At 42.5% G+C, this 143,644-nt stretch overlaps 2 protein-coding genes, 7 non-coding genes and 3 pseudogenes across 10 annotated transcripts; 6 read left to right on the forward strand and 6 right to left on the reverse strand.

Annotated features, from left to right (window-relative positions):
- The first annotated feature begins 1,714 nt into the window (after window positions 1–1,714).
- SNX6 (sorting nexin 6) lies at window positions 1,715–56,006 on the forward strand. The gene is made up of 14 exons (XM_068546263.1): window positions 1,715–1,960; window positions 2,114–2,161; window positions 12,145–12,249; window positions 12,865–12,975; window positions 14,736–14,857; window positions 16,817–16,940; window positions 24,074–24,169; window positions 26,508–26,613; window positions 33,205–33,280; window positions 34,783–34,822; window positions 38,899–38,985; window positions 49,108–49,267; window positions 49,350–49,435; window positions 54,302–56,006. Exons 1-14 carry the CDS (start codon window positions 1,955–1,957, stop codon window positions 54,353–54,355), a joined length of 1,221 nt encoding a protein of 406 aa, XP_068402364.1. The 5' UTR covers window positions 1,715–1,954; the 3' UTR covers window positions 54,356–56,006.
- A 2,803-nt stretch (window positions 56,007–58,809) lies between these two features.
- On the reverse strand, window positions 58,810–58,973 carry LOC137778484 (U1 spliceosomal RNA). The gene has a single exon (XR_011076903.1). It is a non-coding gene; the product is annotated as a U1 spliceosomal RNA (small nuclear RNA).
- Window positions 58,974–65,012: 6,039 nt separating this feature from the next.
- On the forward strand, window positions 65,013–65,176 carry LOC137749737 (U1 spliceosomal RNA). Its single transcript, XR_011070266.1, has one exon. It is a non-coding gene; the product is annotated as a U1 spliceosomal RNA (small nuclear RNA).
- A 4,845-nt stretch (window positions 65,177–70,021) lies between these two features.
- On the reverse strand, window positions 70,022–70,111 carry TRNAY-GUA (transfer RNA tyrosine (anticodon GUA)). The gene is given in 2 exon segments: window positions 70,022–70,057; window positions 70,075–70,111. It is a non-coding gene; the product is annotated as a tRNA-Tyr (tRNA).
- A 3,354-nt stretch (window positions 70,112–73,465) lies between these two features.
- LOC137757755 (phenylalanine--tRNA ligase beta subunit pseudogene) lies at window positions 73,466–75,373 on the forward strand (annotated as a pseudogene).
- A 9,308-nt stretch (window positions 75,374–84,681) lies between these two features.
- TRNAY-GUA (transfer RNA tyrosine (anticodon GUA)) lies at window positions 84,682–84,771 on the forward strand. The gene is given in 2 exon segments: window positions 84,682–84,718; window positions 84,736–84,771. It is a non-coding gene; the product is annotated as a tRNA-Tyr (tRNA).
- Window positions 84,772–89,622: 4,851 nt separating this feature from the next.
- LOC137777300 (U1 spliceosomal RNA) lies at window positions 89,623–89,786 on the reverse strand. The gene has a single exon (XR_011076493.1). It is a non-coding gene; the product is annotated as a U1 spliceosomal RNA (small nuclear RNA).
- Window positions 89,787–95,676: 5,890 nt separating this feature from the next.
- EAPP (E2F associated phosphoprotein) lies at window positions 95,677–121,716 on the forward strand. Of its 2 annotated transcripts, none has more exons than XM_068534451.1 (7): window positions 95,677–95,710; window positions 102,412–102,633; window positions 105,695–105,876; window positions 106,957–107,052; window positions 108,060–108,177; window positions 114,966–115,079; window positions 121,152–121,716. In XM_068534451.1, exons 2-7 carry the CDS (start codon window positions 102,560–102,562, stop codon window positions 121,426–121,428), a joined length of 861 nt encoding a protein of 286 aa, XP_068390552.1. In that variant the 5' UTR covers window positions 95,677–95,710; window positions 102,412–102,559; the 3' UTR covers window positions 121,429–121,716. The 2 variants fall into 2 exon arrangements, with proteins under 2 accessions (XP_068390552.1, XP_068390539.1); XM_068534438.1 differs by lacking the exon at window positions 95,677–95,710 and adding an exon at window positions 96,393–96,602.
- On the forward strand, window positions 95,834–95,997 carry LOC137777878 (U1 spliceosomal RNA). Its single transcript, XR_011076661.1, has one exon. It is a non-coding gene; the product is annotated as a U1 spliceosomal RNA (small nuclear RNA).
- LOC137757895 (peptidyl-prolyl cis-trans isomerase FKBP1A pseudogene) lies at window positions 112,532–112,965 on the reverse strand (annotated as a pseudogene).
- On the reverse strand, window positions 114,138–114,244 carry LOC137776852 (U6 spliceosomal RNA). The gene has a single exon (XR_011076337.1). It is a non-coding gene; the product is annotated as a U6 spliceosomal RNA (small nuclear RNA).
- Window positions 121,717–127,899: 6,183 nt separating the features above from the next.
- On the reverse strand, window positions 127,900–128,405 carry LOC137758035 (large ribosomal subunit protein uL23 pseudogene; annotated as a pseudogene).
- Between the last annotated feature and the right edge of the window lie 15,239 nt (window positions 128,406–143,644).

Below are 143,644 nucleotides of genomic sequence, written 5' to 3' on the forward strand. Positions count from 1 at the left end.
ATTACCTTCAAACCAAAAACAAATTATTGGGAAATATTGGCACCTTTTATCAGCAACAAGTTACTGAACATTCCTCCTGACACTTCATCACACTACACGGACACCACATGATGCCTCATGACTCCCAGTGAAAAACATTACTCTAGTAGTTACTACAATGCACTGGGAAAGAGGAAACAAAAGACCAAAAAAAAGTCGTCCCCCTCATGTTGGAGAATAACCTTTATTGGCGCGATAACTTAACCTCTCTATGCCTAAGTTCTCCTTATGCACAAAATGAAAGCTACAAGTTCTCATGAACTTCCAAGTTCTCATGGAAGTTTATCATTATTGTTTTGTGGGAATTCCCTGTCAGCCCAATGGTTAGGACTCCACGCTTTCACTGCAGAGGGCGCAGGTTCAATCCCTGGTTGGGGAACTAAGATCCTGCAAGCTGCGCAGCATGGCCAAAACCCCCCCAAAAAACAACAGCAGAAAAAACCCATTACTGTTTTGAGAGCTTCAATTCAATAAGATAGGATGGGAGGGCCTGGCAAAATAGGGAATCAAATGTGGAGGGCCTGGAATCACAGGCTGCGGAGTTGGACCTTCACGTAAGGGAGATTTGGGAAGATTACTGAACAGGGTAGTAGCACAATCATCAATACCTGTGTCTTAGGAGGAAAACTGGCAGCAGTGTATAGAATGGTGAGAGAGAGATGGAACTAAGAAAAGTTATGAGAGTATTGCAGAGGGCCAGACAAGGGTGGGGGGGAGATAAATTAGGAGTTTGGGATTAACATATATGCAATACTATATATAAAATAGATAAACAAGGACCTACTGTATAGCACAGGGAACTATATTCAGTATCTTGTAGTAAACTATAATGGAAAAGAATCTGAAAAAGAATATATATGTGTATATACATGTATATATATATAAAACTTAATCACTTTGCTGTACACCTGAAACTAACACAACATTGTAAATTAACTCTACTTCAATTTTTTAAAATGGTTTTTAAAAAACGGGCCAGACAAGAGATGCTGAGGGTAATTGCTGTGGAAGGGGGTTGGGAGGAGGAATGAGACCAGTTTAAGAGGTAATGGCACATGATAAATTACAGATGTAATAGGATTTGGTTACTAAATGGTGTAACGAGTGAGGGAGAGGAAGGAAGGACTTGAATGGGACTTAGGTTTCTGGCCTGAACATCTGAAGATACTGATGCCATTAACTGAATGGGAGTACAGGATTGCTTGTTTGTGCGTGTGTGTAATAGAAGAAGTGGGGCAGGGGGTAAGGGATGATTTTTGTCTTGTCTCAAGTGCCTGTGGACACCCGTGTGGTGCTCTACAAATGGACAGTTAGAGTAGGTCTGGGGACATTTCTTGGTATAAAGAAAAGGAATACTCTTGTAATGTGAACAGCTCATTTACATAGTGCTCAACCATTAGCGCCCCAAACCCTGAGATAGTTATTGCCTTGCTAGCAGTAAAAGCTTGATTACAGCCCCTGACTGATGACGGTGCAAAGGGCCTGGGTTCCCACAACTTCTACGGGCAAAATATTAGTTGTGATTAATTATCGTGTGGCACTATACAAAGACTAGATGATTTACTGTGGCTTCCGGAGGGCGCTTGCTTGGTTTTTCGCCGCAGCCCTCAGGGAACGGGAACTGAACAGCTCCCCAGGTGGCCTTCGGCCCTTCTGGGATCGGAGCCGCCCAGCCGCAAGCTGTCTCCAGACACGTGAGCCTGGGCCTTCGGGCCCTCTCGGCCTAGGGTGCTTCGACCTTGGGCGGAGGGCACTTCCTTCCTTCTTCCGCGCTCTCGGACCCCGGCCCCGTCGGGGCGGGGTGGGGCTGCTCCGAGGCCCCGCCGCCGGCCCCGCCCCGCTTGCCGGCCGCCGCCGGCTCCCTCCGGCCCGCGGTGCGGTGCGCGCCTGCGCCAGCCTTCGCCTCGGAGCAGCCATGATGGTGGGTGTCCGCGGCGCCGAGCCCCGGGCGCGCGGTGGGGGCGGCGGGCGCTGGGCGGGTGCGGGGGCTGCGCCGGCCTGACATTAACGTCTCCCCTTGTGTCTCCCCCACTCCATCCTCTCCCCGGCGCGCCGGGCCCCGCCAACCTCGCAGGAAGGCCTGGACGACGGCCCCGACTTCCTCTCGGAGGAGGACCGCGGAGTAAGTTCTGCCTCCTTCTGGCTCGCGGGACCCTCCCTCCCCCGCCTTGGTCCAGGGGTGTGGTACGGGAGGGGGGGGTCTCCGGCTGCACGGCACCCCCTCCCCGCCGGCCTCCTTTCGATTTCCTCGCCGCACCGCGCCCCGCCCTCCTGCAGCCCTTCCTCCCTTGGGGCCGTTCGGTTCTGATTTCCCGGGGACCCGCCGCCGCTCTTGGCCCCCGCCGCGGCTCCGACTCTTCGGTGGGCCTCCTTCCCCGCCCGGTCCGGGTGCTAGTGGGGAAGTGGAGGTGGAGGCCGGAGCTGGACACCCACCGCCACCACGTTGGGGGCTGTGAAAACCCATTGTCAGACCTTCCTGCCGGCACCTTCAATTTTCCCTTGGGGACCTCTCGAACCCGCCCTCGTCCACCCTTCTTTCCCTCTAAAACGTTATAGTACGGGCTTGTTCTAAATTACCCTTTTGCACGGGATTTTACAGTCGCCGAATCTAAACTCTTATCTAGTATCCTACCAGATTTTGTAAAGTGCTGGTAGCCCACAGTACCTTTACTTTTCCTAATGCCCCAAAACACATCTTTTGCAGAGATCCCTTGGTGGTGATTTGAGGCAGTGCATTTCAGTTCAGAAAGGGCCTTCAGGGCTGTGATTCCTCCCTCCCACTCTCTCCCCGCATTTACCTTGGCCGAAGGGTAGTAATCTGTATAGTGCCTTGTACAAGTGAGCCCTTGAAAAATATTGATACATGATGATTGCAGCTCAGCAACGTTCCATGGTTCCTTCACATTTAACAGTTTGCACTTTAGTTTTCCATTTTGCTTTTACTTATTTATCTTAGACAATGTGAGAGACACGTCTGTTAGTCGATTTTGGGCAGGTGATAAAATATTCTTATAGGATGTTATTCCTGGTTTTTTAAAATAAGAGATAAGGTAGTTAGTATTAACTGAGACCTTTATAAAGCTTTAAAATGGTAAGAAAGATGCAGAAGGTGCTGCATATTTTTATAAACGATGAATTAATAAATTTCTCAGTTTACACAAAAGCATCATTTAGAATTACTAGTTAGCATGAAAGCATCATGTAGGACTTCTGGTTATTTCTTAAAATTTTAGGTTCTAATGAATTTTAAGACAAAGTGCATGTGTATGAATGTGTATATGTATCTTCTGGGGTAGGTGAATCATAGTAATAGTCATATCTGGGCACTGTGTTAGCACTGTATAAGCATTGTTTCATTATATCCTCTTATCATCCTTGTGAAGCTTTTAGTATCCCCCATTTACAGATGAGAAATCTGAACCTCAGAGAAACTAAGTAGTCTGAAGTCACACAGCCAGTGAGTGAGAGAGGTGGACTTTAAACCATGTTGCTGACATCAAAGCCAGTGCACATATTTCTCGAAGTCGCCTTGAAACACTTGTATCAGAATCACCTGGGGTGTTTGAAAAACTAAAGTCAAAAGTTTCTGGGCCCACCCTCTAGTAAATTAATCTCTTGAGGTAGGGAGGACAGATAACTACTTTGTTAACAAGCAAGAAGATTCCATTGTACACTGAAGTCTGATTATGGCTGCACAAAGTTATCCTGCTATTTCCTCATTTCAGGAACAGAAATTTCAGGCCTGTTTAAATTTCCTGATATTGTGTTTGTCCTGATAGAAATAGATTGCCATAAATAGATTAGAACTTTTAGGCATTGCACTTTTAGTTTAGATTGTCTTGTTCAGCCTTTTAAGAAAGTCTTGATAGAGAAAAAGCATGAAGTACATATTTGATACAAATTGTAGGGGGGACATCACAGATTCAAAAATAATAGTGCAAACATTTCATTCAAAGCAGCAAGTAAGCAAAATTAAAGACAGCATTTTTAAATACATTTTTAAGCAGCCTTAAATTTTCATTATGATATTTGGAACAGAAGAGAGGCTTACAGCCTTAAGAAAATACTGTTTTGTGACAAACTTAAAAAGCAGACTTTAAGGATACACAATATTGAAAATTATTGGCCACTTTTTGATCTCTTCGGTTACACCTCTACATAATAGGGTATTTTTTTCTTTCCCAAAGGAAGGACAGTAACATATTATTTAGTAAACAAATGAGCCCTTTGAACTGGACACATTTTGCTCTGATGTGCTTGTTAAATAGAGCAGTACGTGCCAGCATGATGGCGTAATCCTCTTAGCATTTGATTTGAATTCTAAATAATATGTTTACTGTTTTCAGAATTACTTCAGGTGGAGGAACTGCACCTCTCCTGGACTCCTAGCCTTGCTCCTCCCTCTTGTTCCTTATCTTCATTAATGTCATAATTTCCAGTCCTTCATGCAAGAAGCTTCTGAATCATAACCTTCATCCCCATACCAGAACAGTCACTGAGGCCAGATAATTTCACCTCAGAAATGTTGTTAGCCCATCTTTCATTTACATGGCCGCAGTTAAAGTCCCTCTGTCTCTTGCCTGGACTGTAGCAGTATCTGTCATTGGTCTGTCTCCAGGCTCTCTACTTTCCAGTCCAGACTGCACATGACTGGTAGTTACCTAACTGAAATGATTAGATCATATGGCACCAATAGTCAGTCACAAGGACTTACGGGAACCCAGTTCTTTTTGCAGTAAGGTCCAAACTCCTTATGCTAGCATTGAACACCGTTCATAACCCTTTCTGGCTGACTTCATTTCTCAAGATGCCCCTGCCCCATACACACACACACACACACACACACACACACACACACAATAGGCATATTCTAGTCTACTTGTCATTGCCCAACCACCTCTGCACTTTAATGTCTGCTTTATGCATGCTTCTCAATGTTGTGGAGTGTCTTTTTTTTCCCCTCACCTTTTTTTCACATGAAATTTGACTTATCTTTTAAGACTTGGCCCAGATGTTTGCATTTTCTTTTGTACCTACTCAGCATTTAGCTTGAACACATTGCACATTTATTGATAGTTATTTCCAATAAAAACGTGACATAGAGTTTGTTGGCAAAGGATAAGATGAATGTTGGCAGAGGAAGAAGAGGAAGTTCCTGCCCTGGGGCCGTGGCAGTGTAGTGAGGAGCTTACGGGTGAAGTGCCGTGGGAGTACGAAGGAGAGTGAAGACATAATGATAGCTACACACTGATGAAGCGTTTGCTGCATACCAGGGACTTTCCACACGTCAACTCAATTCTCAAATCCCTGTGAAGTAACTGCTACTATTATTCCTACTTTGGAAAGGAAAAGTGAGGTTCAGAGAGATTAAATAACTTGCCCTGGTTCATACAGCCAGTATGAGCTGTATTCAAACTCAGGGAGTCTAGCTGTAGGTACTGGGCTGTTAACCACTGTGCTGTTGCCTGCAGGAGCTAAGCCTTAAATGTTGATTGCGTAGGCTCCCAGGGTTGGGGAAGGCTTGCCAGCAGAGAGGATAACATGTGTAGGTCATTAGGTTCTACCTGGAGCACTTTTTCTTACTGGAAGCAGGAGTAGATATGGGTAATACAGATAAAGTGCATAATGTGGGAAGTCCTGAGGGATCACCAGCTAGGAAGGACATATGCCCAGATGAAAATAGCATTGTAGATGACTCCGATGTAGAAGGTGGATTGCTTCTTCCTTGCAGAAAGCAGAGAAACCAGTTACCAGGCTGTTGCGGCAGTCCAGATGAGAAATGTTAAAGGTAGAACTAAGGCAGCGGAAGAAGGGATGAAGGAGGGGACATAGCAGAGAGATGTTTAGGAGATAGAATGCACAGGGCATAGTGGCTGAATAAGTACATGCACTAGACAGAGGAGAAGGAGATGAGGAATATAGGAGAGAATAGCAGAGTTAGAAGGTAGATAGTAAGTTTGGTTTTCAGATATGTTGGATTTGAAGTGCCTGTGAAGTGTCTAATCCCTTCCCTGCCAAACTAGAAAGTAAGATCTGAAAGGGTGAAGATTGTGTCCTTTCATTGCTCTATCGCAAGCACATCTGACAGTGGTTGGCACGTTGAAGGCACTCAGTTGTTTAATAAGTAAATACATCCAGGTGGGTATGTCTAGTTAGTAATTGAAATTATGATTGGGAACTTAGAATAAGAGGTGTGAGTTGAAGGTATAAATTTTGGAGTTATTAGTCAAGAATGTCTGAAATTGCCAACGCTAGATAGTACCCAGCGGGAAACAGCATTCACAGGCCAAGGAGAAGAGATGGACTAACTGATGGGGCTGAGATGGGTGGGGAGAAAATGAAAAGAGTCCCCAGAAGTTGAGAGAGTTTTAAGGACATGGTCAGAATGATCATTGAGGCAAAATACCGAAGAGAGATCAAGAAGACTGCGAAGTACTGGATTTGGAAATTAGGTCCTCACTGTGGGGAGGTTTTGTGAGACCAGGGCTAACTTGACTAGAAGAGCAGTGTACGAGCAGGTTCTAGAGCAAACAGGAAGATTACATGCTCAGGTAGCCGGAGAGCTCCGCTCTCTATAGGACACCACTCCTTCTGAGAATGCAGAGGAGATGGTGAGTACAGATCTATTTATAGAAAGGCTTATTGATGGGTCTGAGGGAAAACAGCTGCTAGTGTTTATTTCTTGGGGATGTGGGAGACAGGGTCACTTGTTGAGCGTAGGGGTGGAAATGCAGTCAAGGGTTGAGATAGTAAAGTTTTGGAGTGGTTGCTCAGGGAATCAGAAGGAGAGCTGAGCAGATCGGCCCTGGACTGTTGAATGGTTTTAAGAGTCTAATGCAGTTGGGAGAGCAATAATTTGTAGTGGACAAGCACAGACAGTTGTGACTTTTCCCTAGCCACACTCAGCTCAAAAAAGCAAAGAAAGTTGATGATTGAATTGATCCTACATGTGGGAATTTGCAAGCCAAGTACAGCAAAAGAGCAATGGGAGTTGACAAGACCAGCAAGAAAGGCATTGGAGTGACATCATGCGACTCTAGTGATGTTTTGTTATTTCTGGTATGATGGATGAAAGGAAATCTAGTTTCTGGAAAGTATATGTATAATCAACCATTGATTTGACTGCTGAGTATACAGAGTATCATAATGGAAATAATTTATTACAGGACTTCCAAAATCATAACTGGTTGTAAATCAACTATACTTCAATAAAAATTTTTAAAAAATCATAACTGGACTAGGAGTAAAATAGATTTAAATTTTGGCCTGAGTTAGTGAACTTAACAGAATTTCTGTCTGCCTCATGGGGTTTTTCACTGATTATACTGTAATTCCCTAGAAATAGTTTCTTAGCCCTGTTATGGTTCGCGCCTTTCTTTCAGGGCTGCAGTGAGCCGGAAGAATAGGGCCTGGGGGGCCACTGTAAGGATTAGGCTTTTCTCTAAGTGGGAACCCCTTAGGTTTTGAGCAGAGGAGTGATTTCTAGTTTAGTGGGATGGTTCCAGTGGCCCTATAAGGAATATAGATTGAAGAGGGAAAGAGACAGAAGCAAGAGACCAGTTGGGAGGCTGTTGCAATAATCAGTTATTTTCCTTCTTCCTTCCTCCTCCATCCATCCATCCATCTCTGTACATGTACTTTTCTGGCAAAAGATTAACAGTTAAGTTTTTGGGAGTGTCATAAGGTAGATACTTTAACATGGAAACACATCAGTGTAGTAAACTAGTAGTGAATGTCCTCTTTACTAAGTAATTATATGTGAAGAATTAATCTATCAGCAGTAGGGCAGTGTCTTTAGATTATTTTTCTAAGGATAGTGTATTTATGTTAATTAATCATTTTCTCTGCCAGGGCTTTCTCTTTTTTTTTTTTAACCTTTTTTTAAAAAAATTATTTATTTATTTATTTATTTATGGCTGTGTTGGGTCTTGTGCGAGGGCTTTCTCTAGTTGCGGCAAGTGGGGGCCACTCCTCATCACCGTGCGCGGGCCTCTCACTATTGCGGCCTCTCTTGTTGCGGAGCACAGGCTCCAGACGCGAAGGCTCAGTAATTGTGGCTCACGGGCTTAGTTGCTCCGCGGCATGTGGGATCCTCCCAGACCAGGGCTCGAATCCGTGTCCCCTGCATTGGCAGGCAGATTCTCAACCACTGCGCCACCAGGGAAGCAGGGCTTTCTCTTGACCATGACACAAATGTTTAACCTAGTCAGTCTTTGACAAAAGAAAGTACAAAGTTTATTGGCCCAGATAAGGATTAAACTGGTGAATGTAGTCCAGTTAGAATTTCCTCAAACTGACCTCACTACTTGCACAGTTAATTAAATGTTGATGAATCACAAGTTGTTTGCTTTGACTCTTCCCCTTAACAAAAACTGTCTAAAATTATTGACTTTTCTGTAAACAAAGAAGAAAATCCACCTGGAAAATCTGTGTACATTTTATGTAATTAACACTAAATTTACAGGCATTCCCTGATGTCCAGTGGTTAGGACTCCGTGATTCCACTGCAGGGGGCCTGGGTTCCACCCCGGTTGGGGAACTAAGATCCTGCAAGCCACGTGTCATGGCCAAAAAAACAAAAACAAAAAAAACCACACACTAAATTTACAATATGATATTTTATTAAATCTAAGGTGCAATTGATTGGAAGACATATTTTCCAATGCTTTAATATGCTTTAATAAAGCATACAAGAGAGAATTTATCAAAGAGTTAGAAAGTAAGAAGTAGAGGAATAAAAGCAAAGGAGCGAACTTCTGGGGCTGATGGAAATGTTCCATATCTTAATTATGGTGATGATTACAGGGGTGTAACATACATATTTGTTCAAACTCTTCAAACTATATACTTAAAATCTGCAGTTCGTTATATGTAAACTATACCTAAAAAATAAAGTATAAGACCAAAAGTGGTAAATGTATAATACAGGAATATTTTTTATTGATAAGTTACAATTTTAAAAAGCCAGGTGTTTTACTATCAGACAAAACAAAGCAAAAAAAGGGGAACAGTGTATTTGGTATAAAAGGATAACAAAATGGAAGACAGAAATATTTTAATAATTTAAAATAATCTTTAATTGGGAGAATAAATAACAGCCCTTCATATGTACAAATCCTGAAAGGTGTGTTTCCAAGTTGATGGCTCAACGGTTAAAAAAAAGAAAATAAACCTGAAAATTAAAATATACTTAGAGATATGAAATCTGGCAGAAATGTTTTATATAATCATTGAAAAGAAAATATTAGCAGTTGAGATGAAGTTTTGACAGAATGTAAAGACAAAGACAACCTGGAAAATCTAGGCCGGTGTTCCCAACTATGGTTTTTAAGGCTCATTCTGAAGATTCTGTTTTGATAACGTCTGGGATAGGGCGTGGGATTCTGTATTTTTTAACAAGCATACAGGTTGAGTCTTATCAGTTGTGTTTGAAAAATCCTAGACTGGGCAGTGAAAACAAGAAATGGAGAACTGCCAAGGTTATTATTCCAAAAACCATATGATAAATTTATGAGTTTCCTGTGGCTGCTATAACAAATTACTGCAAACCTGACGGGTTAACACAACAGAATTTATTCTCTCACAGTTCTGCAGGCCCGAAGTCTGAAATCACTATCACTGAGCTGAGATCAAGGTGTTGGCAGGGCCATGCTCCCTGAGGCTCTAGCGAAGAATTAGTTACTTGTCTCTTCCAGCTTTCTCGTGGCTGCCTGCAATCCTTGGCTTGTGGCTTTACCACTCTAATCTCTGCCTCCGTAGTTAAGTTGCCTTCTCTTCTTTTGTCTGTGTCAAATCTCCCTCTGCCTCCTTCTTATGAAGATACATGTATTGTATTTAGGACCCACCTGGATAATCCAGGATAATCTCCCCATCTTTTTTACCATATAAGATAACATCCACAGGGATTTGGATATGGATGTCTTTTGGGGAGCTGTAATTCATCCCACCACAATAAACATCTTAAGAGTGGCCTGAATTTGAGTAAAGAGAAATAAAGAAACAGATTTCTTAAATTAGAATTAAGGTAAGGGGTTAGAGAGCAGGTAGGAAGGACAGTTTGAAGACATAAGACTAAATAAAAGCAAGAAAACCAAAGAACAAAGTACTCTCTAATGTTGCCAGTACTTCAGAAGCAATGAAGATAGTTGGAAAATGAAAAAGAATACTTCTTTGTAATTCCAAACAACCTTTAAGTTCATTTCTTTTATCAGACAGTGGGCTACATGTAGCATTGAGTACAATAGCAGTTTTTTAAACATTTTAAAATATTTTTATGTAAGTTTATAGTATTAACTTTTAAAAATATGATTACTGATTGAAATTTAATTTAATATAAACTTATTAAAGTTATCAATAAAGTTTTCATTAAAGGCCATGCAATTTAAATAGTGATTAATTTCTTCTGTGACTCTTTAAGTTAGATTGTATGTAATGGTATTTATTTTTTAAAAACATGTCTAGTCAATACAGAACCAAAAGAGCAAAAATGAAATAGTATGTTACTTTCATTACTAATAAACAACCCTATTTAATGGAAAACTTCACAAAATTCAACTTTTAATAAATCACAAGATTTCTTAAAGGCTTATTTTTTTCCTATTTATAAAAGTAATACATGCATATTGTGGAAAGTTGGGAGAATAAAAGACTATACAAAGAAGCAAATCCACTGCAACTCACATTTTGTTGTATTTCTTATAAGCCTTTTATGTATGCATTTTTTTAAACATCTTTACTAGAGTATAATTGCTTTACAGTGGTGTGTTAGTTTCTGCTTTACATCAAAGTGAATCAGCTATACATATACATATATACCCATATCCCCTCCCTCTTGCGTCTCCCTCCCACCCTCCCTATCCCACCCCTCTAGGTGGTCACAAAGCACCGAGCTGATCTCCCTGTGCTATTTGGCTGCTTCCCACTAGCTATCTATATTACATTTGGTAGTGTATATATGTCCATGCCACTCTCTCACTTCGTCCCAGCTTACCCTTCCCCCTCCCCGTGTCCTCAAGTCCATTCTCTATGTCTGCGTCTTTATTCCTGTCCTGCCCCTAGGTTCTTCAGAACCATTTCTCCATGTTTTTTTATATAATTGAGATCATAGAATAAACAATTTTGCTTCCAGCATTTTTTCCATTTACATTGTAATTGAAATTTGAAACACTAATGACTAGGTAAGATTCCAAAGTCAGTCCTGGCTTTTACAACTAGAGTATTTGAAGCAAGCTACTTAGTTACACTTTAAATATTTCATATCTTTGCAGCTGGCTGAGACTTTATCTTTTAGTGTGTTTGCTTCTTTTGTAAATCTCCAAATTACCCAAAGATGTTAGAATGTTTATTTGTTTAAAGAGGAAGAAAAATGGATGAAATTTAAGAATTATAAGAGAATTATGATTAGAATTATATGTGAAGAAGTCTTCTCATAAATGGGTAAATAGAAATGGGTGTATAGAGTAAAATTTAATTTAGAAGAATTAAAGAGTACTGTAGAGTAAAATTTAATTCATATCACAGCAGTTAATTCTTATTTATTATATGTTAGCATTTTTTTAGCACTTTACATATACATAATACATATATGTAATATATTTAATTATCATTAATAGTTTTATTGTATATTCCTGAATTAAAATAAGCAATAGCTTATTTATAGCTTATAGCGTTTAAATGATTGGCCAATATTCTTTTTATTATTTTTCTTGTTCTTAAAGGCAGATACATTTTAGAACACTTGAACTTTTAAAGGACCATCTTCTTGGAAAATAGTTTACTTTTTGGGTGAAACTGTAATAATGTTTAGCACATTGATTCATACAAAGCAAAGTATAGTTGCATGGTGTAGAATGAAAATTGGTTAAGATAATAACATACCCAAAGCACCTCCCCCCAAATAGATAGATAGATAGATAGATAGATAGATAGATAGATAGATAGATACAGATATAGATAATATAGAGTAAATGAACTTGAGTACTTTTTAGATTTAAGATTCTTTTGTTAGTTTAGTTTTGTTTTTGCATTGTCTTATTGTCTGGGAGAAGAATTAAATTGTATAAAAGCCTACAGAATTTTCATTGAGTTATTATTTTCTTTTTCTAGCTTAAAGCAATAAATGTAGATCTTCAAAGTGATGCTGCTCTGCAGGTGGACATTTCTGATGCTCTTAGTGAGAGAGATAAAGTAAAATTCACTGTTCACACAAAGGTAAATGGGACCTTGTACTTCTGTTATTTTAGTTATTGTGCTAATGTTACATGTGTAATAATATATTGACTAGAATTTTGGTTTTGAACATAATTAGAAATTCTATTTTAGTTTATAATTCACTGCTGTTATTTTAACAAAACGTTTTAGGGAAATGTACTTTTTAAAGGTTAACATTTGAGAATTAATCATAGAACTTAGGCATAGTACAAATTTAATTTTCTCTAGACTTTTAGTATCTTTTACCATTCTTGTTATTTTCAATTTTGTTACATTCAGTTAAATTACTGTTTTAACAGACTATTTTCTTTTTAGATTTCAGTTCTCAGGCACGTTTTCAGATTATGATCTATTTTTCTTTGTTTGAATAGTTGTTTGATATATTTATAGGATAACTTTGTAATGGTAGAAGTACAATATAATAAGAGGCTGTCAGCTTATTTTCTCAAAGATCCCAGGATAATTTTGTCTGGGTGTCTCAGGGTTTTCATAATAGAGTGTAAAAGCACTGATAATCTTTCATAAAAGACTAATTTTAAAAAATAAGGTATAAAGTGTTAAAAGCTTTTTTAATGTAACTTCGATTTTTATTTGAGAGAATCTCTGTCTTTGCAGAGTTCATTGCCAAATTTTAAACAAAACGAGTTTTCAGTTGTTCGACAACATGAGGAATTTATCTGGCTTCACGATTCCTTCGTTGAAAATGAAGACTATGCAGGTTACATTGTAAGTGTTGAGGTTCCATTTTAATCCCATTTTCTAGGAGTTTTTTAGATACTTTATTATGTGTTGAAATCTTATTTTGCACTTCTAGTGAACTGAGGTAGTTTTTTTAAATTGCCAGCTACAAAATGTAATTGGCTACCACTTTTATCCTGAGTTGTCTTGTTTGGGAGTGTGGGGATATGGATATGTTATTCTCCCTCATTTAAACTTAAATTCTTACTGTTTATTAGAATAGAAATGGGCTTGTCCTAGGGGGTAGCTAAGGGGGTATTACAAACCATACTGGTCTTGAACCCTTAGGTAGACAGATGTTTAGAGTTGGAGGGCTCCTTAAGAGATTATCTAATATAAATAGGCACTGGGTGTTGTGCCTCAACTGTTGACCACAGTCAGATTTCTGAAGTTTAGTTTCATTTGATTTCCTTGAAATCATCCTGACCTGACCTGATTCCATCTTTATCCTTGTGGCCCCTCCTTCTCAGTCATTTGCTTTTTTTTCTTTCTACAAGTTGAGTTTTGTGGACAACTGGCAGTGCTTTTTCTTTTTCTTTTTTTCTTTTTGGTTAATTACCAGTTTATATAAAGGATACAACTCAGGAACAGCCAAATGGAAGAAGAGATGCATAGGATGAGGTATTGGGGTGGGGGGGTTGACACAGAACTTTCATGCCCTTTCCAGGACGTACCGCCTTCCATTTTCCCAGCATGTCAATGTGTTTACCAGCCTGGAAGCTTCTCCTGTTTCCACCTTTTTTTCCCTCATCTTGTGTGATGACATTTTCTTACTACTTTTTTCTCCCATAGACTAAACACTCCTCAAAGATCAAGACCATGTCTTATTTATCTTTATATGCCAGTTGTTCAGCATCATGCCTGGCACATAGTAGATGCTGTGTGCGGGCATCAATGAATGTGTGCTGATCTGTATTTGATGCTTCCTTCCCTATTGCTTTCCTTGGTGTAATCCTTTTCTTCAGGTCATTGTTATTTTAACTTTCCCCTACTTACCTTTTCTTCCTCTTACTTGCTCTCTTTGCTTTCCATCATTTCCCCTTAACAGTTCTTACTTGTAGGCTCTTCCTCCTAAGATAAGTTTTTTCTTATATCCTTCCCTTGAATGATATGTCTCTTCTAGATCTTATATTTTTATTTAAGGTAAGTGCTTACTTACCCACTTACTGTGGGTGAATAAGATGAGGTTAGTCATTAGTCTGTATATTGTTCTCCTGTTTTTAAGTCAGTGCTTTCTGCCTCTGGTACACTCTAATCGTACCATTTACATACTTTTGAAAAATAGTGTACATATTTGCTACACATTTATTTAGTGTGTACTCAAAGCTTAATGCACATAGACATTTGAGGACTCTAGGTTGCCACATCTAGAATCTGCAGACTAAAGTTCTGGTACTACTGTTCTAACACCAGAAAATAGTGCTCTGTTCTTGTTTCTTCCTTGGTGTAAAGGACCTCAAGGATCTTAATTTCTAGACTTAATCAAATTCTCTAACCTTAATCGGGATATTCCTGGTATCCAGTTCATTCAGGATGACTTTAGCTCTCTCAGACAACAGTCTTTTATGGTGGCAGTAGTACAATTGCTGCAAGAAATTAAAGTCTTTAAAACTAGTGATTTGGGGGACTTCCCTGGCGGCCCAGTGGTTAAGACTCCGTGCTTCCACTGCTGGGGGCATGGGTTTGATCCCTGGTCAGTGCAGTCAAACAACAACAACAACAAAACTAGTGATTTGGTTCCATTACAGATCCCTCCAGCACCACCAAGACCTGATTTTGATGCCTCAAGGGAAAAACTACAGAAACTTGGAGAAGGAGAAGGGTCTATGACAAAGGAAGAATTCACAAAGATGAAACAGGAGCTGGAAGCGTATGTGATTTTTGTTGTTAATTGTGCTTATTTTAATGCCTTTTTTGTTTTGTTTGTGTTTTTGTTTTTTTGCTCTCTGATATCCCATCCTTTCAATCATTTCACCACATTGACCCTTTCTGGAAGATACAGGTTTAAGCCATACAACCAGTGTTAATGATCATGATCAGAGCCTACAGGAAAATTATAGAATAATTGTCTGCACTGTAAAATTCTTTAAATTACAGTTTTACATAGACTCTGAAAATTGAAAACAGAGGATCCAAAAGTTTATAAAAAATAGTAGAAAGGGAAATAATGACTTTTTAAAGCACAGTGTAAATCGTTTCATTTTTTATTTACAAGGCCTTAGTTACTACTTACCTGGTTCTCTTTTTTTGACAAGTGCATACTACCAAGACTTCTATTTCTCATAGAAGTGTGCACTGAGCAACTCTGAATATATTCTGCTTTCTTTTTCAAAAAGTGTGTGTGTGTGTGTGTGTGTGTGTGTGTGTGTGTGTGTGTATGTGTAATTTTCCCCCTCCTCTTTTCTCTGCCTGTGGCTTCTGGCTGAAGGGAAAAGAATAGGAGCAAAGTAACGAGAGAATAGTTTTTTAATGTTTTTTATTAAATGATTACTAGTTTCATATATACTAGACATATTAAATCCTTGAAAAAATAGAGATAATTTCTATTTCATTTTTAGCATATTTGCTGAAAATACAGTTTTTCCTCTTTTATTAAACATTCGAAATAATTTTGGATTTGCTGCATATTGTTTTTCTGTATTTTGAGAGTTATACAAGGAAATAACTTTCCTTGCATTATCATCACCTTCATCACGCTTTTTCTGGTCATTTCTCCCCTTTGTGCATTTCCTTTTCTTGCACTGAATTTCAGTTTTTAAGCATATTTTCACAGTGATACTAGACTCCTCTTCAGATGCTAAACTCTTGACAAGATAAATTAACAAAGTAGGTCTTCTTTGTTAAAGTGTAAGTGACAGATATTTTAAGAATTCTGTCAATACTGAGTGCAAGCAGTAGTCTGATAGCAGACATATATATAATTCTATAGTTTATAAGACTGAAAGCTGGAAATTAGCAGAGCACATTAATATTGAAAGAATCAGTGGTTTTCCAGTGGCCCTGATCATGATTCTTTTGTGGTCTGGTTAGGGGTTGGATAACAGAGAACCTTGGGTTTATTCTGCTACCTCCATCCTCTGCATCCTTCTTTTTTGTCTTCACTGAATGACTACCCTCACAGAGATCAAACTTCTCCCAACATTGATCCTGCTGGTTTGCTGGTATGTAAAACTTATCCTCCTTGCACGTAGTTGAAGCAAGAATATTGGGCCTTTTCCTTGAGTGTTTTTTTTTTTTCGAAACTGACATGTATTACTATATGATCGCTGTGATTCACTGATGATATTAAAATATTTTAAACACAGTTCTTCAATTGTAATGGCAAAAATTAGTCTCTCCATGGTGTGTTTCTTTCTTGTGTGCTTGGGTCATTAGATGAAAATAGTTATTAATGTTGAAAATATGCTTACCGAGGTTTGGTTTCTGATTTTTTTTTTTTGTACGAAGGTGTTTAAAAGCAGTAATTATCTAGAAATTGAATTATTAAAGTTGTACAGTATAATTTGTAGTATACTTTCTCTGAAGCTAAAAACAAAAACCCCTGTAGTTACCTTTAACATCAACCTGCATAGGAAGAAAGGTTCATAAAACCTAAAAATATTAACATTTAAATGTAATAAATACTATTAACTAGCATGAAGTCTTTTCAGAGCTGGGTTTTATATATTGAATATTTCATTAACAGTTCAACTAAAAGCTTTGTTTACATGGATTGTATTTTTGTATCTCTAATTTTGCATTTAGAATAATTCAAAGAGTATTTGCTGAAAAAAGTGTTGCAGGTGTTTTTCTGCAGTGTTTTACCTTTAATTTTGTGTATTGTTTCTAGTGAGTATTTGGCAATATTCAAGAAGACCGTTGCGATGCATGAAGTGTTCCTGTGTCGTGTGGCAGCACATCCTATTTTGAGGAAAGATTTAAATTTCCATGTCTTCCTGGAATATAATCAAGATGTGAGTATTGATCAAAGTAGTGATCAAGGTTTATTTTTAAAGCGTCATTGGAAAGAGTAGGGAGTTGTTAGAAAAGACTTAAGGCCTTATAAAAACATTTTATAAAATGTTCTTATTTTTCAAGCAGTTTAAAATGACTCTTTTTCATGGGACCTCTCTCATCAATATATTCTCCAATGACATTCATGATTCTGCCCAAGGTCTCAGGGCCAACAGGAATTTTGATTGGTGCACCAGAATCCAGGACTTCCTGGCCTCTAACCAAGCCTTCTGTACCATCCATGGCAGTGGTCCTTGCTGTGCTCTCACCCAAATGCTGGGCCACCTCCAAAACCAGCCTGGTCTCCCTGCCTTGCAGTTCCAGGGCATTTAGGATGGGTGGCAGTCCCTCATCAAATTGGACATCCCCCACTACACCAGTGACCGCTACAATGTGCCCAGTGGCGGTGTCTGCCTTTGGCGAGGGAGATATTTAAGCAGCATTGTCTCTGGCAGACTGGAGCGGCTCCCGGTAAGAACTAGGCTTGGGGTAACGGCGCTGAAGGGCTGAGTCCCTGAAAGGCCCCAGAGGCCGGGGCAGCGGCCACACGACCCACAAGACCCAACATGGCGGAGCGCGGGGCGGGGGTTGAATGAAGAGCATTTGACTTTAACACCTCACCTCCCAATCAAGTGAGAAAAATCCCTGCTGGGTTCCTCGTCTCAGAAAAGAGTCTTTTAGATTCAACACAAAATGTGTTGCTATCATCTGGATCAGAATGCCATCCCTAAGTCCCTCACATCTCTAGGTGGAGCTGAGATGCTGGGCAAATTCACGATTCTCACTGATGGGTTAAGGGCTTAGATCTTGATCAGTCATCTTGAGTTATTAGTTGTAGAACAGTGTTTTTATGCTGTTGCGTTATATCTGATTTCTTTATTCTGGTGTGTAAATATTATTTGTTGGTAAAAATAATTGGTTACATCAATTTGCTGGTTTTACTCATCTGTAAATCCCGAGTCTCTAGAAAAAAATATATATACATAAAACTTATTTGATTAAAAAAAAATGACTCTTTTTCAGTGATAATGCACTGTTTCAGTAGAACTTGAGTGGATTAGTTTTTTAAATGATGGTATATTATGTTATTACTGGCATATTGATTTTCATCCTGAATTGTGAACTTCTTAAGAAATAGGGTCATTAGGGCTTCCCTGGTGGCTCAGTGGTTAAGAATTCTCCTGCCAATGCAGGGGACATGGGTTCGAGCCCTGGTTCAGGAAGATCCTACATGCTGTGGAGCAGCTAAGCCCGTGCGCCACAACTACTGACCCTGTGCTCTAGAGCCCGCGAGCCACAACTACTGAGCCCACGTGCCACAACTACTGAAGCCGGCACACCTAGAGCCTGTGCTCCACAACAAGAGAAGCCACCTCCATGAGAAGCCCGCACACCGCAACGAAGAGTAGCCCCCACTCGCTGCAACTAGAGAAAGCCTGCGCACAGCAGCGAAGACCCAACACAGCCAAAAATAAATAAATGAAATAAAATTTTTTAAAAATTATTTTAAAAAAAGAAATAGGGTTATTAAATTTATTAATGTTCTTAAATTTGAGTTTGGAGTCTTCTGAAGCCTTATGGAGAATTCCAGAGAAGTACTTGAGCTAAAGAATTCAATATTACTTTTGGGTTAATCATTGACTCTTGATCTGTTTAACCAGCCTTCTTCAGTGCTGATTGCTCTTACTTTTCCTCCCTCCCTCCCTGCCTGAAAACTCTGTTATAATGCAAAAAGAGATTTGAGGTGGTTGAACTTCGAAAGTTTCTTCATTTGTGGTGCTGGAAAAACTCTTTTCAGTGGATGGGTGATACAGATCTTGGGATCTATATTTGGATGACAAGATTAACTCATAATTTTAGTAGAAAACAAATGTAAGCATAGTGGTTTGTTTGCTTACAAGTCAACATCAAGATCAAAGAATTTTGTGTATACAAATTTTCCCTCTTGGTTTGGTTTTAGTAGCTGTGACAATAAAATGTCCTAAGTCTAGCAGTAGAGAAAACTTTTAAAAGGGTATGAAAGTGTAACTCAAAATGTAGCACTTTAGCGTGGGTACTCTCACAAGCATAAGTATAGTATGTGGTACTGGCCTGTGGTCACTTAATAACTAGGAATTATAAAGAATGCTGGCTGTATTGTGAATTACAAGAATCTAAAAATGATTCATGAATAGGGTTGCTAACAAACACATGATAGAATGCTGTCATCACTTTTTTACCTTTATGAGTTTGTTTATGCTGGCCCTTATTATGGCCTGGGCTAAAACCTTAACAGTAATTTGGTAGAGCAACATAGGTGTAAAGTGAGGCATGGTGGTAACAGCACAAGGCCACTTTAGTACTCAGGCTCCAAGTACTCTATCCTATTGCCACAGCCCTTAGTACTATCTGAAATTATATATCTGTATTTTTTTTTAATTAATTTATTTTTACTTTTGGCTGCGTTGGGTCTTCATTGCAGTGTGCATGCTTTTCTCTAGTTGTGGAGAGCAGGGACTACTGTTCGTTGTGGCGCGTCGGCTTCTCTTTGTGGTGGCTTCTCTTGTTGCGGAGCATGGGCGATAGGCGTGTGGGCTTCAGTAGTTGTGGCTCACAGGCTCTAGAGCGCAGGCTCAGTAGTTGTGGCTTGCAGGCTCTAGAGCACAGACTCAGTAGTTGAGGTGCACGGGCTTAGTTGCTCCGCGGCATGTGGGATCTTCCCAGACCAGGCTCGAACCCGTGTTCCCTGCATCGGCAGGCAATTCTTAACCACTGCGCCACCAAGGAAGTCCCTATATCTGTATTTTAAAAATTTGTTTATATATCCATTATCTATCTCCCCCTACTAAAAAGTAAGCTCTCTGGGAGTAAGACTTGAATTTTTCACCATTGTATCCTCACTATTTTAGAATTGTGCCTGACCGTTAAGATATAAAAATATTTGTTAAAATAATAAGTGAAAGATTATTGTTTAGTTCAGCTTTATAAATAGCTTTCATAAATCCTAGGATTTCATAATTTTTTTCCCACCAAGGTAGATTTATTTTTCTTCTTACAAATTTTTTTTAATATATTTGTTGTTTTTATTTATTTGTTTGTTTGTTTGTTTATGGTTGCACCAGGTCTTAGTTGTGGCATGTGAGATCGTTTTAGTTGTGGCATGTGGACTCTTAGTTGCGGCATTGGAACTCTAGTTGTGGCATGCATGTGGGATCTAGTTCCCTGACCAGGGATCGAACCCGGGCCCCCTTAATTGGGAGCACGGAGTCTTAACCTCTAGACCACCAGGGAAGTCCCTCTTCCTTACAAATTAATATGTGCTTAATAGAGATGATGGGGGCTTCCCTGGTGGTGCAGTGGTTGAGAATCTGCCTGCCAATGCAGGGGACACGGGTTCAAGCCCTGGTCTGGGAAGATCCCACATGCCGCGGAGCAGCTAGGCCCGTGAGCCACAATTACTGAGCCTGCGCGTCTGGAGCCTGTGCTCCGCAACAAGAGAGGCTGCGACAGTGAAAGGCGCACGCACCGCGATGAAGAGTGGCCCCCGCTTGCCGCAACTAGAGAAAGCCCTCGCACAGAAACGAAGACCCAACACAACCATAATTAATTAATTAATTAATTAATTAATTATAAAAATGTCAGGACAATGCTAAATACTGCAATAAAATAAATAAATAGAGGTGATGATGATGCATTTTAGTAACCCTTTTAATATCAGCAAATGGTTGTTTTGGAGAAAGCCTAGAAAGATGGACAGGAAAGTGTTTTGCAAATATTCTTTAATTAATTAATAACAAGTATGTTAACAGGTTGTAGAAGATCATAGGCCCCAAATTAAAAGGTTTTTCTCAACCTTGTCTCTAGTGCTGTTTCTCAGATCTTTACTCAGTTCAGTGGTGCTGGAAAAGAAATCTGTCTGTGCTATTCTACTATCTGAACTTCAGAGGGTCATGGGACTGATGAGCTGTTGAAATAGAGTGAAAGTGTCTTGAAGTCTGAAAAGGCTGTGGGGCATCTGGAAAGCCTAGAAAATCTTGTTCCAGCATTTAGTCTTATGAGAAATGGTCACTGCTGTAAGGAATGATTGCCTGTAGTATTGCTTTCCTTATGTAGCTCTGCCCCTTCTGTTTCCAGTACCTATAGCTTTAGTCTGCTTAGCAGTAGATTAAATATTTAACCTATTCAACACCCTAATCTTCATTCATTTCTTCCTGCCGCATCAGTGACCACACCCAGGACCTTGTCTCACCTCTGAGTTCTTTTTTTTTTTTTTTTAATACATTTATTTGTTTATTTTTGGCTGCATTGGGTCTTCCTTGCTGCACGCGAGCTTTCTCTAGTTGCAACGAGCTGGGGCTACTCTTCCTTGCAGTGCGTGGGCTTCTCATTGCGGTGGCTTCTCTAGTTGTGGATCATGGGCTCTAGGCACGTGGGCTCAGTAGTTGTGGCTTGTGGCCTCTAGAGCACAGGCTCAGTAGTTGTGGTGCTCGGGCTTATTTGCTCCGCAGCATGTAGGATCTTCCCGGACCAGGGCTCGAACCTGTGTCCCCTGCATTGGCAGGCGGATTCTTAACCACTGCACCACCAGGGAAGCGCCACCTCTGAGTTCTTAAACCCTAATATTATAGACTCCAAACATAGCCTTCTGTCCTCGCAGCTCCCTTTTTCCCTGTTCCCCTTATAGTTGTTCTTTGACTCACTGCTGCATCTAGACCCTTGACCTCTCCTGCACTTTGACCCTGTCAGTAGCCCTTTTGTCTTTTCTCATCTCGCCTAGAGTGCCTGCTCTGTTCCTTATAACAAGGTTATGAGTTTAGACAGGTCTCTCCCATTTTCCATTAAAGCTGATTTCAGTAATTCTTCTTGATCAGATAGTGGCCTTGTTCACGGGGCGGGGTGGGGGGGTGGGGGGGGGACACCAGTCAGAAATCAAATCCCTGAGCTGCCTGCATCCCCACAGCCTTCAACCACCTTGGTGGCCACACTCATTTAATAGCTTCTTTTCTTTTTTATTTTTTACTTTCTCCTTTCCAGTCTCGATTCCTTTTTTTCTTTTGCTTGCCTAACTGCCCCGACTAGAACCTCCAGTACAGTGTTAAATGGAAGTGACAAGAGCAGACATCCTTGTTTTGTCCCTGATCTTAGGGAGAAAGCATTCACTGTTTCACTGTCAGGTATGATGTTAACAGTGGGTTTTTTCATAGATGCCATTTGTCAGCTTAAAGAAGTTCTTTTCTATTCCTAGTTTGTTGAGTGGTGTTATAATGAAAAAGTACATCTATTGAGATGATCATGCGGTTTTTCTCCTCTATTCTATTAATGTGGTGAAATACATCATGCTTTTCCATGTTGACTAAGATATCTTTCTAGCTATGCTGGCTCCCATGTACTTGTGGATCTATGGGAATCTCTCTTGATGTGTTTTCGTCTTAACTCTAAAGCTACTTCCCAGTCTCTTTCATGGGCTTTATCCTCCATATATCCATTCATTTAAATCTGATTCTTCCAAGGTTCCTCACTGAGTTCTCTAGAAGTCTAAAAGCTCCTCTAGACTTCGAATTCTGTAAATTCTCTCTAAGTCATATCATCTACTCCTGTGGCTCCATCTACTCTAATATGCTCTTAAGTTAGAAATCGATGGGAACTCCCTGGCGGTCCAGTGGTTAGGACTCTACGCTTCCACTGCAGGGGGCACGGGTTCCATCCCTGGTTGGGGAACTAAGATCCCGCAAGCTGTGCAGCATGGCCAAAAATTTTTTTGAAAAAAGAATTTTTGGTGAAAGAGGAGGTATCATCTCAGATACAGAGGAACCTAAAAGCTCAGAGCTTCTTTTGAGAACAGTTTGGAACATAAGGCTCTTTAGGGGTAGAGTGGTACGTGGAAAGGTAAGTTGAAACAGATTTTTCAAAGTATTGAGTACTGTGCTAAGGAGATTGGCCTTCATTCTCTGAACATTATGAAACTTTGTAAACTTATTAAGTTTCCAAAGTGTGATATTGGAAAGTTATCACAAGCAGCAGAATGGATTGGATGGAGGAGAGGAGGGATGTTAACTAGTAGTCCAATGTAGTAGTCTAGGCAAGAGATAATGAGGACTTTTACAGGACAGTGGGAGTGGAAAGGGACAAATTTCAGAAATTTGCTGGTAGAATTTGAGCTGTGAGAGGAAGAAATTGTAGATTACTTCAAGAATTTTAATGAAAGGTACGGGGCTTTAGGGAACATACGAGAATCTGAGAGACTGGTTGGATGGCGCGGGGTGGGGCATGAATAGGGAACCAGGAAGGGGGAAAACTTGGAGATTAGACTATAGTGAGTACTCTTTTAAGATTTTTCTAATGTGGGGTTAGCAGAATCTGTGTGTAAGGATATGATGTAGGCAATTGGAAATAGGATCTAAGGTTCAGGAAAGAGCTTAGGGGTAGTGAGAGAGATTTGTGAGTCACTTACGTAAAGGTGGGCATTGAAGCCATGGCAGTAGATAAGGAAATTAGATAGGATGTTCCTTCATGGGGTCCCTGATGCAGCAAGTAGTAAAGTCAAAGAGCTAGCTGCTTCTCACTTTTCCTTTAGATATACCATTCATGCCAGGCAGAGTCATCTTTTGTGTCCTTTGTATCATGAGTTGCTGACCCCAAAACAGGTGAGGAGATGATATTTGGATGGGTTTGGAGTGAAGAATTTGCAAAATGTATTTTCAAAGCTTTTACAGAATCATATGATGGTATATTGTACTCCAGTAAATTTTGCATGTTCAAAGGAACTCCTTCCTGAGTTAATATTTAGTTGACTTTGTATGATATAGTAGTGTTCGACAAAGTATGATGAGAGGGTAACTTACAACAAAATTATCGAATATACTTACAAAATTTGGGAAAGCTAGGCCTTACTGTAGATCAGCTGAACCTGAATCTTTGGGAGTGAGGCCAGATTCCTCTTTAATGTCCCAGAATTTGAAAATCAGTGATATACATGATGAAATTGCCACTTTATTAAGTTTAAAAACTGGGGTCCTTTTGAGATTGCCATTTTGATATCAGAGAATAAAGGAGGCATTAACTTCTCATTTGTAATCTTAAAAGAAATGCTAACTTAAATTAACCTTTCTTTCAGTTGAGTGTGCGAGGAAAAAATAAAAAAGAGAAACTTGAAGATTTCTTTAAAAACATGGTTAAATCAGCAGATGGGGTAATTGTTTCTGGAGTAAAGGTAAGACTTTATTTAATTAACAGAGGTGTTGGTTTGAGAATTTACTTCTTTTAAGAGGGAGATAGATTGAGATTTCAGACGTGCGGACGATAGAGTAAAAGAGATGTTTGGATAGTAGACTTCTTAGGTCTGGGAAACTGGGCCCCTCGCCCTGGGTTCCTCAAGAGCTCCCTTCTCTAAGGGGTAATAGGTCTGCAGGTCCAAGTGGATTTGCCCACCCAGAGCCCATGCCCCTTTCCTCCAAACCAGACCATTCTCCAGGTATCTAGAATCCTATATTTCCTCGCCCAAATCCCAAGCCTTCTTTCAGGTCCTGCACAGGCTTTTTCCTTGAGTTCATCTGCCAGTGGGTAGACTGTGCCACTGGTGGCTGTCCTCCACAGGTGGTCAAGGAGTAGAGGGAAGGCACAGGGCAGAAGATCAGTGTGCAGGATGGAATGAACGTCCAGCCACGTGCACATGAGGTCCCTCTGGGTGCCTTACAGAGTCACGGGGTGGGGCACAGAGGGTCTGCCTCCGTTTATACACTTACCCAATTGGCCTTAGAAATGTTAGGGGCAGACCTGGGTTCAGATTTGGAGTTAGAAGAGCTCAGTTGAGGTTTTGGTTTTGTCTCATAGTAGCTACATGACCTTGGAAAAAGTCACTTTCTTTCTCTGAATCTCGGTTTTCCCATTTTCAAAATTTGGTTAGTAATGCCACCTAGCTCACAGGATTGTTAGATTGAATGAGATGATATGTGTGAATATACTTACAAAGTTAATTACTTACCGAGATAACACCTAAATTTTTCTTAATGATGTTCTGAAAATGGTACAAAAATGGATTTTTCTGAAAACTCTAACCATTAAAATACAAGAGAAAAATGTTTCTATTACATTATTAAGTAAATACTAATAAGAGATAAATAATGCTTTGTCATCATTGCCTGTTTTTATAAATACAGCTATAGTAAAACTTGGGTGTAAAGTACTATTTGATTTATACTTTAATTTTGCAGAGACAGGTCAGTTGATACGTTGACAGTGCACGTGCTGTGGCTACTTACTAATAAAGACTCAGCATGGGAGTTCCCTGGCGGTCCAGTGGTTAGGACTTTAACTGCCGTGGGCCCGGGTTCAATCCCTGGTAGGGAACTAGGATCCCAACAACCGTGCGTTGTGGCCCAAAAAAAGAACTTACTTCCATTTTGATACTTCCGCATTAATGTTGAACTTTTTTCTTTTTTTTCTTTTTTATTTATTTATTTATTTATTTATTTAGGCTGTGCTGGGTCTTAGTTGCAGCGCACAGGATCTTCACTGTGGCATGTGGGACCTTTAGTTGTAGCATGCAGACTTCTTAGTTGCAGCATGCATGCGGGATCTAGATCCCTGACCAGGGATCGAACCCCGGCCCCGAGTCTTACCCACTGCACCACCACCGAAGTCCCTGAATTGTTTTCTTAACATTAAGTATAAACCACTATATTGATTATGATTTTGATAATTTTATTGAAGTAATAGCTGACATTTTTTGAACATTTACAGTGTGGTGTTTGGTAGCCCACATTTCATTAATCTTCACTACAGCTCTGCAAGTTAGTTTATCTCCATTTTTACATTTAAGAAAACTGGTACACATGAATTAGCAGATTTTAAATGACATTTTATCAGTACTAACTTTTGCTTCTGTGTACTGTTGATGTCGGTCTCAAATTAATCATTTCAGCTGGTGCTTTTTCAATAAACAATTGCTGTTTTAAAAGGGAGGAAAGTACTGTTAATAATTTTTATTTTTTAAGTATTTCTAATTTTGTTCCAGAAAAGATTGAAAACAGTGTTTAATATGAAAATTGCTCCCAGATAGCTACTTTGGCCAGGTTCCCCAAAGCAGTCAGAGAGGGCCCTAATGACTAAGGGATTCAGGAACAGCATTCAGGAATGGCCCATAGAATGCATAACAGACCAAGAAAAACAGATTTTCACTTGTCTGCCAGGCTTTTTTCCCTTTTTCTCATAAAGCAAATGATCACTCCCACTGGCAGAAGTATATCTGTTGGAGAACAGGACTGTAGAGGCGGAGCACAAGTAGGAACACATTTGAGTACAACACATGAGCCTGAACCATAATGGGGAGCTCTAAGCCTTCAGCTGCAAAACTGTAGAAGATTTCTTACTTGATAGATAGAAACACATGTTTTGAAAGTCTGAACTTGTTGATGAAATCAATATAATGTCTGATTATTAGAGGATAGCTATAATCATATCTTTTATGATTATAAGGATAACAAAGTGATTTATGTATTAGACTAAAGCAAATAAGTGAAAAAAGCTCATATTTTCTTTTGATCCCATAGGATGTAGATGATTTCTTTGAGCATGAACGAACATTCCTTTTAGAATATCATAACCGAGTTAAGGATGCATCTGCTAAATCTGATAGAATGACAAGATCCCACAAAAGTAAGGTTTTTCTCTGTGGCTAAAGTTTACACTGTTTAATGGAATATTTATAAAGTTATTATGTTATTTACAGTTTGTAAAAGTCTTGATATAGGGCAGTGGTTCTCAAACTGTGGTCTATGAAGCTTTGATCCTAAGGCCCTTTTAAGCAAGTCTGTGAGGTCAAAACTACTTTCGTAATAAAACTATGATGCTTTTTGTCTTTTTCACCATGTTGACATTTACACCGATGTTGCAAACGCTGTGGTGGATAAATTGCTGGTGCTTTAGCACAAATCAAGGCAGTGGCACCAAACTGTACTAATAGTCATTGTATTCTTTCCCACAGCGCATTTGCAATTTAAAATTTCGTTTAAGAATGTCCTTGATGGTATAGCACAGGGGAACTATTATATTCAATATTCTGTAATAACCTATAGGGGAAAAGAATCTGAAAAAGAATGGATACATGTATATGTGTAACTAATCACTTTGCTGTACACCTGCAACTAACACAGTATTGTAAATCAACTATACTCCAATATAAAATAAAAATTAAATTTAAATTTAAAAAAAAGAATGTCCTTGATGAAGCAGTGAAACTTATTACTTGTGGAAAGTCTCCTCCCTTGGGTATACATTTTTTAATATTCTGAGTGATGAAATGGGAGGTATGCATAAAGCGCTTTGCATATGGATGTATGATGGTTCTCTCTAGAAAAGCATTTTAGTGAATGAGTTGCAACTGAACTAGCTGCTTTTTTTCATAAAATACCATTTTTACTTGAAAGAACAACTGACAGACAAACTGTGATTATTGAAACTTGAGTATTTGGTAGACATTTTATTAAAAATTAATTAAATGGGCCTGACACTTCATGGAAAACAGCTGACAGTGTTTGTTGACAATGATAAAGGTCAGGCTTTCCAGCAATAATTAGAATTTTGGAAAACTTGTATCAATCACCATGAGCTTGTTTTTCAGTAATTAAAGACTTACCTGAGGAGATTGATGATAATATTAGTGAGTGTGATATTTTTGATATTATATACTGAAGTGTGTCAACATTTGGAAGATCTATGTGATTCATTGAACTAGTATTTTCTTAATGATCAAAATTATGTATGGAAAAGATCTAAGAAGTACAAGATAGACTAAAATGGGGTTTTTCCAACAGCTTTATTGAGATATAATTGATATCAATAAGCTACAATGTTCAAAGTGTACAGTTGGATAAGTTTTGACATATGTATGATATCATCACTACAGTCAACATAATGAACATATCCATCACCACCAAAAGTTTCCTTGTGGCCCTTTGTAATCGCTCCCTCCTGTGCCTGTCCCCAGGCCACCGCTGATCTGCTTTCTGTCTCTATAGATTAGCTTGCATTTTCTAGAGTTGTATATAAATGGAATCATACAGTATGTACTCTTTATGGTCTGGCTTTGAAATTCAACAAAATTATTTTGAGATTCATCCATGTTGTATGTATCAATAGTTCATTCTTTTTATTGCTGAGTGGTATTCCATTGTATGGATATACCACAGTTTATCCATTCAGCTGTTGGTGGACATTTGGGTTGTTGCTGGCTTTTGGCCATTTGAAATAAAGCTGACATAAACCATCTGTATGTAATTCTTTTTATGGACATATGCTTTCATTTCTCTTGGGTAATACTTAGAAGTAGAATGGCTGGGTCAAGTGTAAGTGTATAATTAACTTTTTTTAAAAAACTGCCAAACTTTTTTCCAAAATGATAGTATCATTTTACATTCCTACCAGCTGTGCACGAGAGTTCCATTGCTTCACACCCTTGCCAATAAAGATAATCAGTCTTTTAAATTTTATCCATTCTGCTAGGCCAGTGTGGTTTTAATTTGTATTTCCCAATGATTGATGATATTGAACATCTTTTCTTGTATAAGTCCTCCAACTTTATTCTTCTTTATCAAAGTCATTTTGGCCCCTCTGGTTTCTTTACATTTTCATTTGGATTTTAGAATCAGCTTGTCACTTTTTACAAAAATGCCTGCTGGGATTTTGATTGGGATTGTATAGAACCTGTAGATCAGTTTGGGGAGGATTGACATCTTAACACTATTGGTTCTTCTGAGGCATGAACATGGTATATCTCTCCATTTAATTAGGTCTTCTCTCAGCAGTGTTTTATAGTTTCCTTTGTACAGATCTTATACATCTTCAGTTAGATCCCTAATTATTTTTTGATGCTATTGTAAATGTTGTGTTTTTTACATTTCAGTCTCCAGTTGTTTTTTGCCAATATATAGAGATACATTGTATTTTCAGTGTTGAGCTAATATCTTGCAACCTTACTAAATCAACTCACTTATTAGCTTTATTAACTATTTTGTAGATTCCTTAGGATTTTCTACATAGACGATCATCTGCTAATAAAAACAGTTACACTTCTTCCTTTCCAATTTGAATGCTGTTTATTTCTTTTCCTTGCCCCATTGTACTATAGCTATACCCTCCAGTACAGTGTTGATGGAAGTGGTGAAGGCAAGCAGCTTGGCCTTGTTCCTTATCTTATGGGGAAAGCATCAGTCTTAAGCCGTTAATTATGATGATAGATTTTTCCTAGATGCCTTTTAAGTCAGGAATGAATGTTGGATTTTGTCAAATGCTCTTTTTGCAACAGTTGAGATAACCATATGGTTTTTCTTTTTTAGTCTATTAATATGGTTAATGATGTTGATTGATTTTCAAATATTAAACCAACCTTATATTCTTGGGATAAATATCACTTATATCATTAGATTTAATGTAATAGAGTACACAAAGTTCATTGATAGGATTTTAGATTCCCCACAGGAACTAACCCTTAAACTACTGCTTGTTGAGTATTCACAATTTTCTGAAAATATTAGTAAAACGCCTCCTCCTTTTCCAACGACACATCTGTTTGAGGCTAGATTTTCTCCCAATACTTGAACAAAAACAACGTATCACAGTAGAGTGAATGCGGAGCAGATAAGAGAATGGAGCTATTTTCTATTAATCCAGACACAAAAGAGATTTGCAAAAATCTAACAGTGTCACTGTGCTCACTAATTTTAAAATATGTAAATAGTTATTTTTCATTTAAAATGTTATGTTAACATGTAATGGTTTATGGGACTTCCCTGGCATTCCAGTGGTTAGTTCTCCGTGCTTCCAATGCAGGGGCACAGGTTCTATCCCTGGTCGGCGAACTAAGATCCCACATGCCCCACGGCCAAAAAAAACACAAACGTATTAATGGTTTTAATACTGTTATTTAAAATAGTAAATATTTAGATTTTTTGTTTTACTTAAAAAAAAATACAGTACACATTGATAGATATAACCCTCATAAACAAAAGCTCTTTAGGGTACTCAGTAATTTCTAAGAGTGTAAAGGAGTCCTAAAACCAAAAAGTTTCAGAGTCTGTGATATACAGACAGGTCAGTAGGTACCTATAAGTACGAACCTCTGTTTTGGGGTATTGTTACATACCCTAATAGAAAGGAGGAAGTAAAGAAGTCTTGGGCCTGGTAACTTCTATTCTTGTGTCATTCTTTTGAGAGAGTTAAGAGTTCTTTTTGTATTTTATTTTCCTATATCTTTGTGATTTGCAGATTCATTCTAATGAAGTAGTAGTTCCTAGTTGCCTGTTCAGTAGTTAAGAACTATATAGTCAAAGTGTGGGAAACTTGAATTCCTTCCTAAATTCATTACTGATTTGCTTTAGAGCCTTGGGCAAGTCACATAATTAGTCTTGTGTTGGTTTCCTTGTTTATAAAATGACATTAAGGATAAAATATCTCATACTTTCACTCCTCTGTTAAGAAAAACTTTGTCCCAACCCATCCTCTCCTGGCCCCTCCACCAGGACCCACACTACTCCCTACTCCCCACACACACCCAGAGTCACACAGTGTACCCTGAGGGCTCCAGCGGCACCCTGTGTGCCTTCCTAGGAAACCCCACACTCCACCCTCCCCCACTAGGCCCTGGCCCCAGCCTGCAGGCACACCCCCTTCCCCCAAAACAGAAAAACTTTGTAAATACGAAATGGTACATACTAGTGTTGATTGTAATAATTAGGAATACGTTTAAGTTTAGATTTGATGATTTAAAAATGGAAGCCTACTATATATACTTTTAAACTTTCTTAAAAAGTTATTTAATTCATAAACATTGGCATATCTATTATGTGCCAGCCATCATGTTAGACATTGATGATTTCAAGATGAAGAAAATAACAGTCTTTGCCATTAAGGAATTAATAATTTTGCAGGTGAGATAAACACTAAAAGCAAAAAATTACAATATATTTAATTAATCCTATCATAGAGGTGTATATTAGTGCCATGGAAGTATAAAGAACTATAGGAATCATCTGTTAAGAAAACAGAATATTAGTGATTCTTACTGATTCTATTTATTTGACCAAGTGGAATGGTGTTTTAGGGGAGATGGTAGTGATCCTGTTTTACAAAGTTACAATTGTTACATATAATTAATTACCTTACATATATAGTGGACCCTTGAACAACACAGGTTTAAGCTATGTGGGTCCACTTATATGCGGATTTTTCTTCAGTAAATATGTAATCCGAGATAGGTTGAATCTGCAGGTGCAGAACCGTGGATACAGGGGCAACTGTAAAGTTAAACAGGGATTTTTTTCACTGCGGGGAGGGTTGGCACCCGTAACCCCTGCATTGTTCAAGGGTCAACTGTAATAAAATTTTACAAAATTATAAAGTAAAAACTATTTTTTCATAATTAATGAACTTAGCCTGGATTATGAAAAATAAAGCTTTTCAACTTAATAATTTTATAAGTCACTGTGATTTATAAAATCAGGACAGTTTGTATATTTTTCGTGATCACATAATGCTGTAATAACTAAAGAGGGTAGTGTTCTCAAAGCCTAATGTTAGTTAGAATACAGGAATTTCTTGCTCTAAAAAACAATTTCAGGGTCAAATGTTAGTTAGAATACAGGAATTTCTTGCTCTAAAAAATAATTTCAGGGTCAGCCTAAGCATAAACTATCAGTGTATTCAATATTAAACACAAAAACCATTTTTGATTCCTGCCTCTCAATAAACCAACCTTTAAGTGATTTTTGAGTATTATTTATTTATTTTTTAACTTAACCTGTTAGGGTATAGTGAAGAGTCTTATATATAAGTTACTGTTCATAGTCTGAAGTCTGTAGTTGAAGTTTCTTTATAAAAGATATCAGGATAGAAGATTTGAGTAACAATAAGTAAATGGTCACCAAATTTCAGCCATATCAGTTGAATGTAATTTTGTGCAAAATAAGAAAGTATAATGTAAGCATTACTGTTTTGTTAGGGGATAAACACATAAAAGCCTTGTAAAAATACTGCTAGTATAAGTGGGAATACAAAGTAGGCATGTCTAGGATTTCATTAATAATAGCAAACATTTGTATAGTACTGTATACACTATGTGCCAAGTTTATAGTAATGTTTACTAACTCATTTAATTCTCCAAATAATTATGTGAATTGAGTACCATTATTATCCCTATTTCCAGATGAGGAAACTGAGGCACAGGCATGTTAAGTGATATGCTCAAGGTCATACAGCTGGTAAATTGGGAAGCTGGGATTGGACAGTTTGGTTCCAGGTCCATGCCCTTAACCATTGCACTTATGCTATTCCTCTTCTGAAATTATAATCTTTTCTCAACAAGGGCATTGTCCTGTGGGGCAAGCCCTAGGAGGAGTACTGTGCTGATGTTGAGTACTTTGCTTCCTAGCACCCAAGGGTAGTGGTACCACCATTCATTTAGCTTCCCAAGCTCCTGCCTCAGGTCTACTGTTTGTAAATCCTACCTGTTACATTTCCTAAATATCTTCCAGCTTTGTTAGTTCCTCTCTGCTCTTAATGTTTCCACTACCTTGATCCTGACCCTCAGCATCTGACACAGCAGTTTCCTGGTTGGTCACTGTGCCTTCTGTGTCTCTCCACTATTAGTCTTTATTCAAGGCAGCAGAAGTTTTAAATCTAAAATCCTTATCAGGTTGATTTCACCACTACTAGGATTTTAAGATGTTTAATAACACCCATTCCCACAAGATCAGGTCCAAACTTCATCATGGCTTACAAAACCTTTCTTTCCCCCAAGATGCTTGGAAGAAAAATAAATTGATTTTTCCAGCTTCAACCCTCTCTACTCCCCTCTGTACCCTGCAGTGCCATAGTCCCAGAAGGCTCTCTGAATATACTTTGCTCTTTTATGTCTCCCTGGTCTTTTTCCATGTTCTTCCCTTTATCCAGAATGCACTCTCCTCCTCTTTGCCTAGTAAAGATTTGCTCATCCTGCGAGCTCCAACTCCTATAGTGTCTGTAAATCCTTCCCTGACCTCCTCAGGTGAAATCATCTGTCTCCCCTGCTCCTGATTGTAGTTTATACCTACTTTTAATATAAAATTCATCATTTTGTATTATAGTTTTTGTCATTTCTTTCACTAGACTTTGGGCATCTCATATTACATACACATTTTTTTGGCAGGTAGGTATTCAGTAACTATTTTTGAATCAATGAATAAATATATTAAATTCTTAAAACTTTTTCCATAGGTGCTGCAGACGATTACAATAGAATTGGTTCTTCATTATATGCTTTAGGAACTCAGGATTCTACAGATATATGCAAGTAAGCATTCTGATTTAAAACATTAAGTATAAATAAAACAAAATTTTTGTTGGCAGCTCAGGCACACACAATACTTCTGACCCACCAGGCATTTTGGAATATTTTTGTCAAAACACGTTGATAATACGGAGCTTCTTTATAAACTTAGGTTGGTGTCATTTTTCTCTTCCCTATCCCTCCTTTTTTTTTAAATCTGAGAAATAAAAATCGACCTTAGTATATATAATTTTAACATTTACAGTGTTTTATTTGATGCAAATTTGCCAATTTGTGTGTGTGAGAGAGAATTTATGTTTAAATGTTCTTAGATTTTGATAATGTTTATTATAAATAAGAAATGCTGTTTTGGAATTATAATATATATATACACACATACATATATATACACACACATACATACATATATATGTATTTCGTTGGAGGCCAGATTTCAATGTAGCCATAAATAATCTTAGTTGCTCCTGTAATGTTTAAACCCAACTCTCTATTGAAAAATAATTCAAACACATTTTAAAAATTTTAAGTGGAAAAACTATTTTCATAGTCCATGACTTTCTCCAAACCACATCCTTGAACTTTTCTGTAGTATATCCTGTCTCAGTAGACATGTCAGATCCAATTTTTCAGCAAATCCAGTTTTTCAGCAAAACACTAATTAACATGCTACCTTCCCAAAGAGTTAGTTCTTAAGTGTTTGATAAGAAGGAAAAACATCAACCTTGCCATGTGTTATCTTTCATAAACCTCTCAAAGCAAGTTCTTTTTAGTAATGTGAAGTTCATAAAATTCATTTTAGCTTTCAATAGTATTTGCCCTAATCCAAATATAATGTCATCGATAATTACATATTTTATAGGATACCATTTAATAGTTTGGCATGGGGATATTTTTTTAGTTGGTATCAGCGTTTGAGAGATGGGCTTTTTAATTAAAAGTGAAAGTGGGGGCTTCCCTGGTGGCCTAGTGGTGAGGACTCTGGGCTCTCACTGCAGTGGCCGGGCTCAGTCCCTGGTTGCAGAAGATCCTGCAGGCCGCCAGGTGTGGCCAAAAAACAAAGTGAAAGTGAGCTCTGAAGTAGAGATTGGCTGTCCATTTGTGTTGTTTTCCAAAACAAAGCAGCTCCATTTGAAAGTATTTAAGACATAACTCTTTGGATGTCATTGCCCTGTACTTCTGTAATAATTTAAAGGTATGGTTTTATTTAATATTATGTGGCATATTACCAAAGGATATCGAGACAGATTTTTTTTAAGTTTTTAACGTATGGCTTAGACCGCCACCTTGAAATGGGACGATTTTCTGTAATCATATGTCAAAAGGAATCTGTTACATGAGTGGACATACAGAGATTTTTGTTGAACTAAATGAAGTCTTCAGTGAACAAAGACAATTAAATATTATTGTAATGAGGTAAGAATGTTCGTTATTAATCTGGTTGGGGGTATATTCTCTGAACATTTGAAATAGAAAATTATTTATGATGAAATATTTTTCCCTTCCAGGTTTTTTCTTAAAGTTTCAGAACTTTTTGATAAAACAAGAGTAAGTACTAATAATTAACCTTTGGAAGTCTAAATCTCTGCAAACGGTAGTGTTTAACTTGTTGGGCTGTGTTTAACTTTATTGAGGAAGATGAGTTATACTTCAGAAGGTTAAAGAGGCAGATTTAACTTTGAAAATAAGGAGAGTTTTTCAGGAAATTTAGTTTTTGTTATGGTCTTTTGGTATATGTGTAAACGTTCATATTCTTGATCAGAAAACGTGTTCATTAGGAGGCTGGGTTTATTTTTATGAAAGATCATTTTTTTCCTGGGGCTTTGTAAGCTAGAAGAAAATCTTGGATTCACTATAACTTTACTGAGATTACTGCTTTTGATCCCCCATGACACACTGCTTTAAAAAAGAGTTGTATCAATATAAGACAAATATATAACTGCAGAAAGTTTTCATTCATAGTAGCAATAATTTAATACTGATATAGTCTTGGTTTTCAGGGGTCATGTTAATTTATGATCATTCTGTCTATCAGTTGATAGTGAAAATGTTTACTAGATGTGTAATGGTACTTAGCTGAGAGTGGTGGTGGCTAGTCCATTATAGAAATCAGATTTCATCATGACCTTGGCAGTTGAGTTGTGTAGTGCAGACAAGTTGAAGAAAAGGAGATACTCTATCACAAAGGAAAAAGTTCTTAAATATGTAAGTAAATGTTATACTGGGGTCCATATAGCTCATTATTCTGCTTTGATATTTATACCAGTGAGCATTTTCTGGGAAGATGTATAGTTGTTTTTGTGTGTGTGTGCATTTATATCAAAAGAATAGGAATCTATCACAAAACAGCCTTTATGTGTCAATTCTTTTGGAAGCAGATGTCAAGGTGGGATTAAATGTACAAGAGATATATTGTGAAAAACAGAGAGGAACGAGCAGGAGTAGACAGGAGGGGAGCGTTCCGATAACAGTGCAGGTCTACACCTGCAAAAGGAGAGGGAGAGGAAGGAGGACTGGGTAGGAGGAGTTTCAGACTATAGCGCAGTTCTAAGAAAGCTTTGTCCACGTCAGAGGGGAGTGCCTGAGCCAGAGCTGCCCTTTAGAGGAGTTCTACATCAGGCAAGAATGGGCTGGGTGGGGAGGATGGAACATAACTTTCGTATGAACATGGTTCCAGATCCAGAGATACTGCAGTTGGGGCTATCAATCAACTGTGCTCCTTGCAGCAAGCATTTCTCTTGGAAATCTGGGTGGCACATTTCCATAGCCCCAAAATTTTTATTTCCTTTAGCATTTGCACGTTGTTCTGGTTATTATTGCTGTGTAACAAACCATCCTAAAATCAGTAGCTTTAAACAGCAACCATTTTAGTATGCCACTGAACTCTTTGGTTCAGGAATTCAGAAAGGACACAGCAGGGATGGCTTGCCTCTGCTCCATGATGTCTGGGGCCTCAACAGGGAAGATATGAAGGCCAGGGCCTGGAATCATCTGAAGGCTCTTTCACTCATATGTCTGGGGGTTGATACTGGCTATCAGCAGGAACTTCTGCTAGGGCTGTTGGCTGTAACACCTACATGTGGCTTACCCATGGAGCTGCTTAGGCTTCTTCACAGCATGGTAAAGAGGTTCCAAAAGTGAGTATCCCAAATTATGGGAAGTAGAAGCTGCTAGTTTCGTTAAGGCCTGGGCCTGGAAACTAGCGCAGCATCATTCCTGTATTGGGCAAGCAGTCTGAGAGCCCAGGTTCAAGGGGGGAAGGCACATACCCTACTTCTTAATGGAAGGAGAGGAGCCCTATTTCAAAGCACTGAACATCATCTAGCATGTCAAGAAGTTCTGTAAAGTTTGTTTCTCCATAAAGAAACTTCAAGTTTTTTTAAAACTTTTTATTAAAGTGTATTATACATGTAGAAAAAACCGTGTAACAGAAGTGTACAGCTCAGTGAAATGTCACAGTTTAACACACTCATGTAATGAACACCCAGATCAAGAAATGGAACATTACCAGCAGCTCAGATGCCCTGTCCCCCTTCAGCTGCCTTCTGAGTCACCACCTCGGCTGCAAGGCTAACCACTGTCCTAGCTTCTAACAGAAAAAAATAATTGTATTTTCATATTTTATGTAAATGCATTATGCAGTATATATTTTTATGTCTGGTTTCTTTTACTCAGTATTATGTACATAAGATTCATTGGTGTTGCATGTCGGTATAGCTCCTTCATTCTTATTGCTGTATAGTTTTCCATTGCAAAAACATACCTAATTTTATTATCTTTTCTGCTGGTAGGCATTTGGATAGTTGCCAGTTCTGGGCTCTTTACAAAGAGTACTGCTAAGACCATTCTTATTTATCTTCAGCTGAACATAAGTATGCATTTCTGTTGAATGTATGTAACTAGGAGAGGAAGTGATGGTTCATAGGATATCCATGTGAAAAGCTTTTGTAGGTACTGCCAAACTGGTTCCCAAAGTGATTGTAACAACTTACATTCCCACCAGAATGAATGTGAGCATCTTGCTGCTGCACAAGGTTGTAGTATTTGGTATTTTAGCTGTTCTGGTGGATATGTAGGGTTTTTTTATTTTAACTTTTTATTTTAACAACAATTTCAGACTTGCAGAAAAGTTGCAAGAATAGTACAAAGAATTCCTGTACATGTGTCACCCAGATTTTCTTAATGTTAACATTTTCTACATAAAGTTCTTTTATTCCCAAAAGTCCATGTTAATTGTTTTTTGCCCTTTGTACACATTTCTCTCTCTCTTTTTTAAAGGTAAGAATCAATTTTAATGTACCAGGACTTCCATGATGGTCCAATGGGTAAGACTCTACGCTCCCAATTCAAGGGGCTGGGGTTCAATCCCTGGTCTGGGAACTAGATCCCACATGCTGTAACTAGAGTTTGCATGACTCAAGTAAAAATCCCGCACTTGGCAAAAGAGATCCTGCATAATGCAACTAAGACCTGGCACAGCCAAATAAATAAATATTTTTTAAAAATTTTTTTAATGTACCAATACGATTATCAATGATTCTCCGTACTGTCATCAATATCTAGTATAGAAATGTTCCCAGTTGTCTCATAAATGGCTTTTTACGGTGGACTTTGTTTGAATCGGGATCCAAACGAGGTTCCCATATTGTATTTGGTTGACATAATACATTCTTCTTTATCCTCTGTCTCTCCAGACTGAATGAAGAGTTCTCATCTTTTTATTTTTTATTTTTCTTTTCTTTTTTTTTTTTTTAAATCATCCTTGTTTTTATTTATTTACTTTATTTATTTTTGGCTGCGTTGGGTCTTGGTTGCGGCACACAGGATATTTTGTTGCGGTATGTGGGCTCTTCATAGCAGCAGGCCAGCTTCTCTCTAGTTGTAGCGTGTGGGCTTCTTGCTCGTTGTGTTGCCGCGGGCTCCAGGGCACGTGGGCTCTTCGTCACAGTGCACAGGCTTCTCTCTAGTTGTGGCATGTGGGCTTCTGTCTAGTCGTGATGCACAGACTTCTCTCTAGTTGTGGCACACGGGCTTCAGAGCGTGTGGGCTCTGTAGTTGTGGCGCGCGGGCTTAGTTGCCCCACGGCATGTGGGATCTTAGTTCCCTGCCCAGGGATTGAACCCTTGTCCCCTGCATTGGAGGGCAGATTCTTAACCACTGGACCACCAGGGAAGTCCCGAGTTCTCATCTTTTTAGTCTGACTTAATGTTTTAATGTTGTTTTCTGGTTGTCCCCAGCAGAAGGATTGGTTTGAATTACCTAGTCTACTGCTGTTGCCAGCCTCTATTACTTTATAATCATGTGTACGTATCAATTGCCATTGAAATGAATAGAGAGAAAAATACAGGTGAACCTGAAATGTGATATTGAAACTCATTACAGCCAAGAACTTGAGTCAAATATAGAATCCTTCGATAAATTCACTAATCTGTTCATTTTTTTGTCAGTTACAAAAAAAAAAAAAAACGGCTAACAGAAAAGAGAAGGAAAGGAAACTTAGTTTAAATAGGAATTGATACTGTAGTTACTTATAACTTTAATTTTTTTTACAATAATTAAGAAAGAAAACACTGAGTATATAATGTAAGTACTGATTAAATACCCAATTTTTTTCCCTTTTTCAGAAAATAGAAGCACGAGTGTCAGCTGATGAGGACCTCAAACTTACTGACCTTTTAAAATATTACTTAAGAGAATCTCAAGCTGCTAAGGTAACTATTCTTTTTTTTAAAAATGGACTGCTTTACAAAAAGCCATCATCTGGGGCTTCCCTGGTGGCACAGTGGTTGAGAGTCTGCCTGCTAATGCAGGGGACACGGGTTTGAGCCCTGGTCTGGGAAGATCCCACATGCCGCGGAGCAACTGGGCCCGTGAGCCACAATTACTGAGTCTGCGCGTCTGGAGCCTGTGCTCCGCAACGAGAGAGGCCGCGATAGTGAGAGGCCCGTGCACCGCGATGAAGAGTGGCCCCCCGCTTGCCGCAACTAGAGAAAGCCCTCACACAGAAACGAATACCCAACATAGCAATCAATCAATCAATAAATCTTAAAAAAAAAAAAAAGCCATCATCTCCTTAGAGGTTGTTAGACTGAAGATTGTTAAAGATGACTTATCTCTTGATTTTAAATTATATTTTTAAGTATGATTTTTTTTTTCTCCTTTTATAAATTGTAGGTCAGGGAACCCCACATAAAAGTTTTCTCTATAAACTCCTGAGAGAATTTGTCTAGAACTTTTTTTAAAGTGAATTTGGTATATTTAGTCAGGTGAAATACCTGCAAAGGCAAAAGTAAAACCCCCAAATAACAGTTGTACAGCTAAAGGATTCCTAATTTTGTCTAAGTCCTCTATTGAGGGTGAGAGAGCCATAAAACAGGAATATGTTTTATTTTAAGGCATCTCGAGTTTCCTTTTGGAAATCTATGTGCAAAACTAAAACTCTTACTAATCAAAAAAAAGTTTAACAAAAACATCTAAAAAGCACTGAAAACTTAGTGGCTCAGATACTCCAAATTCTGTGTTAATTTATGAATTGAGATGTTGTACAGAAAATTCCCATCTAATCATTGGTGCTTTGAACACCCTTCTTTCATTCCTTATCAAATTATAAATAACCTTCTTAACTTTGAGGACTTAAGTACTTGCAGATAACACTGTCCATATCAAATTTATTGTAAATCAGATTGTGTCTTGTGAACTATTTACAATGGATGGGCAGGGATAAAATAAATTGTTCACTTTTGAAGACTTTAGTATTTTATTATAATATATAATTGTTAATAGATAACTTTTTAGAACATGGCTTTAAAGGAAAATCCAAATGTTTTTGTAACCACAGGAAAAAATTGAAATTTAATTGTGAGAAAACTCCGATGAGGTATTATTACACACCTTAATTAGAATGGCTAAAATGAAACATTCTGACAAAAATTACAGGAACTGAAATTTTCACACACTGTTAGTGGGACTATGGTACAATACTTTGGAAAAGTTTTGCAGTTTCTTAAAAAATTAAACATACATCTACCCCATAATCCAGTCATTTCAGTCCTGGTATTTGAAAACATATGTCCCCACAGGTGTTTGAAGCAGCTTTATTTGTAATAGCTGAAAACTGACAAAAACCCAAGTGTCCACCAACAAGCAGGTGAATGGATAAACAGATTGTGGTATATTCGTAAAATGGAATGCTACTCAGCAAATAAAAAGGAATAAGCTATGCATATATGCAACAAAATGGATCACTCGCAAAACAATTTTGCTGAGTGAAAGAAGCCCAGCGATAAAGACCATAGCTTACATTAGTGTTCACTCTTGGTGTTGTACATTCTGTGGGTTTGGACAAATGTCTAATGACATAAACATCATACAGAATATTTTTTTTTTTACATTTTTATTGGAGTGTAATTGCTTTACAATGGTGTGTTAGTTTCTGTTGTATAACAAACTGAATCAGCTATATGTATACATATATCCCCATAGCCCCTGCCTCTTGAGCCTCCCTCCCACCCTCCCTATCCCACCCCCTAGGTGGTCACAAAGCACCGAGCTGATCTCCCTGTGCTATGCAGCTGCCTGCCACTGGTTATCTGTTTTATATTTGGTAGTGTATATATGTCAGTGTTACTCTCTCACTTCGTCCCAGCTCCCATCTCCTGTGTCCTGAAGTCCTTTCTCTATGTCTGCATCTTTATTCCTGTCCTAGGTTCATCAGAACCATTTTTGTTTTTAGATTCCATATATATGTGTTAGCATACGGTATTTCTTTTTCTCTTTCTGACTTCACTCTGTGTGACAGACTCTAGGTCCGTCCACCTCACTACAAATAACTCAATTTCGTTTCTTTTTATGGCTGAGTAATATTCCATTGCCTATATGTGCCACATCTTCTTTATACCTTCATCTGTCGATGGACGCTTAGGTTGCTTCCATGTCCTGGCTGTTGTAAATAGAGCTGCAGTGAACCCTGTGGTACATGACTCTTTTTGAATTATGGTTTTCTCAGGGTATATGCCCAGTAGTGGGATTGCTGGGTCGTATGGTAGTTCTATTTTTAGTTTTTTAAGGAACCTCCATACTGCTCTCCATAGTGGCTGTATCAATTACATTCCCACCAACAGTGCAAGAGGGTTCCCTTTTCTCCACACCTTCTCCAGCATTTATTGTTCGTAGATTTTTTGATGATGCCCATTCTGACCGGTGTGAGGCAATAATACCTCATTGTGGTTTTGATTTGCATTTCTCTAATGATAAGTGATGTTGAGCATCCTTTGATGTGTTTGTTGGCAATCTGTGTATCTTCTTTGGAGAAATGTCTGTTTAGGTCTTCTGCCCATTTTTGGATTGGGTTGTTTGTTTTTTTTTTGATATTGAGCTGCATGAGCTGCTTGTATATTTTGGAGATTAATCCTTTGTCACTTGCTTCATTTGCAAATATTTTCTCGCATTCCAAGGGTTGCCTTTTCATCTTGTTCATGGTTTCCTTTGCTGTGCAAAAGCTTTTAAATTTCATTAGGTCCCATTTTTGTTTTTATTTCCATTTCTCTAAGAGGTGGGTCAAAAAGGATCTTGCCGTGATTTATGTCATAGAGTGTTCTGCCTATGTTTTCCTCTAAGAGTTTTATAGTGTCTGGCCTTACATTTAGGTCTTTAATCCATTTTGAGTTTATTTTTGTGTATTGTGTTAGGAAGTGTTCTAATTTCATTGTTTTACCTGTAGCTGTCCAGTTTTCCCAGCACCATTTATTGAAGAGGCTGTCTTTTCACCATTGTATGTTCTTGCCTCCTTTGTCAAAGATAAAGTGACCATATGTGAGTGGGTTTATCTCTGGGCTTTCTATCCTGTTCCATTGATCTATGTGTCTGTTTTTGTGCCAGTACCATACTGTCTTGATTACTGTAGCTTTGTGGTATAGTCTGAAGTCAGGGAGCCTGATTCCTCCAGCTCCGTTTTTCTTTCTCAGGATTGCCTTGGCTATTCGGGGTCTTCTCTGTTTCCATACAAATTGTAAAATATTTTGTTCTACTTCTGTGACAAATGCCATTGGTAGTTTGATAGGGATTGCATTGAATCTGTAGATTGCTTTGGGTAATATAGTCATTTTCACGATGTTGATTCTTCCAATCCAAGAACGTGGTATATCTCTCCATCTGTTTGTATCCTCCTTGATTTCTTTCATCAGTGTCTTATAGTTTTCTGAGTACAAGTCTTTCGCCTCCTTAGGTAGGTTTATTCCTAGGTATTTTATTCTTTTTGTTGCAGTGGTAAATGGGAGTGTTTCCTTAATTTCTCTTTCAGATTTTTCATCATTAGTGTATAGGAATGCAAGAGATTTCTGTGCATTAATTTTGTATCCTGCTACTTTACCAAATTCATTGATTAGTTTTAGTGGTTTCCTGGTAGCATCTTTAGGATTCTCTGGGTGTAGTATCATGTCATCTGCAAGCAGTGACAGTTTTATTTCTTCTTTTCTGATTTGGATTCCTTTTATTTCTTTTTCTTCTCTGATTGCCGTGCCTAAAACTTCCAAAACTATGTTGAATAATAGTGGTGAGACTGGGCACCCTTGTCTTGTTCCTGATCTTAGAGGAAATGGTTTCAGTTTTTCACCATTGAGAATGATGTTGGCTGTGGGTTTGTCACGTATGGCCTTTATTATGTTGAGGTAGTTTCCCTCTATGCCCACTTTCTGGAGAGTTTTTATCATAAATGAGTGTTGAATTTTTTCGAAAGCTTTTTCTGTATCTGTTAAGATTATCATATGGTTTTTATCCTTTAATTTGTTAATATGGTGTATCACATTGATTGATTTGCGTATATTGAAGAATCCTTGCATTCCTGGGATAAACCCCACTTGATCATGGTGTATGGTCCTTTTAATATGCTGTTGGATTCTGTTTGCTAGCATTTTGTTGAGGATTTTTGCATCTATATTCATCAGTGACATTGGCCTGTAGTTTTTTTTGTGACATCTTTGGTTTTGGTATCAGGGTGCTGGTGACCTCGTAGAATGAGTTTGGGAGTGTTCCTCCTTCTGCTGTAGTTTGGAAGAGTTTGAGAAGGATAGGTGTTAGCTCTTCTCTAAATATTCGATAGAATTCACCTGTGAAGCCATCTGGTCCTGGGCTTTTGTTTGGTGGAAGATTTTTAATCACAGTTTCAGTTTCATTGCTTGTGATTGGTCTGTTCATATTTTCTGTTTCATCCTGGTTCAGTCTTGGAAGCTTGTACTTTTCTAAGAATTAGTCCATTTCTTCCAGGTTGTCTATTTTATTGGCATACAGTTGCTTGTAGTAGTCCCTCATGATCCTTTGTATTTCTGCAGTGTCAGTTGTTACTTCTCCTTTTTCATTTCTAACTCTGTTGATTTGAGTCTTCTCCCTTTTTTTCTTGATGAGTCTGGCTAATGGTTTATCAATTTTGTTTATCTTCTCAAAGAACCAGCTTTTAGTTTTATTGATCTTTGCTATTGTTTCCTTCATTTCTTTTTCATTTATTTCTGATCTAATCTTTATGAATTCTTTCTTTCTGCTAACTTTGGGGGTTTTTTGTTCTTTTCTCTAATTGCTTTAAGTGTAAGTTTAGGTGGTTTATTTGAGAGCTTTCTTGTTTCTTGAGGTAGGATTGTATTGCTGTAAATTTCCCTCTTAGAACTGCTTTTGCTGCATCCCATAGGTTTGAGGTCGTCGTGTTTTCTTTGTCATTTGTTTCTAGGTAGTTTTTGATTTCCTGTTTGATTTCTTCAGTGATCTCTTGGTTATTTAGTAGCATATTGTTTAGCCTCCATGTGTTTGTATTTTTTACAGTTTTTTTCCTGTAATTGATATCTAGTCTCATAGTGTTGTGGTCAGAAAAGATACTTGATACAATTTCAATTTTCTTTTAGCTGTTTTTTTCTTTCAGTTTTCTTAAATTTACCGAGGCTTACCAAGGCTTGATTTTACAGAGTAATTTTACTGCCCCAGAAATCCTGTGTTCCATCTATTCACTCGCCTTCCTCCTAACCCCTGTTGATTTTTTAATTGCCTTCATAGTTTTGCCTTTTCCAAAACGTCACATAGTTGAGTCTTTTCATATTGGCTTCTACACTTAGTAATGTGCATTTAAGTTTCCTCTATGTCTTTTCATGGCTTGATAGCTCATTTCTCTTTAGCACTGAATAACATTCTGTTGCCTTGATATATCAAGTTTATTTATCCACTGACCTACTGAAAGACATGTTGGTTGCTTCTGAGTTTTGGCAATTATCAGTACAGCTGCTGTAAACATCCATGTGCAGGTTTTTGTGTGAACATAAGTTTTCAACTCCTTTGAGTAATAAATAGGAAGGAGCACAATTGCCAGATCGTATGATAAGAGTATGTTTAGTTCTGTCAGACTGTTTTCCAAAGTGCCTATATCAATTGCATTCTCACCAACAATGAATGCGAGTTCCTGGTGCTTAACATCCTCACCAGCATTTGGTATTGTCAGAATTGTAGATTTTGGCCATTCTAACAAGGTGTGTAGTGGTATGTCATTTTAATTTGCATTTCCGTGATGACATTTGATGTGAAGCATCTTTTCACAAGCTTATATGCCATCTCTGTGTCTTCTTTGGTGAGGTGTCTGTTTTAAAAAAAAGGTCTTTGGCCGATTCTTTACTTGGGTGGTTAAGTTTTAAGAGTTCTTTGTGTATTTTGGATAGCAGTCCTTTTTATCAAATATCTTTTGTAAAAAATTTTTCTTGGTCTGGTGGCTTGTCATCTTGACACTGTCTTTTGCTGAGCAGAACTTTTTAATTTTATTTTATTTTCTTCTTTTAATTTTATTTATTTATTTATTTATTTATTTATTTATTTATTTTTGGCTGCGTTGGGTCTTCATTGCTGCACGCAGGCTTTCTCTAGTTGTGGCAAGCGGGGGCTACTCTTTGTTGCAGTGCGCAGGCTTGTCATTGTGGTGGCTTCTCTTGTTGCAGAACACGGGCTCTAGGTGTGCGGGCTTCAGTAGTTGCAGCACGTGGGCCCTAGAGCACGCAGGCTTCAGTAGTTGTGGCACATGGGCTCAGTAGTTGTGACATGCGGGCTCTAGGACGCGTGGGCTTTCCGTAGTTATGGCACGCAGGCTCAGTAGTTGTGGCGCACAGGCTTAGTTGCTCTGCAGCATGTGGGATCTTCCTGGACCAGGGCTTGAACCCGTGTCCCCTGCCTTGGCAGGTGGATTCTTAACCACTGTGCCACCAGGGAAGTCCCAGAAATTTTTAATTTTAAATTAGTCCAACTTACCAGTTATTTCTTTCTTGGATCATCCCTTTGGTGTTGTATCTAAAAAGTCATCACCAAGCCCAAGGTCATATGGATTTTCTCCTGTGTTTTGCATTTTACATTTAGGCCTATGATCCATTGAGTTAATTTTCGTGAAGGGTGTAAGGGCTGTGTATCAGTTCGTTTCTTTGCATGTGGATATCCAGGTTTCCCAGCACCATTTGTTGAAAAGATTATCTTTTCTCCATTGTATTGCTTTTGCTCCTGTGTCAAAAGGTCAGTTGGCTCTATTTGTGTGAGTCTAGTGCTGGGCTCTCTATTCTATTACATTGATCTATTTGTCTGTTCTTTGACCAGTACCACACTGTCTAGATTACTGTAGCTTTATAGAAAGGTTTAAAGTAGGTAGTGTCAGTCCTCTGACTTTGTTCTTCTCCTTCACTGTTGTGTTATTCTGTGTCTTTTGCCTTTCCACACAAACTTTAGAATCAATTGGTTGATGTCTACAAAATAACTTGCCAGGATTTTGATTGGGATAATGTTGAATCCGTAGATCAATTTGGAAAGAACTGATTTTGACAATATTGAGTCTCCCTATCCATGAACATGGACTATCTCTCCATTTATTTAGTTCTTTGATTTCTTTTATCAGAGTTTTATAGTTTTCCTCAAAAGTTGTACATGCTTTGTTAGATTAATACCTAAGTATTTCATTCTCTGGAGTGCTAATTAATGTGTTTTTAATTTCAAACTTCACTTGTTCATTGCTGGTATACAAGAAAGCAATCTACTTTTGTATACTGATGTTCTCTCCTAAAACTTTATTATACTCATTTATTAATTCCAGGAGTTTTTCTATATAAACAGTCTTGTTATCTGTCATCTGTAAACAAAAGACAGTTTTGCTTCTTCCTTTCCAATCTGTATACTTTTTATTTCTTTTTCTTATTGCATTAGCTAGGACCTACAGTACAATACTGAGAAAGAGTGGTGAGGTGGGACATCCGTGCGTGTTCCTGATATTAGTGGGAAAGCTTCTAGTTTTTCACTATTAAGTATGATGTTAGCTGTAGGTTTTTTGTAGTTGTTCTTTATCAAGTTGAGGGTGTTACTTCTGTTTCTGTTTTGCTGAGGAAACAGTCAATTGATTTTTGACAGAGTGCTAAGACAATATAGTGAGGAAAATAATAGACTTTCAACAAATGGTACTGGGACAACTGAATGGTCACGTGAAAAAGAGTAAAGTTGGACCTTCCTCACACCATGGATAGAAAATTTACTCAAAATGGATCAAATATCTAAGTGTAAGAGCTAAAACTATAACATTTTTAGAAGAAAACATAAACATAAATCTTCTTGATTGCCTTTATTAGGCATTGATTTCTTAGATATAACCAGAAGCTCACCAACCCAATAAAAATAATAAATTGGACTTTATTAAAATTTTAAGAACTTTTGTTTAAAGTTTTTTGTATCAAAAACACTATCGAGAAAAATGAAAAAACCCACAGACCAGGAGGAAATATCGGGTTGACCAGAAAGTTCATTCCGGCTTTTCCATAAGATGTTACGAACAAACTTTTTGACCAACCCAATATTTGGGAATCATATAAGCCCCTAATAAGTGACTGGTATTCAGAATATATAAAGAACTCTTATAACAGTGAAAAGACAAAGAGTCCAATTAAAAAGTGGGCAAAAGACAAAGAAGATATACAAATGGCCAATAAATACGTAAAAAGATGCTCAACATCTTTACCCCTCAGGGAAATGCACATTAAAACCACAGTGCTATATCACTTCACACCTACTAGGTGGCTCTAATCAAAAAGACATAACGGTATTGACAAGGATGTGGAGAAATTGGACCCCTCATATAGATTTGGTGGGAAGATGTAAAATGGTGCAGTCACTTTGGAAATAGTCTGGCAGTTTCTCAGAAGATTCAACATAGAGTTACAAGGTGACCCAGTAATTCCACTCCTAAGTAAAGAGATATGAAAGAGAAATGAAACATGAAAACATGTCCACACAAAAACTTGTACACACATGTTCATAACAGCATTATTATGAAATAGCCAAAAAGTGGAAACAAACCAAATGTCTGTCAGCTGACGAATGGATAAATCAATGTGGTATGTCCATACAATGAAATATGATTTAGCAATAAAAGGAATGAAGTACTGATTTCATGCTATAAAACGGATGAACTTGAAACTTTATGCTAAGTGAAAAAGCCAGACACGGGAATTCCCTGGCGATCCGGTGTTTAGGACTCTACACTTTCACTGCTGAGAGCCCAGGTTCAATCCCTGGTCAGGGAACTAAGATCCCGCAAGCTGCAGCACAGCCAAAAAGGAAAAAAAAAAAAAAAAAGCCAGATACAAAAGGCCACATATTATATGATTCCTTTTTAAAATATTTTATTTATTTGTTTATTTGGTTGCGAAGGGTCTTAGTTGCGGCAGGCAGGCTCCTTAGTTGTGGCATGCGGGAGCCTTAGTTGTGGCATGCGAACTCTTAGTTGTGGCATGCACGTGGGATCTAGTTCCCTGACCAGGGATCGAACCCAGGGCCCCTGCATTGGGTGCGTGGAGTCCTATCCACTGCGCCACCAGGGAAGTCCCTGATTCCTTTTGTAATGAAATGTCCAAAATAGGCAAATCTATAGAGACAGAAAGCAGATTAATGGTTGTCCACGGCTGGAGGTGGGGGGTGTGGAAGGAAATGGAGAGTGACTGGGATTTCTTTTCGGGTGATGAAAATGTTCTAAAATTGAAAGTAGTGATGGTTACACAACTCTGTGAGCATACTGCAAACCATTGAATCGTGCATGTATGTGAGTGAGTTAGGGACTCCCCTGGTGGCGCAGTGGTTAAGACTCTGAGCTCCCAATGCAGGGGGCCCAGGTTCGATCCCTGGTCAGGGAACTAGATCCCACATGCATGCCACAACTAAGAGTTCACATGCCACAACTAAGGAGCTGGCGAGCCGCAACTAAGGAGCCCGCCTGCTGCAACTAAGATCTGGCACAACCAAATAAATAAATAAATTTTAGGGCTTCCCTGGTGGTGCAGTGGTTAAGAATCTGCCTGCCAATGCAAGGGACACGGGTTCAAGCCCTGGCCCGGGAAGATCCCACATGCCACGGAACCACTAAGCCCCTGTGCCACAACTACTGAGCCTGTGCTCTAGAGCCTGCAAGCCACAACTACTGAGCCCACGCGCCTAGAGCCTAGAGCCTGTGCTCCGCAACAAGAGAAGCCACGACAATGAGGAGCCCACGCACCGCAACGAAGAGTAGCCCCTGCTCACAACTAGAGAAAGCCCGCGCACAGCAAGGAAGACCCAACGCAGCCAAAAATAAAAACAAACAAATTTTTAAAAATAAATAAATAAATTTTAAAAATAAATGAGTGAACTATGTGGTGATTTGAATTACATCTCAATAAAGCTGTTACCAAAAAAATTTAGAAGAATGACGTGGCATTCACTGTGTGTTAGCTCTGGTGATGGGGGTGGCGGTGGCTGAGGGCAGCTATTAGAAACATGCAGCATATATTATCGTGAAGCCTTCTGTTTTATAGGATCTCCTGTATCGAAGATCTAGGTCACTAGTGGATTATGAAAATGCTAATAAAGCACTGGATAAAGCAAGAGCAAAAAATAAAGATGTTCTGCAGGCTGAAACGTCCCAACAATTATGTTGTCAGAAATTTGAAAAAATATCTGAATCCGCGAAACAAGGTACTCTTATATTAACCTCTAATCATAAGGTATGTTTTAGACTATTATATAAATAGTTAATCCTAATTTGTTTTGTTTACAGAGCTTATAGATTTTAAGACAAGAAGAGTTGCTGCATTCAGAAAAAATTTAGTGGAACTGGCAGAGTTAGAACTGAAGCATGCAAAGGTAGTATCATATTAAAGATTTAATAATTTAAGTGACTTATAATTTAGAAATGAGTCAGTTATGAAACTTTATACTAATTTTAAAAATAGAGAATCTTAGAATTGAGAGGGATTTTAAAGGTTATCTAACTTAAAACAAGAAAAATATCTATAATGTCTCTAGTGGTCAGCTTTGCAAGACTCTAGTACCTAATATGGAAAGACAGTATCATTTTTTGACTAGTTGTTAAAAAAAAAAATCTTACTTAATAAAAACATCACTTAAAATTTTATTTAACATTTGCCATCTTCAAAGGGACTGAAATTTTAAAATGTATTCAAAATTCCCCAAACTATAAATATTAAAGAAATTTTCAAAAACTTTTACATGTTATTTCATGATAAATTTATACCAGTTATAAGTCTAAAGTTATTAAAGCTTAAAACTACACTGAGATTTTTGGTATACTCTATAATGAGCACGAATTTACTTCTGTGTAACTTTGACATAAGTTTAATTCCTCTTTCACAGTTTACCCTTCAGGTATTTAAATCCTTCATATTCTCTATACATCTTCTTTTCTCCATGCCAGACATCCTTTGGCTAAATATTTTTCATCCCATACACCTCAACAAGATTTTTAATGTATTACTGCCCTACTGTCATTGCTCTTTTAAAATATTGTACCTGAAAATGGAAACACATTTACATACATAGAATGATTATTGTTCACATTTCTTCTTACAGCATGTTTTATTCTTTTTTTTTAACTAATTTTTATTGAAGTATAGTTGATTTACAATGTGTTGGTTTTGGGTGTACAGCAAAGTGATTCAGTTATACATATATATGTATATATTCTTTTTCAGATTCTTTTCCCATACAGGTTATTACAGAATATTGAGTATAGTTCCCTGTGCTATACAGTAGGTCCTTGTTGTTTATCTGTTTTATATATAGTAATGTGTATGTTACTCCCAAATTCCTAATTTATCCCTCCTCTCCAAGCATGTTTTATATGTATAAGATATGGGGTTTTTTAACTGCCATATTGCACCAGCTTGATTTGGCTATAATCACAGTTTTGTTCTCTCTTTCTCTTATAAGTCACTTCTTGAACCTCTGCCCTGTGGTTGTGTGTTTAATTTTTTTAGTAATTATTTTCATTTTTGTGGTAAAAAACACATAAAATTTACCATCTTAACCATTTTTAAGTGTACAGTTAAGTAGTATTAAGTATATTCATGTTGTTGTACAATGGCTCTCTAGAACTTTTTCATTTATTGAGCACTTATTTAAAAAATGTAATTGCAGGCCACGTTTATGTCTGTTAAATTTAAGCTTGCTCGTCTTAGCCCAGTGCATCGAGATCTTTTGGAAACTTGGGTTTGATCATATAGTATTTGACTATTATACTAGTTTATCCTCTCAAGTGATGGACATTTGTAATTTGTATGAACTCCGTTTTATGTCTTCATCTAAGTTTTGATTTGAAAGGTTCATCAGGATTAAAGGAATCAATATTTGTTAACCTACCTTTTGAAAGTAAGTGGCATCAAAAAAAATGTAGTTCCCTTCCTTTCTATACTAATTGATATTAACTTATTAATTAATATTCTTTGGTTATATTTATTTGGATAGTTATGAATTCATTTATACTATTATCAACCATTATTTTTCCCATTTTATCTGTGAAGGACATAAGGAGTATCAAGTTACTCATTAAAATCAAGGTGTACGTTGTCTGATTTGCTGGACTAATAACCCTGTCAGAAGAAAATGCGTGGGCCTCCCTGGTGGTCCAGTGGTTAAGACTCTGCATTTCCACTGCAGGGGGCGTGGGTTCAATCCCTGGTCGGGGAACTAAGATCCCGCATGCCATGCAGTGTGGCCAAAAAAAAAGGAAAAAAAAGAAAATGTTTTGATAAGCCTGGCATAATTTATTCTTATTGAGCCTGTGTTGTTTTCCAGTGTTCACTGTTTTTGTTCTTTTTAAAGAGGTTATAAACTATCAAAGATTTTGTTATAGATTAAGGAGGGGTTGACAAACTACAACCTGTTTTGTACAGTCTGTGAGCCAGGAATGGCATTCATATTTTTAAATGATTATAAAAAGATAAAAAGAATAATATTTCATGACATGTGATAATTGTATGAAACTCAAATTTAACCTATTAAGGTTTATTGGAATACAGCCAAGCCTATTCGCTTAAGCGTATTCACTTATGCTTTGTCTATGATTGCTTTCATGCTACTACAGCAAAGTTGAGTAGTTGAAACAGAGACCAAATGTCTCTCAAAGTCTAAAATGTTTACTATTTAATAACCCTTCACAAAAAAAGTTTGCTGACCCTGCTTTAGATTGATGTCAGCCTCTGGTTTCCAGATTCTGTACTTTTCCAAATTCTTCCTGAAATGTGTTCTCTGTGTTCAAATTTCTGATAGCTCTTCTAGTCCAGTGGTTCTTAACTGGTGGTGATTTTGCCCCCCAGGAGACATTTAGCAATTTCTGGAGACATTTGTGGTTGTCGCATCTAGGGGTGGGGGGGGTCACTGCTGGTGTGTAGTGGGTAGAGGCCAGGAGTGCCGCTCAACATCCTACGATACACAGACAGCCCCCTCGAGGAAGGATCACACAGCCCAAATGTCGGGAGTGCTGAGGTTGGGCAACTCTACTCTATTTCTTAATGATTTTGTAAATCTGAACAAAGTCTCATTTTGGACCCAGGATCCACATAAATTATTCCAAAAAGAGTAGATAATAGTTAAATGTACAGCAAGATGGTTTGAAACTACTTTGGATTTTATTTATTGTAACTGGTGTATATGTCTTTGCCACATAATTGAAATCTAGTTATAACAGAAAACTAGGTAGTTAGGTCACTTTTGTGTCCTTGAAAATAGGCTCAGATTCTTTATTAAGGAAGTAAAATGTGATAAGAGCAGTTAAAAAAAAAAAAAGTGATGAGCCAACTGTGAGGGTGTGATGTGAGTCCCTGTGTACCCCGTTGTAGTTGCAGAGTTAGGTCCACTTTTAGGCGGGGGCAGTTTGGCAGGTGTCAGCCTGCAGAATGTGCATCCTGTGACTCAGCGGTCCCACTTGAGGAATATACCTGTAAGTATATGTAAGAAGGTAATTTCATAACTGTAGACAGGCTCAAAGTCATTTGTCACAGTTCTGTTCTTATACTGGCCAAAAATTGACAGTAACTTGAACACCTAAAAATGTTTAATGTTTATTTTTCACTTAATTTTAGATTTTCAGGAACATTGCAAGGAAAGTACAAAGAATTCCTGGATACTCTTCACCCAGATTCCCCAAATGTGCATATTATCGCATATGCTTTGTCCTTTTCCCTCCCTTCCTCCCCGTTTCTCTTTACACACACACACACTCACACTCACACACCCCTATACACACCTATTTTTGTCTTAAACCATATGAATAAGCTGCAGATATGCTTCTTCCCTCTTATACATTTCAGTGTGAATTTCCTAAAATCAAGTAATTATTCAGTACAGTTATAAAGTTGAGGAAATTAATATCAATGTAATTCTGTTATCTAATCCAGAGGCCTTTATTCACGTTTCCCCAGTTGTCCCAATAATGTCCTTAATGGCAAAAGGAAGTTCAAGAGAATGTGTTGCATTCAGTGCACATGTCTTCTTAGACTTCTGTAATCTGGAAAAGTTGCTGAATCTTTGTATTTCGTAACATTGGACACTGTTAAGCACAGGCCTATAGAATGCCCCTCACTTTGGGTTTGTCTAATTAGTGGGTTTAGGTTGTGCACTTTGGACAGGAATTCCACCCAGAAGGGATGTCAGATCTTCTTGCTGCATCACGCAGGAGGAGGCACATGCTGTTGATCAGTTGTCTTACTGGCAACGTACAACTTTGATCATTTGCTTAAAGTGATGTCTGCAGGCTTCACAGTGGCAAAGTTGATGTTTTATACTTTGGATTAAGAAGTATTCTGTGGGGAGGTACCCGAGACTGTTAAATACCCCATCGCTTAACCAGCACTGACCAATAAAACTTTGTGCCAGGGTGGAAATGTTCTGTAATCAGCACTGTCCAGTATGGCTGGCAGTAGTCATGTGTGGCTGTTGAAGACTTGAAATGTGGGTAGTGCAACTGAGGAACTGAGTTTTTATTTAATTTTAATGAACAAATTTTAATTATGCAGCTGCATATATAGCTGATGGCTACAGTATTGGCATTTTAGTCCCATACTGCTTTTGGCATCCATTCATGATTTTTGCTTGAGTCAATTATGATGATGATCACCAAATGGTCATTTTCTAATTCCATCATTCTTTATACATTTTAGTTTACTTTCTACTCTAAGGAGGAGGTTTTCCTTCATTCCTGTTTATATGTTAATGTAACCTAAATATACTTAAATTTGCCTTTATATGCCTCTAAATATGGATGCCAGTTCACATGTTTTACAAATGGGCATTTAAGTATGAATTTTATAGAACACTTCTGTATGTAATCTTACTGTTTTTATAAAAAGTGCTATAAATTTAATGCTATATCTTAATGGCTAAAGGAATGTGATTAGAACCTGTCTTAAAATCAGAACATACTCAGTGGTTTAATCTGCGTACAAAGGGAAGGCATATTTTATAACCTTCACTAGAGCATGCCAAATATTAATATTGGTCTAGATGGAAATTTACTGAACAATGTGGTATGTGGAAAATATTGTGCATGGAACAAATTCTGTAATTTTACGTCTTTAAACCTTTATTTCTGTATAATGACTTTTCAAAATTCTGATATCTTAAATGTAAAGTTATGTGATTTCTAATACTGTATATTTTCAGTAAGAGTCTTTCACACTGTTTGAACTTCATTTATTTTCCCTCCCTTTTTAGGGTAACCTACAGTTGCTGCAGAACTGCCTGGCAGTGTTAAATGGAGACACATAAGCCACACTCTGCCTTCCAGTTAAAAAGGGCTGCCTTCCGTCAGATTTTATTTTTTTTCTTAATGATGCTAGACATTTACTGCTCACTGGAAACAAAAGAAACAGCTGACAAAGTGCATCTACTCTCCTCCCTTTTTCTGAGAAACAATGGCGCGGTGCCGCCCTCGGGTGCTGTGGGCTGCACGATGGGACCTGCGCGCCTGCGCCGCAGACAGTTGATGATCATCCGCGCCCTCCTCCTCTTCAGAAGCCCAAAGTACTGCCTTTTTTTAAGTAGCCTCTAGAACTGTGTTTATTTTATGAATAGTATTCCTTATGGCTGCCAATCTTATTTACCTTTAAGTAATTTCTGAAGTTTAACCCTTTCAAAATACATTGTGTAAACAAGATAAGGATTGCCGTTACCTTTTTTTAAATTTTGTTTTAAAAAAACATTGTACACCACCTTAGTTCACTCTTGTATCCTGGTAAAGCATCTTAATGAGACTTATTTTTAATTAATGAACGTTTCTTAGAAGTTTTGGGACAGACTACATAATCTTTATAAGTATGATTTCTGAAGAAAAGCAAATGCATTAGTATGTTTGCCTTAAACTTGTAGACTAAACGAACTATTGTCAAATAAACAGTGATAACAGTAATAGTTTTTTAACTCTGTGGTCACTCTAAAATTTGGAGTAGCTATAATCTACTCCTATATTATGCTTTTACAGTGCAGGTCTTAGTTTTCCTTTTTTCTTAATTCTTTTAAAATGGCGTATCGAACCAAGTTCACCACTTTACAAAAGAATGAACTGCTTCTCAGTGTGCTTTTAGCACTTCATATAAGATGGAATTGGGCAGAGACAGGTTAGAGACAGCTGTTTCTAAAACAGGAACAGAGAGTATGGTCTGTTGCGCTTTCCAGGATTCCACCCCTAGTTCAGCTAATTAACCGTGCAACATACACCAGTGTATAGACTGGTATGTAGAGAGAGAGAGGCGTGCTATAGGGAACAGCACTTGTCAGTGGGGAAAAAGTTGGAATATTTGGAATAAAAGTTGCAGTACAAAAAGGATACTCTCAGTAGCTACATTACAGATATATTATTGGCCTTTCTAATGTGAACGAACATTGTTATTCCTAGATTAAAATTAGATTGCGTGGTTGGATTTTTCCACACTAAGTTGTTTCCCATGTGGAAACCACAGGCATCTGGGTTGGTGACCCTTCCACCGCGTTCCTAGTTTGTTTTCCCAAACCGTTTTTAAGAACACCTGCCTGGTTCTCAGGACTAGTCACTATGATTCCAGCCTTTTCTGCTGCATGTCTCTTGCCTCACGGGTGTGCTGGGTCAGTGTTTCTCTCTTTTATTGACGTTCCTCATTGCGTTTGACCTGTTGATGTTTGTGTTGCCTGAGAGATTGTTTTGTCCTCCATGTCCCCTTCACTGGTGAGAATATGCCCCTGCGATGCCCACCACTGGGTGAACGTGGGGTGGAGGGCCCTAGCTTCTGGATTTGGGGGCAGTCCCTTCAGTGGCTGCCCTTCTGGCCTCAGACCACAAGGTTCACTCGACCTCTCTGCCTTTTTCTCTACCATGAAAGACATATTGACCTACCTCACAGGGGTGTTGTGAGGATTAATAAATGTTGGTACAGTGCTTTGGAAATGTGAAGATGCTGTGTAAATGCTAAAAAATAGCAAGTTCAGAGCAAAAAGCTACACAGTTTTTCACACATCCGTCAGCGAATGTGTTTCTACCGAGGTGGCCTTTTTCTGGGAAGGAAATACAGTGGAAAGTACATCCCTTGGCCCTTTGGTTTACTGACGGGGTGGGCGGAGACAGGAAGCAGCAATTGTGTGTTGCACATGAGTGTGGGGAGGGGAGGGGTGCTTACTAAATACGTGTATTAGTGAGTTGATGACTGTCCAGGGGTCTTCTCACTAACAAAACGTACAGATCAGGGAAAGAATGTATGCTAACTCCGTCGAGGTCATACGGGAGGGCTTTACTTCGTACGTCCAGAACAATTGAGAGGTTGATTCCACAGCTCACTGCTAGTCCCTGATGAAAATAGCCAGCCCTGGTGAGTTGTGGCATTCATAAAACTTCTTAACCCTCTCCTGCCTGAGGGCCGCAAAGGTGCGACGGGAAGACGCCTAGTGGCAGAGACAAGCCAGCAGTGGACAGTCTGGGGTTGCCCTCGGATGATGCATTATGCTCTGAGACGGAGGAAGAGGAGCAACCCAGGCTGTGGGAGTGGCCTGGGGAGTCAACGCTGGTTGCGGTGGGAAGCAAGGGACTGAGGGATTAGGAGTTTATGCGGTGAGAGTGGAGGATGGCAGGAGAGGAAATCTGTGAGAAAAAAGAAAGTGTGTCAAGCCTACCTGTAGGTCAGTGAGGCTGCAACTGGGTGAGAAAGTGTATACAATATTCTTAATGCTCCGTAGTGAAACTATGTAAGTTGAGGTCAAAATGATGTTTTTCTTCCGGTGGGGAGGGGGCGGTTTAAGAGGAAAACTGCCGAGAGGCGCAGAGCTATTCAATACTGTAAAAATAAGAAGTGAGGGTCTTCCCTGGTGGCGCAGTGGTTAAGAATCCGCCTGCCAATGCAGGGGACACGGGTTCGAGCCCTGGACCGGGAAGATCGCACCTGCTGCGGAGCAGCTAAGCCCGAGTGCCACAACTACGGAGCCGGTGCTGCCCAACAAGAGAAGCCACCGCAATGAGAAGCCCCCGCTCGCCGCAACTAGAGAAAGCCCGCGTGCAGCAACGAAGACCCGACGCAACCAAAAATAAAAAAATAAATTTATAAAAAATAAGAAGAGTGAAATTCTGTGTTTCGCTGCTTCTGGATAGAAGAGTATCAGTATCAGCTCACCAACCCTCGGCTCGGACATTCCCGATGACATAGAAAAAGCGGAGCCCGGGTTCGAGACCTGGTCGGGGAAGATTCCTCATGCCACGGAGCAACTAAGCCCGTGCACCGCAACTACTGAGCCTGCGCTCTAGAGCACGCGAGCCACAACTGCTGAGCCCACGTGCCTAGAGCCCATGCTCCGCAACAAGAGAAACCACTGCAATGAGAAGCCCCCTGCTCACCACAACTAGAGCAGGCTCGCGCGCAACAACGAAGACCGAACGCAGCGAAAAAAATATATATATATCTATAAACTCAGTTTTATAGATTAGATACATAGAGCAAATTGGTGGCTGCCAAGGGTGGATACTGTGGGAGGTTGATAAAATTTGTGGTAGGGCATGTCAAAAGGTACAAATCCCAGTCCTAAGTAACTCATGAGGACATAATACACAGCATGATGACGAAGGTTTAAAAAAAATAAATCAAAAAAAAATAAACCTACAAAAAACAGGAGAGCACAAACGCAGTCCCCCACTACCGTGAATTATGCACTTGCGTTTCCTACACTTGGGGAAATCACAATGGTCAACATGCGCAGTGCAATGGATAAGCCTGCCTCTGGTTAGATTAATCGTACCTGGACTCAAAGCGAAACGCTGCTGAAACGTTGACAAAACGTTTGTTTTGTTTTTAAGCCTGACATCAGTAAGTTTTACACGTATGCGTATATAGACACGTATGTTTCTTTGGCCATGCCCGTCGGCTATCGGCATCCTATTTTCCCAACCGGAGACTGAAGCCAGGTCTATGGCAGTGGAAGTAAACAGTCGTCACTACTGGGCTCTCAGGGAAGACCGTGGTTTCTTTTCTTCTATTCATTAAACTAAGTCATTGTTAACATTGTAATAACAGGTTCCGGTATACAGCTTCTGATGGTTCTCCATCGGCCGTTACTTTAACATATCGAATATAACGTTCTACACTGCAAATCTTGGTTACTTACCTATTTTACATGTAGGATTCTGTCCCTCGTAAGTCCCATACTCCCAACTTAGTTCTCCGTAACTCTCTGTTCCCGAGGGCTGTGGGGGGGGTCTTGTCTTACAGAAAGTAAGCAGAACATACATATATCGCTTGCCGGATTTCACAAGAAGTGGCGTAACTGACGTTTTACCCAGGCTTAATTTCCTTCGTATATATAATAAGCCGCTTTCGCTCACACTACGGCAAACGGCAGAAGGTATTATCGTTTAGTCTGTGTTTCGTACGGGCTCATTTCTGCACTACGGTACGACGCTCAAGACTGTTCACGAACCCGCCCACAAAGCCCAACAATACAGAACACTCAGCAGTTGGGAAAACAGCACCGTACACAGACAAACCACCATTCAACTGCGGTTCATTGGACGGCTGAGAACACCGCAGCCTCGCCACACAACCACGGCGGGTAACATCGCTGGAAAAAAACCATAACGAGATGTTACAGCACTTACAACCACCCGTGAACTTGAAAGTGAAGACCGAAAACCGATATTGCGGGACTGCACGAAAACATCATTGCTCAGTTGGTGGTGAAAAACAGGTCTCTTATTCAACCAACACAAACACCAGGGGAAAGCGCGAACGCAGTCCCCCACTACCACAAATTATGCAGTCGAGTTTCCCACATTTGGGGAAATCGCAGGGGTCAGCACATCCGGAGTGCAATGGATAAGCCTCGCCCTGGAAAAACCACCTTCGTGATCATGGTATCTCCCCTGCCAGGTAAGTATGAATCTTCCGCCCACCCTCGCCCCACACCCTCGCGATCGCCCACCTCTTCACGCACGCTCACTTCCCTCACGCCCTCTCCGCGCCCTCCGCCCCTGCATGCCCCTCGCTCCGGCATCGCGCACCCCGGGAACAGCCTCGCGAGTCCTCGGCTGTCCACACGCAGGACGCGGAAGCCCAGCCGGAGTGGGACCAGCAGCTTCTGCGCGCCTCCCTATCTGCATACGCCACGCCCCTCTCCGGAAGTCCCGCCCCTCTAGTCTTTCCCCGAGCCGGCTGAGGACAGCAGGGAGAACGCAGGAGGCATCTGCCCAGAGTCTTCGACTTAAAGTGAACATTAGGTTCTTGTTTAAAGTCAGATTGAGGGGTTTCACTTTTCGCACCGTCTATGTCTAACCTTTTCCCCATTGGGAAATCGCTATGTTTGGGGGCAGTTAGCCCTCAGGCGGCTTTCTAGTCTGTTACTTTCTCTTTGGCTTGTGTGGCCTCGAGGAGTTTAGGGCAGGTTTCCTTGATCTCCAGGTTTCTCTAGATATGACCCAAGCGGAGTGGGACCAGCAGCCTCTGTGCGCCTCCTCATCTACATACGCCACGCCCCTGCCGGGACCTTTTCGGCGTCCCGTTCTTTCCCACGGGAGATAACGGACCTACTAATTCCCGACCGAGATGCGCCGGTATCTCCGGAGGGAGGGCGTGGGCGAGCGGCGACGAGTCGGGACCTGGAGGGGGGACCCGGGAAGACAGGAGCTCGCGGCGCCCGGCGCCCTGCAGTTCAGGAGCAGGTCGGAGCTCGGGTGTGGTCTCACCTTCCTTTCAGTGAAAATGACACGGAACAGAACGTCAATCAAATGTTAAATAGTTTAACATGAAACATGAAACGTCATCAGTTTAACATGAAATTGTTTTAGTCCTCATCCATGATCTTTCGTTCAGATTATGTAGTAATCGAATCTTGCAGCAGCAAAGAAAAACGAACAGAGACTATCGGGGCAAAGTGTTCCTGCAAGGGGTAGATGTGTGGGCCGGGAAGGGGTGTTGAATGGTCTCCGAAAATCGAATGCACGGAAATGTCGCGTTTTCGTCCTGAGGGACTAGGCTGCCTCTTTCAGCCGCCCGGATTTGTCTTTTCCTCTTCCATACGTGAAGGTTATTTCTCGAGATCAAGTGGATCCTCCCCAGACGTGAACAAAACGATTCAACTATTGTGTGTCGACTTCCAGTGGACCTTGTGCTGCGTTATACTATTGTGGTCGGTGCTACGGAGCAAAGCGAGGCTAGACACAGGACTGGAGACTATAGGGTCAGGGAAGGTTTCCTGAGGTCCTAACTGCGAAAAGATCAGAGGAAACGTATTGTAGCACCCTTTTTTCTTTTTCTTTTCTTCTCTTTTCTTTCTTTTTTTTTTTTTTTTTTGGCTGCGCCGTGGGGCATGCGGGATCTTAGCTCCCCAACCAGGGATGGAACCCACGCCCAGCGGCAGTGGAAGCGGGGAGGCTTAACCACACCACTGGACCGCCAGGGAAGTCCTAAGCACCCTTTTCTGATTACTGGTTGTCTCAGGAAGTTTCCTTTCTTAGTGTGTATTTCCTAAAAAGAGAGCATTTTCTTATCTAACCCCAGGATAATTATAAAAATCAAGAAATTAACATGGATGCAATATTATTATTTACTCTATAAACATTATTCCATTTCTATCAATTGTCTCAGGCATGTCCTTTATAGCAAAGGAAAATTCAAAATCACATGTTGCATTCTGTATCCTGTCTCTTTAACCCATTTTAATCTGAAATAATCCCCAGGCCCATCGTTTTATTTCATTATGCAGGCATTTTTGAAAATTACAGGCCAGTTATTTTGTAGAATATCCTTGGTTTTTAGGTTGTCCTGTATTCACATTCAAGTGTGCATTTTTGACACGTAGATGACATAAATGGTACTGTATCTGTTTACATGTTGACTTATGTCCCTCCAAAAATATATATATATATATATATATATATATGTTGAAATCCTAACCCCTGATACCTATGAATGCGACCTTATTTGGAAGTAGAATCTTTGCACATACAATCAAGTTAAGGTGAGGTCAGTACAGTGGGCCCTAATCCAATATGAATATTGTCCTTATAAGAGGAAAATGCCATGTAAGGACAGAGACACGTAGGGATAACGCCACGTGAGGACAAAGCACAGATTGGAGTGATGTAGCTGCAAGCTAAGGATTGACTGTCACCACTAGAAGCAAGGAAGAAGCAAGGAAAGATTCTACCCAGAATCTCGGAGGGAGCATGGCCCTGCTGACACCTTGAGTTTGGACTTGTAGCTTCCAGAACTGTGAGAGAATAAGTTTCTGTTGTTTTAAACCACCCAGATTGTGGTACTTTATTATGACAGCCCTATCAAATTAATCCAGTGTCCTCCTCTGGGCATCACACTGCAGGCACGTGAAGTCAGTTTGTTCAGTTATCGGTGGTGTTAACATTGATTACTTGGTGAAGGTGGTGTATCAGTTATCCACTGCTGTGTAACAAACTACCCTAAAACTTAGTGATTTAAAATAGTGACCATGTTATTTGCTCACCATTCTTTGGGTCAGCAACTGCAGCTGGGCTGAGCCGGGCAGTTCTGCGGCTCTGATGTAGGACCACTCGTGCAGCTGCAGTCAGCTCGTGGGACAGTGGGGCGGGTCAGTCTGAGGGCCCTCAGTTGACATGATTCATCTTCACTCCCGTAATTTCATCCTCCAATAGGCTAAGTCAGGCTTCTTCTCATGGTGGTCTCAGGACAGCAGGTGAGAGCGACTCCCAACCAGCAACTGTTTTTCAGTCTTCTGCTTCCATCGCATTTACTAATGTTCCATTAGCCAAAGCAAGTCACATAGCCAAGCCCAGAGTCAACATGGGAGGGTGCTGCAGAAGAACATGGTACCGGGGCCAGTATTGTAACCCTCTGCCACTGGGGGTGTTCACCAGGTTTGCCCCTCGTAATTATTAAGTAATTTGTGTGGAGATAATTGAGGATATGTAAATATCCGTTACAAAACCTTAACCCAATAGTTTTTAGTATCCACTGTTGACTTGCATTATGGTTGCCAAATGTTGATTTTCTAATTCTGTCCTTCATTCCACATTTCTTAGTTGGCATTCTGTTGTAAGGAAGAAGTTTCCTTCCTTCCCTATGTAATCAACGTGAACTCATGGCTGTGTTTAGTTGTCTATAATCCATGACTGTTTTCATTTATTTTGATGTTTGGTTGTTCTCATACTGGGCCTATGAAAGACCCTTCAGGTTGGCTACTGTGTCCTTCTGACATGTCCATATAATTTTTGGAGCATTTTCTGGCACAAGATATTCCAGGCTCATCTTGTACCTTCCCTGACTCCTGGAAATCATCTGTTTCTCCAAAGAGCCCTGGTTCTTTTTAGTGGAGAATGACATTTAGAAAGCAGGATCAGGACAGTGGGTTTCCCTACACATATCTATATCTATTAAAAATAATGGGCCCAGGAATAAAGACGCAGACGTAGACACTGGACTTGAGGACACGGGGAGGGGGAGGGTAAGCTGGGACGAAGTGAGAGAGTGGCATGGACATATATACACTACCAAATGTAAAATAGATAGCTAGTGGGAAGCAGCCGCATAGCACAGGGAGATCAGCTCGGTGCTTTGTGTCCACCTAGAGGGGTGGGATAGGGAGGGTGGGAGGGAGACGCAAGAGGGAGGAGATATGGAGATATATGTATATGTATAGCTGATTCACTTTGTTATACAGCGGAAACTAACACACCACTGTAAAGCAACTATACTCCAATAAAGATGTTAAAAAAAAAAAGGGGGGCCCAGGTACTTCCCTGGTGGCACAGTGGTCAAGAATCCGCCTGCCAATGCAGGGGACACGGCCTCGAGCCCTGATCCGGGAAGATCCCACGTGCCGCGCAGCGACTAAGCTCGTGCGCCACACCTACTGAGCCGGCGCTCTAGAGCCCGTGAGCCACAACTACTGAGCCCACGAGCCACAACTACTGGGCCCGCGTGCCACAACTACTAAAGCCTGCATGCCACAACTACTGAAGTCTGCGTGCCACAACTACTGAAGCCCGCGCGCTTAGAGCCAGTGCTCCGCAACAAGAGAAGCCACCGCGATGAGAAGCCCGCTCACCTCAATGAAGAGTAGCCCCCGCTCTCGCCGCAGCTAGAGAAAGCCGGCGCGCAGCAACGAAGACCCAATGCAGCCAAAAATAAATAAATTAATTTAAAAACATAATAATGGGCCTGTACTGATATCTTCAATTCCAATTTTCAGCTTCACACCACATGGTTCCTCCTTGCCCTCCGCCATTCTGTATTTGCATCTCCTTTCTTCAGCAGTGAGAACCTTGACTCCCAGCCTCCATTTACTCATTAGCTCAATCCTACAATACAACAGCATTGGTACAAAACTGTCACAACCACATAGCTATGAAATACCAACCTGCTAGGGGACACGTCAGTATTTGCAGTTCTTGTCTCTAGAGTCGAAAACGGTTATGGTCAATGTACTGTGTTCAAAAGTCATTTCGGTTGGTTATTTATTTCTACTCCAGTGTGGTTACACTAGTCATCTGAGATACAGTTAGGTTCATTTGTACTTATATCCAATTTTAGGGTCTTTTCCCCCTGTATTTTTTTAAAAATGTTATTTATCTTTGGCTGCGCTGGGTCTTCGTCGCTGCGCGTGGGCTTTCTCTCGTTGCGGCCAGCGGGGGCTACTGTTCGTTGCGGTGCGCGAGCTTCTCATTGCAGTGGCTTCTCTTGTTGCGGAGCCCTGGCTCTGAGCGGGCGGGCTTCAGTAGTTGTGGCTCGCGGCCTCTAGAGCGCAGGCTCAGAAGTTGCGGCGCACGGGCTTAGTTGCTCCGCGCGGCATGTGGGATCTTCCCGGACCTGGGGCTCGAACCCGTGTCCTCCTGCATTGGCAGGTGGATTCTTAACCATCGCGCCACCAGGGAAGTCCTCCCCCTGTATTTTTTTGTAAGCAGCAGTTTTTCTTTCTTTCCCTCCTCCTTCCTTCCTTTATTTTGGCTGTGCCGGGTCTTAGTTGCGGCACGCGGTATCTTCAGTTGTGGCCTGTGGGATCTTTAGTTGTGGCATGTGAACCCTTAGTTGCGGCACGCATGCAGGGTTTAGTTCCGTGACCAGGGACCGAACCCCGGCCCCCTGCGATGGAAGTGTGGAGTCTTACCCGTTGGACCACGAGGGAAGTCCCTCCCCCTGCGTTTCAAAAACATATCCAAAATGTTAACAGCGTTCCCCAAATAATTACATAGAAAGGTACGCTCAGAAAACTGTCACTCTCTCCTTGCACTCACCCATATAGGTAATTTCATCAGTTCTGGTTTAACACTCCTGGGTTTCTTTTTGACAGACGGTGTATAATTTTCTTTTTTTCACATTTTTCATAGACAAAGGGTAGCATACTACATATATGCGTGCACTTTATTTTTTTCGCTTAACATCGTCAATGCGTCATATCTAGAGAAACCTGGAGGTCAAGGAAACCTGCCCTAAGCTCCTCGAGGCCACACAAGCCAAAGAGAAAGTAACAGACTAGAAAGCCGCCTGAGGGCTAACTGCCCCCAAACATAGCGATTTCCCAATGGGGAAAAGGTTAGACATAGACGGTGCGAAAAGTGAAACCCCTCAATCTGACTTTAAACAAGAACCTAATGTTCACTTTAAGTCGAAGACTCTGGGCAGATGCCTCCTGCGTTCTCCCTGCTGTCCTCAGCCGGCTCGGGGAAAGACTAGAGGGGCGGGACTTCCGGAGAGGGGCGTGGCGTATGCAGATAGGGAGGCGCGCAGAAGCTGCTGGTCCCACTCCGGCTGGGCTTCCGCGTCCTGCGTGTGGACAGCCGAGGACTCGCGAGGCTGTTCCCGGGGTGCGCGATGCCGGAGCGAGGGGCATGCAGGGGCGGAGGGCGCGGAGAGGGCGTGAGGGAAGTGAGCGTGCGTGAAGAGGTGGGCGATCGCGAGGGTGTGGGGCGAGGGTGGGCGGAAGATTCATACTTACCTGGCAGGGGAGATACCATGATCACGAAGGTGGTTTTTCCAGGGCGAGGCTTATCCATTGCACTCCGGATGTGCTGACCCCTGCGATTTCCCCAAATGTGGGAAACTCGACTGCATAATTTGTGGTAGTGGGGGACTGCGTTCGCGCTCTCCCCTGATGTTCGACGTGGTGAACAAGTAGAATGGTGTCTATAGAGTCGGTGTTTGGAAAGTTCGTTGGCCTGTGCGGCGTCTATGTGTGCTGAAGTTTTTGTCTACGGTGCGGTTTAGGAAGTGCTATTGTGTGGAGTGCTGTGTTTCTTTGATTTTTCTGTAGTGGGTTGCGGAGTTCACGACAGTGCGTTACTTGCAATGAACTTCCAAGGAACCGTGCTTTGTCTGTCTCTGAACAGCTGCTGAAGTTTTCCGAGTCACTTAACGTTTCCGTGGTTCGTTTCGCTGTTTACCAGCAGCATATGCAGTGTCCGGCAGCGAGAAACAAAAAAAAGTCTACGCCTCTGAAGAGTGCAGAGTCTACAACAAGTACTGACGTTTGCAGCAACACGACCGGAAACCAGCGTATCACACTAACAAAATCAGATGAAAACAAACGTTACATAAGCCGGTTACGTTTAAAATCTCTCTAAGTAAGGGAAGTTAACTTAAAAATAGCACTCGCCCCACAGACACAGACAACAAAGCTCTGGAGAAAGATAAGTTAGGAGTAGGAGGTGGGTGAATACGGAACGCTATGTGGGAAGTAAGAGAAGTTGACTGAATAGAACATTGAACTTCATTCTGCGTCCTCAAGTAATAACACAGAATGAAAAACAATCCGCACCTCTACATCTGGGACTAGCATCATATCGTGAATCACCCAGTTTTTAGTAAGTGAAACTAAAAAAAAAAAACCAACTACGGCCAGAATTCCCTGTCTGTCCGGCGGTTACGACGCCTGTGCGTTCGCTGCCACGGCCCTGGGTTCAATTCCTGGTCAGGGAACTGAGATTCCCCAAGACGATGAGCTTAGCCAAAACACCCCAGAGAGAGAGATATATGTATATATACATACGCAAACACACACATGCGTACATACAATGTGTATTTATAACATTCATCTCAGGCTTAAAAATAAAACGGACACTGTTCCCCAGCAGGTTCTAGTTCTGAGTCCAGGTAAGATGAATAATACTGTGTCCTTCCTACAGAGAAATCACAGAACACTCCCCGTTCCGCTTCATCACCAATATGTCTGAACACCATTTGCTTGAGTCCCAGGGTGAGAGCTACTACGGCCAAAACCAAAAACCGGAACACAGTCCCTGAGCCCTGGGAGGGGACGCACCAGGCCACGCCATCAGCCTCCAACCTAGCCTCTTTCAGCTCCTTATCACTTTAGGAGAATGTGATCATTTTTACAGATAGCAGAAAAATGCAAGTCAAGTGTAAGCACCTTATTTTTCTCACATACCTGCCCCTTCTCTTGATCTACTGCTTCTGCTGCTTCAAGCTGTAGGGGAGGCAAAACTTTACTTTTTACCCTTTGAGGGTCTCTGGCAGGGCCTGAGTATTAAAAGGATATAAAACAGGAGCGGGGACTTCCCGAGGGGTGCAGTGGTTAAGAATCCGCCTGCCAACGCAGGGGACACGGGTTCGATCCCTGATACAGGAGAATTCCCACATGCCGCGGAGCAACTGAGCCCGTGCGTCGCCAACTACTGAGCCTGAGCTCTAGAGCCCACGAGCCACAACAACTGAGCCCGCGCGCCTAGAGCCCGTGCTCTGCAACAAGAGAAGCCACCGCAACGAGAAGCCCGCACACCGCAACGAAGACTAGCCCCCGCTCGCCGCAACTAGAGAAAGCTCGTGCACAGCGATTAATTAAAAACAAACAAAAAATTTTTTTAAACAGGAGGAAAACATGCAGATTTTTGCATGTATGTAGATGAAAACCCAAAGAAGTGGTTAAGTGGGTCTCCGAGGAACCCTGGTTCCTTTTTTTTTTTTTTTAATAAATTTATTTTATTTTTTACTTTTGGCTGCGTTGGATCTTCGTTGCGGTGCACGGGCTTCTCACTGCAGTGGCTTCTCTTATTGCGGAGCACGGCGCGCGGGCTTCAGTAGTTGTGGCGCACGGGCTTAGTTGCTCCGCGGCATGTGGGATCATGCCCGGGCCAGGGCTCGAACCTGTGTCCCCTGCATTGGCAGGCGCATTCTTAACCACTGCGCCACCAGGGAAGCCCACCCTGGTTCCTTTTATTGGCCCTGGTTCCTTTTGTTGGAGAATGATACTTAGAGACCAGAATCTGGTGTGTCATTGCTGTTAGGCCCTGTACCTATTTTACTCAATGGATTATATTCCGTTATTATCATTACCTTGATTTGGCAGTGGGAACCCTTTCGAATTGGCTCTTGTGTGCTTGACGTGCCACCGAATCAGTCACTGTACATTCCTTCACTTTGGGGCACAGTTGCATGTTCCAGGCTTGTATTTTCCCCACCTAAGAGCCTCGCCTCCCCTGGGGGCTGATATGCCCCTCCGCCCTCCTGCCCACCATGACTTTCTGTCGCAGTGAGGCTTACTGGGGAGCGATGGAGAAGGACCATCAGGCTTCTCAGGAGAGAGCACATCCAGGGCTCCACAAGGCCCGTGGATATCCAGCCTTGGCTCCCCTCCTTCGCCCACCTACCCCGATTCCTTTGGCAGAGGCGGCTGCTTCCTGAAAGAGGTCAAGGTTCTGTGGACTTCCTGGAGAGGCACTGGAGTCCAGAGGGAGGGGCAGAGGGCACAGATGTCCAGGTTGGACTCCTTACAAACGTTTCGGATCCCACCTGGTGGGTGCCCACCACCCAAGACCACTAACCCACCCAGCAAAAGTCCCACAGAGGCACGGCAAGCCACACCAAAGTGGCCTTCCCTCAGCTGAGTGCGTCGCCGCTCCCTGACCGGGCAGCAGGCACCTCTGCCCCTTGGAGGGTGAGGAGCAGTGCCTCAGAGGTCCCCTGCTACTCTCTGTGACACCCAGACAAGAAGAGTTGGCCGTGCTGAGACTCACACTCCCCTGTGCCGGTCACCAAAACCCACGCACCCCGCCCACTCCCCCAAGGCCAGGTTCCCAAGGGTTCCACACCTCCACATCCCGTCGGGGGTATATCCAACGAAGGCCTGAGGTTCTCTCTTTGGTCCTCACCCGCTGGTCTCTGCAGGTGGTGACATGTGAGGCTGAGGTCTTTCTGCAGCTGCAGAGCAATAGACTCTTGCTGAAGGTCACCTGTCAGCCTGCAGTGGCACGGCCTCCCAGACCCATGGAGACTCCACAGACTCCAGGTCAGCCCCTCTTAGTTAGCAGTGGGACCGCGAGGAGGGCTGAGACCGCAGCGGGGGGGCAACCACAGGAGCTTGCCAGGAGAGGAAGACGTGTGGGGAAACGCAGTCTCCGGTTTGAGAGGCAGAACCAGAGCCGAAAAAGGGCTTGTGGGCTCAGGGGTCAGGGGAAGGCAGCGCTGGGCCCCCGAGGTTTCAGAGAGCCACGCTCCCATCGGGGTTCTGCTGTGACTCCTCTCGGTGAGTCTCCGGCGTTTCCTTCCCGCAGGAAGGGAGGGCCAAGGACCACCCGCGGCGTTCTTCCCGGCACCCACACACCCCACCCCAACCAGGCTCTGTCCCCAAGGTGAAGGTGCTCCTTCTTGCTGAAAGTCCGGCCCATTTCCTCCTGGGTGCTCTCTGCTTGGGCCTCGGCAGCTTCCTCTTGGCCCCGCCAATTCAGCCTTAAGGACCCAAGGCTAAAGGTAGCCAGCTGGTCAGAAGCCACAGGCCAGCGGTTTGTGCAAGGAGGTGAAGTTGTGCGCCCCTCCATGATGGCAGCTCCCCACCCGCCCACCACCCCACCCTCCACCCTTCTGCTCCCTGCCATCAGCCCCCATTGCCCCTGGCTCTCAGGGCTCTCTGAGCTCTGTCTGTGCTTTTGCTGGCAATCTTCCTTTCTCTCTCTTTCTCCCGCCCCACCCCCTTTCTATCTACCTATCTATCCATCTATCTATCATCTATCATCTATCTATATCCATCAGATGTAGCAGAAGAATGGGTGCGGGCGTTTTCCCACCCTTGTACAGTGTGAGCAATCTTTGCTCTTTCGGCGGGAACTCAACCCCTCCAGCGGCTACCAGAATAGGTGCGAAGGCATATGAAAGCTGAGGTTTCCAGGGGGCCACACCACCCCCCCTCCCTCCCCCGCCCTGTCCTCAGACTGACAGGACACCTGGAAGGTTCTCATCGGCACTGTCAAGGCCCACTGAGAGCCCTGCTGCGTTTTGCTCCTGCCGGTGTCAGCTTCCGCGTAGGTACACAATTGGCAGTGTCTTGGAGGGTGGCAGAATGTGGCTTGGAAGATCTCGGGGTGGCAGTTCTGCCCCACAAATAGATTAAGACGGTTGGGAAGGTTCTCTGTGTCCCCAGGTCTGTACCTGTAGAGACCATGGGAAAGACAGGGAAGGAGAGAGAGAGAGTCTGGGAGATTGAAAGACTGTGACTGGGAGAGACAGAGACAGTGACCTTCCTTTGGGGGGCAGAGCTGGGGATTGAGCCCGGGAGTGAGAGGGGGTTTTCAGGAAGGGTGCCGTGGTTGTCCCTGACCGTGTGATGGCCTGTGCGCTTGTCGGCCTCCAGGGCTTTTGGTGGGCAGCTCCTGCGTGCCCCCCCTGTTCGGCAGGGATGTGCGCGCGTCGAGCGGAGCGGGGGCGGTGGGTGAATAAAAGTGGAGAGGGCGCGGGCCGCGCTGGGGCCGGCGGGGCTGCGCGCTAAGGCGGGAGCAACCGGGCTGCGGGGGGGCGTGTGGCCTGCGGGCGGGAGGAAGGCGCAGGCGTGTTGCCTGGCCACGGCCCCCCCGTGGCTGTGCGGGCGTCCCCCAAAGGCTTTCCCGCCTCTGGCGGGGGAGAGAGGATGCTGCGCTGCCTCAGGGCCTTGGGCGGGGCTTGGCCCCGGGGGGGCGGTGCCCTTCACGAGGGCGCAAAAGCGACGGGCACCTCCTTCGAGCCGGAATCGAACCAGCGACCTAAGGATGTCCACACGTGTCGGCTCTACAGTCCTCCGCTCTACCAGCTGAGCTATCGAAGGGTGCGCGCCGCCAGGCCCGGGCCCTTAACTTTTACTGGAAATGCCGGAGCACGGCACTGGGACGCCCGAGGTGAGACAGGCCCAGGGCTGGTTGGAAGCCCCTTTGAAGAGAGCGGTGCACGCGCCGCCACGCCGCCCGGTGCGGGCGGGAGGACGGGGCAATCTTGCGGCGTGGCTGCGGCCGGGCCTTGGTGGTGGCCGGCATCGGGGCGGCGACTTTCAAGATGCCTGGGCCCCCGCGCTCACCTGTGGCCTCCTTTCCCCTCCCCACGCCCCTCCCCTTTCTACAGGTGGGGACCACGGCGGTCCGCGGCCAGAACGCGGGGAAGAGGGCGAGGGGAGGGGCGTTGGCGAAATGGATGCGCCCGTGGGGAGGGGGAGGCCTGGCAGACGAGAGGGGAACCCACAGGGAGGGCCACCGGGGAGCCGGCTGCCAACCGCCTAGCCACCCGGTGCTTTAGAAGCGCCTTTAGTTCAAAATAATCCTTTGGCCAAAATGGCATTTTTTTGGTGTGGCACATTCTGCCACCCTTCAAAGCCGACATCGTCTTGCCTGGGTTACGCAAGTCTCCTGTTGATCTCCCTGCTTTCGCCCTGCCACCTTTACAGCCACAGTGATTTTCTTTCCTTTTCGCGGGGTGGGGGGCGGGATGGGGGTGGGTGCTTAGATCAAGCCACTCCTCTTCTCGAAACCTTCTGCTTCACTCAGACTTAAATCCTTACAAAGGTCTACAAGACCCTCGGTTCTTAACCCCACCCAGTCACTTCTCTGACTTAATTTTGGTACAACTCTTAAACTTTGTCCTGTACACAGGGCCTCCTTGCTATTCTCCAAACACAGTCCTACCTGGACCCTTGCTCTAGCTGATCTTCTGCTTAGGGATGCTCTTCCCCCAGACAGCCCCATGACCGACTCCCTCACCTCCTTCCAGTCTGCTCACATGGGCACCTTCTCAAGGGAGCCTCTTCCGACCACTTAAACGTAACACAGCAGCCTGCCCCCTTACAACAACTCCCCATGCCCTTTCCTTCCTCAATTTTTTTTCTTTTTTCATAGCTCTTAACACCTAACATACTAATTAATTTACCTACTGTGTCTATTGTCGATTTTCTCCCACGCCCCACACCCCCCGTCTCTAACCAAAATATGAGCAGCAAGAGGCCTTTTTGTTCCCAAATTCCTGAACAGTGTCTAGCACAGGGTATGCCGTAAACAGTTGTTGAGTGGACAAATGCCCGATGTCATCAAAGAGGAGATCAGGGTATAAAAGAAGGGGCCAGGAGCCAGGGTTTGCCCTGGGGGAAGGTGCAGCGTTATCTTGCGTGATCACAAAACAGAGAATTTCTTCACTGGAGAACTGCAGAACTCTCCGCAGGTAACAACCCATCCAAACCATTTCCTGCACTAAGAGACTTGACCAGACTCTAGCTTGGCCTCCAGAAGCATAAGGTTCTCTCCCTGGGCTTGACCTCCATCCCCCATTAAAATGCCTGCCTGAGGGACTTCCCTGGTGGTCCAATGCAGGGGGCCGGGGGCTTCGATCCCTGGTCGGGGAACTAGATCCCACACGCATGCCGCACGCAACTAGGAGTCCGTGTGCCTCAACTAAGAAGTCCACATGCTGCACCTAAAAGAAGATCACGCGTGCCGCAGCTAAGACCCGGCGCAGCCTAAATAAATAAATATTTAAAAACACAAAAAAACAAAAGCCTGCCTGAGAAAGTTCAACACCTGACACAGGCGCCTGACCTCCCCTCCTTAGAGCACTCATTGAAAAGGACCTACAGTTGTGAATATGGTTCTCTTACAACCCCAAGGTGTCTCTCTCAAGAACTGGGAGCCATTCCTTTGAAGTGTAATCGGGAAGGATAGGGCCTCTGTCTCCCAGTTTCTGTGCCTTGAGCCATCCTAACTTCAGTAACTGCCCGCTGACAAACACAAAAGACCTGCGTCTATACCTTTGACCAACCCTTTGTAGTTTTTCGCTTCTGACTCTACTGAGCCCCCTCCCTCTCATTCTTCCTTTAAAACGCCCAGATCCCCTCGCCCAATTCTGAATGGAGCTCAGTCAGCGCTTTCCCCTCTTGTCAGTACTTACTGAATCAAATCTGTTCTCACCACTTTCAATACTGTCTCCTGTGTATTTCTTTGACAGAGTCCAAATCGGAAAGGACCTGAGGACACTTGCGGGGCCGCCCTATGTGCGCGCTGGGGCAGCAGGAGGGGTCGAGGCCGGAGGGCAAGGGCGCCTGACCCTGAGCACTGCGCTCCGGGAGCCCCCGCTCCTCCCCCGGCTGCGGTGGAGAGGACTGCTCGGCGCTTTCACCTGGTTTTCTCTCTCTGCAACAGAATCCCGGGTTTTCGTCGCAGCGCCACTAGGTTAGGCTACATATCCTGAAGCACTTTCGTCACTTTTCCTTAGAAAGACACCACGAAGAAACATCACCACGCTTTCTTATTAAGGCGGCTTTACAGCTTAACGTCAACCGGCAAAGAGGCCTTTCCTGAGTTTTCGATTACTAGGAGATGAGTTCGAACAGGCGAGGGCAAAAATGGGCTGAAACTTTCTTTTTGCTGAAAGCAAGGCGAGACCGGACCCGAGCCCCGACCCACCCCTTCAACTGCAGGGCGCCGCGCGCCGCGAGCTCCCGTCTTCCCGGCTTCCCCCTCCAAGTCTCGATTCGTCGCCGCGCGCCCACGCCCCCCCCCGCCACGAGACACTCGTTCCGGTGTCCCCCACGGGGAAGAACAGGGCGCCGGGAAGGTCGCGCTAGGGGCGCGGCGTATGTAGATGAGGAGGGGCGCAGAGGCTGCTGGTCCCCCTCCGCCTGGGCCTCCGCGTCCTGCGTGTGGACACGCAGAGGCTGCCGGGTTGTTCCCCGGGTGGGCGAAGCCGGGGAGAGGGGCGTGCAGCGGCGGAGGGTGCGGAGGCGGCGTGAGCGAAGTGACCGTGCGTGTAGTGGGGCCTGCGCTTAGGTATTGGGGGGGGGGGAAGTGGGTAGGATAAGTTCGGAGTTTGTGGCAGTGTTGGTGCTGTTTTTTCGCGCCCAGGAGGCCTCTGGTTACTAGTCTGTGTTTTTTTGGGATGAAAGCTCTCACATAAAAAGGAAAAAAAAGGCTTTCTACGTCGTTCTTGGGGTGTATTGACAACTGCAGTTTTTATAAATGTGAGAAAGTTGAGTGCGTCATTACTGTTAGCCAGCATCGGCGTTGAAGCCTTTTTCTGGTTTTTTGTTTTTAAAATAAGTGCGTACTTTATGTAATGGGGCCTTGTACAACTGTGTTTTATCAGTGCTGAGTCATTCGTGGTGGGAGGGGGAGAAGCTTTTTAACTGTACTAGTTCATTTGTTTATCGTTTTTATAGTTTAAAATTGTAGGCCGGACTCGCCATGCCTACTGTCAGCCTAAAGCGCGATCTGCTCTTCCGAGCTCTGGGCCGGCCCTACACGGACGGAGAATTTGATGAACTATGCTTTGAATTTGGTCTGGAACTCGATGAAATTACATCAGAGAAAGAAATTTTAAGTAACGAACAAGGTAATTAAAAGGCAGAGGGGGCCTCTAATGTTGTTCTCTACAAAATTGATGTCCTTGCCAATAGATGTGATCTCCTGTGTCTGGAAGGATTGGTTCGAGCACTTAAGGTCTTCAAAGAAAGGATAAAGGCTCCAATGTATAAACGGGTAATGCCTAATGGAGAAATCCAGAAATTGATCATCACAGAAGAGACAGCTAAAATACGCCCGTACGCTGTTGCAGCGGTTCTCCGAAACATAAAGTTTACTAAAGATCGATATGACAGCTTCGTTGAACTTCAGGAGAAGTTACATCAGAACATTTGCAGGAAAAGAGCCTTGGTTGCTATTGGTACCCGTGACTTGGACACTTTGTCAGGCCCATTTACTTATACTGCGAAGAAACCTTCCGATATCAAATTAAAGCCTCTAAATAAGACCAAGGAGTATACAGCCTGTGAACTGATGAACATATACAAGACAACCACCTTAAACATTATTCACATATAATTGAAAATCAACTTCTGTATCTGGTTATCTATGATACCAATGGTGTCGTCCTTTCAGTGCCTCCAGCCATCAATGGAAAGCATTCCAAAATAACAGTAAATACTAGAAATGTATTTATTGAATGCACAGGGACTGACTTTACTAAGGCAAAAATAGTTCTTGATATCATTGTTACCACGTTCAGTGAATATTGTGAGAATCAATTTACAGTTGAAGCAGCTGAGGTAGTTTTTCCTAATGGAAAATTACATACCTTCCCAGAACTGGCTTATCGAAAGGAGATGGTGAGAGCTGATCTAATTAACAAAAAAGTTGGGGTCAGAGAAACTCCAGAAAATCTTACCAAGCTTCTGACCAGGATGTGTTTAAAGTCAGAAGTCATAGGCGATGGGGATCAAATTGAGATCGAAATCCCTCCAACCAGAGATGACATTATCCACGCCTGTGATATCATAGAAGATGCAGCTATTGCTTATGCATATAACAACATTCAGATGACTCTCCCGAAAACATACACCATAGATAATGAATTTCCCCTAAATAAACTCACAGAACTCCTGAGACACGACATGGTAGCTGCTGGATTCACTGAGGCACTTACCTTTGCTCTGTGCTCCCAAGAAGATATTGCTGATAAACTGGGTTTGGATATTTCTGCAACAAAGGCAGTCCACATAAGTAATCCTAAAACAGCTGAATTTCAGGTGGCACACACAACCCTTCTTCCTGGCCTCCTAAAGACCATAGCTGTGAATCGGAAGATGCCCCTTCCTCTGAAACTGTTTGAAATCTCTGACATTGTAAGAAAAGATTCTAGCAGAGATGTAGGTGCAAGAAACTACAGGCATCTATGTGCTGTTTATTACAACAAGAATTCTGGGTTTGAGATAATCCATGGGCTTCTGGACAAAATCACGCTCTACTTGATGTGCCTCCTGGTGAAAAGAAGGGAGGATACCTGATCAAAGTATCAGAAAGCCCTGCATTCTTCCCCGGGTGATGTGCTGAGATCTTTGCCTGGGGTCAGAGCATCGGGAAGCTGGGGGTCCTTCATCCTGATGTTATCACCAAATTCGAGCTGACCATGCCCTGCTCTTGCGGGGAAATCAACACTGAGCCCTTTTTGTGAAGATGGGTCTATGTTGTGTGGTTCTCGCCCCGAGGGTCCCTCTCTCCTCCCAGGTGCCCTTTAGTTGTCCCCACAGTAAGTCAGTCCACTTGTGCATTAATGGTGAATAAAGTAGAAAGTAGTGTCTGGCTCCGTGGGTGGTACTGCCATCCCCACATCAGGCCAGCTTGTACTACACACGCACACACACACGCACACACACAAAATTGTAGTTAAAGCTCAATGCGGTGATTTTGTGTGACGTCCAACTGAACGCCTTTTTAAACCATGGTCAGAAAAACTTGTGTGATGGAGAATCTTTTTTGTGACTTAACGGAATTCTCGAAGTGTTTTTTCACTCTGCAAAGTTCGATAGAATTCCCAGCAGTTTGGATATATTTTACCATAGTTCTTTAACAGCTAAGCTCTCAGCAGTTATATTGACTTGAGTTTCTATCGTAGTGAAGTTGAAAGTATTGGCCTTGCGAGGTAGCTGAGGGATTCCTTTTTTTCTGTATAGATCCTTACAATCAAGCTAGTGAAAACATTTTCATTTTGGGGTTGGTAGATGCAGACTGTTACGTTTAGAAGGGATAAACAACAAGGTTCTGCTCTATAGCACAAGGGACTATATACGAACCCTCGGGATAAACCATAGTGGAAAACAGTATTTTAAAGTAAGTATGTACGTTATAACTGAGTCACTTTGCTGTACAGAAGAGATTGGCACAGCATTGTAATTCAACTCTAACAAGTTAAAAACATTTTTTTTTCGTGTCAAACTTAGTGCTTGAGGACATGGATTCATGTTAGTTTTATTGGGCTGGCCAAGAAGTTCATTCAGGTTTTTCCATAACATCTTTACTTCGGTATTAAAGTAATGGAGGTCTGCCAATAATCACCAATAATTGTTCGACTTACAGACCATGTCTGTATACTGAGAGTGCATAGTGGAATTGACTGGAATAATGTAACTGTAAGAATCACTACCTTTTCAGTTTAGTTCATTTCCAATGTCAGTTATTCTAGAAAACTTAAGTGTCAAGTTCTTGTATAAATTACAGTCTGGGGCCCTCCTCCTGATTTTTTTTTTCACTGACGTGTTCTGGGAGGCCTTTTTTACATCCAATCCCTTCTTACGGTACATGTCCCACAGTTCTTTAGTGGCCACACCATCAATTTTCTCTCTAGGGACTCCTTCCTTGAGGAGGGCCATGAACATGTCCTTTCTGGATACTCTTTCATTCCTTTTGTTTTGTTTCCTATCCTCTTTCCTCTCAAAATTCCATTCTCCTATATCACCCATTTGGCAAACTTTATCAATTACTTCATTGATGGGAACGCCTGTTTCACTTAACAAAAGAGTTAAAATGACACGCTTGTAGCTTGGAGGGGCCGTTTTAAAGATTTTATTTCTCATTTGTACTGTTAGAGGCATGTGTGACATCTCATCTGCATGTCCCACAAAGATGGCACTTTTCATGGCCTCCTCCTTCAGTCTCTGAATGCAATCTTTTAACGTGTACCAAAGGCGGTCGCTCCCTGGCCAGGTAGATTCTAAAAGGTATTTCTTAAGGCACCCTTCAGCCACCAACTCCAGCAAATTTGAGTCTCTGGGATTTTGAGTTTTATCTCTAAAGGCTTGTTGCACAAAAGAATCATTGCTGATAGTGCTAGATTTCTTTGCATCCCTGTCATCGATAAGGATTCCAGCTGCCCCAGCATCGTATATGCGTACTACCCAAGAAATAAGGGGCTCTCCAGACCTCTGAGTGAATCTGCTTAAAATGTCATTCATTTCATGCTCAGTATAATCTTCAAGAGTATCCTTTCTTACGGCATTACCTTGGGCGTCAGTTTCCATTTTCCGACACCATGCTGGCTGTGCATAAAAATTAGGTGGGTTCAATTCCTCCTTGGCCTGTATAGGCCTAGTTTTTGCTCCTAAGTCTGCATCATCATCTGCCTCTGAATTTGAACTATCATCCCATATATCTCCATCCCAAGCGTCGGGGTCCCAATCTACCCTCACTTTAGCTATTGCTAGATGAACTTTCTTTTTAATTAACCTTACCATGCCACTCTCGATATTTAGCTTGTGCGACCTTTACAGCAGCTTTCTCTGCTACCAACTGGAAAGTGCAGATTTGGTCAGCTAAAATGTAATTTTGACGTTGTAATATGGACAATTGTCCTTTCTTAATTGGCACGAGCCGCAAGCATTTAATAACTTCTAAAGGTTCGTCTCGCTTTAATTTAGGGCCCCAGTTCTCACACAATCCAGTGGATATTCCCCATTCAGTAGCTAACAAGCAGTAAGGCAAGTCTTCCCATCCAGGAATAAAAACTTGATTAGTTTTAACCTCTTTCTTTTTAAAGAGTGGCATTTTGTTTTACGAATACTGCTCACAGCACCCATTAATGTTTTGCCGAAAGCTTTACTTTCGGTTTCAAGGTTCGTAGGATTCACTGGCAAAATAACCACTCTACACTCAGTGTAAGCAGTAATTTAGAGAATTTATTGAATTAACAAAAGATTACAGTATACTAACTAAGAAAGAATAGTAAAAGGTAGAGGTTTATACATCACCGAGTTGGGGAAGCACCTACATCCAGATCCAAGCAGTGCTGGGAAGTCCTCTGAACAGCAATCTGGAGTCCCAACTGGGAAGGGCCCCAGGTGTGTCCACTCTACCGGTGAGACTTCAGTTTGCTACTTGAAGGAGTACAACTTTTAACACCAGGTCGCAGGTGGAAAACAATCAGCCTACGTGCAAGTTTGCAACTCTGGTTATTGTCATAAATGCCTTGGTCTTAACTCCTAAGTTTTGGAATGTTCTCTGATCCCTGGGGGCTGGCCAGGCCCTCTAGGTTCAAGAAGCCCCATGACTTACTCCCTTTCTTATCTAATGATTTACAGTGTGTGCTGGAGCCACCCCTACTGGCCTGCATGTAGCTCAGCAGTTTGGCATGTAGCCAGTTTTAGGGTCATTGCCCAGTCAGAGAGAGGCCTAGTGCCACCTCTGAAGCCTGAACAAGACTACATTACTAGCTTCCCCCAATACCAACTGTGTAAAAGGGTATGGTGACTTGCTGCTCAATTTGTATATGCTTACCTGGACTATGTATCTTTGGTGAACTTTATGTAAAATGTCAGTATGTTATGTTGATGTATGATCCTTTGTCTCAAAAAATATATATGACTGTGCCTTCGACTTCTAGTGAGCAGAACAGTTCTGAGCTTCTCCTGGGTTATAATCCTCAGTTTGACTGGAATAAAATTATCTTTTTTTCTTCTTAACTTGATTTTTAATTGAATTTTTGTTAATAGTTCTATATCTCAAAGTAAAAAAGTATCATTATTTGCTAAGGCCCAGCTCCATACACAGATTTGTTCCAGTTTGGAGTGCTTTTCCAGTGCAGTGTGAGACTTTCACTCTCTGCCATCCCTCTCTTCTTTCAGGAGGTACATAGTTACCAAATAAGGGGCCTTTTTCTCGAGGGAGCTCCACCAACACTCCATCTATAGAGTACAGAATATGGTAGCCTTTAATTTGCACAAGTCTCTCCCCAGTAGGTTAACAGGAGGATCAGGAGAAAGTAAGAATACATGTTCCTCAAGTCAGAGGACCAATCTATATAGGAACCGTGGAGGAAAAGGAAGAAGTAGAAAGGTGACCCAAAAAACCAGCAGCTTGTATCTTCTACCACCAGATGGAAAATAAGACATTTCCAGGAAATTGCAGAGTAAGTAGAACCAGTATCTTTGGGAAAAGATAGTGTTATATTAGGCCAAGGAAAACTTTTTGACACAATATTTTTGGTTCACCAGTTCCCATCTCTAAAATTCCCTCAATCTTCCAACTGTGAGCCAATTTACCAATTATTTCTTAGCTAAGGGTTTTGACTTGATTCCCTTGCTCCTGAAATGTCTGCATTCTGCAGAGTCTCTTTCTACAATCCCTCTTCCAATGTCCTGGCTTCTTGCTCTAATGACATATAGCTTCCCCTTCTTCCTTTGCTCCCTTCATAGGTTGTCCAGAGTGGGGATTATTCCCTTTAATGAATAGTTCTGAGTACCTAACAGAGCAGTTTTAAATTCCTTAATTTCTTCTTTATCTTTCCGTAGATTGCCCCAAACACTGAGTAGCTGCTGTTAAGATTTGAGCACTAGTTTGCCCTTGCCATACTACCAGCATCCTCTAACTTGAGTCTGGATAGTTGGTAAGAGAGCTGAGGTAAAAGGTTAGACTAAGAGCAATTTTGATCTGCACCTGGATCCATGCCAGTAGATGTTGAGAAATTTTAATTATCAAACTACTGATGGAAACCAGTGTGGACTCCAGGTCTTGTGGGTACACCACTGTAATTTCTCTCAGCTTATCTTTAGCAGGAAAGGCTTCAAGTATGCCCACTAACACCCTCTGGATGGTTCTCTAAAGGTTTTAGTTCTTCCACAGTCGTGGGGGCTGGCTTCCCTTGGTCACGAATATAGTACCCTTTGTATGGTGGGTCACTGGTTTCCCGATGTGCTGCTCCATCAAAGCAGCCAAGTCTTCTGGTTGCAGAGTCTCTTAAGTGACTGTTGTGTGGCCACAAGACTTTTAGCTGATTCAGTCAAATCAGCAACTGCCAGACCAATCCCGTCCTCATTGCTAGACTGTTGAGGAGAATAACATCTCCTGGCAACCCAGCGAATCCTCTCCACAAAGGTAGAAAGAAAAGAAGTCAACATTTTTATTGAAAAGCCACTAAACCAGACTGTAATGTGCATCACAAGAAATCCACCGGAGAGATTGCAAAGACAGTATATTATTCAGCTTGGGCTGCCATAACAAAATACCACAGACTGAGGTGAGGCTTAAATAATGGGAATGTTTCTCAGTTCCTGGAGCTGTAAATCCAAGACCCAGATATTGGCAGCTTCGCTTTCTCCGGAGGCTTCCCCTTGTCTTGCAGCCATCCCTGCTGTCTCTAATGAAGGACACCAGTCATATTGAATTACAGCCCTACCTTTATGACCTCATTTAAACTTAATTACCTCCTTAAAGGCCCTGTCTCCAAATACACTCAGATGGCGGCTAGGGCCTCAATATATGACTTTGGGGTGGGGGGACACAATCCCATAACAATAAGAATGTTCCCTGTTATATAAGCAGGTAGATAAAACTTATAACATAGATGTTCTCAGGAACTTGTCCTCAATAGGAGGACTTGACAGCACCATTTGCTACATATAGTTCATCCTAAGTTCAACTGGTAATTGGAGTGGCCATCTGTGTGCCTTTATCCAAAGAGAAATAAAACTCATATCTCCATGACAAGCAAGTGGTTACGACCTGGAGCCAGCCACCTAACCTAAACTCCCAGAGGTAGAGGGAGATGGGGCACTACCTTCCTTAATGTTCACATTTCAAAAAGATGGTTTCAAGGCCCTCCAGACATTCTCAGGTTGTAAAACTGGCAAGAGATACATTTAGCTGTTAATAACATTTACATATATATCTCAAACGGACCGAACCAGTATTTGCAAATTTTCTAAGAAGGAGGGAGAAATGTCTTTCCCTTTTCGCACCAAGGGGAAATTCTTTTTTTCCTTCCCATTTCGTATTCGCTCTCACATCACACTTGTCCCAGTGCCGATGAGCTCAGGGGAGGTCTGAACATAAAGGACTTCGGATAACCATTGAAACAGCAACATTACCACTCGAGAAAAGGTCCATCTCATAAAACACAACCGCGGTTCCCTGTTTCTTCCTGGGCACATGTTAAGCAATCAGGAGACTTTCTCCATACAGCACTCAAGAAAGGCCTTACCAAACAGCCAGAGTGTTGCCTAGTTTCCCAAGTCCATCAAAAAAAAAAAGCGTTAAGTCCCCACTTCGGGGAGTCATAAACAAGCATGCGTCGTCCCCCTATGCGTACGTCTACTTCAAGTAGGGTGATCCTATTACAACGCAAAAAGCCTAGAGACTGCCTGCTGCTGGTATATTAGACACTCTTGCTACCTTCAAATCTGCAGGTCAAGTAATTGGCAGACAGATCCAACAAAACCGACCATTCCTAAAAGTCCTATCAGAACACCTGCGGCCTCACAACAGCTCTGCCGATTCTTGTTCCGCACAGACATTTTCCCTTTTTCTACCCCACTACTTACGCTCACGTTCACTCACACTTTTGTCTTTTTTCATGCGTACATTAAATAATGAAAGAACCTCCTTAGTAAATCACTCTTCAAAAAAAGCAAAAGACTGACTTACTGCACAACCTTTAAGAAACCGAACAGAAAAACAAACAGCTCTTACAACCACAAACTATGCTTTACCATTTCTTATGTTTCAGAAAGCAACAAAACACATACGGCGAAATCATCAACATCGTCTTACAAAAAATAATAAAGAAAACGTTCGTTAGTAATCAGGCGTTACTTCTTGTGGAAAACAGACAGGGCACTCTTCCCTCGCCCTACACCCAGGGGCACGCCCCACTCTACACGCACGGTCACTTCGCTCACGCCGCCTCCGCACCCTCCGCCGCTGCACGCCCCTCTCCCCGGCTTCGCCCACCCGGGGAACAACCCGGCAGCCTCTGCGTGTCCACACGCAGGACGCGGAGGCCCAGGCGGAGGGGGACCAGCAGCCTCTGCGCCCCTCCTCATCTACATACGCCGCGCCCCTAGCGGGACCTTCCCGGCGCCCTGTTCTTCCCCGTGGGGGACACCGGAACGAGTGTCTCGTGGCGGGGGGGGGCGTGGGCGCGCGGCGACGAATCGAGACTTGGAGGGGGAAGCCGGGAAGACGGGAGCTCGCGGCGCGCGGCGCCCTGCAGTTGAAGGGGTGGGTCGGGGCTCGGGTCCGGTCTCGCCTTGCTTTCAGCAAAAAGAAAGTTTCAGCCCATTTTTGCCCTCGCCTGTTCGAACTCATCTCCTAGTAATCGAAAACTCAGGAAAGGCCTCTTTGCCGGTTGACGTTAAGCTGTAAAGCCGCCTTAATAAGAAAGCGTGGTGATGTTTCTTCGTGGTGTCTTTCTAAGGAAAAGTGACGAAAGTGCTTCAGGATATGTAGCCTAACCTAGTGGCGCTGCGACGAAAACCCGGGATTCTGTTGCAGAGAGAGAAAACCAGGTGAAAGCGCCGAGCAGTCCTCTCCACCGCAGCCGGGGGAGGAGCGGGGGCTCCCGGAGCGCAGCGGGGGCTCCTCCGGCCTCGACCCCTCCTGCTGCCCCAGCGCGCACATAGGGCGGCCCCGCAAGTGTCCTCAGGTCCTTTCCGATTTGGACTCTGTCAAAGAAATACACAGGAGACAGTATTGAAAGTGGTGAGAACAGATTTGATTCAGTAAGTACTGACAAGAGGGGAAAGCGCTGACTGAGCTCCATTCAGAATTGGGCGAGGGGATCTGGGCGTTTTAAAGGAAGAATGAGAGGGAGGGGGCTCAGTAGAGTCAGAAGCGAAAAACTACAAAGGGTTGGTCAAAGGTATAGACGCAGGTCTTTTGTGTTTGTCAGCGGGCAGTTACTGAAGTTAGGATGGCTCAAGGCACAGAAACTGGGAGACAGAGGCCCTATCCTTCCCGATTACACTTCAAAGGAATGGCTCCCAGTTCTTGAGAGAGACACCTTGGGGTTGTAAGAGAACCATATTCACAACTGTAGGTCCTTTTCAATGAGTGCTCTAAGGAGGGGAGGTCAGGCGCCTGTGTCAGGTGTTGAACTTTCTCAGGCAGGCTTTTGTTTTTTTGTGTTTTTAAATATTTATTTATTTAGGCTGCGCCGGGTCTTAGCTGCGGCACGCGTGATCTTCTTTTAGGTGCAGCATGTGGACTTCTTAGTTGAGGCACACGGACTCCTAGTTGCGTGCGGCATGCGTGTGGGATCTAGTTCCCCGACCAGGGATCGAAGCCCCCGGCCCCCTGCATTGGACCACCAGGGAAGTCCCTCAGGCAGGCATTTTAATGGGGGATGGAGGTCAAGCCCAGGGAGAGAACCTTATGCTTCTGGAGGCCAAGCTAGAGTCTGGTCAAGTCTCTTAGTGCAGGAAATGGTTTGGATGGGTTGTTACCTGCGGAGAGTTCTGCAGTTCTCCAGTGAAGAAATTCTCTGTTTTGTGATCACGCAAGATAACGCTGCACCTTCCCCCAGGGCAAACCCTGGCTCCTGGCCCCTTCTTTTATACCCTGATCTCCTCTTTGATGACATCGGGCATTTGTCCACTCAACAACTGTTTACGGCATACCCTGTGCTAGACACTGTTCAGGAATTTGGGAACAAAAAGGCCTCTTGCTGCTCATATTTTGGTTAGAGACGGGGGGTGTGGGGCGTGGGAGAAAATCGACAATAGACACAGTAGGTAAATTAATTAGTATGTTAGGTGTTAAGAGCTATGAAAAAAGAAAAAAAATTGAGGAAGGAAAGGGCATGGGGAGTTGTTGTAAGGGGGCAGGCTGCTGTGTTACGTTTAAGTGGTCGGAAGAGGCTCCCTTGAGAAGGTGCCCATGTGAGCAGACTGGAAGGAGGTGAGGGAGTCGGTCATGGGGCTGTCTGGGGGAAGAGCATCCCTAAGCAGAAGATCAGCTAGAGCAAGGGTCCAGGTAGGACTGTGTTTGGAGAATAGCAAGGAGGCCCTGTGTACAGGACAAAGTTTAAGAGTTGTACCAAAATTAAGTCAGAGAAGTGACTGGGTGGGGTTAAGAACCGAGGGTCTTGTAGACCTTTGTAAGGATTTAAGTCTGAGTGAAGCAGAAGGTTTCGAGAAGAGGAGTGGCTTGATCTAAGCACCCACCCCCATCCCGCCCCCCACCCCGCGAAAAGGAAAGAAAATCACTGTGGCTGTAAAGGTGGCAGGGCGAAAGCAGGGAGATCAACAGGAGACTTGCGTAACCCAGGCAAGACGATGTCGGCTTTGAAGGGTGGCAGAATGTGCCACACCAAAAAAATGCCATTTTGGCCAAAGGATTATTTTGAACTAAAGGCGCTTCTAAAGCACCGGGTGGCTAGGCGGTTGGCAGCCGGCTCCCCGGTGGCCCTCCCTGTGGGTTCCCCTCTCGTCTGCCAGGCCTCCCCCTCCCCACGGGCGCATCCATTTCGCCAACGCCCCTCCCCTCGCCCTCTTCCCCGCGTTCTGGCCGCGGACCGCCGTGGTCCCCACCTGTAGAAAGGGGAGGGGCGTGGGGAGGGGAAAGGAGGCCACAGGTGAGCGCGGGGGCCCAGGCATCTTGAAAGTCGCCGCCCCGATGCCGGCCACCACCAAGGCCCGGCCGCAGCCACGCCGCAAGATTGCCCCGTCCTCCCGCCCGCACCGGGCGGCGTGGCGGCGCGTGCACCGCTCTCTTCAAAGGGGCTTCCAACCAGCCCTGGGCCTGTCTCACCTCGGGCGTCCCAGTGCCGTGCTCCGGCATTTCCAGTAAAAGTTAAGGGCCCGGGCCTGGCGGCGCGCACCCTTCGATAGCTCAGCTGGTAGAGCGGAGGACTGTAGAGCCGACACGTGTGGACATCCTTAGGTCGCTGGTTCGATTCCGGCTCGAAGGAGGTGCCCGTCGCTTTTGCGCCCTCGTGAAGGGCACCGCCCCCCCGGGGCCAAGCCCCGCCCAAGGCCCTGAGGCAGCGCAGCATCCTCTCTCCCCCGCCAGAGGCGGGAAAGCCTTTGGGGGACGCCCGCACAGCCACGGGGGGGCCGTGGCCAGGCAACACGCCTGCGCCTTCCTCCCGCCCGCAGGCCACACGCCCCCCCGCAGCCCGGTTGCTCCCGCCTTAGCGCGCAGCCCCGCCGGCCCCAGCGCGGCCCGCGCCCTCTCCACTTTTATTCACCCACCGCCCCCGCTCCGCTCGACGCGCGCACATCCCTGCCGAACAGGGGGGGCACGCAGGAGCTGCCCACCAAAAGCCCTGGAGGCCGACAAGCGCACAGGCCATCACACGGTCAGGGACAACCACGGCACCCTTCCTGAAAACCCCCTCTCACTCCCGGGCTCAATCCCCAGCTCTGCCCCCCAAAGGAAGGTCACTGTCTCTGTCTCTCCCAGTCACAGTCTTTCAATCTCCCAGACTCTCTCTCTCTCCTTCCCTGTCTTTCCCATGGTCTCTACAGGTACAGACCTGGGGACACAGAGAACCTTCCCAACCGTCTTAATCTATTTGTGGGGCAGAACTGCCACCCCGAGATCTTCCAAGCCACATTCTGCCACCCTCCAAGACACTGCCAATTGTGTACCTACGCGGAAGCTGACACCGGCAGGAGCAAAACGCAGCAGGGCTCTCAGTGGGCCTTGACAGTGCCGATGAGAACCTTCCAGGTGTCCTGTCAGTCTGAGGACAGGGCGGGGGAGGGAGGGGGGGGTGGTGTGGCCCCCTGGAAACCTCAGCTTTCATATGCCTTCGCACCTATTCTGGTAGCCGCTGGAGGGGTTGAGTTCCCGCCGAAAGAGCAAAGATTGCTCACACTGTACAAGGGTGGGAAAACGCCCGCACCCATTCTTCTGCTACATCTGATGGATATAGATAGATGATAGATGATAGATAGATGGATAGATAGGTAGATAGAAAGGGGGTGGGGCGGGAGAAAGAGAGAGAAAGGAAGATTGCCAGCAAAAGCACAGACAGAGCTCAGAGAGCCCTGAGAGCCAGGGGCAATGGGGGCTGATGGCAGGGAGCAGAAGGGTGGAGGGTGGGGTGGTGGGCGGGTGGGGAGCTGCCATCATGGAGGGGCGCACAACTTCACCTCCTTGCACAAACCACTGGCCTGTGGCTTCTGACCAGCTGGCTACCTTTAGCCTTGGGTCCTTAAGGCTGAATTGGCGGGGCCAAGAGGAAGCTGCCGAGGCCCAAGCAGAGAGCACCCAGGAGGAAATGGGCCGGACTTTCAGCAAGAAGGAGCACCTTCACCTTGGGGACAGAGCCTGGTTGGGGTGGGGTGTGTGGGTGCCGGGAAGAACGCCGCGGGTGGTCCTTGGCCCTCCCTTCCTGCGGGAAGGAAACGCCGGAGACTCACCGAGAGGAGTCACAGCAGAACCCCGATGGGAGCGTGGCTCTCTGAAACCTCGGGGGCCCAGCGCTGCCTTCCCCTGACCCCTGAGCCCACAAGCCCTTTTTCGGCTCTGGTTCTGCCTCTCAAACCGGAGACTGCGTTTCCCCACACGTCTTCCTCTCCTGGCAAGCACCTGTGGTTGCCCCCCCGCTGCGGTCTCAGCCCTCCTCGCGGTCCCACTGCTAACTAAGAGGGGCTGACCTGGAGTCTGTGGAGTCTCCATGGGTCTGGGAGGCCGTGCCACTGCAGGCTGACAGGTGACCTTCAGCAAGAGTCTATTGCTCTGCAGCTGCAGAAAGACCTCAGCCTCACATGTCACCACCTGCAGAGACCAGCGGGTGAGGACCAAAGAGAGAACCTCAGGCCTTCGTTGGATATACCCCCGACGGGATGTGGAGGTGTGGAACCCTTGGGAACCTGGCTTTGGGGGAGTGGGCGGGGTGCGTGGGTTTTGGTGACCGGCACAGGGGAGTGTGAGTCTCAGCACGGCCAACTCTTCTTGTCTGGGTGTCACAGAGAGTAGCAGGGGACCTCTGAGGCACTGCTCCTCACCCTCCAAGGGGCAGAGGTGCCTGCTGCCCGGTCAGGGAGCGGCGACGCACTCAGCTGAGGGAAGGCCACTTTGGTGTGGCTTGCCGTGCCTCTGTGGGACTTTTGCTGGGTGGGTTAGTGGTCTTGGGTGGTGGGCACACACCAGGTGGGATCCGAAACGTTTGTAAGGAGTCCAACCTGGACATCTGTGCCCTCTGCCCCTCCCTCTGGACTCCAGTGCCTCTCCAGGAAGTCCACAGAACCTTGACCTCTTTCAGGAAGCAGCCGCCTCTGCCAAAGGAATCGGGGTAGGTGGGCGAAGGAGGGGAGCCAAGGCTGGATATCCACGGGCCTTGTGGAGCCCTGGATGTGCTCTCTCCTGAGAAGCCTGATGGTCCTTCTCCATCGCTCCCCAGTAAGCCTCACTGCGACAGAAAGTCATGGTGGGCAGGAGGGCGGAGGGGCATATCAGCCCCCAGGGGAGGCGAGGCTCTTAGGTGGGGAAAATACAAGCCTGGAACATGCAACTGTGCCCCAAAGTGAAGGAATGTACAGTGACTGATTCGGTGGCACGTCAAGCACACAAGAGCCAATTCGAAAGGGTTCCCACTGCCAAATCAAGGTAATGATAATAACGGAATATAATCCATTGAGTAAAATAGGTACAGGGCCTAACAGCAATGACACACCAGATTCTGGTCTCTAAGTATCATTCTCCAACAAAAGGAACCAGGGCCAATAAAAGGAACCAGGGTGGGCTTCCCTGGTGGCGCAGTGGTTAAGAATGCGCCTGCCAATGCAGGGGACACAGGTTCGAGCCCTGGCCCGGGCATGATCCCACATGCCGCGGAGCAACTAAGCCCGTGCGCCACAACTACTGAAGCCCGCGCGCCGTGCTCCGCAATAAGAGAAGCCACTGCAGTGAGAAGCCCGTGCACCGCAACGAAGATCCAACGCAGCCAAAAGTAAAAAATAAAATAAATTTATTAAAAAAAAAAAAAAAAAGGAACCAGGGTTTCTCGGAGACCCACTTAACCACTTCTTTGGGTTTTCATCTACATACATGCAAAAATCTGCATGTTTTCCTCCTGTTTAAAAAAATTTTTTGTTTGTTTTTAATTAATCGCTGTGCACGAGCTTTCTCTAGTTGCGGCGAGCGGGGGCTAGTCTTCGTTGCGGTGTGCGGGCTTCTCGTTGCGGTGGCTTCTCTTGTTGCAGAGCACGGGCTCTAGGCGCGCGGGCTCAGTTGTTGTGGCTCGTGGGCTCTAGAGCTCAGGCTCAGTAGTTGGCGACGCACGGGCTCAGTTGCTCCGCGGCATGTGGGAATTCTCCTGTATCAGGGATCGAACCCGTGTCCCCTGCGTTGGCAGGCGGATTCTTAACCACTGCACCCCTCGGGAAGTCCCCGCTCCTGTTTTATATCCTTTTAATACTCAGGCCCTGCCAGAGACCCTCAAAGGGTAAAAAGTAAAGTTTTGCCTCCCCTACAGCTTGAAGCAGCAGAAGCAGTAGATCAAGAGAAGGGGCAGGTATGTGAGAAAAATAAGGTGCTTACACTTGACTTGCATTTTTCTGCTATCTGTAAAAATGATCACATTCTCCTAAAGTGATAAGGAGCTGAAAGAGGCTAGGTTGGAGGCTGATGGCGTGGCCTGGTGCGTCCCCTCCCAGGGCTCAGGGACTGTGTTCCGGTTTTTGGTTTTGGCCGTAGTAGCTCTCACCCTGGGACTCAAGCAAATGGTGTTCAGACATATTGGTGATGAAGCGGAACGGGGAGTGTTCTGTGATTTCTCTGTAGGAAGGACACAGTATTATTCATCTTACCTGGACTCAGAACTAGAACCTGCTGGGGAACAGTGTCCGTTTTATTTTTAAGCCTGAGATGAATGTTATAAATACACATTGTATGTACGCATGTGTGTGTTTGCGTATGTATATATACATATATCTCTCTCTCTGGGGTGTTTTGGCTAAGCTCATCGTCTTGGGGAATCTCAGTTCCCTGACCAGGAATTGAACCCAGGGCCGTGGCAGCGAACGCACAGGGGTCGTAACCGCCGGACAGGCAGGGAATTCTGGCCGTAGTTGGTTTTTTTTTTTTAGTTTCACTTACTAAAAACTGGGTGATTCACGATATGGTGCTAGTCCCAGATGTAGAGGTGCGGATTGTTTTTCATTCTGTCTTATTACTTGAGGACGCAGAATGAAGTTCAATGTTTTATTCAGTCAACTTCTCTTACTTCCTACATAGCGTTCCATATTCACCCACCTCCTACTCCTAACTTATCTTTCTCCAGAGCTTTGTTGTCTGTGCCTGTGGGGCGAGTGCTATTTTTAAGTTAACTTCCCTTACTTAGAGAGATTTTAAACGTAACCGACTTATGTAACGTTTGTTTTCATCTGATTTTGTTAGTGTGATACGCTGGTTTCCGGTCATGTTGCTGCAAACGTCAGTACTTGTTGTAGACTCTGCACTCTTCAGAGGCGTAGACTTTTTTTTTTTGTTTCTCGCTGCCGGACACTGCATATGCTGCTGGTAAACAGCGAAACGAACCACGAAAACGTTAAGTGACTCGAAAAACTTCAGCAGCTGTTCAGACACAGACAAAGCACGGTTTCTTGGAAGTTCATTGCAAGTAACGCACTGTCGTGAACTCCGCAACCCACTACAGAAAAAACAAAGAAACACAGCCCTCCACACAACAGCACTTCCTAAACCGCACCGTAGACAAAAACTTCAGCACACATAGACGCCGCGCAGGCGAACGAATTTTCCGAATACCAACTCTGAAAATTCTATTCTACTTGTTCACCACGTCGAACATCAGGGGAGAGCGCGAACGCAGTCCCCCACTACCACAAATTATGCAGTCGAGTTTCCCACATTTGGGGAAATCGCAGGGGTCAGCACATCCGGAGTGCAATGGATAAGCCTCGCCCTGGGAAAACCACCTTCGTGATCATGGTATCTCCCCTGCCAGGTAAGTATGAATCTTCCGCCCACCCTCGCCCCACACCCTCGCGATCGCCCACCTCTTCACGCACGCTCACTTCCCTCACGCCCTCTCCGCGCCCTCCGCCCCTGCATGCCCCTCGCTCCGGCATCGCGCACCCCGGGAACAGCCTCGCGAGTCCTCGGCTGTCCACACGCAGGACGCGGAAGCCCAGCCGGAGTGGGACCAGCAGCTTCTGCGCGCCTCCCTATCTGCATACGCCACGCCCCTCTCCGGAAGTCCCGCCCCTCTAGTCTTTCCCCGAGCCGGCTGAGGACAGCAGGGAGAACGCAGGAGGCATCTGCCCAGAGTCTTCGACTTAAAGTGAACATTAGGTTCTTGTTTAAAGTCAGATTGAGGGGTTTCACTTTTCGCACCGTCTATGTCTAACCTTTTCCCCATTGGGAAATCGCTATGTTTGGGGGCAGTTAGCCCTCAGGCGGCTTTCTAGTCTGTTACTTTCTCTTTGGCTTGTGTGGCCTCGAGGAGCTTAGGGCAGGTTTCCTTGACCTCCAGGTTTCTCTAGATATGACGCATTGACGATGTTAAGCGAAAAAAATAAAGTGCACGCATATATGTAGTATGCTACCCTTTGTCTATGAAAAATGTGAAAAAAAGAAAATTATACACCGTCTGTCAAAAAGAAACCCAGGAGTGTTAAACCAGAACTGATGAAATTACCTATATGGGTGAGTGCAAGGAGAGAGTGACAGTTTTCTGAGCGTACCTTTCTATGTAATTATTTGGGGAACGCTGTTAACATTTTGGATATGTTTTTGAAACGCAGGGGGAGGGACTTCCCTCGTGGTCCAACGGGTAAGACTCCACACTTCCATCGCAGGGGGCCGGGGTTCGGTCCCTGGTCACGGAACTAAACCCTGCATGCGTGCCGCAACTAAGGGTTCACATGCCACAACTAAAGATCCCACAGGCCACAACTGAAGATACCGCGTGCCGCAACTAAGACCCGGCACAGCCAAAATAAAGGAAGGAAGGAGGAGGGAAAGAAAGAAAAACTGCTGCTTACAAAAAAATACAGGGGGAGGACTTCCCTGGTGGCGCGATGGTTAAGAATCCACCTGCCAATGCAGGAGGACACGGGTTCGAGCCCCAGGTCCGGGAAGATCCCACATGCCGCGCGGAGCAACTAAGCCCGTGCGCCGCAACTTCTGAGCCTGCGCTCTAGAGGCCGCGAGCCACAACTACTGAAGCCCGCCCGCTCAGAGCCAGGGCTCCGCAACAAGAGAAGCCACTGCAATGAGAAGCTCGCGCACCGCAACGAACAGTAGCCCCCGCTGGCCGCAACGAGAGAAAGCCCACGCGCAGCGACGAAGACCCAGCGCAGCCAAAGATAAATAACATTTTAAAAAAAATACAGGGGGAAAAGACCCTAAAATTGGATATAAGTACAAATGAACCTAACTGTATCTCAGATGACTAGTGTAACCACACTGGAGTAGAAATAAATAACCAACCGAAATGACTTTTGAACACAGTACATTGACCATAACCGTTTTCGACTCTAGAGACAAGAACTGCAAATACTGACGTGTCCCCTAGCAGGTTGGTATTTCATAGCTATGTGGTTGTGACAGTTTTGTACCAATGCTGTTGTATTGTAGGATTGAGCTAATGAGTAAATGGAGGCTGGGAGTCAAGGTTCTCACTGCTGAAGAAAGGAGATGCAAATACAGAATGGCGGAGGGCAAGGAGGAACCATGTGGTGTGAAGCTGAAAATTGGAATTGAAGATATCAGTACAGGCCCATTATTATGTTTTTAAATTAATTTATTTATTTTTGGCTGCATTGGGTCTTCGTTGCTGCGCGCCGGCTTTCTCTAGCTGCGGCGAGAGCGGGGGCTACTCTTCATTGAGGTGAGCGGGCTTCTCATCGCGGTGGCTTCTCTTGTTGCGGAGCACTGGCTCTAAGCGCGCGGGCTTCAGTAGTTGTGGCACGCAGACTTCAGTAGTTGTGGCATGCAGGCTTTAGTAGTTGTGGCACGCGGGCCCAGTAGTTGTGGCTCGTGGGCTCAGTAGTTGTGGCTCACGGGCTCTAGAGCGCCGGCTCAGTAGGTGTGGCGCACGAGCTTAGTCGCTGCGCGGCACGTGGGATCTTCCCGGATCAGGGCTCGAGGCCGTGTCCCCTGCATTGGCAGGCGGATTCTTGACCACTGTGCCACCAGGGAAGTACCTGGGCCCCCCTTTTTTTTTTTAACATCTTTATTGGAGTATAGTTGCTTTACAGTGGTGTGTTAGTTTCCGCTGTATAACAAAGTGAATCAGCTATACATATACATATATCTCCATATCTCCTCCCTCTTGCGTCTCCCTCCCACCCTCCCTATCCCACCCCTCTAGGTGGACACAAAGCACCGAGCTGATCTCCCTGTGCTATGCGGCTGCTTCCCACTAGCTATCTATTTTACATTTGGTAGTGTATATATGTCCATGCCACTCTCTCACTTCGTCCCAGCTTACCCTCCCCCTCCCCGTGTCCTCAAGTCCAGTGTCTACGTCTGCGTCTTTATTCCTGGGCCCATTATTTTTAATAGATATAGATATGTGTAGGGAAACCCACTGTCCTGATCCTGCTTTCTAAATGTCATTCTCCACTAAAAAGAACCAGGGCTCTTTGGAGAAACAGATGATTTCCAGGAGTCAGGGAAGGTACAAGATGAGCCTGGAATATCTTGTGCCAGAAAATGCTCCAAAAATTATATGGACATGTCAGAAGGACACAGTAGCCAACCTGAAGGGTCTTTCATAGGCCCAGTATGAGAACAACCAAACATCAAAATAAATGAAAACAGTCATGGATTATAGACAACTAAACACAGCCATGAGTTCACGTTGATTACATAGGGAAGGAAGGAAACTTCTTCCTTACAACAGAATGCCAACTAAGAAATGTGGAATGAAGGACAGAATTAGAAAATCAACATTTGGCAACCATAATGCAAGTCAACAGTGGATACTAAAAACTATTGGGTTAAGGTTTTGTAACGGATATTTACATATCCTCAATTATCTCCACACAAATTACTTAATAATTACGAGGGGCAAACCTGGTGAACACCCCCAGTGGCAGAGGGTTACAATACTGGCCCCGGTACCATGTTCTTCTGCAGCACCCTCCCATGTTGACTCTGGGCTTGGCTATGTGACTTGCTTTGGCTAATGGAACATTAGTAAATGCGATGGAAGCAGAAGACTGAAAAACAGTTGCTGGTTGGGAGTCGCTCTCACCTGCTGTCCTGAGACCACCATGAGAAGAAGCCTGACTTAGCCTATTGGAGGATGAAATTACGGGAGTGAAGATGAATCATGTCAACTGAGGGCCCTCAGACTGACCCGCCCCACTGTCCCACGAGCTGACTGCAGCTGCACGAGTGGTCCTACATCAGAGCCGCAGAACTGCCCGGCTCAGCCCAGCTGCAGTTGCTGACCCAAAGAATGGTGAGCAAATAACATGGTCACTATTTTAAATCACTAAGTTTTAGGGTAGTTTGTTACACAGCAGTGGATAACTGATACACCACCTTCACCAAGTAATCAATGTTAACACCACCGATAACTGAACAAACTGACTTCACGTGCCTGCAGTGTGATGCCCAGAGGAGGACACTGGATTAATTTGATAGGGCTGTCATAATAAAGTACCACAATCTGGGTGGTTTAAAACAACAGAAACTTATTCTCTCACAGTTCTGGAAGCTACAAGTCCAAACTCAAGGTGTCAGCAGGGCCATGCTCCCTCCGAGATTCTGGGTAGAATCTTTCCTTGCTTCTTCCTTGCTTCTAGTGGTGACAGTCAATCCTTAGCTTGCAGCTACATCACTCCAATCTGTGCTTTGTCCTCACGTGGCGTTATCCCTACGTGTCTCTGTCCTTACATGGCATTTTCCTCTTATAAGGACAATATTCATATTGGATTAGGGCCCACTGTACTGACCTCACCTTAACTTGATTGTATGTGCAAAGATTCTACTTCCAAATAAGGTCGCATTCATAGGTATCAGGGGTTAGGATTTCAACATATATATATATATATATATATATATATTTTTGGAGGGACATAAGTCAACATGTAAACAGATACAGTACCATTTATGTCATCTACGTGTCAAAAATGCACACTTGAATGTGAATACAGGACAACCTAAAAACCAAGGATATTCTACAAAATAACTGGCCTGTAATTTTCAAAAATGCCTGCATAATGAAATAAAACGATGGGCCTGGGGATTATTTCAGATTAAAATGGGTTAAAGAGACAGGATACAGAATGCAACATGTGATTTTGAATTTTCCTTTGCTATAAAGGACATGCCTGAGACAATTGATAGAAATGGAATAATGTTTATAGAGTAAATAATAATATTGCATCCATGTTAATTTCTTGATTTTTATAATTATCCTGGGGTTAGATAAGAAAATGCTCTCTTTTTAGGAAATACACACTAAGAAAGGAAACTTCCTGAGACAACCAGTAATCAGAAAAGGGTGCTTAGGACTTCCCTGGCGGTCCAGTGGTGTGGTTAAGCCTCCCCGCTTCCACTGCCGCTGGGCGTGGGTTCCATCCCTGGTTGGGGAGCTAAGATCCCGCATGCCCCACGGCGCAGCCAAAAAAAAAAAAAAAAAAAAAAAAAAGAAAGAAAAGAGAAGAAAAGAAAAAGAAAAAAGGGTGCTACAATACGTTTCCTCTGATCTTTTCGCAGTTAGGACCTCAGGAAACCTTCCCTGACCCTATAGTCTCCAGTCCTGTGTCTAGCCTCGCTTTGCTCCGTAGCACCGACCACAATAGTATAACGCAGCACAAGGTCCACTGGAAGTCGACACACAATAGTTGAATCGTTTTGTTCACGTCTGGGGAGGATCCACTTGATCTCGAGAAATAACCTTCACGTATGGAAGAGGAAAAGACAAATCCGGGCGGCTGAAAGAGGCAGCCTAGTCCCTCAGGACGAAAACGCGACATTTCCGTGCATTCGATTTTCGGAGACCATTCAACACCCCTTCCCGGCCCACACATCTACCCCTTGCAGGAACACTTTGCCCCGATAGTCTCTGTTCGTTTTTCTTTGCTGCTGCAAGATTCGATTACTACATAATCTGAACGAAAGATCATGGATGAGGACTAAAACAATTTCATGTTAAACTGATGACGTTTCATGTTTCATGTTAAACTATTTAACATTTGATTGACGTTCTGTTCCGTGTCATTTTCACTGAAAGGAAGGTGAGACCACACCCGAGCTCCGACCTGCTCCTGAACTGCAGGGCGCCGGGCGCCGCGAGCTCCTGTCTTCCCGGGTCCCCCCTCCAGGTCCCGACTCGTCGCCGCTCGCCCACGCCCTCCCTCCGGAGATACCGGCGCATCTCGGTCGGGAATTAGTAGGTCCGTTATCTCCCGTGGGAAAGAACGGGACGCCGAAAAGGTCCCGGCAGGGGCGTGGCGTATGTAGATGAGGAGGCGCACAGAGGCTGCTGGTCCCACTCCGCTTGGGTCATATCTAGAGAAACCTGGAGATCAAGGAAACCTGCCCTAAACTCCTCGAGGCCACACAAGCCAAAGAGAAAGTAACAGACTAGAAAGCCGCCTGAGGGCTAACTGCCCCCAAACATAGCGATTTCCCAATGGGGAAAAGGTTAGACATAGACGGTGCGAAAAGTGAAACCCCTCAATCCGACTTTAAACAAGAACCTAATGTTCACTTTAAGTCGAAGACTCTGAGCAGATGCCTCCTGCGTTCTCCCTGCTGTCCTCAGCCGGCTCGGGGAAAGACTAGAGGGGCGGGACTTCCGGAGAGGGGCGTGGCGTATGCAGATAGGGAGGCGCGCAGAAGCTGCTGGTCCCACTCCGGCTGGGCTTCCGCGTCCTGCGTGTGGACAGCCGAGGACTCGCGAGGCTGTTCCCGGGGTGCGCGATGCCGGAGCGAGGGGCATGCAGGGGCGGAGGGCGCGGAGAGGGCGTGAGGGAAGTGAGCGTGCGTGAAGAGGTGGGCGATCGCGAGGGTGTGGGGCGAGGGTGGGCGGAAGATTCATACTTACCTGGCAGGGGAGATACCATGATCACGAAGGTGGTTTTCCCAGGGCGAGGCTTATCCATTGCACTCCGGATGTGCTGACCCCTGCGATTTCCCCAAATGTGGGAAACTCGACTGCATAATTTGTGTTAGTGGGGGACTGCGTTCGCGCTTTCCCCTGGTGTTTGTGTTGGTTGAATAAGAGACCTGTTTTTCACCACCAACTGAGCAATGATGTTTTCGTGCAGTCCCGCAATATCGGTTTTCGGTCTTCACTTCCAAGTTCACGGGTGGTTGTAAGTGCTGTAACATCTCGTTATGGTTTTTTTCCAGCGATGTTACCCGCCGTGGTTGTGCGGCGAGGCTGCGGTGTTCTCAGCCGTCCAATGAACCGCAGTTGAATGGTGGTTTGTCTGTGTACGGTGTTGTTTTCCCAATTGCTGAGTGTTCTGTATTGTTGGGCTTTGTGGGCGGGTTCGTGAACAGTCTTGAGCGTCGTACCGTAGTGCAGAAATGAGCCCGTACGAAACACAGACTAAACGATAATACCTTCTGCCGTTTGCCGTAGTGTGAGCGAAAGCAGCTTATTATATATACGAAGGAAATTAAGCCTGGGTAAAACGTCAGTTACGCCACTTCTTGTGAAATCCGGCAAGCGATATATGTATGTTCTGCTTACTTTCTGTAAGACAAGACCCCCCCCACAGCCCTCGGGAACAGAGAGTTACGGAGAACTAAGTTGGGAGTATGGGACTTACGAGGGACAGAATCCTACATGTAAAATAGGTAAGTAACCAAGATTTGCAGTGTAGAACGTTATATTCGATATGTTAAAGTAACGGCCGATGGAGAACCATCAGAAGCTGTATACCGGAACCTGTTATTACAATGTTAACAATGACTTAGTTTAATGAATAGAAGAAAAGAAACCACGGTCTTCCCTGAGAGCCCAGTAGTGACGACTGTTTACTTCCACTGCCATAGACCTGGCTTCAGTCTCCGGTTGGGAAAATAGGATGCCGATAGCCGACGGGCATGGCCAAAGAAACATACGTGTCTATATACGCATACGTGTAAAACTTACTGATGTCAGGCTTAAAAACAAAACAAACGTTTTGTCAACGTTTCAGCAGCGTTTCGCTTTGAGTCCAGGTACGATTAATCTAACCAGAGGCAGGCTTATCCATTGCACTGCGCATGTTGACCATTGTGATTTCCCCAAGTGTAGGAAACGCAAGTGCATAATTCACGGTAGTGGGGGACTGCGTTTGTGCTCTCCTGTTTTTTGTAGGTTTATTTTTTTTTGATTTATTTTTTTTAAACCTTCGTCATCATGCTGTGTATTATGTCCTCATGAGTTACTTAGGACTGGGATTTGTACCTTTTGACATGCCCTACCACAAATTTTATCAACCTCCCACAGTATCCACCCTTGGCAGCCACCAATTTGCTCTATGTATCTAATCTATAAAACTGAGTTTATAGATATATATATATTTTTTTCGCTGCGTTCGGTCTTCGTTGTTGCGCGCGAGCCTGCTCTAGTTGTGGTGAGCAGGGGGCTTCTCATTGCAGTGGTTTCTCTTGTTGCGGAGCATGGGCTCTAGGCACGTGGGCTCAGCAGTTGTGGCTCGCGTGCTCTAGAGCGCAGGCTCAGTAGTTGCGGTGCACGGGCTTAGTTGCTCCGTGGCATGAGGAATCTTCCCCGACCAGGTCTCGAACCCGGGCTCCGCTTTTTCTATGTCATCGGGAATGTCCGAGCCGAGGGTTGGTGAGCTGATACTGATACTCTTCTATCCAGAAGCAGCGAAACACAGAATTTCACTCTTCTTATTTTTTATAAATTTATTTTTTTATTTTTGGTTGCGTCGGGTCTTCGTTGCTGCACGCGGGCTTTCTCTAGTTGCGGCGAGCGGGGGCTTCTCATTGCGGTGGCTTCTCTTGTTGGGCAGCACCGGCTCCGTAGTTGTGGCACTCGGGCTTAGCTGCTCCGCAGCAGGTGCGATCTTCCCGGTCCAGGGCTCGAACCCGTGTCCCCTGCATTGGCAGGCGGATTCTTAACCACTGCGCCACCAGGGAAGACCCTCACTTCTTATTTTTACAGTATTGAATAGCTCTGCGCCTCTCGGCAGTTTTCCTCTTAAACCGCCCCCTCCCCACCGGAAGAAAAACATCATTTTGACCTCAACTTACATAGTTTCACTACGGAGCATTAAGAATATTGTATACACTTTCTCACCCAGTTGCAGCCTCACTGACCTACAGGTAGGCTTGACACACTTTCTTTTTTCTCACAGATTTCCTCTCCTGCCATCCTCCACTCTCACCGCATAAACTCCTAATCCCTCAGTCCCTTGCTTCCCACCGCAACCAGCGTTGACTCCCCAGGCCACTCCCACAGCCTGGGTTGCTCCTCTTCCTCCGTCTCAGAGCATAATGCATCATCCGAGGGCAACCCCAGACTGTCCACTGCTGGCTTGTCTCTGCCACTAGGCGTCTTCCCGTCGCACCTTTGCGGCCCTCAGGCAGGAGAGGGTTAAGAAGTTTTATGAATGCCACAACTCACCAGGGCTGGCTATTTTCATCAGGGACTAGCAGTGAGCTGTGGAATCAACCTCTCAATTGTTCTGGACGTACGAAGTAAAGCCCTCCCGTATGACCTCGACGGAGTTAGCATACATTCTTTCCCTGATCTGTACGTTTTGTTAGTGAGAAGACCCCTGGACAGTCATCAACTCACTAATACACGTATTTAGTAAGCACCCCTCCCCTCCCCACACTCATGTGCAACACACAATTGCTGCTTCCTGTCTCCGCCCACCCCGTCAGTAAACCAAAGGGCCAAGGGATGTACTTTCCACTGTATTTCCTTCCCAGAAAAAGGCCACCTCGGTAGAAACACATTCGCTGACGGATGTGTGAAAAACTGTGTAGCTTTTTGCTCTGAACTTGCTATTTTTTAGCATTTACACAGCATCTTCACATTTCCAAAGCACTGTACCAACATTTATTAATCCTCACAACACCCCTGTGAGGTAGGTCAATATGTCTTTCATGGTAGAGAAAAAGGCAGAGAGGTCGAGTGAACCTTGTCATTTCCATTGAGAAATCACTATGTTTGGGGGTAATTATACCTCAGGCGGGTTTCTAGTTTGTTACTTTCTCTTGAGCTTGTGTGGCCTCGAGGAGCCTAGGGCAGGTTTCCTTGACCTCCTGGTTTCTCTAGATGTACGCCATGTCCTCTGTGGTGGATGTGGGATCTTCTAATTCCCAGCGGAGACACGTCGCCGTTGGTGGTCCGGGGGGCGTGGGTGCGCGGCGAAGAGTCGGGACCCGGAGGGGCGATGGGGACGGCTGGAGTTCGGGGCGCCTGGCGCCAGGGATTTGAGGGTGTGAGTCGGGGCTCGGGTCTGGTCTCACCTTCTGGTTTTGGTTTCGCAGCCCGACCGAACTCATCCCCACTGGCATGGTTATTATGAGGACCTTTCCCTCCTCCCCACCCCCATTAAGCATTTACGTAGTAAGATTTCCCCAGTCAACTTAAAAGCGATCGTTTTGTTCGTGGCGTCCTCTTGAGTTAGCGTCTCATCAACTACTTCAACACATGAACTGCTTCAAAACACACAACAACTAAACCTGGTGAAACCTAAAGGAAAAAAAGTCAAGATTTTAACATTGAAATAAACAGGGCAAAGTATTACTACAAACTTCTTCCACTTCGTAAATTGTGCAGTGCTGGAGTTAAGTATATAATACCGGCAAACACAAAAGTTTTTTATTTTATTTTGGCCGTGCCGCGTGGCTTATGGTATCTCAGTTCCCCGACCAGGGACTGAACCCTGGGTCAGGCAGTGAAAGCCTGACTCCACTAGGCCACCAGGGAACTCCCCCACAAAGTATTTTAAAACACTTGAAACATTTAAAACATTTAAAATTTGTAAAAAATAGACGATTATGTTTAATAGTCAATTCACGAGTTCTGAAATAGTCCGTTTAATCCATTGAACTCTCATTTTGTTTTTAGACGGTGAGACAAACACACTTTTGTTTATTTTTTTGGGCCGTGCCAGGCATCTTGCAGGATCTTAGCTCCCTGACCAGAGATTGAACGTGGGCCCCCTGAAGTGGAAGTGCGGAGTCCTGAAAACCGGACCACCAGGGAATTCCAAACAATTTTTAAGACTGTAAACTGAGACCTTTTATATCCCAGCTACTCTGCCCATTGAGAGGTGTATCTACCCCTCTCCTGGAATCTGGACTTAGTGACTAGGCTGACCAACAGAACGAGGTCAAAGTAATGTTCGGGGGATTCTGAGGTTAGGTCAGCAGAAGGCTTGCAGCTTCCTTCTGGGCCTCTGAGAACCCTGTGTGGGAGACTTGAGCTGTGAGTGAGAAGGCTGACAACTCTGGGGCTGCCATGTTGTGAGGAAGCTGCTGGTTTACAAACTGACTCCCCTCCCTCACTAAGGAGAGAGTAAAGAAAGAGGCAGGCCTCTAAGTTGGTAGAGGGCAGGTTTAAGAGGCAAGGGAACTTACTAGGATTGTCTTGGGCACTGAAAGAGTAGAAGATCTCTATCCCTGGCAGCCAATTCTTTTTTTTTTTTTAAAGGTCTCTTTTTAAAAAAAATTTTATTTTGGTTGCGCTGGGTCTTAGTTGCAGTAGGTGGGCTCCTTATTTACAGCTCGCTGGCTCCTTAGTTGTGGCATGCATGTGGGATCTAGTTCCCTGACCACGGATCGAACATGGGCCCCCTGCATTGGGAGCGCAGACTCTTATCCACTGTGCTACCAGGGAAGTCCCCCAGCCAATTCTTAAAAGTTTATACAGAAGCCTTAACTGGGTTGTCAGGTATACTGTCCAGATGGTCTCAACAACACCCTACTCCCTCAAGGCTTCATCATTTGGACAGCTCCCACTGTCCGAACAGGGGAGGAACAGGAGGGGAACAGGAGGCAGAGTGTACATTGCAAGGATAGGGGAGCAGATGAGGAACCTTGATTGCCTGAGTCCAGCTCAAAGATCAACGAGTGGTCACAGCCCACCAATCATCTCCTTCAACAGAAGCCCAAGGCTTTGTGGAGAACGATGCATGGAAAAGAGACATGCTCAGGTTTTAGTCCCAACCCGAGACCCTAGATATTGGGGATCAGAGTAATGCCTTTCAAAATTGCAGATTTGGATAAAAATAGATGAGTGTTTTTGTTTTAAAGCTCTTAAGTTTTGGGGTGATGTTTTTGTGCAGCAATAGAGAAATGGAAGAGGGAGACAGAAGTAAGCAAACAAGTAACATGGAGTTGAAGGGGGAAAAGTGGATTTAGGGATAGAAAAGATGGGATGGAGAGAAGAGGGTGGGGTTGAGGGCTTACAGTTTTTGACAAGGGGCTCAGGGAAAGCCTCTCTGTTTCAGTTTGCTACATACTCCTGCTTTTCTTTGCTTGCTCGTCATTAGCATATGTAACGCCCAAACAGCCACCAAAAATGGCAGGCTCAGCCCCTGAGTTTACTTGTTCTGTTACCAGTTGTAGGATTACAGCCCACTCCTTAGAATCTCTAATTCTTTTTTTTTTTTTTTAATAAATTCGTTTATTTATTTGTTTATATTTTTGGCTGCATTGGGTCTTTGTTGCTGCGGGGGCTTTCTCTAGTTGCGGCGAGCAGGAGCTACTCTTCATTGCAGTGCGTGGGCTTCTCGTTGCGGTGTCTTATCTTGTTGCTGAGCACGGGCCCTAGGCGCACGGGCTTCAGTAATTGTGACATGTAGGCTCAGTAGTTGTGGCTCGCGGGCTCTAGAGCTCAGGCTCAGTAGTTGTGGTCCACAGGCTTAGTTCTCCGCGGCATGTGGGATCCTCCCGGACCAGGGCTCGAACCCGTGTGCCCTGCATTGGCAGACGGATTCTTAACCTCTGCACCACCAGGGAAATCCCAGAATCTCTAATTCTGAATTTTAAGTTTATGGGAGTAAATAAGTAGTGACTCAACTTTTGTGGATCAGAATGAATATGGATGTAAGGGCACATCCTTGAGGAGGGCCACACTTCTCAGAAAAGGAAAAATGGGTTCCCCAACAGGTGCCTCCTTCACATCACTGTGACTCATGGGTGAGTATTGTACCTCGCAAAAGAGTTGGTTGGAGCAATAGTTGAAAACCAGGGAAGGGAGTTCCCCGGCGGTCCAGTGGTTAGGACTCCGCGCTTTCACTGCTATGGGCCTGGGTTCAATCCCTGGTCAGGGAACTAAGATTCCACAAGCCAAAGGGCATGGCCAAAACAACATATATATATATATATATATATATATATATATATATATATATATATATATATATATATATATATATATATATATATATATATATATAAATATATATATATATATATATATATATATATATATATATATATATATATACACATGTATATACATAAAACTTACTTCTCTCCCCGCCACCTCCCCCTCCTCCTCCCCTCCCCTTCCTCCCCCTCCTCCTCCCCTCCCCTTCCTCCTCCCCTCCCCTTCCCCTCCTGCCCACCCCCTCCCCCTCCCTCTCCCCCTCCCCGCCCCTTCTCCTGGCTCCTCCCCCGCTTCCTCCCCCAGCCTCTCGCTTGGAAGATCTGCGCAGGCGCGCAGTGAGGGCGCGGACGTGCGGGCGGAAGTTGTGCTGGAGCGCTTTAGGAAAGGGACCTGCGGAGAAAGCAGGTATTCTGCCGACGCCTGTGGACGGTATCGGAGGGGACAGGCCGCCATGAACCGCCTCCAAGATGACTATGATCCCTACGCAGTTGAAGAGCCTAGTGACGAGGAGCCGGCTTTGAGCAGGTAGGCCCCTACCCCACCCCGGTTCCCGAGGCTTCGGGCCGAGGCCAGGCCTCAGCCTCCCCCTCTCGCTGCGCTTGCCGGACCCGTACGGATCCTCTGTCCAGCGGTTCGGGCCCCTGTGGCGCCCCGCTGTCGCCTGTGGGACGCCGAGGGGGGTCTGGTGAGGTCGCGTAGCCACGGGGGAGGCGGGACCGACACTGGCGCGGGGAAGGGGCACATTCTGGAATTACGCGTAAGATTCAAAAGCCGTGAAATCGAATCCTGCTTCTGCAGCTACTAGCACTGTGACCGAAGGCAAGTCCTTTATCGTCGGTTTCTCATCTATAAAAAGGAAGTATAATAAGTATATCACGAGTATGTTGTGAGGCACATGGGACTTACTGTGAAGTGACCATCATGAAGACTAAACTGCAATAAACAGAAATAAAGGGGTATTTAACTTTTTTTTTTGAGCACCTATTGTATGCTTGCTGTGGGCTACAGAGGTCAGTCATAAGATTTTTGTCTTTGACAGGTTTAACGGTAAAGTAGGGGACATAAGATATATATATCTCGGAAGATATATGTCTCGGAAGTAAACTTGTATCTCAGAAGACCACTGTAGAAGAAGATGACCTGGGATAGTCACAGATGAAGTTCTATGGGAATTTCCAGAAGGGACGGATTAATCCTATCTGGAGGAAAATTGCAGTTATGTTGACAAGAGATTTCCAGGAAAATTTAGCCATTTTTTAAGCTGTCAGCAGATCCTGTTCATAAACTTTAAAACATTCTGTCCAACTAAGCTTTCAGTGAAACTGCCCTTCTTTCAGTCACAATGTTTCCTTATATTATCCTGAGGCGGGGTTACAGGCATGGGAGATCACACTGCTGTGAAGATTTCTGTTGTGGGGAGTGAGGATGGATTCCAAGATTCCCTTAGGAGGAGTTTCAATTAATGGGTCCAGTTTGTGAAAGTAGGCCTCAATTAGTAATTCAGTTTGATTGGATTCAGTGTTTCCTGAACTTGAGCTATTCTGCCATTACCATCCCCGTATTCACCCCTCTTATTATTTATTTAATCTTTTTCTTTAAGTTAATTTACATTTTTATAGTTAAATGTCTTATTTTTTGCCTCACGGTTTACAGGATCTTAGTTCCCCGACCAGGGATCGAACCTGGGCCCCCAGCAGTGGAAGCACAGAGTCCTAACTACTGGACCACCAGGGAATTCACATGTAGTTAAATGTCTTTAAAGAGGCTTTATATTCCTGTGACAGTTGCCACTGGTAAGGTAACTGTAAAAATAAATACTTTGAAAACAAAACAGTATTATTAGGCAGTATTGCCTGCTCAAGGCTGTGAATCGAATGCTCATTTTAAAAAGGGAGATTGTTTAGAGAGGTGTTTAAGAGGTGTCTCTCAGGATTTGATTTTACCATACCTAGAAGCGAATCTTTTTAGCGTATTACTGTTTCATGGAAGCTGGCAGAACACATGAGTCTTCTGAGTTGGAGACACCTGACAGCAGAGCATCCAGCATGAGCATCATGTTTGTGTTGGTTGCTCTTACTTCCCAACTCCTGTAGGGGTTACATGGAGAGGCCCAGATGGGTGCTACACATTGATTGGGTTGGTACCATGGCTGAGGACCACTTGAGCTTGGAGAATCCACCTCTTTTACAGCAGGCAGTAAATATGCCACTAGAAGCCAGTAACCCCTCCTCCCACCTCCCAGTTGTGATAATCAAAAATATCTCTAGCTATGCCACATGTTCCCTGGGGGGCAAAATTGCCCCTCAGTTGAAGAGTACTGGGGTAGTTTAAGGGTAATAGTGAGAGGTAAGGCTGAAAAGATAGGTTGAAACCAGATTGTGGAAGGTTCTTTTGAATGCTGTACTTAAAGTTTTGGTCATGGATGATTTTCTTTTGGATTTGGGTAGTGATGTGATGAGAGTTCTTTAGGAATAACATTCTGGCAGCAGGGTTAAGGGTGGAATGAAGCAGAAGAGTTTTGAGACCTGGCGATCCTTAGGCCATGGTGGTACAGGCAGAGTTACGAGGACCTGAGTGAATATAGTGGTAATGGAGAAAGGGAGCATGCTGGTCAGGATGAGGAATGTCAGACGGGGAATTTTCTTGGGAGTAGAATCTGGATAAGGCCTCTATCATTAGCAAAATTGATTGGTGTGAATTGTATTTTTCTTATTTACCTTCTGCTTGAGGCTCACAAGCATTGTTGTAGAAGAGAAAAATAGAGAAGCAAAACCCAGGAATAGTCTGTAACCGTTCATCAGATCATGAATAATTGAACGTTATGTGTGTACTATTGATTATAGTAGAAAAGTCTTAGGCATTTCATCTTGGTAACATTTCATTCCTTCTCATATCTCATTTAATTCTGTCATACTGCTGTTGATGGGGAAACCCAGGCACAAAAGGCCAAGGAAATTGGCAGAAATTGCTCAGGAGAATTTAGAATATAATTTAGCCTTCTCTCTCTTTTTAGTTCTCTGTAGCACTATGCCTTTTAAACTGTAATATTTACTTACTGTCTGTTACATTTTGTGTGAATGTATTAGCTATCTATTTGTTACATATATTAAGTTTTATTTAATTATCCAGAGTTTAAAACAAACTCCCAGTTCTGTGAGGTAAATTTTTCATTGCTGATGGAATTATGAATTGGTGCAGTACTCTTGGAAAGTAGTGTGATAATTCTAGAAGTCAGAAAGATGTTTGCATCTAATTTTAGACATTTAACCTAAGGAAATCAACAGAAACAAAATTATATATACATAGATATTCATTGTAGTGTTTAATAGCAAAGAGAAATAACTGTACAGCATCTGCAAGAGGAAATGTTATGTAGACATTAAAAAATATATTTGGAAATATGCAGAAATGGTTGAACTATTAAGTGAGATCTCTTAATCTATTAAGAGATCTTAATCTATGTAATGATAGCTGAATCAAATGCAACCTTATAAAACTTAAATTTTGGGGGCAGTGAGATGATAGGCATTTGAAGTTATTGTAATTCTTTAATATTTATATTCTTTATGATTTAAATGTGTTCTAGTTCTGAAGATGAGGTGGATGTGCTTTTACATGGAACTCCCGACCAAAAACGAAAACTTATCAGAGAATGTCTTACTGGAGAAAGTGAATCCTCTAGTGAAGATGAATTTGAAAAAGAAATGGAAGCTGAATTAAATTCCACCATAAAAACAATGGAGGACAAGTTATCCTCTCTAGAAACAGGTAAACTTTTAGTTAGATATTCATATAGATATTTTTCTAAGTTCCATAATGGCAGGGACCCTTATTTGTGCTCTGTTATGCCCCCAGCACTTTCAGTAGGTGCTCAGTAAATACTTATTGAATGAATGAATAAATGTGCTTGGCAACCTGAGTGTAGTTTTCTTTTGTTGCTAGTGAAGAATTTTCCTGTGTTGCTGGAAAGAGACTGTTTAGCATTGTTTACTTGTATAATTTCCTTTTGTAATTTTTACCTCAGGATAAAAGAAAAAAAGACACACTAGCTTATAGAAGTATATTTAAGGTTATATAGCACTGATACAGCAGATTAAATGATGTGTGACCACAAATTCCTGTCTCATTTTAGTAAGTAATGAAACATACTTCATTTTGATACTTGGTTTCTATGTAAAATATATCTGACTCGAAAACTTGTTTGTGAAGGTAGGACTCCTCAGAATTGGTTTCCATGTTGTTATGCTATATATTAACTGTTAAGAATTGAAAGCATATGTAATAATGATAAAAGCAAAAACAGATGTTAATTAAGAGGAAGAATTAGGGATGCAGGCACCTGATGGCATAAGTATAGGTGATGTCATGGCACTAGGCACAGCTGAGGAGAGGAAGAATGTGTGCTTGACTCATTCTGCCTGACTCTTTGTAGAGCTCTTATCCTCTTTCTTCTAAAGTTCCTTAAAACAAGATGTTTATTTCCTGTTCTCCACAGTATACTGCATGGCTGAAAGGTAGAGATATATATGCCGGCAATGTGAAAATATGGTTATTTTATTTAATTAGATGTGCTTTTATCATTATTTATATATGCTTTCAGTCTCTTTGTGGGAAGGGAGAGAGAATAATTTTCTCATGATTTGGAACAGTTATTCAAGGAGGGGAAGTTCTCTGTAATTGCATAGGGCATAGAAATCCAGTAAGTCATTGATGTGAAAGTATTTTTCCACCCAAATGAAATTGGGAATGAGTTGATATCACTTTGAAGTGATGGAAGAATATATGGAGTTTTTTTCCTTGCCAATCCAGTATGGTTCAGTTTTTAAACTTCCCTTATGGTTTGACTAGGGTCTTCCTCAGGAAATGGGAAAGTTGGAACAGCTCCGACAAAGTACTATGACGATATATATTTTGATTCTGATTCTGAGGATGAAGACAAAGCAGGTAAGTAACATGTTTACCAGGTTTAGCAGTTATATTTTATGAAGGAAGGTTTACCTAGCAATTATTTGATATTAGGTTTTCCCTTTGAGTTTCATCTTTTAAGAAATTGCAGGCAGTTGATGTGAAAACAAAAGCAGGATTGCGCATAAGAACAAATGGGGACGCACCTGAGGACAGGGACTGAGGGTGGTGTTGCAGAGGCACATCTGGGGAGAGGAAGAGTGTGTCCTGACTCAGTACCTCTTTCCTCAGGGCTCTTGGCCCCCTCTTCCTTCAGGTTCTTTAGCACAGCAACATTTGCTTTCACAACTGCAGATAGTTTCTAGATTTTACTCTCTTGCAGAATTTTCCCTAACTTGCTGCTTTTTTTAAATCAACCTTTCTGTTCTTTGGAATTGATTTTGTATAAATTTGAGCAAAGTTGAACACAATGACAAGAGCTAAAACTAAATTATATCAGTAATTATGATGGAATACACAAATAACAAATTTATATGGTAAACAATTTTATATTTTTATATGTTGTTACATTAACATTGACCTGCCCAAGTAGGTCTAGTGTATGTGGTTGACCATAGTTTTTTTTTTCATTCATTTTTGTTCTGATTTCAGTAGCATTTTATGTATGAGAACTTATGGAGAATTTAAGACATAAAAATAGTTTCTAGGGACTCCCTTGGTGGTCCAGTGGTTGGGACTCTGCACTTCCACTGCCAGGGCCCAGGTTTGATCCCTGGCCAGGGAACTAAGATCCCACAGGCCGTGCAGCATGGCCGAAAAAAAAAAGTTTCTATTCTTGACTTACTTTGAGTGACCTTTTTGAGACTAACGTCTCATTATTTGAACTCAGTTCTGAACTTTATTTGGAGGAATAGTTTAAAATATTTTTTTAGGAAAATATAACGAAAAAATATGTACCTTAGGAAACAGTTTTCTTCATTTTGTATAAAAGAGGTGTGGATTTTAGACATGATACTTAGCCATATCATTAACATTTTCAAAACTAGCACAGGTGACCAAGAAAAAGAAGAAGAAACAACACAGAATTCCGACAAATGATGAATTACTATATGATCCTGAAAAAGATGACAGAGATCAGGCCTGGGTTGATGCACAAAGAAGAGGGTAAGAACTTAAATTTAAAATTAGAATCTTTAGGAAAAATGATTAAAAGATGATTTTCGCTATATTCACATTTTGAGTGTATGTGTATATGTTTATACAGACATGCATAAAGTTTGCGTAAAAATTGCTGAATAGTTTATTTTAAAAATGAAAAGCAAATTTCAGTCAGACCATTGGTTTTTTATTTATTTATTTATTTATTTATTTTTGGCTGTGTTGGGTCTTCGTTTTTGTGCGAGGGCTTTCTCTGGTTGTGGCAAGCGGGGGCCACTCTTCATCGCGGTGCGCGGGCCTCTCACTGTCGCAGCCTCTCTTGTTGCGGAGCACAGGCTCCAGGCGCGCAGGCTCAGTAATTGTGGCTCACGGGCCCAGCTGCTCCGCGGCATGTGGGATCTTCCCAGACCAGGGCTCGAACCCGTGTCCCCCGCATTGGCAGGCAGATTCTCAACCACTGCGCCACCAGGGAAGCCCGGTTTTTTATTTATTTTTAAAAATATTTATTTACTTATTTATAAATGAAGTATAGGTGATTTACAGTGTTGTGCTAATTTCTGCTGTACAGCATAGTGACTCAGTTATACACATACATACATTCTTTAGGCCATTGGATTTTTAAAAACTGTTGTTGAATTCAGACTGCTATAGCTAGTCAGTCTCTCCCTTTAAGAAACAAAACTGACTTTTTTCAAATAAACAATTTAAAATTACTTGGAGATTAAGAGTTTATGTGGGGAATTCCCTGGCGGTCCAGTGGTTAGGACTCCGTGCTTCCATTTCAGGGGTCACGGGTTCAGTTCCTGGTTGGGGAACTAAGATCCTGCATGCCATGGTACTGCCAAAAAAAAAAAAAAAAGTTTATGTGGATAAACAGTGGATGTTATGTTTTCTACTTGAATGCTTGAATTGTTGTTTTTAACTATTTACAAATTTGATTTTTTTAAAATTTTTAAATTTTTTTATAGATCTTTATTAGACTATAATTGCTTTACAATGTTGTGTTAGTTTCTGCTGTATAACAAAGTGAATCAGCTATATGTATACACATATCCCCATATCCCTTCCCTCTTGCATCTCCCTCCCACCCTCCCTATCCCACCCCTCTAGGTGGACACAAAGCACCGAGCTGATCTCCCTGTGCTATGCAGCTGCTTCCCACTAGCTATTTTACATTTGGTAGTGTATATATGTCAGTGCTACTCTCACTTTGCTCCAGCTTCCTCCCGCCATGTCCTCAAGTTCATTCTCTATGTCTATGTCTTTATTCCTGCCCTGCCACTAGGTTCATCAGTACCTTTTTTAAAAAAATTAATTAATTAATTTATGGCTGCGTTGGGTCTTTGTTGCTGCGCGCAGGCTTCCTCTAGTTGCGGTGAGCAGGGACTGCTCTTCGTTGTGGTGCACAGGCTTCTCATTGCCGTGGCTACCTTTGTTGCGGAGCACGGACTCTAGGCGCACAGGCTTCAGTAGTTGTGGCACGTGGGCTCAGTAGTTGTGGCTTGCGGGCTCTAGAGCACAGGCTCAGTAGTTGTGGCGGATGGGCTTAGCTGCTCTGCAGCATGTGGGATCTTCCTGGACCAGGGCTCGAACCTGTGTCCCGTGCATTGGCAGGCGGATTCTTAACCACTGTGCCACCAGGGAAGTCCCCATTTTTTTTTTTTTTTTTTGGATTCCATATATATGCGTTAGCATACGGTATACAAATTTGATTTTTTAAAGTTGAGGTAAAATTCACATGACATAATGTTAACCATTTTAAAGCAAACAATTTAGTGGTATTTAGTATATTCACAATGTTGTGCAACCACTACCTATGTTTATTTCAAACCATTTTCATCATCCTAAGAGGAAACTCCATACTCATTTTCAAATTTGATTTGATAAAGGCTGATTTATCATAAAAGTGAAAGCTGGGCAACTTACCACTATTTTTCCTAACCTAGCTGTGCTTCAGAATCACCTGGTGAGAATGAAATGCAAACCCTTGAGTCCTACTCTAGGAGGTTTTGATTCCGCTAGGGTGGGGCCCAGGAATCTGTACTTGTCAAGCCCAGAGGGCTTGTGTTGTTATGTGGGTCTTTGTGCACCACCCTTTAGCTTCCACCCTCCCACTTTGTCCTTTTTTCCTCTCCTAGTTTCACCCATGCACCACTTCCTCCAACTGCCTCTTGCATTTATGTGATGAATATTTTTCACACTCACAGTGTGAAATGAACGTTTTAAGTGCTATGAGTGCTATTGAAATAAAGCTTACGGTCTAGCTCCATATTCTGGTAACAGAATTTGTCATGGAAGTTAGATGGAGTGTATTTTCATTCTTATATAATCTTGAGAAGAAATAACATCTTATTGACTTATTCACATTCCTGTGTCAAGCAGTAGTTGCCTTTTAAGACCACAGAAACCAGCTTCAAATAGTGAATTCACTACATTTTAAGCACCACAAGGACAGTGATCATACCTGTCTTGTTCAGTGCTGTATGCCAAGCACCTTGCACACTGCTGTATGGGCACTTAGCACCTATTGAATGAATGATTAAGTTATTTTCTTGGGGTTTGGGTTTTGAAATTTGCTAAGCATTGGAGGTATTTAACAACAATTATGAAATATATACCACGTGTTCTCAGTATTTTTCCCCACAAATATTTAAAGAGTTCAGGAAGTAATGCCAAATGATCTGCATTTTGCTTTTCAATTTTTAGGTGTTTTCCATAAGCCCCTTTTAAGAATATATACTTTTATACTTTAGTGTCTTCATAAACAGATTCATGCTTTATTTTTTCAATCGGCAAATATCTGTTGAGAATTTACTATATGCCAGACACTGTTTTAGACTCTTGAAATACAACAAGGAACAAAACAGACCAAAATCCTTAGGCACTTAGAGCTTACAACCCTTGCTTTTTTTTTTTTGTAATAACTTTTATTGAAATATAGTTGATTTACAATGTTGTGGGTTTCTTTTGTTTTTTTGGCTGCATTGGGTCTTTCTGGTGCGCAGGGGCTTCTCATTGTGGTGGCTTCTCTTGTTGCGGAGCACGGGCTCTAGGCACCGGCTTCAGTAGTTGTGGCATGTGGGCTCAGTAGTTATGGCTCGTGGGCTGTAGAGCACAGGCTCACTAGTTGTGGCTCACGGGCTTAGTTGTTCCGCGGCATGTGGGATCTTGCCTGGCCAGGGCTCGAAGACGTGTCCCCTGCTTTGGCAGGCGGATTCTTAACCACTGCACCACCAGGGGAGTCCACAACCCTTGCTTTTTAAATGTAGCTTTATTGTGGGTTTTTTTTTTTTTTTTTTTAATTAGTAGACTGTTTTTTAGAATAGTTTTTTTTTTTTTTTTTTTTTTGAGAAAAGCCAACATAAGGCACTTTCATTGCAGTAATAAAACTTGAAACTCATATGTAGTGCTGGGGGTAGCGGTAGGGGTGCGGGAGTGGGCAGCAATTTCTCTCACCAAATCACTACACAGGACAGCAAAGGGGTGAGAGGAGGGAAGGAGAAGCCAGCAAACTCTGAGATCAGCAGGGGGAGCTGAGCATCAAAAAACAGGAGATGCTGAAGCTGTGATGACCAGCATCATTTTCTTAAGACAACACTCAGGGATTTGTCATGATGGCTGGGCTTTCATGGGTGTTAAGTGTCTACAAACAGCACCTTCAATTTAACTTTTGATTGAAATTCTTAAAATTTAGGAAGTGGATCTTGGATAGCTATGAGATTACAAAAGTCCTAAATATCCATTAGAAAAACCAGAGGATGGAAAAAAAAAAAAAAAATCCAGGCCATGAAGAAGTCTTCAGAGGTCCCTGCTGGCCCAGGGATAGACACCTGTAGTGTCCAACATCTTAGTGAAAACGATCTGCTTTCAAAACGCAGAGGGTTAAGGGGAAGGTGGGGTTGGGACAGTGGAGGCAAAGGCTCTCCCCTTCCCACTTTAGTTTTGGGTAGGGCTTTTAATTCAGCCCGAGGACGTCGCTTAAATTGGAGAATAATTTGGCCCTCAAAAGCACCTCAAATCTGCTATGGCTTTGCAGTGCAACAGCAAGAATGTTTAATATATAATAGATAAAACTTTCATCCAAAAAAAAATAAAATAAAATATAGATTCTTGTCCCCCCCCAACAATTCCTATTCTAAAGTTAACCCATTACTTGTGCTGTTAATACTTGAATAATACGTAACTGGAAACCTAGATCCAGAGGACTGAAACTCAGTGTTCACCCCCAAATGAAAACAAACTAAAATGGGTAACTTGAGCTTTATGGCATATAGTTCAGGTCAACACACATACAAGGAGAAAGGGGAAGAGCAAAGCTGGTGACAACACATTCGGTCAGGGAAGATATTTATACAGAGTGTAGTGGAACATCAGGAAAAGCTCCGTACGGACTCGCTGTGCTCACCTGGAGGCACCAGATCCTTCCATGGCACATCCAAGAATGGGGAGCTCAGGGAGGAGGCCATTCCTGTCATTCCAGTTTTAGAAGCTCCATGTCAAAGATGAGAGTGGCGTTAGGTGGGATGATGCCTGGGTGCCCAGTGGCACCGTAGGCATAGTCTGGGGAGATAGCTTGGCTCTCTGACCCACGCTCATCTGGGCAACCCCTTCTTCCCAGCCTCGGATCACTTCCTGCTTGCCCAGCACAAACTTAAAGGGCTTGTTTCTGTCCCAGGAGGAATCCAGTTTCTTTCCATCTTCAGGCATCCCCGTGTAGTGCACCACACAGGTCTGGCCGCGCTTTGGGAAGGTGCTCCCCTCTCTGGGGGAGATGGTCTCCGCCTGCACTCCCATGGCAGTGGCAGTGGCAGTGGACGCCGGGCGGGCAGGCGGCGTGGACCGACAGTGGGTCTGGCGGCAGTTACGCGGCTGTGCCAGAATAGTTTTAGGTGCACAGAAAAATCGAGCCGATGATGCAGAGAATTGCCATGGTATCCCCACACCCGCTGCAACAACAGCAACGCACGAGTCTCCCCTGTTGTTAACGCCATGCGCTAATATGGTACATTCGTCACAGTTAATAATCAATGCATTATTGTTAACTAAAGTCCCTACTTGATTCATACTTCCTTAGGTTTTTTTTCTCTTTTTTTAAAAATATCGTATTTTACCTTTGGATAGCAATTGTATTTAAAGCACATTCATCTCTGTCACATTATTGATCCTGCACCATCCCAGTGAAGCCCAGTGGGCTTCAAATGACCCTATTTATTTAGTTATCTGTTTATCTATCTATCTGTCTATCTATCCGCCACGTGGCTTGCAGGATCTTAGTTCCCTGACCAGGAATTGAACCCACACCCTCGGCAATGCAAGTGTGGAGTCCTAACCACTGGACCTCCAGGGAATTCCCTCAGATTTCCTTAGTTTTCACCTAATACCCATTTCTGTTTCAGGAGCCCATCCGGGATACCATGTTACATTTAGTTGTTATGTCTCCTTAGGTTTTTCTTGGCTGTGACAGTTTCTCACACTTTCCTTGGTTTTGATGACCTTAACAGTTTTGAGGAGCACTGGTCAGGTATATTGTGGGAGGCTCCTCTATTGGAATTTTTTTTTTTTTTTTCTTTAGCAGCGGAACTCAAGTTTATTAAAACAGCTATGACAAGTATAACAAAATCTACATCTGCCTGTGCTAGGCCAGTGTATTTCTGTACAAACAACAAGATAACGCTAGATAATTACAGTTAATACTTTGAAAGCATAGTATACAAAACAACATATCTTCATCAAAAAAAAAAACAACCCTTCATAAAAGTGGGGAAAAAAATTCTCCCTGCGCCCCCCAAAGGAGGTCTTCACAGGCTGGCCAGCTCCATCCCAACTCTGAGGTATCAAAGGAGTTCCAAGTGCAAACTGAAGGGATGAACAAGCAACTCCCCCACTCCCACATCCGTTAAACGCACAATCCAGCTGATCTTGTGGCAGAGGGCCTTTTCGTGGAATGATTCAACAATCATAGATAAAAAAATACAGAATGCTTCGCGAATTTGCGTGCCATCCTTGCGCGGGGGCCATGCTAATCTTCTCTTTATGGTTCCAATTTTAGTATATGTGCTGCCGAAGCGAGCACTGGAATTTATCTAATGGTTTTCTCATGATTAGACTGGAATTAGAGGTTTTGGGGAGGAAGACCACAGAGGTAAAGTGCCGCTTTCATCACTTTGTATCAAGGGCACATACTATCAGCGTGATTTATGACTGTTAATGTTGATCTTGTTCACTATAGTGAAGTAGTATTTGTCAGGTTTCTCTACTGTAAAGTTACTCTTTCCACCCCTTTCTGTACCATGCTCTTTGGAAGGATGTCACTATGTTTAGCCTAGACTTAAGGAGTCTGGAGTTATGCTCCTCCTCCTTGAGGGGAGAGTATCTTCATAAATTATTTGTAATTCTTATATATGAGAGATGTGTCTATTCTCCCCCATTTATTTATTTATTAAGTCATTTATGTCAGCATGGACTCATGGGTATTTATTTATATTTTGGTTATAATTCAATACTACTTTATTTTGATGCTCTAATTGTTTTGGCTTCAGTCATTGGGAGCTCTTTCAGTTGGCTCCTGTGCCCCTTTAACATTCCTGTCTCACTGTGGGTTTTTGGTTTTTTCTTTCTGAGCGCTTCCTTACTTTCTGGCCCTACAGGATGTTCCAGGTCCATCTTGTATGCCCCATTCCTGGAATCGACCATTTCTCTAAGGGGTACTGGTTTCTTTTGTTGGGAGAGTGGCATTAGAAAGCAAGATTTGGCTTTAATGTGTTTCCCCTCTTCACCTTCTTTTTCTGTTCTAGCTACCATGGTTTTGGAATACAGAGGCGATGTCAACAACAACAGCCTTTTCCAAATAGTGATGCTGTCTTGAATTGCCCTGCCTGCATGACCACACTGTGTCTTGATTGCCAAAGGTAACGGATAAAGGGTAACAACACACACACACACACACACACACACACACGAAAAAAACCACTTGGTAGTCCTTGTTTAAATCAGAAATAGACTTTTGAGGTGTTTAGGAATTCTGATAAAGTTCTGTCCTCATATATCCCTGGTGCTGCATGACTAATCTTTATACAAATAATTTTCGTTACACATCGTCTGTTATAAATAGGTTTTCTAATAAAGTACTTGCCAGTGCTGACAAGGGTTCAGTAAAACTGCATATATGTTGTGGAATGACAAAATCTCTCAAATACACTCTTATTTTTTTTTCTGTTGTGATAAAATACATGTAACATAAAATTTACTATTTTAACTGTCTTAAAAATTTTGCTGTAAAAGAGTACTTCATTTGAATATTCAATTTATTGTCAACTAGACGATTTGAAATTTTTTTAACATTTAATTTAAAAAATTAATTCAGTTTTTAATTTTTTAAAAAATTTAAAATTAATTTTTATTTTATTTATTTATTTATTTGGTTGTGTGGGGTCTTAGTTGCGGGAGGCGGGCTCCTTAGTTGTGACTCAGGCTCCTTAGTTGCGGCATGTGAACTCTTAGTTGTGGCATGCATGTGAGACCTATTTCCCTGAGTAGGGATCGAACCCGGGCCCCCTGAATTGGGAGCATGGAGTCTTAACCACATCACCACCAGGGAAGTTCCTATTTTCAATTTTAAATAAAGCTGTTTTCCCAGCTTTATTGAGATGTAATTGACATACAACATCGTATAAGCTTAAGGTATACAGTGTAATGATTAGATATTCAAATATATTGCAGAATGTTTACCACAATAAGGTTAGTTTACCACAATAAGGTTAGTTAACACAGCTATCACCTCACATAGTTATCTTTTTTTGTGTGTTTGTGGTGAGAACTTTTAAGATTTACTCTCAGCAGTTTTCAAGTATGCAGTACAGTACTGTTAACTGTAGTCATCGTGCTGTACCTTACATCTGCAGAACTTATCCATTATAAGTACCTTTTGACCACCTTCATCCATCTGCCCTTCCCCACCAACCAACAGTTACTTTGTTTCTATGAGTTCAGTTTTTTTTTTAGATTCCACATATAAGTGAGATCATACATACATACGTTATTTGTCTTTCTCTGTCTGACTTTTTTTTTTTTAAAACGTAGATTTTATTTATTTATTTATTTTTGGCTGTGTTGGGTCTTTGTTGCAGCGTGCGGGCTTTCTCTAGTTGTGGCGAGCGGGGGCTATTCTTTGTTGCCGTGTGCGGGCTTCTCATCGCAGTGGCTTCTCTTGTCGCAGAGCACGGCCTCTAGGCGTGTGGGCTTCCATAGTTGTGGCTCGAGGGCTTCAGTAGTTGTGGCTCCCGGGCTCTAGAGCGCAGGCTCAGTAGTTGTGGCGCACGGGCTTAGTTGCTCCGCGGCATGTGGGATCTTCCTGGATCAGGGCTCGAACCCGCATCCCCTGCATTGGCATGCGGATTCTTAACCACTGTGCCACCAGGGAAGTCCTCTGTCTGACTTTTTTTACTTAACATAATGCCTTCCAGGTTCATCCATGTTCTTAGAAGTGGCAGGATTTTTTTTTCTTTTTTTATGGCTGAATAATATTCCATTGTATATACATACCATATTTTCTTTATTCATTCATCTGTCGATGGACATGTAGGTTGTTTCCATGTCTTGGCTATTGTAAGTAAGGCTGCAGTAGGTTTTTGGGAGGAAGACCACAGAAATAAAGTGCCATTTTCATCACATGATGTCATGGGCACAAACTATCAACATGATTTATGACTATTAATGTTGACCTTGATCAACTGGCTGAGGTGAGAGCCCGGATATCTCTTTGAGATAGTGATTTCATTTCCTTTGTATACATACCCAGAGGTGGGATTGCTGGATCATATGATAGTTCTATTTTTAACTTTTTGAGCCTCCTCCATACTGTTTTCCATAGTGGCTGTATCAATTTACATTCCCACAAGTAGTACACAAGGGTTCACTTTTGTTATTTCACTATTGTCTCTTTGATAATACCTTTTCTAACAGGTATGAGGTGATACCTTATTGTAGTTCGGATATGTAGTTCCCTGATGATTTGTGATATTGAGTACCTTTTCGTGTGCCTGTTGGCCATTTGTATATCTTTTTTGGGAAAAATGTCTATTCAGGTCCTTTGCCCATTTTTTTTTAAAAATAAATTTATTTATTTATTTATTTATTTTTGGCTGCGTTGGGTCTTTGTTGCTGTGCACAGGCTTTCTCTAGTTGTGGTGAGCGGGGGCTACTCTTCGTTGCAGTGCGCGGGCTTCTCATTGTCGTGGCTTCTCTTTTTGTGGAACACAGGCTCTAGGCGTGTGGGCTTCAGTAGCTGTGGCACGTGGGCTCAGTAGTTGTGGCTCGCGGGCTCTAGAGCTCAGGCTCTGTAGTTGTGGAGCACGAGCTTACTTGCTCCGCGGCATGTGGGATCTTCCCTGGCCAGGGCTCGAACCTGTGTCCCTTGCATTGGCAGGCAGATTCTTAACCACTGCGCCACCAGGGAAGCCCCTTTGCCCATTTTTTAATCAGATTTTGTTTGTTTTTTTGCTATTGAGTTGTATGAGTTCCTTATGTATTTTGGATATTAACCCCTTATCAGATATATGATTTGCAAATATTTTTTACCATTCCATAGGTTGCCTTTTTATTTTGTTGATTGTTTCTTTGCTATGAAGAAGCTTTTTAGTTTGATGTAGTCCCACATGTTTATTTTTGCTTTTGTTTCTTGTGCTTTAGGTGTCAGCTCCAAAACTTCATTGCCAAGACCAATGTCAAGGAGCTTTTTCCCTGTTTTCTTCTATGAGTTTTATAATTTCAGATCTTACATTTTAGTCTTTAATCTATTTCAAATTAATTTTTGTCAGTGGTGTAAGTTAAGGGTCCAGTTTCAGTTTTTTGCATATGAATATCCAGTTTTCCCAATACCATTTATTGAAGAGACTGTCTTTTCCCCATTGAATATTCTTGACTTCCTTGTCAAATATTAGTTTATGGTGTATGCATGGGTTTATTTCTGGGCTTTTGACTCTGTTCTGTTGATCAATGAGTCTGTTTTTATGCCAATCCCATACTGTTTTGATTACTATAGCTTTGTAGTATAGTTAGAAATCAGGAAGTGTTATGCCTCCAGCTTTCTTCTTCTTTCTCAAGATTGCTTTGGCTATTTGGGGTCTTTTGTGGTTCCATGACAAATTTTAGGATTTTTTTTCTATTTCTATGAAAAATGCCATTGGAATTTTGATAGGGATGACATTGAATCTATAAATGGCTTTGGGTAGTATGGACGTTGTAGCAATATTAATTATTCCATTCTATGAAAACAGGATATCTTTACCCTTATTTGTGTTTTCTTCAATTTCTTTCATCAGTGTTTCATAGTTTTCAGTGTATAGATCTTTCACCTCCTTGGTTAAATTTATTCCTAAGTATTTTATTATTTTTGATGCTGTTGTGAATGAGATTGTTTTCTTAATTTCTCAGTTTGTTAGTGAAAATGCAACAGATTTTTGTTTATTGCTTTTGTATCCTTAATCTTTACTGAATTTGTTTATTTAACATTTTTTTGGTGGAGTCTTTAGAGTTTTATATATATAAGATCGTGTCATCTGCAAACAGAGACAATTTTACTTCTTCCTTTTCTATTGGGACACCTTTTCTTTCTTTCTTTCTTCCTTTCTCCCTACCTCCCTTCCTTCCTTCCTTTCTTTCTTTCTTTTTTTTTTTTTACCTGATTACTTTGGCTAAGATTTCCAGAAATATGTTGACTAGGAGTGCTGAGAATGGGCACTCTTATCTTGTTCCCTATTTTAACCATTTTAAGTGTACAATTCAGTGACATGAACTACAGTCACAGTTGTACAGCCATCATGACTATCCATTTCCAGAACTTTTTCATCACGCCAGACAGAAACTCTGTACCCATTAGACAATAATTCCCTATTCTCCACCCTGACTCACCCCAGCCTCTGGTAATCTCTATTCTACTTTCCTTTTTGGATTATTCATTGCTAGTGTATAGAAACACAACACATTTCCATGTGTTCATTTTGTACTCTGCAGCTTTGCTGCATTAGTTTATTAACTCTAATAGTTTTTTTGTGTAATCTTCAGAGTTTTCTACATATAATATCATGTCATCTGTGAACAAAGTAAATTTTACTTCTTCCTTTCCAATTTGGATGCCTTTTCTTTCTTTTTCTTGCATAATTGCTCTGATTAGAACTTCCAGTACTTTGTTCAATAGAAGTGGTGAAAGCAGGCGTTTTTGTCTTGTTCCTTGTCTTAGAGGAAAAGTTTTCAGTCTTTCATCATTGAGTATGATGTTAGCTATGAATTATTTATTTATTTATTTATTTATTTATTTATTTATTTTATTGGCTACGTTGGGTCTTCCGTTGCTGTGCGCTGGCTTTCTCTAGTTGCAGCGAGCGGGGGCTACTCTTCGTTGTGGTGCGAGGGCTTTTCATTGCAGTGGCTTCTCTTGTTGTGGAGCACAGGCTCTAGGCACGCAGGCTTCAGTAAGTTGTGGCACACGGGCTTCAGTAGTTGTGGCTCATAGGCTCAAGAGCACAGGCTCAGTAGTTGTGGCACATGGGCTTAGTTGCTCCGCGGCATGTGGGATCTTCCCGGACCAGGGCTCGAACCCGTGTCCCCTGCATTGGCAGGTGGATTCTTAACCACTGTGCCACCAGGGAAACCCAGCTATGAATTTTTCATATGTGGTCTTTATTGAGGAGGTTTCCTTCTATTCTTAGTTTATTGGGTATTTTTATAATGAAAGAGTGTTGAATTTTTCAAATTTTCCTTATGCATCAGTTGAGATGATCATGTGGTTTTTTTCCTTATATTCTATTAATCCAAATATACTTTTGCCGTTTTCCTCTCCTTTTCTTTTCTTTCTTTTCTCTTTTTCTGGTAGCCTTATAAATGTCTAACTTAGTCCATGTTCTGAATCAGGTTAACTGAAATTAAATGATGATGTTAGGTGGTGGATTTGTTCTAGTCACTAATGGGTAGCCAGATGTAATTTACTCTTATTAGCTAGCTTGAGGTTTCTGATCATCTGCAACAATTAATTTTTGTACTCTCCATATGAGCTCTTAAGCTTTTTGTATATAAATTGACACCTAGAATATGAAATAAAGAAAAAGTAAAATATCTTTGTACTTAAGTTGCTTCTCTTTTAAATTAAACCATGTTACCATGTTACAGGGTTCCTATACCCAAAAGAAGTTGCTTTGTGATCTAACAGTAGAAATTGGGCTTGGTAAAAATTGTGTTCCATATTAAGAAAGGATTCCAGTATGGTGGAGTATAAATGAAATTTTTATGACTTCATCTTGAGAAACATCAGCCTGGTAGTGGTGGTGGTGGAAGAGGAGATGATCAGCATTCAGAACTAATGAAGGCATAACTTGACTTAACTGTTTTTAACCAGATATTTCTGTTGCATGAGGTTTAAAGGGGAAAAAGAGGAAAATAACTTACTAAGTCGAGAAAGAAGTAGGAAAATATTAAGTGTATGAGGAGAACAAAGAAAGCATTATCTATTCTTTAGACTGTTGGAGTAAAGCCAAGAGTGGACGTTATAAATCAGATGCTCTTTAAGCTTTTAAAACTGTAGCTTTTACTAAAATAGTGACCAGAATGGCACTACGTGGTAATGAGAGGAGGGCAGAGTCTCGGGTCACAACAGGAAAAAGACACAGTCAAAGATTTTTTAAACATTACCTCTCAGGTTTCCAATAGCTTTTCTTGTCTAAGTTGGAAGAGCAAATCAAAAAATTTTTTTCTGAGATAAAAGTTACTTTTAGAGCAGTAGAAAAGAGGATATATTCATTCGTATCTGTTACCAAGTCTCCTCCTGTTCTTAAAATAACTCTTAAAAGCTCTTTAATTTCCCATTTTGTTCTCATGTTTTTACTTTGGTTGGCATTTCAGTAAGTTTTTGGTATTCTCACATTTTTTCTAAATGTGTAACTATTAAAATAGAATATAAATCCAAATTCTCCATTTCATTTTCCTCTTAGGCATGAATCATACAAAACTCAGTATAGAGCAATGTTTGTAATGAATTGTTCTATCAACAAAGAAGAGATTCTAAGATACAAAACCCCAGAGAACAGGAAGAAAAGGCGAGGCCATAAGAAGATGAGGTCTAACCAAGAAGATGCTGCGGAGCAGGCAGAGACAGATGTGGAAGAAATCTATCACCCAGTCATGTGCACTGAATGTTCCACCGAAGTGGCGGTCTATGACAAGGATGAAGTCTTTCATTTTTTCAACGTTTTAGCAAGCCATTCCTAAATAGCTAAGTTGGCATTTAGTTGCCCAATACTGTATACAAGGCAAATACGGACAGTTATATTCCTCCTGCCTACTCATCTCAAGTGACATTCTGAGCGGTTATTTGAGGAAGCAGTGTTTCATCTTTATCTTTTTGAAAAAAAAAGGTTATCTACCTTCATCCCTCCCCTTCCTTTTTAAAAAAAAATTTTTCCCCAGCTCTGATGGGACTCGTTATTCATTCTTTTTTTGATAGATATTTGGAAACTGGGGCTTTTTATTTATTAAAGCTCTTTAGAATTAAAATGTTCTGGAGTTACAGGTAACTTTTGTTTCAGAGTGTTATTTTTATTTTTTATTTTGGATATACCCTTGGTGTGCTTAATCTAGAAACTGTTTCCTCACTTCTGTCTATATATATATATTTTTTTCTTTTTTTAAATTGGGGTATAGATGCTTTACAATGTTGTGTTAGCTTCTGTTGTACAACTAAGTGAATCAGCTGTATGTATACATATATCCCCTCCCTCTTGGATCTCCCTCCCACCCTTTCTGTCTGTATTGTTTTTGCTAAGAAGTATCTTTATTTCCCTTCTAACCCATAGGATGGAGTGAACAGTATTTAGTAACTGTTACAATTACGTGAAGTTAGTATTGGGGTGCCTTGAGTAATTAACATAGGTCTTTCCTTAAAAGGGTGGTACTTAATCAGTATTCTAAACTTAATGAATTAACACAGTAAAATAGAAATTTGTGGTAAGGAAGAGCAAACTCACCCTCCAGCCTTAGACTTAAAAATTTTGTTGCTGTCGCTTGTGCCACCGTTTATTCCGGAATTTCTCTTGCCAGCAATGAAGGTATGTTTGTTTTTGCTCTTAATAATAGAAAAATCATTAGTGGCAGCTTGGAGGAAATTGCATTGTAGGCATCTGTACATTTTAGCTTTTTAAAAGAATATGATTGGACTGTTTCCAAAAACAACATTAGGAATCTCACGGTCCTCTTGGTATTTTAATAGAGATGTGATAGAGTGGAAAGAAATCAGGAAATAGGTTTTAATTCAGGCTCAGCAGCGCTAATCTTTGGCAGGTCTGTTCCTTTGAGCCCCAGTTTTCCACTTATAAAACGAAAAGGTTGGAGGAGAGCAGTGATTCCCCACAGAGGTCAGGGCTCAACAGAGCTTGAGGGGGACTTCTGCATACTCCCTCAGAGAATGATACACCTCCAGAAGGGAAAACATATCCTTTCCACCTCCTTATATTTTGCACTTTCTAAAAGCTACACATAAGGTGAACTGGAACCAGTGATGGTGTGGTGTTGGTAAGAATTAGATGGAGGTAAAAAAATGATAAAGAATTTGCTTTTAGGAAATTTCCAATGTCTTAATAGCATACTTGATAATTTTTATAATATGCTGATATCTATCCAGTTGGAAGCAATATATATACTTTTAAACATTTCAACATATTGCCAGATGATAACGTTACAGAATAACACTATTAGTCTGTTTATTTTAACCTTGTGTTTGCCTTATTGTAACTTTGCAAGATGTCTTTCTGTCTTACTATCATTGCAAACCCTACTTTCTTCCTAGATTGCTCAACCACCCTCATTGTACCCTTATTTCCACTTCAGTAGGAGTATCTCAGTGGTCTTACACATAAAGATCACCTGGAGCAGATATTAAAAAGGCACATTGTTGAGGCCCTACTCAGAATGTGACTAAATAATAAACATGAGGCAGGAAATCACAGTGTCCAAAGATATAGTTTGTAACAGTAACAACATAAAGGGGAAGGACAGAACTGTATAGAATCAGAGTTTTGTATACTACCAAAGCTGAGTTCAAGCTAGTTTCTTAGAAATGTAAGATGACAGTTGTAATCCAAAGGGTAACCATGAAGATGTTGCAACAAGAAAAAAATGAAAAGTGATCCATGAATAGACTATAATACATTTAAGTATTACAAAATATAAAACTATGTACAACTATTCTTTATGATGTCCCTTTAACTTAAAAAAACATCCTTGAAGTATTACTTAAGGAGATTGGTGGTCAACACTGTTTTGACTTCAAGCAGAGAGGGCTGCAACAATTTTTCTGCCTCATTTTTTTTTTTTTTCTTTTTGTCTGTGCCCCTTGGCATGTGGAATCTCAGTTCCTCGACTAGGGATCAAACGTGTGCCCCCTGCAGTGGAAGCATGGAGTCTTTTTTTTTTTTAATTTAATTAATTTATTTTTGACTGTGTTGGGTCTTTGTTGCTGCATGCAGGCTTTCTCTAGTTGCAGTGAGCGGGGGTTACTCTTCGTTGCAGTGCATGGGCTTCTCATTGCAGTGGCTTCTCTTGTTGCGGAGCACGGGCTCTAGGCACGCGGGCTTCAGTAGTTGTGGCACGAGAGCTCAGTAGTTGTGGCTTGTGGGCTCAGTAGTTGTGGCTCGCGGGCTCTAGAGCGCAGGCTCAGTAGTTGTGGCGCACGGGCTTAGTTGCTCCGTGGCATGTGGGATCTTCCCGGACCAGGGATCGAACCCGTGTCCCCTGCATTGGCAGGTGGATTCTTAACCACTGTACCACCAGGGAAGTCCCAGAAGCACAGTCTTAACCACTGGACTGCCAGGGAAGTCCCTACCTCAGTTTTAATGCATACCTTTGAGTATTTTTTCTTTTGTTTTCTTAGGATGCTGTTATTTACAATTTGATTACATTCAGATTATTCAACAATCATAGTGCTTTTCACCATAACCTCACATTTTGTAATTTTAATTGTTTTCATCTAATCTGTGTGTTAAACAGCTACACATGAACCTTAAAGGACCACTTGTAGCCTTAATCTGCCCCAATTCCTTTTTCAAGTGAAGCATAAATTATTTAATATTTAAATGAGGCTTAAATAAACACGTGGGCCTAGCTTGGCTCACTGTATTAGTTTTTATTGCTGTGGAACAGATGACCACAAACCTAGTGGCATAAAGTGACACATATTTGTCATCTCATAGTTTTTGTGAGTCAGGAGTCTGGGCATGGCTTAGCAGTGTCCTCTACTGAGGGTCCAAGAAGGTTGTAATCAAGTTGTTGGCCAGGTTGGAGTCTCATCTGGAGACTTGACTGGGGAAGATTACACTAGCTACTCCACTTCCAAGCTACTGCAAGTTGTTGCAATGTTGTAGGACTGAAGTTGCTGTTTTCTTGCTGGATGTAAGCCAGGGGCTGCTCTCTAGAGGTGGCCTCCTGCCTCTAGATGTGGAAATACAGCATTAAATACACTACTTGTTAAATACGTCACTTATATTTTAAAGGGTCCAGGATGTATTTAGGCTTATATGTTTTGCATTTCCATGTATATCATACACGAACTGTTTGTGCTTGCTTCTTGTTTTTTTTTTTGACTGCACCTCACAGCATGCAGAATCTTAGTTCCCCAGCCAGGGATGGAACCTGTGCCCCCTGCAGCAGAAGCACAGTTTCTTAACCACTGACTGCCAGGGAAGTCCCTGTGTTTGCTTCTTTTCTGAGTTCCTCATCCTCCTAGCCCCTGGAAGTTTTGCCCTCACAACCCCCCAGCCCTCCCTTGCAGGAATCACTGCCCCCGCCTCTCTGAAATATTATTAGTGATTTGGAACTGAAGGAGACAGGCAGTTAGGGAATGGAGGGAGAAAAGGGAGACCCTACCCCCTGTCATCAAATATTAAGATGCACCCATATCCAATGGTGAATATTTTTCTAAAAAAATTTTTGAATGGATTGTTCTTGTTTTTGAAATTATTTGAGTGTGTTGACTCCTGATTTGATGTGAGTTTTAAGCAATCATTGTGCATATGTGAGAATTCCTGAGAAATGCAAAAATCTAAAGTCCTCATTATTTTCAAATGTAGGGAAATTTGTGTTTTAAAATGAAAAATTAATGAAGTTTATATATAAATTTAATGAAACATCTCTTAATTTTGTAGTTTTGTTTTCTAATTTGGCACTGGTACCTGCCCTTTTCATGCCCAGATCTCAGACATTTTCTTGTACATTTTCTTTTCTGGGTCCTGGGCACTCTGCCTGCAGTGCCAAATGGATAAATTGGATTTGTTTGAGTCTTCCTATGGATCAGTAAGGGGACAAAAAGTTGACAGTAGTTTATCAACATCCCATATTCAGATAGTTAAGCAATTTCAATAATTCTTAATAGCATGACAGATTTTACTATCTCTTAATGGCATGACAGATTTTACTATCTCTTAATAGATGTTGGCTTCTGAGACCTAGGGAAGCACAGGAAAGTTTCTTTGGCATGAAAGCAACTCTAGGCAGAGTACTTTTTATTTAGGTTGATGTATTGCTAGGGCTGCCTTAACAAAATACCACAGACTCGGTGGCTTAAACAACAGAAATTTATTTTCTGACAGTTCTGGAGGCTGAGAGCCCAAGATCAAGGTCAGCAGGTTTGGTTTCTTTTGAGTCTTCTTTCCTTGGCTAGCAGAAGGCCGCCTTCTTGCTGTGTCTTCACATGATCTTTCTCTGTGTGTATGCATGTCTGTCCTTATCTCCTCTTAATAAGGATAGCAGTCATAGTGGATTAGGGCCTACCTATATGACCTCATTTCACCTTAATTACCTCATTACAGATCCTGTCTCCAAGCACAGTCACATTCTGATGCACTGGGGGTTAGGACTTCAACATATGAATTATGAGAGGATACAACTAACCCCATAACAATTGTCATCCTTTATTTTATGCAATAGCAAAGTTGATGATAAAGCACATTTCAATTAAGGTGAATCTTATTTCCTACCGTCTTCCAATGGGAGTATATTGCCCTCCCACCACTCCAAGAAACATATCAATAGCAGAGTAAGACCTTAAGCTAGAAGGTGGAAACAATTTTGAATTCCTCAGTACCCTCCAGATCCTCTCCCCAAATATATATATTTTTTCTTCTTCCAGTTCTACCAAGTCTTTTCTTTATGTTGTCTTTCTTTAGTCCTTCCTCAGGTGATGAGCATACCTTCCAGATACAGAGTTGCTCCATTCCATGTGGTAGATTCCATACCTTGGGTCCCTTTTCCCCTTTTGTCTGAGATCTCAATGAACTTTTAAAAAAAATTAATTTTATTGAAGTATAGTTGATTTACAATGTATTAATTCCTGCTCTATAGCAAAGTGATTCAGTTATATAGATATACATTCTTTTTCACATTCTTTTCCATTATGGTTTATTACAGGATATCGAATATAGTTCCCTGAGCTATACAGTAGGACCTTGTTGTTTATCCATTCTATATATAATAGTTGCATCTGCTAACTCCAACCTCCCAATCCATCCCTCCCCCCGCCGCCCCCTTGGCAAACACAAGGCTGTTCTCTATGTCTGTGAGTCTGTTTCGTAGATAAGTTCTCAATGAACTCTTCTTCATCCACCTCACCCATTCCCCTCTTTTTTGATTTCTCTTTCACTTTCCTTTTCACTTTCAGTGTTACTATGTACTAAGGCCTAGAGATACAAAGTAAGAAGAGACACAATGTTCTTTTCATGGAGTTTACTGTCTAGTGGGGAGAAGACAGATCTTTCAAAAAATAGTGACTTTAGATGGTAACTGATAGTTGTGTCTTGATGTGAAAGTAAGGGGGTAGCTGCTGTAAGAGAGTGACTACATATGTGTGTGTTTTAAATTTAAATAGACCTTGGAGAAGGCCTAATGAAATGATGTTTGAGCTGAACCTCCCCATTGAGAGGAAGAGTTACTTTCCTGCTGATGGATATTCGGGTTGCTTTTATTATTGTTTATTTATTTTGGTGTTATAAACATTGATGCTATGAACATTCCTATACACATTTCTTGATGCATATTTGCAAGAATTTTAGGGTTAAATGTAGGAGTAGTAATTGTAGGTTGTACTGTATGTGAATGTTTAGTTTTCAGGATAGTGCCAAATCATTTTCCACAATAGGTATACCAATTTACGCATCCACAAGGAAAACAAAAGAAATCCCATTTAAGAATCTCCCAGGGCTTCCCTGGTGGCGCAGTGGTTGAGAATCTGCCTGCTAATGCAGGGGACACGGGTTTGAGCTCTGATCTGGGAAGATTCCCACATGCTGCGGAGCAACTGGGCCCGTGAGCCACAACTACTGAGCCTGTGCATCTGGAGCCTGTGCTCCGCAACAAGAGAGGCCGCGATAGTGAGAGGCCCGCGCACCGCGATGAAAAGTGGCCCCTGCTTGCTGCAACTGGAGAAAGCCCTTGCACAGAAACGAAGACCCAGCACAGCCAAAAATAAATAAATTAAAAAAAACCAAAAAACAAAAAACTCCCAAACTTCCCATAAGAATCTTCATTCTTGTCAATACTTAGCAGATTTAATTTCTACCAATCTGAAGAGTATCAAACAATTTTTCATTGTGATCTTAATTCTATTTTCGTGATTACTATCTGTTTTTCATTTTACTTTTTAAAAATAAAAATAGATTCTGGGTAGCAAACTTTTTTTTTTTTTTCATAGTGAAAACTTTTATATTTAGAATTAGTCAGCTGGACTCAGTTTAGATGATCCCAATTTTGTTGGCAACATCCAAAGTATCATAGTCAGGAGCCAGTCGAACATATGCCTTCTTCTCTCCATCAGGCCTGATCAGGGTGTTGACCTTAGCCACGTCAATGTCATAGAGCTTCTTCACAGCCTATTTAATTTGGTGCTTGTTGGCCTTGACATCCACAATGAATACCAGTGTGTTGTTGTCTTCTATTTTCTTCATGGCTGACTCGGTGGTGAGGGGGAACTTGTTGATGGCATAGTGGTCAAGCTTGTTTCTCCTAGGGGCGCTCTTCCGAGGATATTTGGGCTGCCTCCTGAGCCGCAGTGTTTTGGGCCGTCGGAAGGTGGGTGACGTCCGGATCTTCTTTTTTTTGTGGCTGTGTACGCCATTCAACACTGCTTTCTTGGCCTTCAAAGGCTTTGCTTTGGCTTGGGCTTTGGGAGGGGCAGGGGCTTCCTTCTTCGCCTTTGGCGCCATCTTCGTGAAAAGCTGGGTAGCAAACTTTTGTTAGTGATATGTACTGCAAATACCTTCTCTCATTTTGTGGTTCATCATTTCACCTTCCTCATGGTTTCTTTAAATGAAAAAAAAAGTTCTTTTAAGATGGTCAAATCTGTCATTTTATGGTTAACACTTTTTGTGTCTTAATAACTCCTTACCCTAAGGTCAAAGATATTCTTCTATATTTTCTTTGGAAAGTTTCCAAGTTATCTATTCGTATTTAATTCTTTAATCTACCAATGATTTATTTTTTCCATTTGAATACTTAGCACTTTACTGAAAAGTCTGTCTTTCTCCAGTGACCTATAATGGTGTCTCATCAAATTTCCAAATATGCATGGATCTAACACTGGGCTCTCCATTCTGTTTTATTGGTTTATTTGTTTGTTTTGTGCCAATACCATACCATGTTCATTACTGTGGTTTTATGGTAAGTCATGCTGTTACATTTTAGAATCAAGTAGTCAAGTTCTATAAAACTACTTGAGATCTTTTTTAAAAAATTTATTTATTTATTTATTTATTTTTGGCTGCGCTGGGTCTTTGTGGCTGCACACGGGCTTTCTCTAGTTGCGGCGAGCGGAGGCTGTTCTTCGTTGCGGTGCGCAGGCTTCTGATTGCGGTGGCTTCCCTTGTTGCGGAGCTCAGGCTCCAGGCACATGGGCTTCAGTAGTTGTGGCTCATGGGCTCTAGAGTGCAGGCTCAGCAGCTGTGGCTCATGGGCTCAGTTGCTCTGCGGCATGTGGGATCTTCCTGATCCAGGTCTTGAACCCATGTCCCCTGCATTGGCAGGCGGATTCTTAACTACTGTGCCACCAGGGAAGCCCCACTACTTGAGATCTTCATAGGAATTTCATTTAATCTTTAGGTCGTTTTAAGGAAATTGACATGTTTACAATATTGAATCTTCCTATCAATGAGTATGATATCTCTCCATTTATTTTTCAATGAAGCTTTATAGTTTTTTACATACCACTCTTTTTTAAAAATTTATTTATTTTATTATTTTTGGCTGTGCTGGGTCTTCGTTTCTGTGCGAGGGCTTTCTCTAGTTGTGGCAAGTGGGGGCCACTCTTCATCGCGGTGCGCGGGCCTCTCACTATCGCGGCCTCTCTTGTTGCGGAGCACAGGCTCCAGACCGCAGGCTCAGTAGTTGTGGCTCACGGGCCCAGTTGCTCCGCAGCATGTGGGAATCTTCCCAGATCAGAGCTCAAACCCGTGTCCCCTGCATTAGCAGGCAGATTCTCAACCACTGCGCCACCAGGGAAGCCCCTACATACCACTCTTGAATGTTCTTTAAAAAGATTTATTCCTAGGTAACTAATGATTTTTACTATTCATTTAAATAGTATCTTTAAAAAAGTCACTTTCTAACTTTGTTATATAGGTATACAATTGCTGTTTTACTTCTTTTCCTTCTCTCTCTCTTTTCTTTTGGCTGCTCCAGGTGGCTTGTGGGATCTTAGTTCCCTGACCAGGGATTGAACCTGGGGCCAAGACAGTGAAAGCACCAAGTCCTAACCACTGGACTGCCAGGGAATTCCCAACTTCTTTTTTCTCTTAACTTTAATTTTTACATAATTATAGATTCACAGGAAGTTGTAAAATAGTAGAGAGAGTTCCATGTACTCTTCACCCAGTTTCCCAATGGTTCTATCTTACATAGGTATAGTACAATATCAAAACCAGGAAATGGACATTGGTACAATGCATTTATATAGTTCTATGCCATTTTATCAAATGTATAGATTCCTATAACCATCACTGCAATCAAGATACAGAACTATTCCATTACCACAAATCTCTCCCTCATGCTACCCCTTTATAAAAGTATCTACCTGGCATTCCACTATTATTTCTAGACCCTGGTAATTAATAATCTGTTCTCCATATCTGTAACTTTATCATTTTGAGGAATTTATCTAAATGAACTCATACAGTATGTGGTCTTTTTTTTTTTTAATTAACATCTTTTTTGGAGTATAATTGCTTTACAATGGTGTGTTAGTTTCTGCTTTATAACAAAGTGAATCAGCTACACATATACATATATCCCCATATCTCCTCCCTCTTGTATCTCCCTCCCACCCTCCCTATCCCACCCCTCTAGGCGGTCACAAAGCACCGAGCTGATCTGCCTGTGCTATGCGGCTGCTTCCCACTAGCTATCTATTTTACATTTGGTAGTATATATAAGTCCATGCCACTCTCTCACTTCGTCCCAGCTTACCCTTCCCCCTCCCTGTGTCCTCAAGTCCATTCTCTATGTCTGAGTCTTTATTCCTGTCCTGCCCCTGGGTTCTTCAGAACCATTTTTTTTTTTTTTTTTTAGATTCCATATATATGTGTTAGCATACAGTGTTTGTTTTTCTCTTTCTGACTTACTTCACTCTGTATGACAGTCTTTAGGTCCATCCACCTCACTACGAATAACTCAATTTCATTTCTTTTTATGACTGAGTATACTCAGCCATGTGTATGGCACATTGTATATATGTGCCACATCTTTATCCATTCATCTGTCGATGGACACTTAGGTTGCTTCCATGTCCTGGCTATTGTAAATAGAGCTGCAATGAACATTGTGGTACATGACTCTTTTTGAATTATGGTTTTCTCAGGGTATATGCCCAGTAGTGGGATTGCTGGGTCATATGGTAGTTCTATTTTTAGTTTTTTAAGGAACCTCCATACTGTTTTCCATAGTGGCTGTATCAATTTACATTCCCACCACAGTGTGTGGTCTTTTTTTTTTTTTTTTAAAGGTTCTGTTTACTCACTAAGCATGTATTTTTTTTTATAAGTTTATTTATTTAGTTTTATTTATTTTTGGCTGCATTGGGTCTTCGTTGCTGCACGTGGGCTTTTCTCTAGTTGTGGCGAGTGGGGGCTACTCTTCGTTGCGGTGCGCGGGCTTCTCATTGCTGTGGCTTCTCTTGTTGCAGAGCATGGGCTCTAGGTGCATGGGCTTCAGTAGTTGTGGCGCACAGGCTTAGTTGCTCCGCGGCATGTGGGATCTTCCCAGACCAGGGCTCGAACCCGTGTCTCCTGCATTGGCAGGCGGATTCTTAACCACTGTGCCACCAGGGAAGCCCAGTGTGTGGTCTTTTGAGAATAGTTTTGTTTTTTTTCCCACTCAGTATAATGCCCTGAGATCCATCCAAATTTTTGCATGTGTCAATAGGTCATTCTTTGTTTATTGCTGAGTAGTATTCCATTTTCTCTATGTGATACAGTTTGTTTAGCCATTCAGCTATTGAAGGAGCAATTGCTTTTTAATAAAAAGGCAAATGCCCACTTTAATCATAATTCTGAATTGTTTTTTTTTGTGTTAACATCTATGTTTTTACAAAGCACAATAAACTAGGCTAGGTATTATTAATTTTTAATGGTTAACAAGGTTTGAAACATATATAAATGATATCTATATATGATATAAATTATAGTTATAACTAGCAGATGATTAAAATTCACACCTTTACATAAAATACTTGTAACTCTATTTATTCATGATAAATTTAGATCTACCTAAAAAAGATATTACCTGGCATTATAGTAGGGCTAACTAAGTACCTGAGAAGCACTTGCTATATTATTGATTTAATACAAAGTGATTATTTAAACAGACACACAGACACATGCACACATAGGCATTCACATAGCTTTCCTCCACGCCTTAAATAGAAGTGCTGATCTCTCAATTTCACTGTATTTCTGTTTCAGCAGATGTTGTGTTCTATAGGAATATGCTTGAAATTGTTGTAAAACATTGTACCAGTTATCAAGACTTAATACAAACATTCACAAGTAGTCTGCTGCTCTTGCCACTACTTCCTGATGCTGCTGGTGGAACCTTTTGACCTCTTGCTTTGAGCTGCAGGGCTGAATATTTGTAATGGTTTCCTTATAGGCTCTGAAGTGAGAGAAACACTTTTTGGTGAGTTGATTATTTTATTGGCTGCTACAGCAGCCCCATCTACTGGTATCCTCGAAGTATTACATTTTAATTTAGGTGGGTTCTTTTTTACTGGGGCTTTTTCCTTCACTTAAACTTTCCTTCATTTTTACTCATAGTGAGTTCTTCATCATTTTCCTCACTCTCACTGAAGTCGGATCACTAATACTGGGTCTAGTGCTTCCTCTCAAAAGAATGTTCCTCTGTTTCAGTCAAGCATTAACCATCATGCAAATCATCTTCAGTAATTTCATCCAAATTCAAATAATCACTAATTGTGCTGCAATTAGAGAAATGGGAAAGTTTATTCATTGTTTTTGTTTTAGTACTGCCACATTTTTCAATTCCTTTACCCTGAAACCCCTGCACACCAGTGGAGTCTGTTGATGGTTCCTTCACTGGTAGTACGGATGTAACTTCTAAATCTCTCTGGTAGAGCTTGTTGTTTAAGGATGGAGTTTTCACTTGAAGCGGAGCATCTTCAGATTTTAAATTCTGAACTTAGTTTTTGTTTCTAACTCCAGATTACGTTTGGATTTTTTAAGGTGCAGTTAAACAATATCATTATCATGGTCTCTGTTAGAGTGCCCAAACTTTAGTAAGTGTCTGGCCTAGGTTGCTTTTTCTGGTGCTCCTTGCCAGTGGAGTAAGATAAGAAAAATAAATTAGGGAATTCCCTGGCGGTCCAGTGGTTAGGACTTGGCACTTTCACTGCTGGGGTCCGAGTTCCATCCCTGGTTGGGGAACTAAGATCCCATAAGCCACGAGGCTCGGCCCCCCCCAAAAAAAAAAGAAGTATAAGGATTGGAAAGGAAAAAAGAAATGTCATTGTTCATAGATGATAGAATTCTCTACCTAAAAAAGCCCAGACAGGTTTTCAGGAATATGGGAATTTAGCAAGATGACTGAATATAAGATTGATATATAAAAAAATAGGTTGGCTTTAAATGGGTGAGTTGTATGGTATGTGGATTATATCTCTCTACATCTGCTATATTTTAAAAAATCTGGTATTTTCCTTTAGATGGGAAGTGGAGCCATCCCTGCTGTCAGTACAAGCCTGGGAACTGCAGATGCTCAGTCTCACAGTCCCCACTCACCAAAGCTCACCAACCCTAACTGATTTAAAAAAATACAAGAGCTGTGTTGAGATATAATTCACACAGTATACAATTTTCCCATTTAAAGCCAATTAATTTTTATTATTTATTTGGCTGTGCCTTGTCTTAGTTGTGGCACTCGGATCTTCGTTGTGGCATGCAGGATCTTTAGTTGCAGCATGTGGACCTCTTAGTTGTGGCATGTGAACTCTTAGTTGCGGACTTCTTAGTTGCAGCGTGCATGTGGGATCTAGTTCCCTGACAAGGGATCGAACCTGGGCCTCCTGCATTGGGAGTGCGGAGTCTTACCCACTGGACGACTAGGGAAGTCCCCCTGACTACTATCCTTTGAAAAGCCTGCTTACAAGGTTGGCCCTGGCTGGCATCTGGAAACTAAGAATCTGGGGAGGGTTTTCAACCACCCTAACTGATAGAAATAGCTCACTGTGCCTAAACTGTTTGTATAAACAATGTGGTTTATGCTAAACACCTGCTTTTCTCCTGGGAGTCTGGAATTTTGGTACTGCTAGACCAAGGGTGCCTACGTGACCAGGCCCAAGTAAAAACCTTAGGAGCAGGGTCTCTAATGAGCTTCCCTGGTAGAGAACATTTCACATGTGTTGTCACAACTTGTTACTGGGGGAATTAAGTGTGTCCTGGTGACTCCACTGGGAGAGGACTCTTGGCAGCTTGTGTCTGGTTTTCTTTGGACTTTGCCCATTTGCCTTTTTCCTTTGCTGATTTTGCTTTGTACCCTTTCACTGTAATAAATCATAGCCATGAATGTGACTACTCGCTGAGTCCTGTGAGTCCTCCTAATGAATCATTGAAACTGGGGGTGGTCTTGGGAACCTCTCCCCTGACCAAATTATAGGTTTTTTTTTTTAATAGACTGAATTTTTTTTTTTTTTTCAAAAGATGTTCTGTATAGCAATTTTTTTTTTTTTTAAAGATTTATTGATTGATTGATTGCTATGTTGGGTCTTCGTTTCTGTGCTAGGGCTTTCTCTAGTTGCGGCAAGCGGGGGCCACTCTTCATCGCGGTGCGCGGGCCTCTCACCGTCGCGGCCTCTCTTGTTGTGGAGCACAGGCTCCAGACGCGCAGGCTCAGCAGTTGTGGCTCACGGGCCTAGTTGCTCCGCGGCATGTGGGATCCTCCCAGACCAGGGCACGAACCCGTGTCCCCTGCATTAGCAGGCAGATTCTCGACCACTGCGCCACCAGGGAAGCCCTAGACTGAATTTTTTAAGAGCAGTTTTAGGTTCAAATTATAGTTTTTATATGTCGCTGGAGTTGTTTTGCATATTTTAATGTTTTTATAGCTTTATTAAAGTATAAACATATACAATAAAATGCATATTAAGATGTACAGTTTTATTAGTTTTGACATATGTATATACCCATGAAACCATCACCACAGTCAAGATATTGAGCATATTTATCACCCTAATAGTTATCTCATGCCCCTTGGTAATCCATCTCTTCCTCCGCACCCCCTCACCCCAGATAACCGCTGATCTATCACTATAATTTGCATTTTCCATAATTTTATATAAATAGAATCATGCAGTATATACTCTTTGCATGACCTCAGTCACTCAGACTACTAATTTGGAGATTCATCCATGTTGTTACATATTATAGATAGTTGTTCCTTTTTATTGCTGAGTAGTATTCTATTGTATGAACTTCATATGGATTATACTACAGTTTATTTATCACCTGTTGATAGACATTTGGGTTGTTTCCAATTATTGGCCGTTACAAATAAAACCACTATAGGACTTCCCTGGTGGTGCGGTAGTTAAGAATCCGCCTGCCAATGCAGGGGACATGGGTTCAAGTCCTGGTCTGGGAAGATCCCACATGCCGCGGAGCAGCTAAGCCCGTGCGCCACAACTACTGAGCCCGCGTGCCACAACTACTGAAACCTGTGTGCCTAGAGCCTGTGCTCCACAACAAGAGAAGCCACCGCAGTGAGAAGCCCGCGCACCGCAACGAAGAGTAGCCCCCACTCGCCACAACTAGAGAAAGCCCTCGCGCAGCACGAAGACCAAATACAGCCAAAAAAATAAATAAGATAAATAAATTAAAAAAAAAACCCACTATAAATGTTCATATACATGTCTTTGTAGGGGCACATGCCTTCATTTCTCTTTGGTAAACATTTTGGAGTAGGATGGTTAGGTTGTGTGGTTGGTATATGTATCACGTTTTGAGAAACTTCCAAACTATTTTCAAAAGTGATGACAACACTTTGCATTCCTACCAGCAGTGTATTAGAGTTCCAACTGGTGCACATCTAGTCTGTCTTTTTATTTTTTAAGTCTGTCTTTTTTTTGGCCACAGCTCATGGCTTGCGGGATCTTAGTTCCCCCACCAGGACCAGGGATTGAAACTGGGGCCATAACAGGCAGTGAAAGTGCCGTATCCTAACCACTGGGCCACCAGGGAAGTCCCTAGTCTGTCTTTTTAATCGTAGCCGTTCAATTGGGTGTGTAGAGATTTCTCATTATGGTTTCAATTTGCACTTCACTATTAACTAATTGATGTTGATCACCTTTTCTTATGCTTATTTGCCATCTTTGGTGAACTGTCTATTTTAAAATTGGGTCTACTTCGTTGGGTATGTATTTTGCAAATATTTTGTCTCAGTCTGTGGCTTGCCTTTTCATTTTAGTTAACAGAGCAAAAGTTTTACATTTTGATGAGGTCCAACTTATCAATGTTTTCTTTTTGTGTCATATTTAAGAAATCTTTGCAAAACCCAAGGTCATTAAGATTTTCTCTTATTTTCCTCTACAAGTTTTTTTTTTTTTTTTTTTGGCTGCGCTGGGTCTTCGTTGTGGGCTTCTCTCTAGTTGTGCCGTGTGGGCTTCTCTAGTTGTGGTGCACGGGCTCTAGGGTGCACGAACTCAATAGTTGTGGCTCCAGGCATGGGTTCAGTTGCCCCATGGCATGTGGGATCTTAGTTCCCTGACCAGGGATCGAGCGGTGTCCCCTGCATTGGAAGGCAGATTCTTAACCACTGGACCACCAGGGAAGTCCCTTCATGTACAAGTTTTATACTTTAGGGACTTCCCTGGTGGTCTAGTGATTAAGACTCCACTCTTCTACTGCGGGGGGCACAGGTTCGATACCTGGTTGGGAAACTAAGATCCCACATGCCGTGCAGCACGGCCAAAAATAATAAAAGTACAAGTTTTACACTTTAAGTTCGTACATTCAGGTCTGTGATCCATCTTAAGTCAATTTTTGTATGTGATGTGGGATAAAGGTTGAGTGTTTTTTTTGTTTTTTGTTTTGTATATAGCTACCCAATAGTGTTCCTGCACCATTTGTTGAAAAGATTATCCTTTCCCATTGAATTGCCTTGGGACCTTTGTTGAAAATGAAATGATCATATATGTGTAGGTCTGTTTCTTGACTCTAATCTGTTTCATTGAAATATAGGTCTGTATTTATGCTAATACCACATTGTCTTAATTACTGTAGCTTTATAATAAGCTTTGAAATCAGGTAGTATAATCCCTCTAGTTTTGTTATTTTTGAAGTTGTTTCAGCTATCCTAGGCCCTTTGTATTTCTATATAAATTTTAGAATCAGATTGTCAGTTTTCATTTTTCTACCTATGTTCTCAAGTGATGTTGTCCAGTACTTGTCCTTTCTTAGCTGTTCTTATCTGTTTCTAGGATCAAGGTTATATCCTGTCATAGAACAAGGTGGGGAGAACTCTATTTTTCTGTGCTCTGAAAGATTTTGTATAAGATTGTGATGATTTGTTCTTTCAAAATTTGGTTTAACTCACCTGTAGACATGCAAACCTTCAGGTCCCACTCCAGGCCATGGGGGGTGGGACCCAGCCATCTTTTTTTTTTTCTAAATAATTAATTATTTTTGGCTGCGTGGGGTCTTTGTTGCTGTGCGTGGCCTTTCTCTAGTTGCGGTGAGCAGGGGCTACTCTTAGTTGCGGTGCGCGGGCTTCTCATTGCGGTGGCCTGTCCTGTTGCAGACCATGGGCTCCAGGCACGCAGACTTCAGTAGCTGTGGCATGCGGGCTCAGTAGTTGTGGCTCGAGGGCATACTTGCTCCACAGCACATGGGATCCTCCCTGACCAGGGATCGAACCCGAGTCCCCTGCACTGGCAGGTGGACTCCCAACCAATGTGCCACCAGGGAAGCCCCCAGCCATCTTTTTAACAAACCTTCCAGGTGATTCTGATGTGCTCTGAAGTTTGAGAACCACTATGAAGGACTGTTTATTTTTTTTTATTTAAGTCTTTAAGCTGTTTTGAGTTTATTTTTATGTATGGTGTGAGGCTGTGTAATAACTTCTCTTTTTTTAAAAAAATTTTTATTTATTTGGTTGCACCAGGTCTTACTTGCAGCATGTGGGCTCCTTAGTTGCGGCTGGTGGGCTCCTTACTGTGGCATGCGAACTCTTAGTTGCGGCTTGCATGTGGGATCTAGTTTCCTGACCAGGGATTGAACCCGGGCCCCCTGCATTGGGAATGTGGACTCCTCTCCACTGCGCCACCAGGGAAGTCCCTGTTTTTTTTAAGACGAGGAAAAAACAAGCCAGAGAACATTTGAACATTTATCCGAATAGGTACTTGCTACTATCTTTCCCCTGCTTTTGGTCCCTGTTTTTGGTTAGGTGGGGCGTCTTGCTGTTACTTCTAGGACCGGAACAACCCCAGCCCAAACACACTCATGGTGTGGAATTTTGGCTTTGGGCTTATCAGTGCCAGCCATGGCCTGGTTGTTTTTTTCTCTTGATCCTATTTCTCAGCCAGGGCTGAGGGCTAGCTGTATCACAAGGCTGTGGGAGTGGTTTTGGAATTTGAGAATCTGCAGTGTTGCTTCACCTACAGTGGGATTGTGAAGGTCATTGGCGAATAGTTAACGGATGATTCATCTGTACAGGGGATGGAAATACCTTGAGCTAAGGCCAGGGTTGGTGTTGGGGGTTGAGGGGGGGCAGATTGTAAGGATCACAGATCCAAGGACTGGGGAGGACATTTTAAAGGCCTGAGCTGGGGTGCTTGGGGTCTAGGATCAAGTTCGTTCACAATCATATCTATCAATCTTTTTTTTTTTTTTTTTTACTAGTCCTGCTTTTGGGATTATGCCTAGGACACATTCTCCCTTTTCCTCCCATTTATACATCTTTTATGTTTTTTATTTTTCAAGTATCTCATTGGTCCACTTGGAATTTATTTTGGCTTTAAATTGTATTTAATGTGTAAATTTGGAGGACACTAACATTTCATAATACAGTGTTTCCCATCTACTACATCTCTTCATTGTTAAAATCTTTCGGTTTTGGGGACTTCCCTGGTCCAGTGGCTAAGACTCCACGCTCCCAATGCAGGGGAACCGGGTTCCATCTAGATCCCACATGCCGCAACCAAGAGATCACATGCTGCAACTAAGAGATCACATGCCGCGACTAAAGATCCCGCACGCTGCAACTAAGACTTGGCTCAGCCAGATAAATAAATAAATAATAAATAAATAAATAAATATTTTTAAAAAACTTTCGGTTCTTGTAACTTTGTAAACTTTACCACACATTTTCAAAGTTTATTCCTAAGTATTTTTGTTTTTGTTTTTGCTATTGCAAATTGTATCTTTTGTCCATTATATTTTCTAACAGGTAATGGTTGGAGGAAAGCCATTGATTGTTGTAAGCAATTGCTGTATTTTGTAACTCACTACCATGCTGAACTTGGAGTTCTGATAGTTTTTCAGGTGACTTTCTTGGGTTTTCCTCCTCTCACCTGCAGGCGGTCCTTCTCCATTGCTGTGCAGGATATTGTACTGCCCTGTTCCTCTGTGAACACGCTCTCTCTTTGTTGCCTTTTTACTTCTTTTCCTCTAGACCTTTTCATTCTCCAAGTTTCAGTCCTTCAACCATTCAGTGCATAGTCTCTTCCTTACAAAGTTCATCCACTTCTTTAAAGTTTCAGTCTCAATGTTAATGGTTCCCAAGTCTATTTTGAGCCTTGACTCTAATTCTGAATGTCTAGAAGCACACTGGATTTTCCTAGGACCTTGCAAAATCTGCTTATCTAAAACTGAACAGGGACTTCCCTGGCGGTCCAGTGGTTAAGACTTCAAGCTTCCACTGCAAGGGGCTCAGGTTCGATCCCTGGTCGGGGTACTAAGATCCTGTATGCCACACAGGACATGGCCAAAGAAAAGAAAAAAAAACCCGAAAACCCAAAAACTGAAAAAATTGTCTACTCTAGGATTCCTTTATGCCTGTTGTGGTATCCACTTCCTAGCTGTGTAGGCTTAAAATTGAAAATTTTTCTTTGCTTCCCACTTCCACTTAGTTATCAAGTCTTTTTTGTTTTTTTTTCCATCTTCCTTTCAAATGTCCCCTACTTATCTATCATTTTCCTCTAGTCACACTGAGTCCAGGTCATTTCCATCCCTTTTGGACCATTACAACCACCTGCCAACTGGTTTTCTTGCTCCCAGTCTCCCCTTCATTCATTAGTTCATCAACATTAACTGAGCTCCTCTCTGCCTGGGATTGTGTCAGGTGCTAGGAATTTACAGACAGGGGCCTGCTCTCAAAGAGTTGAGATGAGTGGGGGAAAACAGGTAAACAAACAATCACAATATTGTGTGGTGTCGGCCATGGCACAAATGTAACACCAGGTGCCACCAGAGTATAGAAAAGGAAGGACTCGGGACAGCTCTGGAGAGGAGGAAATGTTTGAGCTGAGTCTTACACGACTGGTATGAATTGGCCAGGAATTCAGCCCTCTGAGGTTGTTAACTCTTTGTTAGATCAAACTCTTCTTTGGGAAAGTTTTTTCTCTGAATGCAAATTTTCCATATATCTTATTTATTTATTTGTAGTAGACTTTAAGACTCTTTAAGTGCAGTTATCACATTTCAATCATTGTAATTCAAGTGGGGAATCAAATTTCAAGCTAACAAATGGGTAGATGTACTAAGAAACTAAACCTCAGGTAGAAATCCTTCCCTCTGCCACAGCTGTATAGTCATATCCCAAACACTGTCTAGATTGTTACGATAGGATTCTGGAAATCAACAAGGCTCTCATAGATTATGATGCTGTCTTAGCCCATCCACAGACCAGTAATGTGACAAAGTCAGGTTTATTAACCTATTACAATGAGGGAGGCTACTCACCAGAGGACCAAACAAAGTATAGAGTTAATACAGGACCTGAGGGACTTCCCTGGTGGTCCAGTGGTTAAGACTCCACGCTCCAAATGCAGGGGGCCGGGGTTCAATCCGTGGTCAGGGAACTAGATTCCGCATATCACAACCAAGACCCCTCATGCCACAACTAAGACCTGGAGCAGCCAAATAAATAAATAAATATTTTTTAAAAATACAAGATTTGAGGGAATGGTGGAGATAAAATTTAAAAGAAGCAGTGACAGGCTGAAAGCAAAACAGGGCTCATGTGGTCAGTGTCAGGTTTAAACTGTTGAACTGAGCTCAGAGTGATGTTTCCTTGGAAAGTAAAAGTTTAGGTGTGGAATGTTGTGTCCACAACTCCTTTTCTGAAGCTTTACACCTGGGTTGTAAATCAAGGCTGCTTCTCTGTGTCAAAGTGACTTGGATTCTCAATCAGGAATGGAATGTTTCATTTTTATGGATATAATTTCAAATAGGAAAGTTTCCAATAATCTATGATTTTAGAGAACAAAAGCTTTCAGTGAGTTAAGAAAGCAGGAGTCATGCAAAGAAGGGTGTTATTTTGATACTTTACAGCTGTAACGTGTCACGGGGAGAGACGCTTTTCTTGTTATTTTGCAGCTGCCTTTAACTGTGTCTGTTATCCTAGCCTGGGTAATGGCAAGGCAGATTTAAAATTTTCTCAGTCCTACCAAATTTTGACTTTTTCAGTGCTCACATTACAGTAAGGCAGGATCTGTAGACAAAAGGCAGAGAGGGGTCTGATGAAGACGGGTGCTCCTCTGTGAAGCCTGTGGTTGATAGGCCTCCATGCTCCCGGCCTCAGCTGCTTACCTCTGTAAAAGAATGGTATGTAATCATCTGTTATGAATCTGGGCTGTGAGCTTCTTGAGTACCGGGCCTTTCAAAGATTCCCTTTGTCCTCCCAGTTCTGGCACACAATGTTGAATGAACCACAGATGAGTCATCAGGGTTGCTCATCTCTAAGTTTTTACTGATCTGCCACTCTTTCAACACATCCAAGGTGGAGGTAGTAAGCACCAGCAGTCACCTAAGCGGTGTGTCCCTAGAGTCCCAAGGACTGTAAAAGTGCTTTTGACTCCCTGTGTTGCTTGATCAGTGAAGGATGGCAGGGGAAGTCATTTGCATATGTGTCAAAATCCGACGACTTCACACAGAGCCTTAAGTCATGTTCTGAGCTTCTTGCAGAATCCCTGGCCCAGCCTTTACAAACAAGACCTCTTCTTTAGCTGTGCAGGTGTAGTACAGAAGCTCCCTCCAGGCATAGGCTGTCATGGGAAAGTGAGATGATGCTTTTCTGGAAGATCCTTAAAAAAAAAATGCAAACAGGTACGCAACAGTCATGGATTTTTCAACTCACAGAGTTTAAAAGGAGCCGTCTTATATTTAAATGAACTCTTAGCCTCAAACTAACTTCATTGGTGTGTAACCTATCTGTGTTGTCATAGGAGTAGCTCACATGAATCTCTTTAAAGGCTTTCAAGTTAAATCACTTTTTCTTGGGTTTTCAGTTGCCCGGTGTTTGATCCAGGATTCCTATGCATGTGCAGAAATATCAGCTTTTACAGGGTCTCTAGGTGCTAGGGCCACAGTGATTTCCTTTCTCCTTTTACTGTAGTAAGCTGCTTTCTAAAGTAACTTCAGCTTCTGGTTTAGAATTATTTTATTGAATCAAATATAGCAGTCCCTGCTTATTAGCCATCTGTATCCACAATGTAACCATGATATACCAGTTGCCAGGTAGTTTTCCACTATATAAAAATATGATAAATAATTCATAGGGAGAATCATTATCAAAATATATCTTGTGCCTTCAGTAGCTTTTACTTGGAGATCTCAAGAGAACTCTACACAGATGATCCAGACTAGCACAGAAGGTACCTTTTGCCAATGTATCTTGAATAAAAGAATGGTCTTCATCTTTAGGTAATGCATAAAGCTTTGCTCTTTATCACTGCAAATCTTGGAATTTTTTAATTTTAATTTTTATCAAGCTAATATATAACTGTTTTAAGAATAAAATAGTAGTAAAATGCAACAAAATCAGTGTTTCCCTCCCCTAGCCATGTTGCTACTATGCAGAGGCATCTCCTTCTAATGTAAATGTTTTTTCTGGTGTTCACCTCTATCTAAATAACATGCTTATACCATGGATTCTTGACTCATCAACCTTAGATCACGGTATTTACTTTCTCTCTGGTCAGCAAGGACCTAGAGCTCTCTCATATCCTGCCACCTCTCAATATGAATGTAGCACAGCCTTTCTTTTTAAAGTCAATATTAAATGATTACATCATTATGCCTAAACTAAGCAGTGTAGGATGGTTACAGTTCCTTTCTTCTACATTGTATTTTTCCTGGAGGTAAAATTTGCCTTTACTTCCTGTTTCCTGCAGGGTTGGGAGAAAGGGAAAGTTGCTTGGCTTTCTGGGGTGGTGATGACACCTGGTGCCAAACAGCTTCTTTTTTTTTAATTTTTATAAATTTATTTATTTATTTTTGGCTGTGCGGGGTCTTTATTGCTGCGCGTGGGCTTTCTCTAGTTGCGGCGAGCGGGGGCTACTCTTCGTGGTGGTCCGCGGGCTTCTCACTGCGGTGGCTTCTCTGGTTGCGGCACACGGGCTTCAGTAGTTGTGGCTCGCAGGCTCTAGAGGTCAGGCTCAGTATTTGTGGCACACGGGCTTAGTTGCTCCGCAGCATGTGGGATCTTCCTGGACTAGGGATAGAACCCGTGTCGCCTGCACTGGCAGGCGGATTCTTCCACTGCGCCACCAAGGAAGCCCCCCAAAACAGCTTCTTAACCAGCCTTTTAACCAATTCTCTTGTCCCCAGCCTCTCCTGTCACTCCCTCAGCCCTCCAGCAGAACCCAGGATCCCCAGTTCCTGACGTGGCCCCAAATTCTCATCTTTGGCTTTTCCTGTGTACAGGATACAAAGAGAAATGACTGAAC

The sequence above is a fragment of the Eschrichtius robustus genome, chromosome 1, assembly GCF_028021215.1.
Source record: "Eschrichtius robustus isolate mEscRob2 chromosome 1, mEscRob2.pri, whole genome shotgun sequence".
NCBI lineage: Eukaryota > Metazoa > Chordata > Mammalia > Artiodactyla > Eschrichtiidae > Eschrichtius > Eschrichtius robustus.

Coding starts and splice junctions, on each gene's coding strand:
- SNX6 (XM_068546263.1), top strand. Junction 16,941..24,073: donor TCCTGGAATATAATCAAGAT/GTGAGTATTGAT, acceptor CCTTTCTTTCAG/TTGAGTGTGCGAGGAAAAAA. Junction 34,823..38,898: donor AACTTTTTGATAAAACAAGA/GTAAGTACTAAT, acceptor TCCCTTTTTCAG/AAAATAGAAGCACGAGTGTC.
- EAPP (XM_068534451.1), top strand. CDS start 102,560: ATGAACCGCCTCCAAGATGACTATGATCCCTACGCAGTTGAAGAGCCT. Junction 105,877..106,956: donor GTTATCCTCTCTAGAAACAG/GTAAACTTTTAG, acceptor TGGTTTGACTAG/GGTCTTCCTCAGGAAATGGG. Junction 115,080..121,151: donor CTGTGTCTTGATTGCCAAAG/GTAACGGATAAA, acceptor TTTTCCTCTTAG/GCATGAATCATACAAAACTC.